We start from the raw sequence: 142,835 nt of genomic DNA, 5'->3' as shown, positions 1-142,835 counted from the left end.
GATTCTCCACCGAACCGTTTCCCTCTTTCACGTCTTCTTCTTTCTGCGTCTCCACACTGTTTCTCCTCTTCTTCTTCTTCTCCTCCTCCGCCGTCGCCGCCTCCTCCTCCTTCAGCCTCTCCAGCTCCTCCTCGGTGGCCTGGAGCTGCAGCTGCTGCATCAGCTCCTCCAGCTTGTGAGCCTTGCGCAGCTCGTTCTGCTGGATGATGGCGCAGAGGTGCTCCGTCAGCTGCTCCTTCACCTCCGTCTTCCTGTGCAGGTCCAGCTTGGCCGCCACGTACTCGGCCTCCGCCTTCTCGTAGCGCTTCCTGTAACAAGACCATCACAACCTTTAGATTTAAATTCCTCCAGGTCATCTGGAATATTTCCTGTAACACATGGGAGCTTCTTTACAGTTCATGAGCACGATGAGCAGACGCACTGACGACACATTAATAAAATGTGTTCATTTCTTCTCAAATGCTTTTTGACAAATTTTAAAACCTTATCAAACACAAATAAAGTCAAAAATGGAAATCCTGATTCTCCAGTGGAGTTGACTGTGTGTCTGCGGGAAATTAATAATTACTAATCATTAGTTTGATGAGTTTAATTTGTTAAAAACATTCCCTAAAAATGAAAGAATCTGATGTTTCATAATAGTGAACTTCTTTTGCTATGAGACCACACTGGTGTCTGCATTAAAGCCGAGCTGTTGGCTCCGTCTGAGGATAATCTGTGAAGGCAGATACGCGTCCTGCCCCCAACGTCTGGATCCAGAAACATTGGTCTAATTGTGAAGAACAGAACACCACGCGCTGTTTGGAAACGCTGCGGTAACAAACCAGGATGATGTCAAACATCGTCAAAAGTCACATTTCACCTCCGGGTTTTACGTTGCATCTCAACAAGTGATTAAATCAGGAAGAATCCAAACAGAGAGAAGTGAAGGTCGGCTTCTCTTACTGCTGCACAAACACGGTGTGATGACGTGGAGCTAATCTCACTGCTCCACGGCCTCAGATACACGCCGCTTCATTACGGGACGGCCTCTGCATCGATGGGAACGTTTTAAAAGAGAAAGACCAGGGGTCGGGAAGTTAAGCACATATTTGATTTTATGCTCAGGATTTTAGAGTCTTCACTGATCTCTGGTTGGTGTTTGAAACACATGTGCATGACTAAGTGTAGAGTACCAGGGAGCAGCTGCAGGGGGCAGTGTTTCCAGGGTTTGAGGCACAACAGGTACAGTGAATCAGCAGCCGCACCTTCAGGAAATAATCACTGAGTTATTATAAAGCTGCTAAGCTCCTGAGGAGATGACTGGATGAATAACAGAGGGAAATTTAACAAAGAAAAACTAATCTCAGTTCAGATCCATGACGTGTCAACAATGAGAAATTAGGAAGATTTAATCTGTCAGCTTCAGAGGTTTAAATCTGCGGCTGCCTTCTCACTTTCTGATGAAACTAAACCTCCTGAACAAGTGAAATAAATAACTTGTCTCCGTGAACTCAAACCTCGTTACGAGCTCACCTAAACGAGGGGCACTCATTTTAATGTTAGCGCCTGAGTTTCTTCTGTTGTGAGTGTTTGTGTCGTGTTCGTGTGTTTTTCTGAACAGAACAGAACCACCGTTACGTTTATTAACACCAGCTGTGACAAGTCAACCTGCAGGACGTCCAGAAGCTGAAACATTCTGACATGTGACAGCAGGGAAAGCACAGGTGGAAGCAATGATGGCTCCATAAAGAGTCTCACTAATTACGTCTTGTTTTACTTCTTCCCTACCTTGCAGTGGAGTAGTCCCAGCTGGCCTGCTCTATCTTTCCTCTCAGGATGCCGATATCGTTCGACACCATGTCGTCGAGGGCCTGCAGCTCCTTCTGGATCCTCTTCAGCTTCACGGCTTCTGCCTGAGTCTGTTTGGATCTGTGGACGACAAGAAAAAAAACTCTAATGTCACAAACACATTTCAGTCTGTAGCGATGTTCACGCAGGACTACAGACTACTGGGACGTACTTCTCAGCGATGGTTTTGGTCAGCAGGGCTTTCTTGCGTTTATTCTTCTCTTCGATTATTTTTTGCTCTTGCTGCAGCTGCTCCAGACGCGTCTTCTCCCGCCTGTAGACAAACACAAAGGAATTTAAATTTAAATGCAGATTCAAAATCTGGTTCCTCCAAGTTAGAGAAGACTTTATTCAAGTTTGTGAGACACGGCTTGTCCAAAAAAAATCAAGGCAACAATTAGTACGGATTGTATTGGTTTCAGGGCCGATGAAGGCATTCAAGCCCAGTTCTTTATTTTAGGTCTGTCATAACAACAACAAACACTGAACGTTTAAAAGAAGAGAAAAGTTTCCTGGAGACAGCGTCAAGGAGAAACATCTTCCAGAGAGGGTTAGGGAGTTTATGGCAGCGTTGGATGACCAGAACATTTCTGGAGTAGAGAACACAAGGTACCAGCTACCCTCTCCACACTACATTAACTTTGACTGAAAGATTTATTGGACTGAATCCAGTCCACTCTAGGAGAAGACAAGGAAGACAAGGACAGACTTTAGGAAGCTACAGGAGACCAACTCTAGGAGAAGACAAGGAAGACAAGGACAGACTTTAGGAAGACACAGGAGACCAACTCTAGGAGAAGACAAGGAAGACAAGGACAGACTTTAGGACGCTACAGGAGACCAACTCTAGGAGAAGACAAGGAAGACAAGGACAGACTTTAGGAAGCTACTCTCTAGTGAGAACACCTCCTGATAGTAGTCAGCAGTTTCTGTCTTTTTTAAGTCCATGTCATCTTTATCGTGTATATGATAATAAAACATACTAACAGTTCCACCTCTTGTTTCTCCAGCTCTTTGACATCAAGGCTCTCCTCCTCCTCCTCCTCCTCCTCCTCTGCAGCCGCCTCATGCTTCACATCCGGCTTCATCTCGCTGGGACCCTGCTGTCTCTCCTGTTTGACAGCTGGAGCTCCTGTCGGGGCTGCGGGCTGAGGCGCTTCCTTTGGCGGTGGTTTGGTGAGCTGTTGCTCCGGTGGGAGGCCAGGGGACCCGGCTACTGCCTCCCTGTGAGCGGCTAGCTGTAGAGCCCTCTCCCGCTGTAGCTGCTGCCGGCTTCGGTTTGCAGGAGCCGGCTTCCGACCACGGGCTGCCGCTGCGGATACAGCTGAGTCTGACAATGCATGCCATTCAGTTACTATCACAGTTTAATATGAAAGTATTCCAACTAAAGTGTCAACCTTTGGGGAAGACGAAGAAGAGACAGGTGCTAACTCGTCCTGCTAACTTTAGCAGTAATAAATGTTACCTTTCTGCTGCATCCTCCGCAGCTCTGCATCAGAGAAACCGGCCCAGCCGCTCATTTTACAGCGTCCCACCTAAAAAGCCGCAAACAAGACATAAATATTTCTGCTTATTTGCTTAAAATACTCATTCAAAAGTTTCTAATTCACACAGAAACTCTATGTAGCTCTAATCGCCGCCGCCATCTTTGTTTATGTGAACGCCACGTCAAGGACCCCGAAAGGACCGGGAACGTTGAAGCTGTAGATTTAGCCTGAATAAAAATAAAATTTAATATGAAATAAAAATTAGATAAATATAAAAAATCAGTCTGTTAAGCCACACGGATGTGTTATAAAGTCTTTAAAATATAGCTTGACTAATTTCTTTGCAATTTAATAAATACATATGACTTTTTTTAGTTGATAAAAGAAAAGGTTATTTTATGGCGTGCTACACAACCAGTAGCCAAACTTTTACTCAACTAAAGTCGCTTTAAATCAAAATTAGGATTTGATGATGATTTCTTACCAGAATTAATTTTGAGTAATTAAAATAATCTCTGTAAAAGAACTTTAATATATTGCTTGGGGCCGACAAATTGTTCAATTTCATTTTCTTTTCTCGTTTCTTTCTTGTCCGGTGCTCGCTGCAGCTCTTTAAAGGGTTGCCTGAGGGTCAGAGGGGTCAGAGGTTAATTAAAGAACCACTTCGTGTGAAAGCTGCATGAAATTTAAGTGGTTGTACTGCAAAGTGGAGGGAAAGACACCCTGCTGTCAGAGCGTGGATGATTTAATTATCTGCCTGATTCAGTCCACAGGGGAGTGCAGATAGTTTTTTATAGTGTGTTTAACATTGAAAGAGTTGTATTTTGCGCCTAAATCTCTGACAACAGGCTTAAAGGAAGGGGTGCACCGATTTTAGTGATATATCTGCTTTCTGTTTTATTAAGATTAAAGCAAAAACTCCTAAATATGCACAGAAGAACGCTATATATGAGAAAGGAGACAGTAGACCCAGGTCATTAGTTACCCTGGTTTAACTTCAGCTATAGCAGAAAAGATGATTAAAATCAAAGAATGATGGTTTGAGGATTAAATCTGTGAAAATGGACAAGCTCAGAAGTTTATAATATTATAAGACAGCTTTGAAATAGCTTTTTATTCACTGCTATCGTCCTTGGAGCAGGATCCACGGTTTATGACCTGATAACGTTTCACTTTGACGTAGTGTTCAATGTTTAATTAGAGTTTTCCAACAAACCAGAGAGATATGAAAGTAACTTATTAACCTGACAACAGGTGTATTATGTCTGGTGACTTCTATTCTGATTCCCAGCCTCTATGGTTCCTCATTACCATCCCTGTATGAGTTGGCACAGACTCCTTATTGCTTCCAGTAATTGCTTATACTACAAGACATAAAGTTTCTTTTGCCCTGGCAGAGCTGAAGAGTTGAAGCAACGCAAAAAAAAACAACAAAAAAAAACACAATGACCTCTGCTTGGCAACTAATAAAAACTGGCCTCCACATCTTTTTTGCATCTGGGGGCCAATTACGCGCGAGTTAAAAGGCGAAACACCTCAGGAGGGCGTAAATCGCCGGCAGAGTGGAGACAGAGCCAGGCATGGAGGCCAGATGGCAGCGAGTGCGAGAGCCACTTCTTGGGCTCGGGGTGTGTTTTGGCGCTGTGGCGTCGGGCCGAGGATGGGACGGCCTTGGATCCCTGATTAGAGCGAGAGCCAGAGGGACCACATGGCTCATTACTGAGGTGACCCGTGCAGGAGATCAGGGTTAAAGGTGGGGGGAGGAGAAGAGAAGAAATCCCCTGTAGGGGTGGGTGGTACTGATAGGAGAGCAGGAGGAGGTTACCGTGACGACTGCGCCCAGTTCACAAGTTCAACCTCTCAGCTCTGTCGTCCACGTGTGTGGAGGCAGGTTTTCCATGAACCACAGAAAAGGTTTTCCACTCTGTGAGGCAGCGACTGGACATTAATCTGAACTTAGTTTAGACACGTCTCAGTAAACTAAATGTATTTTTCTGGCCGAGAACCAGACTCATTCATTTAGTAAAACCTTTAAATAAACCTGAGCGCCTGTCCTCCAGATCAGATTGTTCCTCTAATCAGCCCAAACGTCTTGTCGTCACTTTAAAGGCCTTTAACTTGGTGCTTGTTGCATAACTCTGTTCCGTTCACACAAATCATTCACACTTCATATCTTTTCAAAGCGTTATTTCAGATTTCCACATTTTCTTTTCTTGCAGCTCCTCTGGTTGAATCATCAGCCCAGATTTCAAAGAGGGAAATCTTTGCTGTGAAACACGTGATCACATGAGATCCAGACTCTGCTGCTGGCGCTGGAAGTGAAAGCCTTAAAAACACGGAGGGCTTTCATTTAAGTTTATTTCATTAATTATCTTTAGCTCTTTCCAAAAGCAGAAAAACAAATGTGCAAAGAATGGCTTTAACCATGTGTTCTGTTAACATGTCCAGCTAACTAGCCTTGACTTAGCTTTTAACCTTTTTTTTTTAACTTTATCATTTTAGATAAATTTGGAAAACATCGATTAGGAACCATCATATATCTTTCAGTGTCATATGACGTTTTATTTTAATATTTTTTTAGTCTTTATTGTACTGAATTTCCTGAGGGAATGAAAACAGGATGGGCGGGGGCGGCGGGGTACAGAGCGTGCACGCTGTCAGGCTACAGGTTAGCGACGCAAACTGGCTGCAGATGGCGGGACGAGAGGTCAGGGATGGAAATTAAAGGACAAATTCAGAACAGCAGCCGAAGGGAGGAGGAGGCGGAGGAGCAGGCGGTTTTGCAGCCCGGGACGAGGAAAGAAGGCCGAGGGGTCAGCGTGGACTCTGCACCAATTACAAGTTCTTTCAGTTTCCAGCTCAGAGCCACGGTGACGGCCTGACCCCCCCACGGCCCCCCAATCATCCTCAATTTCTTCCAGGCTCTGACTCTGATACCTGTCCCGTCAAAGGAGTGGTTGTTTGAACTGAGCGTGAAGCGTGCGGTGTGTCATTCAGGGACAGTAGAGAGGGTAAATGTCTCGTGTCCACCTCCGCTAGCAGCCAGTCCTCTGCTCCAGACTAATTAACAGGCCGTACAGGGAGGAACGCCACATGCATTTAGGCTCATTACGTTAAATTACAGACGTTCTGAGAAATCGTCCCAACAAGAATCTCACAGTGACCTGATGCGTGCGTCATGTGATGAAGGGAACTATGTCTAGTATGTGGATATTTGACCATCAGCTATTCTGGACATGTGTGTCAGGACCTGTGGAGGTCTCTAAAACATCCAAAACAAAACTATTAAAGTCTAAATGTTTGTCCAGCGAGGGGAGGGGGGGCGTCCACAGATATCCTGAACATGTTCGGCATCTGAATGTCCGGGAAATCTTTTAATTTGGACGTCCACATCCATCCATCCATCCATCCATCCATCCATCCATCCATCCATCCATCCATCGTCTTCCTTTCCTCTCAGGTTTTTAACTCTCCCCCTGCTGCTGGGACCTTAGCGGCGCTCATTAGTTTCACTATTTATTCATTTATTTTATACCATTAATCTTATTTGGCTGCTTATTTGAATGTGTCAGCCGCTCTGTGTTTAATGAGCGCAGCCAGCCGTTCATGAATAGAACACATGCAGCGCTGGTCTGAGGACGGCTGAGGTTTCAAATAAATGTTTTATTTATGTGTAGGAGATGATGAGGATTGATCTTTACTGCAGCAGAAGACACAGATACAGGTCTGAGTCCTCACTCTGTGTGCTGAGGCTTTTTATTCTAATCTGAAGAAAGTTGAACAAGAATGTGACTTTGACTGAGACGGCTCCAACGTAACTCATTACCTGGATATAAGTGAATATTAACGCTGCATCAGATGGAACTAAAGTGAAGCAGACGTCTCGTGGAACATTTACTGGAAACCACCGGCGTCTAAATCAAACCCATCAGACGAGAGAGTGATGACTCCACCTGAGCTCCTCCGCCGTCATTACCATCTCCTCCAGACTTGGCTCCGGGTCCCAGTGGTGCCAGCCCCGTGCCAAGACCTCTTAATGTTTTTGGAGAGGGTCACTGGTCGGTGTGAACAGAGGTCTGTGCTGCAGACTCTGAGGAGTCCCACCTGGAAGGAGGAGGAGGAATGAGACCAAACAATGCCTCCCTGTCTCACCTTGCCTCCCGGCTCTCTTTCCTCTGGCAGCCCGTTCCGCTGAGCCCGGGCTTCTTAACCGGCCCCTCGGCTGCACGTCAGCTGAGGACGTTTGAAAGTCGTCCTGTCAGTTTCAAGTTGACTCGAAAGAATAAAGCAGTTAGATAAGACGGAGACACGGAGGGGGGAGAGGGGGGAGAGGGGGGAGGAAAAGGACCAGAGGGAAGTTGAATAAGTTAAAGTGAGGAGGTGAATCTGTCTCAGGTCGTCTGGAGAGAGGAATGTGCAAAACATTAAAACCCTTCACATGTTTAGACTCTTATCACGCGATACCTTCAGGAGCAATCATCTCAGACTCATTCTAGAGCAGAACCACGAGGCCGGACGTAAAGAACGGGAACAACACATGGACTGAGCCCCACAGAGTCCTGGCTCATGTCCTGAAGAGAAATACCCCGGAGAACTCTGAGGCAGTTACCGTGACAACCAGGGTTCAGCTGAGACAGATGAAGGATTGATTCATTCAGGTCTGATTGAACCAAACCACTGAAGTAAACACTCACAGTTTAAAGATGGCGTCTGACTGGGGTTCAAGCTTCAGGTTGTTTTTTGTCCTGTGGATGATGTACAGGTGCAGCAGCTGGAGGGGGGGGGGGGGGGGGGGGGGCAGAGCCTTCAGCTATCAGGACCCTCTGCTGTTTGGGTTCAGGAGGCAGACACCTCTCTACTTTTAAGGTCAGGACTAAGACTTTCATTTTAGATCAAGCTGATAATTAGAGCTGGACTGAACCATCTGAACCTCAGTGATGCTGCTATAGACCTAGGCTGCTGGGACCTCTCATGTGTTCATCTAACGTGACAACATCTCCACCAGAGTTTGAATCTTTTAACGAGACACAACTTGCAGTGCAGCTAGATAACAGAGTCCAGGATGTGATGGATTATTAATCACCAGTTGATGCAGCTTGAACAGTGAACATCAGATCAGCAGGTGATAGTTCCTCCAGGCTCCTTCCTTCCTCCACAGATTCCACAGACTGTGTCTGTCAGTGAGCCGTGCAGGTGTTGCTTAAAGCTCATAGTCATGCATCATCTCTCCAGAAATATAACTTCCTGTCACAGCAGACCATTAACAGCTGTGATTGGTCCAGAATATGTTCCTTTATCCACGTGTGTCAGGAAGTTCTCCCTCATTCAGTCTCCTACATCAACTCAGACGTCCTTTCTACGTTCTGAGGTTTCAGTGAAATGAACTGTGTTGATCCACATTTGTTCATTTATTGGGAGGAAGAGGATGAACTGAACCTTCATCAGAGAGGAAGAGGAGGATGAACTGAACCTTCATCAGAGAGGAAGAGGAGGAGGAAGAAGCTTTAACAGCATCAGACTCTTTCACATCAGTTTCCTCCTCAACTCAAAGGGTTAGGGTTAGGACAGTACGTCTGTCTGTTTATCAGGAAACGTACGACTTTATCATTTTATCGTTTCATTCAGTGCAACACTACTACCTTATATTTTATATACACAATATTATACTTCTAGTCTTATATATATTTATCTATATCTGTATTACCACATAGCTTCTCCAAATCAGTTGTTGAGTTCCTTCCTTCTTTCCTTCTTTCTTTCTTTCCTTCCTTCCTTCCTTCCTTCCTTTCTTCCTTCCCTTCTTCTCTCCTTTCTTCCTTCCCTTCCTTCCTTCTCTTCTTCCTTCTTTCTTTCCTTCCTTCCTTCTTTCTTTCGTCGTTCCTTCCTTCTGTTTTTTTATTCCTTCTTTCCTTCCTTCCTCCCTTCCTCCCTTCCTTCCTTTCCTCCTTCCTTTCTTCCTTCCCTTCTTCCCTCCTTCTTCCTTCCTTCCTTCTTTCTTAAACTCCTTCCTTCCCTCATTTTTCCTTCCTTCCTTCCTTCCTTCCTTCTTTCTTAAACTCCTTCCTTCCCTCATCTTTCCTTCCTTCCTTCCTTCCTTACTTCCTTCCTTCCTTCCTTCCATCCTTCCTCCCTCTGTTTTTATTCTTCCCTTCCTTCCTTCCTTCCTTCCCTCATCTTTCCTTCCTTCCTTTCTTCCTTCCCTCCTTCGTCCTTCCTTCCTCCCTCCCTTCTGTTTTTTATTCCTTCCCTCCTTCCCTCCTTCCTTCTTTCCTCTCTTCATTCTTTCCTTCCCTCCTTCCCTCCTTCCTTCAGTTGGTTTCTCACCAAACAGTTTGTTGCTTAAACTTGACTCAGCCTGTAAATATTTTCTCTCTCTCCTTCCTGTTCTTTGTGTTTTCTCTTTTGCATCTTGTCTTTGTTGAATCTCTGTGGATGTGTGGGAGTCTGTGGCATCAATCAACTCATCCACTCATCAAGCTCCACAGTTCATCCAGCCTGGACTATCTCTGGGGGTAAATCCAGCTACGTACTTGTTGTTGTGACTGTGCACGTTTCCACGTTTAGCTTTGGGACGTGTTACCAGAGCTTCTCAGAAAGGTTGAGCCGTGTGATTAATGGAAGTGACGGCGAGCTGGAGACGCTCGCTGACAGCGGCAGGTTATTGGCCGAGCCGGGGGCCGTGTTTTGACTTTGCGTCGACCCCGGCTGAACCCGAGCGAGCAGACTCAGAGAGCTTTGGGTCTTTTTTAAACAGGCAATCACACGTGATGACAACTGATTCATCAGGCCCCGAGCCGTGCCCAGAAATCCCCATAAAAAGACCGCGATCGGAGTTTGGTCGGAGCTCATTAGGAGGAAAAAATGTGGTCTCGCACACCAGCGCTCAAATAAAGACACAGCTGTCTCCGCCGTGGCCTCCAACATATTTGGCCGCCGAATCGGATTCTTAATCAAATTATTTTTAGCTATGGCACATTTAATCCTCTGTTGTTTTATTCATTAGCCGTTCCGCGAATTTATTGTGGCTCTGGCGGCCTCGCTGTCTCTCATCTCAGTCATTTCCCAGAGAGTAACGCACACACATCTGGCCTCAATATAGCCGAGGGAGCGGGAGAGGAGGCCTATTAGCAGGATCTGGCATAGGTACGCTCTGTGAACAGTGGTGCCCCATCTCCCCTGGAGTTTCTGGTAGCGCTGCATCGTATACAAGCTCAGCCACGCCCTTATTACCTGCTCTCATTACCAGGGTGGACTAACAGGAGTCGTGGTTTGGGTTTGGGCCTTTTCTGGCAGCGCTGGAGGTAAAGACTCAGAGCGTATAGATTTACGGCGCAGAGATGTCAAGCCTCAGCTCAGTTAATCACATTAACTCCAAGTATGTGTCGTGTTTGTGGATGTGCAAAGCAATAATGACTCATTGTTCCAAACAAAAAGCTGTGATGATTACGTTAATTTACGAGCCTCCCTTGTTAGGCCGTTTTATGTCCTTCATAAACAATTACATAAAACTGATTTGGTTATTTTGAAAATCTGATTTTATGAGCGCCGTTGGATTGCAGAAGTGAAACAACACAAACGCGGGTTTCAACCCGAGGTCACGCGCTTCAAACTGAACGGGATTCCTGTAAATAGGCTTTTATTAAAAGTAGCAGCCAGCTGGTGACAACCCCTCTGATGCGGTTTGTTCTCTGCGACTTGTTTTTCATTTGAGTGCAGAGTGAAAGGAATCTGAATAAATGATCGGGACGGATCATGAAGAGAAAGCCATCCAGAGAATTAAAGTTGTGATGGTGACGAAGCCTCAGCCATCGTCAGCGTACGGTCAGAAACGTCCCAGAGCGTCCTCATCATCGTCATCATCATCATTCCTAAAACAAAAGCTGCATTTTATAAAAATGTCCTCAAATTCTTAAAAGTCTCCACATTTTTTTAGCCTCATTTTTTAACTTAATGCTTCAAACTTTTAAAAATCCTCACATCACAACAGGTAACAGTCCAGCTTCTGTCAAAAAATATGTTCTTGTTTTTATAAAATGATTAAAAAAATGTTTTAAATGCATCTAGTCACAAATGGCCTGATATCTGGGTGTTAAATGTAGACTGCATTGAACCAAAGAGTCTAAACTAAATATAAATGCATTAATGATCAGAACTCACACACACTAATACAACTTTCATTCTTTAGTTTCTTTCTTCCTCTTAATGCTTCCCAACTTTTTCTTGCTCCTTTCTCCTAAACGTATTTGATTTTATTTAATCACATTACAGCTGATTCAGCTAAGACAAGTCAAAGAGGGAAGTTATTTTTCTATTAATGTGTACTGTCTAATGTGTGATGTGTATTTTGTAAATGTCAGATTATTGAGAGAACTCTAAGTAGAAGTTGTGGTGAAATATTCTGCAGCCTCCACAGTTTGGATTACATCAAGGTACCACATTTTTACGGTGCAACTTTCTAAGCTGTCAGGATTTGTTTTGTTCATAGTTTTACACTCGCACACATACAAATAATAACACTACACAGTCTTTTGTCTTCAGATTACACTTTATTCCATTTACAGTTTGTTGATTTGGTTGCACACAGCTTGGCATTCTCTTCCTGGTCTTTAAGTTGCATTAATACTCATCTGACTGAAGTAGAGAAAACCATTCAGAAGATGGAAGTAGAGGGACTGGACTGAAACATCTTAAAGTTTCCTTTAAAGAGGATTTGTTAATGAGCTGAATGATTATTATTTTCTTTGTTTCTACTTTCTCTTGTTGTTCACTTAGTTTATTTAGTTAGTTTAAGTATTTTAGATGTTTTATGTTAATTGTTAGTCAAGTTCCTCCCTGTGTCTGTTCTGGACTAGTCCTAGGTCTATATAAGCCCTGTGTGTCTCATTGGTCAGTTTGCAGGTTAAGTTGAAGCAGGTTTAGTTTCCTTATTGTTTAGTTGACCTCATTTTGAGTCTTTATGCCCTATTGTTCCACATTTGTTAGATCTTTATATTAGACCTCATTATTTTTGTAATTTTCTCATATTTTTGAAACTTTATTAAAACATTTTTGGCAGTTTTACATCTCTGTCCTCTGCATTTCTGCTCGGTCCCTAACAGTGACACAAAAATCATTATTTTAAGATCATTAGATGGTGTCAGCTCCTCCACTGTCTCCAGGATTACTGATGAATGTGGGGGCACCACAGGGGACTGTCCTGTCTCCATTTCTGTTCACTCTTTACACCTCTGATCTCCAGTCCAGCTCTGGTTCTCTGCTGTGGTTGAGTGTATTAGAGATGGACAGGAGGTGGAGTACAGGACACAGAGACTTTGTAGAGTGGTCCCAGGAAAACCACCTGCTCCTGAATGTGGACAAGACCAAGGAGCTGGTCATTGACTTCAGGAGGAAGAGGACACCAGTGGAATCCATCACCATCCAGGACCTGGAGGTGGAAGTATTGGACCACTATAAGAACCTGGGAGTCCACATGAACATCAGACTGGACTGGAGGGACAACAGTGATGCTGAGGACAAGAAGGGCTAATTCTGTACATTTTTTGCTTATCCTATTTTTATATTTATTATTTAATCTTTTACTTGTGGTCCTTAAGAGTGTTTTTTACGTGCAACTGAGCTACTGTGACCAGTAAGTCTAAGATTATCAGTTAATTAGGGGTAATATGTGCTGAAGTGCGTTGCTGCGTTAGCCGGCTGCAAGCACCAGAGAATAGCACTTAGCCTAGCTTGGTAGCATCTGGTTGGATGGAGCTAACCCCACCAAGGCTAAACACCCGAAGAGGAGCGGAGTCAAACACATCCAAGATGGAGACGGCCACGTCTGAGCTTCCAACCTGCTCCTCAGAATCTAACGTGGGACATCCCAGAGGGCTCCATCATCTTTTCCTCAGAATCTAACGTGGGACGTCCCGTGGGAGGCTTCAACCACCTTTTCTCATGCAGTCTGAGGACGTGGAGATGGCAGAGCGACTGGAACAGAGTCACACATCAGGATTTCCTCCCACAAACACACAGTTAATCAGATCCAGGAAGCCGAGCCGCCGAGCTGCTCCCCTCAGAAACCACCTCCATATTTTGTGGGCCCCCGACTCTAAACATCTCGATGCATTCTGCTCCGGGTGACAGATTCCTGAGCAACATCATCAGACCACAACAGACCAGCTGATACCGGGAGACCGGGAGCGTGGAGGGTTTGATGCCATGGGAACCAGAGATCACATTCTGAGACGATGCGTGAGAAAAGAGAAAATAACAACAGACAGAAACACGTTGGATCAGTTTATTAATGCAGACGAGTGTAAGGTTTATTTTAACGTCATCCACTGTTTTATTTATGAGTATGTATTTGTATATTATTTACATGAACTAATAAATGTTAAACTGGTTTGTACGCTGACAGTAAAGTTAACATTTAGTTCATCTTGACATCACTAAGGATAAAATAATCTCTTATAATAAATATTCTTACAGTTTTGTTTTTAATCCAAAAACTGTTAAAAATCAAAATAAATAATTAATCTCTCTCTGTGTTGGTGATTTGACTGAGGGTTGGTTAGATACTAAAAACAACTGGGTCCAGATTGATCCAAGAATATTATTGAATGTGAGAGACAGCTCTGAGGATGGAAGCTTCCTTTCCTCCTTCCTTCCTTCCTTCCTTCCTTCCTTCTTTCCTTCCTTCCTTCCTTCCATTTCTCCTTCCTTTCCTCCTTCCTTCCTTCCTTCCTTTCCTCCTTCCTTCCTTCCATTTCTCTTTCCTTCCTTCCTTCCTTTCCTCCTTCCTTCCTCCCTTCCTTCTGTCCCTCCTTCCCTGGAAGCTTCCTTTCCTCCTTCCTTCCTTCCTTCCTTCCATTTATCCTTCCTTCCTTCCTTCTGTCCCTTCCTCTCTTCCTTCCTTCCTTTCCTCCTTATTTCCTTCAATCCTTCAGCAGTGACATTACTCTGAGGATGGAAGCTTCCTTCCTTCCTTTCCTCCTCCCTACTTCCTTCTTTCTTACCTTCCCGTCTTCCTTTCTCCATTTTTTCTTTCCTTTCTTCCTTCCCTTATTCCCTCCTTTTCTAAAATAACTACCATCATAAATAAATCAGATCTTAACATGTGAGAGTCTTTCCATCTTGTTCCAACATCTGGATCATGTCTCCAAGTCAACCAGCAGCTGTTGATGGTTCTGATCCAGCGGTAGGTAGAGATCCATTAGAGACAGCAGCTGCTACAATATTCTACTGACCACATGATGGCGCTGCTGATTTACAGACACACAAACTGAGATCAGATCTCAAGTGCTGGCTGGGGACGCATGTGGAGACACATTTATATTAAGACCAGGTGGAGACACAGGGACTTAGAGATGGACAGGTGAGACCAGATGTTGATGTGAGGTTGTCTGGACATAACGGAAGCAAAGATGAGACCATGAAACTCAGTACGTACATGCGTGCACACTGATATTCATGAGTCATGTAAACAGCATATTTAGTTTGGTTATTCCATATTAGACATGTTGATATGATTCTTCTGACTTGACTTCAGCTCATTTAGAAAATATGTGTTTATAGGTTTCTACCGCCAAATGACAAGTTATTTTTTTATAACTTGTTTGTCATTTTCTTCTCTCGCCTGCGTCGGTTTCAGTCGTTCTGTTGCTGTCACGCGTGTTCAGTTATCTTTGTAGGGAAGAACAATAAGAGAACACTGATCCAGCTTTTGGGTCTTGGCCGTCCTCGCAGGCCGCTGCATTCCTGCACAGTAGACGGCAGAGCGATGAGATTTCTGCCGCTTGTTTATCTGATTTGAGTCACGGCCTCATAAATGTATCTGCTGTCGCCACCGCAGCAGTTTTTCTTAACGCCCGTCTAAATTTATTCACCAAATGAGGCGTCTGAATCTGCGGCCGGGCTCTTTCATCAGCGAGTTTGTTGGTGTTGATCGTCTCTCAAAGAGCTTCTCCCTCACCCTGTCTGTCTCTGTCTCTTGGTGACATGATTACCGCCGGCACCACATCAGAGCCCCGGCTCGGTCAAATGTGCCACATTTAATGTAAACAGGAGGGGTTGCCATGGGGAGGCTGGCAGGGATGCCCGTTCGTGCCCTCTTTCTTTTCCCATCATCATCATTATCAGGCTCCTCAAACGTTCCACAACACTTTCCACCCCGGCTCCCGCCAGAGCTACACAACCCTCGCTTATAATTTATGCCACTCACATTTCTCAAATTCAGCAGGACCCCAAAACGTCCCTTAAAACGTCAAGCTGGTTGTGTTGTTATCATGACGGAAGACACGCAAACGTGGCTTGTGTTTACTCGTTAGAGGTTTGTCCGCACTAATAGATTTAAAGATCTCTTTCTCCACATTTTTTGAAAAACCAAAAGCAGCTAAATCTCTCCAGCTTTCGCCAACATCTGGAGCAAACATGGTCCTTTCCCAGTTCAGGATGAGGCGGCTTTGTTCTGCCTCCCCCAGTTCTACTTGTTTTTTTTTGTAGTTTTTCACTGCTGCCAATCACAACGCAGGTATCCTCAATAACCAGATATGTTTATGGCAGAGAGTCATGCATCAGGGATTTTGGGAAAAAAGCCTCATTTATCACCATCCACGCTGGAGCACAATTCAATTTGATCCACAAATAAATGATGAACCATTTTGTGACAAAGCTTTGGCCAACATTTGGTTTATTTGGGTTATAAAACCTTGATCGCCATGGTTACGGTGATAAACAGGATGTTAAAGGGTTTCAGGGCAGGTTCTGTGAAGCGTCTTGAGACAATTTGAAATGTTATTGGCGCTATATAAATAAAATCGAACTGAACTGAATTAAAGAGACAATTTGGTCCAATGATTTGTTGACCCATCCATCCACCCCGACCTCCTCCCACACAAACCGTGCAGACAAGTGATTTGTGTTGTTTTAATTTCTGCTATTGCAACAGCAATGCAAAGATTAATGCTGTTTTTATTGAGGGGAAGTGCAACACAAAACATTTCAGCCCCTTGTTTTGTTATTTGACAAGTAGGACATTAAAACTTCAAACCTGCTAAACATGGCTCTGTGCAAAATACAGTTACACAAGTTTTATGCACATTTATACAGTTAATGTCACACAGTGAGTTAAAAGGTACAAAAAAACACAAATAAAAACACAAATTAATTTAAAACAGACTATAATACCCAATTAATCAGTAGGAAGGGTTGACAAGGAATTGAAATAATTTCTAGAAGAATTACTTTTTAATGAAAGGTTCATCTTTTGTATCTTCAGGTAGATCATAACAACCTTAAGCCATAAAGGGTCAGATGGAAGATTTCCATATAAATAGGACATGATGTCTAGTAACCAGAAGAGAAATAAAGGATAATACGTCAGCTTGTAAATTCATAATGTGAAGGGTTGGTTGAAGTTTCCTACTGTTGCAAATATAAGCTTTCATTTTTAGATGAATGCCTAAAACCCCAGACAAAATTACAGAAAAATCTTTTCCAGAGTTTTGGACAAGATCAGAATGTATGAGTCAGATCGTAAGGAGAGTCTTGGCATGTGTCACACTCGCTGAGAAAGGCCAGGTATGTTGAGCTCTGAGGAATACATATTACATCTTAAATAATAATTCCACTGCTGAACCGAGCAGGAAAAACACTGCAGCGCCTCTAACGTCCACTTGAGGCTCCAAAAAGTGACTCAGTCAAGGCTGAAGAGTTTAACTCGATTTCCTCGTCTTTGATCGTCTTCTGAATTAGCCTGGAGCCAAGATGGCGACTGCCGGAGACGGCACACCGAGATTCAAAACTGATGCTTGATGTCACGGAGGGTTCATCCATCTCCTCCATGAACTGTTTTTTATGAAGATGTGCACACAGTATAAAGACTGACGGCTGAACTGCTCTTTAAAAGTGAAGCCAAAGCAAGTAGAGCTCCCCCTGGTGCCCGGCTGCAGTATATGTCATAAGCTTGTAACAGGTGGAGGTAGAGCAGAGCGTAGTATTAATGAAACTAAAACATGAGTGAGTCTGGAGGAAGTGTGGGCGGGGCATCAATATCACAGCTCCACGTGGCTCCGCCCTCAGACCGTACTGATCAGACTCTGGATCCAAACTCACAAGATGGCGCCGCCCGTATCCCCGGGAACATAGAATCAGTTTGACCAATGAGAGGAAGTGGAGACGTGGTGTCCATATTTATATACAGTCTATGCTGCAGACCTGTGGACAATTGCATCATGTCTCCAAGCTGCTGTTTGCCGTCTGCATTCTCATTACATCTGGGAAAACTATACAGGTGACAGTGATTGTTGATTTATGGAACATGCATGTTGTTCCTGGCTTCGTGTTTTGTCTTTTGCACAGCGGTATAACGACTAAACATCTTGATTAAGCTCATTTCCAAGGACTGAAGTCTCTGCGTCGATGCAAGTCCAAAAACCGGTTTCTACATTTGTCTGCGTGGTCTCATTTGTTTATGCTGTTACACCCTTGAACATTACTCTCTTTCAGCCTCTTTCTCTCTCATCACGCTGGTCCCCTGGAGCCCCATTAATAAGCATCTGTTTGTAATTACATCCCTGCAGCCACCAGTGACATAGAGGTGCCCTGGCACAGAGTCCTTGGCAGCCAGCGCCTTCTACCTTAATGTTTACGCCTCCTCCCAACCCTCAGCATCCCAACACGCCAACCCCTGCGCCCAAAATAGTTTAATGAGGACCTCTTTAATGCCTTTATTATGGCAGAAACTGGCAACAAGCACCGAAGCCTAATGCTATAACCGCCAGAGGTAATGCTGTGTGAGCGCCGTGCCCTCGGGACTGGGGAACATTTAAAGTCTGTGTTGCCATTTTGTTTTTAATATGCTAACCCTTAACCACACACTCTGCATACGTGCACAAACACACTCACAGCTGTGCAATCAGGCATCCTCGGGGGCAGTGATTTACAACCAGGGACTATTTTATTAATTTAATTACACATTTACAATCATTCTTCTCAGAGGAAAACAGGGAGAAAAGTGCTGCCTGTGTGTTTTTTTGCGGAGGCAGCCAATCTTGTTTTATTTTATGGCCGAGAGAGAAAGATGTTGTTTTATTTTACGAGTGGCCTCGAGGTTTCCTTAATGTGTTAGAAACACAAAGGGTGTGTCCTGTAAAACAGAGCTCTTTAATGCGCTCTCTGCTTGTTTGGTTTCTTCTCTCTTAATTTCCACCAACGAGGGAAACCATCACTCACCGTAAAGAAACAAACGGGGAAGTAATTTTCCATGTAAATTTTCTGAATCAATACGTGAGGATGGACACAATCACTCTGCTCAGGTTTTTGTGCCACGAGTTGGACACTTCACGGCAACTTTTCAGCAAATTCAACAAGTTGAATCAGTGTCAGTGAGAGAGATCGCTCTGATTGGATGGTCAGCTGAGAGAAACAGGAAACGAGAAGAGAAACAGGAAGTGACGGAAGCAAACAAAACGGAGAAACCAGCTCTGTATGATGCTTTTGTAGCTGTTCCTAGCCTCTCAGCTAATAGTAGCTCTTCATAGCTGCTTAGCCTCTTAGCAACTTGAAGCTCCTCCTAGCTTCCTGGCCTCCCGGCTAATATTAGCTATTCATAGCTTCTTAGCCTCTTAGCAAATAGCAGCTTCTCGTAGTTTCTTCACCTCCTAGCTAATAGTAACTATTCCTAGCTCCCTAGCCTCCCAGCTGACAGTAGTTCTTCATACTTCCTAGCCTCCCAACTATAAGTAGCTCCTCCTAGCCTCCCAGCTAAGTTGCTCTTCATAGCATCCTAGCATTTCAGCTGACAGTAGCTCTTCATAGTTCCTAACCTCCAGCTCTTCCTCCACTCAGAGTTGTAACATGCTGAGAGAATAAATATGCAAGTCTCATCAATGAAGAGAAATAAAACACCACCACCACCGTCAGGATCCTGTCACTGAGTAGCGGGTCCTCTTTATAAGCTGCTGATTAATCAGGTCTTTAATCGGTGTAAAGTTTAAGAAAACAAGAACCGTTGGGTGCAGAAAACGCTGAAAGACGACAACCTGAACCGCGAGGAAGTCAGAACCTTGACGATAAATTGAAAACATACTGGCGTTAACGTTTAAGAAGCTGTCAGAAGGGAGTCGAGGCCTCCTCCCTTGTCAAGTAATTTGACAAAAACAAGTCCCATTCTCTTGACTCAGAAGTTTTAGAAACACTACTGTACTCCCTCAGAGCTTTTAACTTCTTCATTGTTTCCACCCAATCGCCGTTCCAAACCACTCAAGTCACATTAACGCATACTGATATAATAACTGGGTTTGACATGGGAAATTTGAAATTGCTGAAAATGTTCAGACACAAAGGTCTTATGGGTAAAAGACCGAGTGTTAGTGAACTTGTGGTGTCGGCTGCTTGTCCTGAAGGCGTACTCTCTCCCCCGTGTTGTAATCTCAACCAAAGAACACACTGCTCCGCCGGGTCACGACCCCCCGAGCCCAGATATTAGTGGGCGTATCCTGTCAATCATCTCGTCACCTTTCTCTGCAGGGGCCCGTCTGATATGCAGCCATTTGCATACGTGGATCTGTCGTCAGCATGTGGCCGTCAGCTCCCAGGGAAGTTCGTCTGAAGTGGAAAAAAGATCCGTCAGCCGCCAGCGTCTGACAGAGCTCATTACTCACGTTACCGGCTGATGATGGCAAGGAGCCTCGGACATTAGCATCACCCGCTAATAGTAGATCTTCCTAGCTTCCCAACCTCACAGATAATAGCTGCAATTCCTAGCTTCCCAGCCTCCCAGCTAATAGTAGCGCTTCATAGCTTCATGACCGTCCAGCTAATAAAAGCTCGTCCTAGCATCCCAGCTTCCCAGTTTGTGGTTGCTTTTCCTAGCCTCTTAGCTAATAGTAGCTTGTCCAAACTCCCTAGCCTCTGAGCTAATAGTTTCTCTTCCTAGCCTCCCAGCTAATAAAAGCACTTTCTTGCTTCCTTGCTTACCAGCTAACAGTAGCTCTTCCTAGCCTCCCAGCTAACAGTAGCTCTTCCTAGCCTCCCAGCTAATACTAGCTCTACCTAGCCTCCCAGCTAACAGTAGCTCTTCCTAGCCTCCCAGCTAACAGTAGCTCTTCCTAGCCTCCCAGCTAACACTAGCTCTCCCTCGCCTCCCAGCTAACACTAGCGCTCCCTAGCCTCCAGGCTAACACTAGCTCTCCCTAGCCTCCCAGCTAACAGTAGCTCTTCCTAGCCCCCCAGCTAGCAGCAGCTCTTCCAAGCCTCCCAGCTAACACTAGCTCTTCCTAGCCTCCCAGCTAACACTAGCTCTCCCTAGCCTCCCAGCTAACAGTAGCTCTTCCTAGCCCCCCAGCTAACACTAGCTCTACCTAGCCTCCCAGCTAACAGTAGCTCTTCCTAGCCTCCCAGCTAACACTTGCTCTTCCTAGCCTCCCAGCTAACAGTTGCTCTACCTAGCCTCCCAGCTACCAGTAGCTCTTCCCGTTTCTCCATCTGAATGACGAACACAGACTACTGCCACCTGCTGGTATGAGGAGTCGTTTCAGAACTAAAGTACCAACCGGTTCATGCGGCCGTCAGCTCTCAGGGAGGTTCGTCTGCGGTGGAAAACATCCGTCAGCCGCCAGCGTCTGACAGAGCTCATTACTCACGTTACCGGCTGACGATGGCAAGGAGCCTCGGCCTCAAGTCAAGACATTCAGCATCGCCTGTTATTTGGGCCCTTCAAGTGCCGGGGCAGAACACACACAGCCAGGACTAAACACAGCCAGCGCAGCCACCAGGAATGTGTTTTGGCCTTTCTCTTTTTTTTTTTTTTTTTCTGGAGAAGCATCTGTCTTCGTTTTTCCTGAAACTCTATATATGCAGAACAAGCCTTAATGCTGTCATTACACGTACTGTCTCATCGCTGCAAATCACATCCATGGTCACGGGACTGGAAATAGATACGGCCGACAATCACTGCGTGCATGCAGAGGTGTACACAGTCTCTGTCCAAGGGCCGGGGGCTAAAAGTGGGAAAGGGATGCCTCTTATATACCCAGGACCGAGGGTACACTGAAGACCTGAGCTACACCAGGAGGACGGACACAAGGGGCAAATATTAGGGCATTAAGGTGAAATAAAGAGGCACTAAGGGTCAAACAGTTTGACCTATATGGCACTTGTAGATTAGCAATAAGGGAGCTAAAGGGAAACTACAGTCGTAATCAGTCATGAAGTTCATTTTTTTAATATCATTTTATTTGTTAATGCAGAACTCATGCACAAATTGTACCGTTCCTTTGACTATTTACAGTAAATCTGTTTTTATATTTTCTTCTTTCTTACTTAGACTCTAGTTTATTGCACCAAACACCAAAATAAACTCCTTGTATGTTTGAGCCACGTGCAATGTGATAATAAATATGATTCAGATTCTGGTTTATTCACATGTAAACAGGAGTCGACCATAGTCCTGTAAACAACGTTAAAACAGACGAAGGCATCTAAAATATGTGCAGAGAGCTGTTGGATTGTAAACAGGTTAAAATATGTGAATATTCATTTTCTAAAATAAAATCAAATAGCAGTGGTAAAAGGACATTGAAAGCACCAGTTCTTCTCTCTTTCCTTCAGTCCAAGTTGAGCAGGATATCTTGGATTTTATTGTGCAAACACAGTCTCATTATTTGACGTTTTCTTGTCTATTTTAGCTCATATTTTTGTTTTTAAATTAACAGAGACTGTTGATTTATTCATATTAGTTCAGCTTGTTCAGCTCTTTGGCTGTTTTTAAATGTGCTTTAGAAATAAACTTTGACTTGACTAAAACTCCAACAGTTGTTCTGAGGATCTGAGAGGCCGAAATATTCCCGGCTTAACAAACAAATAAACCAAAAACTGAAGATAAATCACGAAGTTTCACTTTTGTCTCTCGTAGTAAACAAACTGAAAAACGCAGAAACACAAACACACATGTTCCTGAGAGTGAAACATCAAACTACGACACCTGTTAACGTTCACGTCTGTTACTGTGCGTGCGTTTGCCCCGAATTATGGTGAAATGAAACCATTTCCCACCGTCACCGCCTCCGCCTCCACCGCCACCGCCCGCCGCCGCCGAGCCTTGTGCAACGAGCTGACTAACTTCTGGCCTGCAGGAGACGGATTATTACAAGAATTTAGCTTAATGAAAACAGACACACACACACATTAAGCCGTCACAGGAAGAATGACTCGCAGCGGAGATTACAGCATCCTCCATGAGTCAAACGTGTGATGTGCTTTACGAGGACGGGGCAAAACAAAAACACATGGATCCACTGGGAGTTTTAGAAACAGAGGATTTGTTGGCTTAGCTGCGTCCAAGGTCACGCACACACACTCTACACCCACCATCAGATCAAAATCATGTTAGGGCTGTGAAATATTTACAATCGCAGACATGTTGCGTGTGTTGCTGAGGTTAGTGGGGTCATTTCTCTGGACCCAGCGACTTCATCGAGGGTTAAAATCTGTCACGGCTCGATTTCAAAAAAATTAGAACAAGGGTCAGGGTCAGGGACTAGAGAATGCATAATGTCAATGGAAGGTCCTTACAGAGACAGAACGTTTGTGTGTGAGTGTGTGTGTGTTTGGTTGAGCTCTAAATTAAACTGTAATTGAAAACAAATCTGTGCAGTAGTTTTTTTTTTATGTTTTTTTTTTTTTTCAGCTATAATGAGGTTAAGTCACCGTTTGCCTCCTCCACTCCGTCAGTGGGAGTGAGCAATCATGTGAGACATGCAAGTCCTCTGTCATGGGAGAATAAAGCCAACGTCGCACCTCATCCATCCTTTCAACTGCTGCACAACCAACACACACACACACACACACACACACACACACGCCTCTACACATTTAATAGAAGAAGCGTGCACGGAGTCAAAAGGCCAAAGACATTTAGCAAATAACCAAAATAGTCGACCTACTTCAAATTAGAAATAGAACTAGATTTAATATGTCAGTGCAGTTGTGGTGAAAAATAAAGCAAAAACATTCAAACGTCGGCTCTCGTTCCTGCACACGGCTCCGAAAATGTGCCAGAGCTGCACCAAATTATTTCTATCTCCAGTTTTGACACTCGTTTCCAACCAAAATCCCAAACAAACCTCAATCATATTTTATTCCTCTGGTTGCCTGAGGCACAGGATTTGTTCTCCGACGACCCGAACACAGAAACCAGATCCATTTCACACCTTTGGGTGAAATTCTTAAAGTGAACAATGTTTATCTTTTAACCAGCCTCCATCATGGAACAGTTAGTTAGAGTTGGAGCAGATACGTTCTGAAAGGTACCAAGAAATATATGGTCAGTTCAACACATGGCGGTTAACAGGCTATACAGTAGAAGCACAGAATTGGTTTTATAGTAATAGAGAAGAAAGTAGAGGATGGTTCAGTCCAGCTCTAACTATAAGCTTAATCAAAAAGGAAGGTCTTAAGTTTATCTGGATTCTCTCTCCGTTGCAAAGATCTGACGGACCAATCAGATTGTTTGGGGGCGGGGCTTAATGTGGTGATAGACAGAAGAGTAACAGTAGTCATAGACGTCATCAGATGCACAGATGTAGCTCGTGTTGATTTTTAGACATTCTCAACTTTTTGAGATTTTTAAAAATATTTTTTAGAAATAATTTTTGGGGCAAAACATTTTATGTAAATTCCTTTTAACACCTCTATTGTTTCTAATCGCTCTGTTATCACGACCTCAGTCTGTTGTAGTTTGGGAAATCAGGAAGTGATCAAAGCCAGAGCAACTGCACCTCCTGTACATTTGCTGCTGGTGTCAAGTTTATCTGGAGTCTCTCCATTGGGAGCTGATTCTGCTCCTGCAAAGATCTGCTGGACCAATCAGATTGTTTGGGGGCGGGGCTTAATGTGGTGATGGACAGAAGAGTAACAGTAGTCATACACATCATCTGAGTTAGTTTAAATGTCTGTGATTGGTTGGAGGACTGTCCAGGGTTTTTGTGTTTCTCTGCCTCATGATGAAATCCAGATGTAGTGATACCAGACTCTGATTCTGATGAGAACTGAAAGGAGACTATTTCCTTATGTCTCTTATGACAAATGTTCTGAACGACATCAACTCCAAATCTGACGCAGTCACGCGTAGCGTTTAACTTGTGACAGGACGTATTTATGTCTCTGGTGATCCACTGCCTGTACCTGCCTGTAATGAGCTGCTCCTGAACCGAATGCACTGTTGTGTGTGAGGGTTGTGTGTTTGTTGCCCGGGGTAAAGCCACAGCAGAGTGGTAATACATCACACTGGTGGCAGTTTGTTCCTCACCACATCTCCTCAGCGGTGGCGGCGGCGGCGGCGGTGGATCCTCCTCTCTGTCCGTGATATTAAACCTACAATGTCTGGCAACTTCGCAAAAGCACAGCAGTGCCCCCTTATTGGAACAGAACAAAAGCTTGGAGCTGTCAGAAATCACCCATCTGGAGCCAAACAGAGAGGCTTCATTGTTCTCCCCTCCCTCCACCTCCCCTCCACGACCCCATCTTCCTGTTGTGCTGGCTTGGCGGAGAGAAGGGGATTTTTATTTTGGTTTCTCTGCTGGAGGTCAAAGTTCCCCGGGATGTGGAATCAGAGGAGACGTTGCCATGCCCCCCCTCCCCTCCCCAACTCAACTTCATTCTTTTTCCCAGCAGCCCCCTCCGGGATGGCGAGCTGCACATTTCATCTTCCATGAGAAACGGCAGCGAGCGACTGGGCCGAGGCGGCGTTGATCTATCTGCGTGATCACACAGCGTGGAGGAGTCTGCAGAGGCACGCGAGCCCACGTATGATGAGTATACGAGCATGCCAGGCAGCACATGTGCTTCTCCAGATGATTCCAGAGACACAAACTCAGACGTTGTGCAACGTTCACTAGTGATTCTACATCAGCATCAAGCAGACATAGACTAACCTACGGTGAAACATCAGTGCTCCAGAACCAGGCAGATGTAGGACGATAAAAACAAACCGACTGAGGAGAAACTTTGTCCTTTTCCAGCCGAGTTATTTTAAATGTTTGCAATTACTTTTATTTTTTTACATTTTCCACAATGTTGAAACAGAACACAGGTTGGCTTTGCACTAAAGAAAATGAATATACATAAAATTATATGACATAATAATAATAAAATAATAATAAATTTAAAAAAATGCAACTGGACACCTTGGAGACATTTTAGGTGGCCAGTTTTTAAAAGCTGGTTGTTTTTTTAATGTGTCTTATTTTATCTGAGATTCAACAACAGAATATGTTTGTACAACAACAATAAAATCTAATTTAATATAATATAATTTAATTGTATCGTATTGCATCATGTTGCGTTGTATCATATTGTATTGTATTAAATTTAATCGTATCGTTTCGTGCAACTTCAGCATCTGTGCAAATTTTAAAAAGCTGTCGACCGTTCTCCAAATCTTTTCTAACTCTGTATAATTTAACCTACGATGTTTTAACATCAGTGCTCCACTACGACACTGAGCAGATACAGGATGATAAAAAACATAAAATGAGGATTAAGGAACATCTTTATGTTGTTAATGCAGCTATGATTGTCTATCTAATTTAATTCAATTTAACAGCACAGTTATTAATGCTCTTTATCTAATTATTATTTCTGCACCTTATCTGACCTTATTCCTGCTGTTTTGTTTTTTTATCAGAATGGATGTTTTAAGTGTCCATTTGGTTTTAATGTGTTTCATTTAACTGGGGTTCACACGTTGGGATTATTGTTGAATAATGACAATAAAATCTTTCTAATCTAATCTAAGATCACGGTGCAACATCAGCAGCTGTTATGCGAGTTGTCTATAACTCAACCTCTGATGGTTTCATGAGCCAGAGCTGAACAATTACCCTGAAACCGGACCCGTTTTACAGCCGACAGCGTTGGCTAATATCCTGAGAGTCCAGCAAGCGTTTGATCTTTAATCAGCGCCGTGACATAATTGTGTTAAATTGGACTTCTGATCGGCGTGGACGTCGTAAAGCTCCGTCCTCGTGTTCCTCTGTAATTAAGGGTGCCGTGTGAAATGTTATCACAACCAATAAGAATAATGAGCGAAAAGAAAAGAAGAGAAGAGAAAAACTCTGCAAAAACAGGTTTTCTTTAAGTCTGTGGGCGAGTGTGATGGAGCTGTTTAGGGGCCCGGGGGGCAATTACGTCATTATCTGCCCCGAGGAAAGGCCTTGAGACGCTCCAACGCAATCAGAGCAACGATGGTGACGGAGGAACGCCCTTTTCTGTCTCTACCAATGTTTTGATGACATGCTAGGTGTTAGCTTCTGACACAGCAGTGATTGGACGGCACATGTTCCTGACAGACAGACAGACAGACAGACAGACAGACAGAGATGACTCTCCCTTGTTGTTGTGCAGCAGAATGATGAGTCATTAAGTGTTTTTTAGGAGGCCTTTTTTAGATGTCTGCCCCCCTCCCTTCTCCGCCCCCGTCCCCGCCCCACCCGCCTGGTTGAGCCCGGCTGTTCATAGCGAGTTAGGGGGTTTAATATTTTCCATGCACTGTGTCCAGGACATTTACAGTTGGCGTCAGGGTACGCTGTTGGTCTGAAGGGAGGCGCTTTGAAGTGTTTGCGGTTTCGCCACATCTGCAGGCAAGATGTGCGTTCAGGGGGCTGGGGGGGGGGGGGGGGGGGGGGGGGGGCGTATGGGGCTGGATGGGGGGGAGGAGTCTCTATCAGGGCTCCTAATGTCATGTGACAATGAACAACATCCCTTTAACTCTTTCCCAGGATCGCTCGCTGGACCGGGCCGGGCAGCCCGTGGCGGTGCGGTCGTTAAATCCTCATTTCTCTCAGGGAAATGTGAGCGTGTTTTCAATCCAGAACCAAATGTGGCAGGCATCATGTGTTTGTGTACACAGACAGAGAGCCCGTCCACAGGAAGAGGAGGATCGTGAGGCTGAACCCAAAAAACAGAGGGACTTTCCCAACATGTGCTCCTCCATGTTGTCAGGGAGGTGTCGACTGTAATGTTGATAAATGCCCCCACATTACTGCAGCGTTTAAACCGGGCTTGATTAAAAGCTTGTTAGCGCAACTTTGCGGAATCATCATTTTCATTTTTGTTTCACACTTTCTATATTTAGCTGGATAGAGCTGTAAAAACATCGAGTCTGAGGTTTTAAAACTCCAACCTCAGGTCAGGAGGTGGTGCCGCAGTCGTCCCGTTAAATCGCACCACGTTAGCCGTTAAACCTCTCGTCAGACTGCTGCTCTTCTCTGAGGCCGAAGCTTCGCCCCGAAGCCACCGAATGAAAAGTGGAGCGTCTTTTTGCTAAGCCCCCGCCACGGGGACATCGATTTAATCATCAGTTTATGGAGCTGGATTTCGCTGAGCCCCGCGGCCGCCGCGCCCACAAGTATTTTCACATTTCATTAGGCTTTGCCAGGGTGGCGACGGAGGCAGAGGGAGGCGGCGGCGTTGATCCCAGCGTAGGAATTCTTCATTTTCCACACTTTTATTCCTCTCCCTCCCATGCTCCCAGACGCCGGCGCTGCCATTTGCAACCATTATTAAAGTCATATTTCACAGCTTAGTTCATAAAATCTCCCAACTTGCTTCAAATTAGTAGGATTGCTGTGCCGCCGCCCCCACGCCACCCTCACCCTCCGTCCCCTCTCCCTCTCGCCCCCCACCGCCTTGCTAACATCAGAGAGGGCCCAGGGTTAGCGGTGGATTTCACACAGTTTTTCGAGCTGCGAGCTGCCATCTCAGGTCAGCATCACTCAGCTCACATCAGGTTCAGGTTAAAGTCTTGGCTCCTGTACACATGGCAGCAAATTTCCTCACACCGTAAATACTGCGATGATTGAGACTGTAAGTGTGACAGAGTCTCAGCACAGATACAGACCCAGACCAAGCTTTCACCAACCTCCTGGAGAATTCATCTGCAGGAATATTAGCGCTCTCACACAGTAAACATTTAAAAACTTTGCTTTGAGTTTCCATCTTGTTCCAAAATCTGGATCATGTCTCCAAGTCAACAAGCAGCTGTTGATGGTTCTGATCCAGCGGTAGGTAGAGATCCATTAGAGACAGCAGCTGGTACAATATTCTACTGACCACATGATGCTGAGGTTTATTTGCATGAACAGGTCCCAGTTTAGAGCCTTTAAAGATTTTGGCAGGTGAATTAATTCGTTTGATGGAGTAAAGGACTTCAGTGTACCTTGATGTCTTGATGTCTTCTCCTACAGGAGATGGATCAACACAAGAAGAAGGAGTTTCTCGGGTTGCTTTTCAAGCTCGATGCCACACTGGAGCTGGAGATGTTGAGGCGGTCTGATGTGGCAGCAGGACCTGAACTTTAAGGTAATGCTGTTGATTTATTGGTCGATCTACGTTCTAACCCTCAGCTACGGTCATGAACTTTGGGTAGCGACCTAAAGAATGACATTACAAGCTGCTGACATGAGGTTCCTCTGTGGTGTGACTGGACTTAGCCTTCAAGATAAGGATGAGGAGCTCAGAATTCACTGGAGGGATTATTTATATGTATCGACTGACGTGGGAACGCCGAGGGATCCCCCAGGAAGAACTGGAATTTCCTACTTAGCTTGTTGCCACCACGATCTGATCTCGGAGCACTGGACAATGATTAATAAATGGATGGATGGATGCAGATTGAAGGATGTGATAAATCAGAGACTGAATTGTTTAAATTTGGAACTTTCCTTCCTTTGCATCAAAACAAAAAAACCTGAAGAGGACACAAAGTGATGCAAAGTGCACACGATGCACCAACAGGAACATATCCAGCAAAGACTACAACCTCTGGCCTCAAGGAACTTTCCTCTGGGACCAAGAACCTTTGGAGGAACAGTTCCTCAGGGATCCAAGGACAGACGTTTCAGGAACTTTCAGGCAGCTGATTCATCAAGAACGTTCCTCAGCAGTGTGTCAGTGAGACCACAGAAACATCATCGATTGCAGACTCAGAAGGAGCCTTTACAAACCTCTCAACACCAGATGTAGACGACCTTATGAGACGCTGAAGGCCAGAGAGGAAGGAGACAACGAAACAAGCCGACAAACGCACCAGTGAGGAAGATGCAGACAAAGAGAAAGAACCACAGCAGAGCCCGTTCAAGCCAGAGTAACCAAGCAGAGCCAGGTATTACATGTATCTGAGTAACAACTGTAAACGCCTGCAGCTGCAAACAAGTTGTTTCACAGTCGGTGGACAATGAAGTCCAGGTGTTGTTGTCCAGGGCCACTATCACACTTCTAGAACTTCGAGAGATTCTGGTCATAAGTCAAAAAGTTTTCTTTAATCAGCGATTCACAAAGAGACTAATTACAGGTTCTCTCTGGAGAGAAGCTCCTCTGGCTGTCTCCCCTACACACACAGCTTTTATACAGATAATCTTGGTATGTGGTTACCATGGTGATGTGAGTGCTATAGGTCCCTTATCACTTGTTGCTCGCAACATCCTCAGTGCAATGACCGTGTGAAGGCAGAAGAACAGATGAGGAAACACTGTGAATCCAACAATGAAGTTGTTAAATAAAGGATTATGTATAGGTTAAACATTTAGTTGTGTCACACAAGTGTGTCTTTGTGTAACTAGTCTAACGTTGAAGGTAAAGTGGGCATAGAACACAATCAATGAACATTTAGTTGTATTTTTTTATCAATTATCTTCTCAGCTGCTTTAGGAAAACACAAATCACATCCTGGACATGAATTCTTGGGTAAATTAAAGTTCCCAAAAACCCACAGAGAATCAACACCTGACTGCACTTTCCCTCAACTTTATTGTTTTTGTTCAGTCTCAGCGCCAACAGAAGAGTTGTTTTCAGAAGCAGCCGGCAGATGCTCGAGGTATTTACCAGATATTTCCCTCTGGGGAGTTTGGCAGAGACCAAACACGGAGTTAAAACAAAGCAAAGGTTGGATTTAGTCGCCGGGCGGACAAAACACCAAGTGCATGTTACTGCCGGATGTGTCGACTGAATAGACTAACTGTTTATCATCAATAGAAAAGGTGCAGCTGCAGAATAGTGTGCTACCTGCTATCATAAGACTCTCTAGGTGTAGTTCTTCCATGTATTATTTCTTTTACACAACTTCTGCTTGTTTATGTTTTGTTTGCATTTCTGAGGTGTTGAATGAACTTTTCCAGAGAGTTTTAAATGATTCCCTTCACTTTAGCAGACAGCAGTGCATTTCTTTCTCAATTCTCCATCAAACAAAAATGAACAAACCTGTTGTGACTGTTTTAAGAAACATATTTTGAACACAAGCTCCACAACCTGCGTCACTTATTGCAGCTATTATTTCAACCATCCTCCCTCGCTGGAGACGCTCGAGCCCATATGAGGCACAAATTACTATTAGCTTTGACTAAAAACGTCGCCCATGTGAGTCCAATAAAGCCCCCCCTCTCCTCCTCCTCCCTCACGTCTGAACCGCCGGGGTGTTTCAATGTTCCCCTTGTATACAAGCCCAGGAACACGACCGAACAATGTCTCCCTGCATCATAAACTCTGTCGGTGTGGTCTTTAAAGTTCACATCCTGTTTTCCTCAAAATGCAAACGCGCTGCTTGAGGTTGAGGAAAGAAAATAAAAAAATAGAAAACACACACAAGGAGCCCAAAGATGCTGCAGCTCTTTCCTGCGTGGGAGGAAGAGAAGCGGGAGGCATTTCAGACCGAAGAGGCGTTCACTGTCTCTTTTCTCTGTCTCGCTGGTTGTGTAACTGCATTAAGAACATCAGCGCTGTCCTCCACGCAACCTGACTTTGAGTTTATATGAGAAGCGACCTCTTGTGGACGTCAGGACGAAAACGTCTGCGTTGAACAAGGAAATAAGGAGGTAGAGTCATGTCATTACAACTTAATGACAAGCTTAACCAATTAGAGGTCTGTAACCGTGACAAGAAAGCTCCCACGTCCTAGCCACCTTAACCCTGACAGAGGCAGATACATGAATCATGGCTGTCTAAAGAAAAGAGATTAACAGGGACCAAGAAATCATCCAGATGTTTATATTGATATTAATCTGATCACAAGTGGCCAGTTTTAAGTAGAGGTGTGAACACAACCAGGACGCGTTGACTTTTAGTCCAGTTTTTATAAATTATGTCTGAGGGCTCTTTGGATGGACTTATACAGTGGAGGTTGAATGAAATAAGTTCCTAAAATGTCCAGACATACACCGATCAGGCATATCATTATGACCACCTTCCTAATATTGCGTAGGTGTCAAGGTTTGCAGGTAGTGGGGTAGGACCCAAGTGCAGGACAGAGCGGGGCTGGGGCAGGAAGTGGCACAAAATATATTTAATGAAAAGAAGCAAATAACAGAAGGCGATGCAGAGATGGCAGGTGACCCAAACATGAAGAGACAAAAACCACCAGGAGACATGAAAACAGCAGGGTGACAAGTACGACGTGACAGAGAACAAAGGGAAAGGCAGAGCTATATATACACAGAGTGGTGATGAGACACAGGTGAGACTAATCAGGGCGGAGCCACAAGGAGAAACCAATGCACCAATCAAAGAGGAGAAAACTCAGTGAGCAACACTGAACAGGAAACCAAGGAAGAACTTAACAAAATAAAACAGTCTGCATCCTGCTGGGGATGGCTGCTGCCATCAAGGAGTGTCATTGCTATGGGGTGGGGGTGTCTGGTCTGGTCTAGGTGGGTGCTACATGTCTAAGTAACATCCACACCATGTTTGGATCACCTGTACTGACTCATAGTCAGTCACATTAAAGTGAACTTGTTGGGTTTGTGTCTTTGTCTCCTGCTAAAACCTTACACCTGATGAATGGAAATGATTTGATCAGTCTCTTTGAGCTCTGCTTTGGTCTCCACCAACTCCTGAGACAAACATCTCTTCTCCTGCCAACAGCAGAACAAGAAATTTAAGTTGGAGATCTTTATCGTCATAAAAGTGGCTTCTTTTGCACTGCAGCAGACTGCAGCTGCGAGCAAGTGTTTTGATTTACTACAGTTGTGTCATACTCTACTTACACTCCAGGAATTGTGTTAGAATGACTGACTTTAGATAATGAAAGATGCTGGCTGTAGAGTTTCATAAAATCATCCCGTTAGAAGAGCTGGTGACATTCAAACACAAACTCAGCTCCTCAGAACGAAACTCAATAATAAACTGTTGGCATCAAACCGCAACTTATTATGAAGACTGAATGCCTACTGGCAAAAAAAAAAAAAAAAGAGCTTTGCCTCCTGAGATCAAGAGACAGGAAATACCTGCCGGTGAACGGCCGACGTTCTCGGGTCCCAGCAGATTTACTGGGGCAGCTAATGGCTCCAGAGGTGAGGCCTGTTTCTGAGGAATACATTGCATCTCACTCACAACGAATATATTCATTGATATAAACATGTAAAAAAGAAAATGGGACGATCGGATCTGTATCAGGCTTCTCCAGGGCCTGATCTTTGCTATAAACCAAAAATATGCATCAAAACGTCTTCTTTTTTGGTTTTAGCAGCAGTTGGCTAGCGGCAAAGCTGCCAGAAATCAAAGAAGAAGAAGAAGAAAAGGAAGAACAAGAAGAAGAAAATAATAATAAGAAGAGTCAGAAGAAGAAGAAAAAGAAAAAGAACAAGAAGAGTCTGAAGAAGAAGAAGAATCAGAATACACCTAGATCCATCAGGTTTAATGCATCTGTTCTTGAAGGAACTTGGTTTTTGTTCTTCTTCTTCAGCTCCAGTACAGTTCTCCTTCTGTTTGCCATCGCTTCTCTTTTTTATCACTTGTATATTCGTTCACAATAATCAGGAACCTGATAAGGAGAAAGGATCCTTTGGTATTCGGGACAAGCCCCCCTAGTTTATGTTACGACCCCAGCTCGCCAGGGGTAAATGTGAGGAACAGTAAAACGAACCAGATGCCAACAGGTTCTTAAAATGGTTCATGAACTGTCTGACACAGCTTCAAAGTCAGAAGCAGGAATTTAACGTTGAAACTGTTTGGATCAGTCGAGGAATCAGAGGGAAGACGTGAAAGAAACTAAAGAAAGAATGATTGATGGAAATGAAACGGGATGAATATTCAAAAGTTTCAAGAGACAATGTGGAAAGAAGTAGGAGAAATGAAGGAAGAAGTAAAGCGACTTTCCTCTGCGGTGTCGTGGAAAAGACAAAGTTATTCAAAATGAAAATATCAAGTTTCTTTCCACCTCTGATGCTCATCACATCCAAACACACACACTTGACTCCCCGAAGACTCACAACGCTCTCCGAGCCTCGCCTCTGCTCTGACTCACGCTGGAAAAAAAGATTTAATCATGGCGAGTAAATTGGCTCGGTGGAGAAATGATTGGCCGGGGCATGGATGCGTGCATGTGCGAGCCATTTCGACTCATTACGCCGGTGAGCTGGAAGGTTGTGGAATTGAAACCAGCACCCGAAGGACGGAGCTTCCAAGGGCAAGCCCAGAGTGCCGGGCCCCAGAGCGCCGGGCCCCGACAGCGGCTCCATGTACCGAGGGTAAATGTAATTGGGTGGTGCTGCTCTTAAAGCCTCAGTCAGAGCAATGAAATGAGGTGTTTGTTGTTGCAAACGACGCTGAATGAATGTATACACAATCACCACAAACACACATGGTCCTGTTTCCATCACTTTTCATCATTTAACTCGAACCTTAAACAACACGCGAGCACTCTGGACAATACATCTGTCTGTATCTATTCATCATTGGATTACTTCATCCTGTGTTATTCTGTTTCATTTATTTTGTTTCTCAAGTGCAAAACCAGTATCTCTGTTTTCAGACTCGGGTCATTCTTGGTGCAACACTGGAGTTTGTCGTTATTCATGAACCTACTTCAACCTTTTATTTAACTTTGGTCGTTGTTTCACCAACTCTATAATTATTAGTAGAAGTCGTCACTTAAACCTGATCCAGTCTGTAAATATCTTTTGAACATATTTTAGTCTTAAATAGTTTTTTATCTTACCTTATTCTATTTATTATCTAACTTGTATTTTTGGACTGTTTTGCTATGTCACTGTAATACCTGTTGTATCGTATTGGATCTCGCCCGTCTTGTTTAGTCGTAACGTAACGTAACGTAACGTATCGTCATAGCTTATCGCATCGCATCTTGTCTTGTCTAGTATCGCAACGTTTCGTCTCAGCTTAACGTCTCATAACTTAGCTTATCGTATCATCTTATCGTATTGCTTCTTTCTCGTATCATATTGCGTATCATAAATCATCTTAGCTTATCGTATCGTCTTGTTTCGTCTCGTCTAGTATCGTAACGCATCGTCTTAGCTTATCGTCTCATAACTTAGCTCATCGTATCGCGTATCGTATCATCTCATCTCATCTCACATTGTCTTGTCTTGTCTTGTCTTGTCTTGTCTTGTCTTGCCTTGTCGTATCGTATCGTATCGTATCGTATCGTATCGTATCGTCCTGTCTCACCTTTCTTTATCTTAACTCGGTTTGTATTTTAATTTGATTTAATGTGATCCATCTTAAAGAGGCTCCATCTTCAGTGAACGCTCCCGTTTCCCACTTTCCTTTAGTGTCTTTTAAAGCATCCTCCATTTTAACCTTCGGTGCCCAACACCCCACAGCCCAATCAAAGACCAGAGCTGATGTCGTGTCGTGACATAAGTTTAGAAAACATTTGCAGAAACGTTGCTCCAGTGTTGACCCCGGGGTCCGAGCCAAGAACAAACTGGTCACAGTGAATCACACGAGCTCCACACCTTATACAGATTCCTTCTCATTTACTCATTTACAGTTACGAGCAAATCTTTCCGTCAAACGCTGCTCAGCCTGGAAGAGAAATGTTTCTTTTGCAGGTTTAGAACCTCGGGGTGCGTTAGTCAGAAGCTCGGACAGACTCTGGGAGTTTTGAGGCCATCAGGATGTCGTCATTCGTCATCGTTTTGTAAAACCCTTACAGTCAGCAGCACCTGATCCGGGCTCCAAAGCCACATCGCTGGATGAAATACGACAAGTTCAGGCCCAATAAAAAGTCTGTGTAACTAATCCCTACCCTTTCAGCTGAGTAAAGCTGAGCAAGACAATAAAAAAATCAAAAAAATCATCAGACCTTCGACGACATGCTGGGAGAGTTAAGACTCCGAACAGACAGCCAAAGAAAAATCAGCACAAAAAAATCATCAGGTCTATTTTTTTCAGTGACTTGATTTACTATGAGAACTGGCAATGAAGAGAAAGAACATTCCTCCAGTCTGAGTTGTCCCAGAGAAAGGAGGAGAGACGAGGTTCAGCTCAGTCTTCTCTGTCTCGTTGGAACCGACTCAGTTCACGATGCCGACTGACTGACTGACTGACTGACTGACTGACTGACTGACTGACAGACGGACGGATGGACGGAGGTTTGTCTCAGATTCCTCAGATTCTCCGTTTGTTCTGGAGGAAAGCTCCGACGGACGGTCTGAGCCTATACCTCCGCTCTCTGCTGCTTCACCGTCTTCACAGGAAACAGGAAGTTGTAGTTCAGCATCTACACCGCGCAGACTAAAAGGTCAAACATGTCAAGTGTTAGCACCCCCTAGAGGCCACTGTGGTTATTACACACTATAATAAAACAACACAAGCTGTATTTCTGAGTCAGTCGTCGGCTGTAGACTCACGTTCACCTCCCAGGAAAAAGAGTTTAAAGCACGACGACTTGAGAAAACAAAAACATGATCTGCAAATACAACGCCAGAAAATACAGAAACACAAGTAACTGAAAAGATGATAAAAAGAGATGGAACTAAACTAAATACTATTAATGTCATCAGACCAAATGATCTGGTCACATGTGTCCAGGAGGATGAGTGTCATTAATAACGTATCAGCATGTGCTTCCTTCCTTCCTTCATTCTTTCCTTTCTTCCTTCCTTGTTTCCTCCTTCCATCCTCTCTTCTTTCCTTTCTTACCTTCTTCCTTCCTTCCTTTCTTCCATCATTACATCTTTCTTTCCCTCCCTACTTCCCTCAGTCCTTCCTTCCTTGTGTCCTTATTTCCTTCCTTCCTTACATTCCTTACCTCTTTCCTTCCCTTCTTCCTCCTTTCCTTTTTTCCTTCCTACCTTCCTTCCTTCTTTCTTTCCCTCCCTACTTCCCTCTGTTCTTCCTTCTTTCTCTCGTTCCTTCCATTTCCTTTCTTCCTTCTTTTCCTCCATTCATATTCCCTTCTTCCTTCCTTGTTTAATTTCTTGTCTCCTTCCTTCCTTCCCTCCTTCCCTCATCAGAGACCTGGTTCCTCTGAGGATGAAGCTTCCAGGGTTCAGGTCTAATCTGAGTCTTTGTCTCTAGAATAAATCAGATCTTAACATGTGAGAGTCTTTCCATCTGGTTCCAACATCTGGATCATGTCTCCAAGTCAACAAGCAGCTGTTGATGGTTCTGATCCAGCGGTAGGTAGAGATCCATTAGAGACAGCAGCTGGTACAATATTCTACTGACCACATGATGGCGCTGCTGATTTACAGACACACACACTGAGATCAGATCTCAAGTGCTGGCTGGGGACACATAGAAGGTCTGAATGGGGCCATAAAGTTTTGAACTAGAAGTTAGTCCTGGCCTTATCACAGTTTCTGGAAGCATTCCTTTTGTTGTTTGCTCTCATTGTGTTTCTACTCAGAAATGTCACAGCTATTTAGCATGTCGTAGCTCCAAATTCAACTCAACGCCTCACAAAAACAGAGAGCGAAGGTTACATGCATCTAATTTATTTTAAATGTTGGTGCAAAGAACTAAAATGTTTTAATTTGTACCTGCTCCGTATTAGTTTAAAATGTTGTACCATTGACTAAACATGTCACTGCAGAAGTTGTTGTAAACGATCTAAAGGCAAATATGGAAAGAATTAATAAATACATAGATATGTTAATGTCTTCTATGAGTGGATGATGATATGTGGACCGGTCACCTTGGGTCAGTCCCGTCTCTGATGCTCTCGGCCTGGACTCCAAACCTGAATCTCTGCTGCCGTGACTCCACAAGTTAGCGTTAGCCCGGCGGCTAATGTATTCAAGCGGCTGCCGAGCGGCTGCAGAGGACGTTTGAGCAGGATTAGAAACGATAGCTTTGACTGTCAGCGATGCTAACCGCTCCTGAAAAGGTGACAGCACATTTGGCTGCGATTTGCTGGAGCAGAGAAGAAGAAGAAGAAAAAAAAAGAGTTTAACTTTCGGGGGCATTTGGATCTTTAATTCATACAGGATGTGGAAAATGTGTTTGGTCTATTCACGTCTTAATAGAGTCATTCTGACTCTGCAGAGATCATCTCACGCAATCGCGCCTACAACGCTTTGATGCTGCTGGAGCTTCTCACCGCCGGCCCCCTCCCTGACAAACTCTCCTTTCATAAGAAGCTCAGGGAGGATCGACTCCGCTCACGCACGCAAACGCAGAATATTTGAGCCGACTCCTGGACGTGTTTTATGCAGACAGCATCTGACAGGCCTGAAACGAGGCCCGGGCAGATATGAAAACAGGCGCTGTCTGTCAAAACCAGGAAATAATCAGCCCCCACATCCACCTCGGGGCCCCCAGCTGAAAGCCATTAACCCGAAACAATGCGCCGCTTCTACTGTTAGTCTGAAAAAATAATAATAATAATACTTAGGAGAGTTACCATAACCATTTGAGAGGATCTCAATTATCTCGTGAGTTATTTGGGGGGGGGGGGGGGGGGGGGGGCTGCAGGGCCGGGTAGCTGTCGGGGGTGTAGAGGCTGCACTGAAAGAATATTTAAAGAAAATTGCTCGGCATTTATGTTCCTGCTGTGATTGTAATAGCCAGCGTGATTACCCATCTTTAATCCTATCGGCGTTTGTTTTGAATGTTTGAGCGTTTTAAAAATCATAAAACTACGTCCAGATGCTTTCTCTGGGTTTGACTTCTTTTTGTTTTTTTCTTTTTTTAAAAACAACATACAGTCAGGACGTACAACAGCACATAAGAACTGTACGAACCACACGGACAGGGTGTAAAAATGTCTATTAATGTGCAATATTACAAGCAAAAGTATAAAACACAAACTTACATTGAAGCAGAAATATTTACACCTGAACAGACTGAAAGTGCCTGAGGCAGTGACTTCATGTTAACATGCAAACTGTGTCTGGATACTCATGCATAACAAATAAAATAAAAACTGAGACAAACTGAAGGAAACTGGTGTGGATGGAAGTAGCTGAGCTTTAGCTTTGTGTGCAGCCGTTGTGTTGTTAACATTAAGTCCTCTTCAAAAACGCCATAAAAATAGAAGATATTAATATTTCTTTCTACCTTTTTTTACATAAATCTTTTAATCAACTTCAGTTCTATTCATAAATACCAAATGTTAGATTAATTTCTAAATTTTAACCCTCTATATGTCAGTGTTTGTGACGGCAATATTTTCAATAATCTAAATGCAAAGTGGATTTTTCTTGTGGGGGATTATTAGAGCCTTGGATACGCCAGTGATTAGGAGCAATATTGATTTTGATGGATTTTAGTTTTTTTTGTAGTGTCAGATTTAATTCTCATTAAAACTCATTCAAGCTGAACCTTGACCTTTTTCACATTCACTCCGATTCAGGTGTCTTTCAAGTAACAGAATAAAAAGTATAGTTCAAAAACTCTGGTCCTGATTAATGTTAAAAAATATTAACATGTGCTATTTTCATGGTGTTTTTTTGCTGTATTTGTTGCTCTGTTATCCAAAAAAAAATAAACTGGCAAAAGACACTGTTGTCCCTAACAGGCCATGAGGGTTGGACACTTTGGCTGTGTGACGTTTACAGGACGTAAAGATGGATAGAAGTTTCCCGTTTCCGTTTTGTCCATCTTTAACGTCTCTTTAAGCAGCTCTACTCGTTTCTTTGTCAAATCTTGGCTGATGATTAAAGGATGTGATCAGATCCTAAACGGTGCTTTAGATCAGTTTTATAATCCTGTCTGGGTTTCCTTGAGCTTCCTGTTTTATTTTGTAGTATCACTTTTATTTCCTGTGTGATTGTCGTCTCCGTCCCTCTTTAGTTTCACCTGTCCCTCATGTCTCGTAGTTTTCTTTCATCTCTTGCTGCTGTTCATCCCTCAGTGTTCCTACCTTTCTGTTTCTTCCATTTAACTCCCTTTATCTTTTTCTAGATTTCTCTGTTTCTTCTGTTTGATTATCTTTTGTGGTTTGCACCTTTTTGTCGGACTTCTGTTATTTTACTTCCTGCAACGTCACTGCAGCACTTTATTCTCTCATCGTTTGATTCTTTCAAGCTTTTGTTCAGCCTCAAATGTGACAGTGATGGCAGAGAAAACAAGAACAAACCTCCAGTTCTCTTATCTGTGTTTTAAACTCAACTGAAGGTGCTACTCACCTGTTGGTACAGAGTGATATTACAGGACGGGCCGTGCTAGCTGGTTAGCATGCTAGCTTTAGTAAATACATCTAGATAAATGATTTCTTTAGTTATTTTCCTTCTAGTAACTTTTCTCCTTCCTCTGCAGACATTACTGATGTTGAACATTTGCAGAGCTTTTTTAGGTTCAGATCATTTGTTCTAATTTTTGCACAAAACCTTTTTTTTTGCAAACGTTTTGTCCAGTTGCAAAGATCTGATGTCTTCAACCACCAGGTCCTCATCCCATCCAATCGTCCTTTTGTTCCTCAGTCAGTAGTCCAGACCTCCTGCAGGAACACGTTCCACCTTGCCTCCCAGATATACAGCAGGTTCTGGTTCGGCTGCAGGGGATTCTAACGCATGTACTGAGATCAAGTCGCCACATGAACACTTATTAGAAGTTAAATTTAAAGGCCTGTAACGCCATGATCCAGATAACGTATCCAGATACATATTGCATGTTAAGCATGATAAGTTCTTGGTTTTTAAATCCAGTTCTACTTGATGTGTTTTGTGTTTGATTTACTCAGAAACGGATACAAACCCACCGGTAAATCAGAATGCACATGTTATTCCAGCCATCCAGAGATCGTGTAGACGAGGAACCCGGCGGTGGTCGGTTGACTCTGAGCTGCAGTCTGGCTTTGTGGACACACGGAGCGCTTCTGTAGATGTTTAATGTTCCGCTGAAAGCTTTATTTCATTTCTGTGGTTGAGCAGCAGGAAAGAAAAAAGAAAAAGAAAAGAATAACGCTCCTGTCTCCATAAAATCGCCATGGGTGCCATCACGCCGTCCACGCTGCTGCTCCAAGATTTATCCTCCGATGACGTTTTGAGGATTTCTTACTGTGTTGTTGTACTTTGCAGAGACATGATCACAAATCAAAGAAGAAGGAACGGGAATAACATGTGAAATCGGATTTAGGTCGGGGATTTTTCTTCTTCTCAAAGGGAAACAAACAACAACCTGAAACTCATCGTTGTTAAAACGTCACTTCTACTTCATGGCGATCATCCAGACGGGCATGATGACCTCGGGGAGGCCTTCCTGCTTCTCCACCGCCAGCACCTCCAGGCCGGCCTTGGCGACGATGCACTTCATGATGTCCAGGTGGCGGCTGATGCTGCTGTCGATGGGGTCCAGCTTGCAGCCCTGCCGCGCCATATTGTCCTTCATTATGATGACGCCGTTTGGACGAAGACTCTTCTTACAGCTGATCAGGAAGGTCATCAGGTCTTTGTCTGTGAGGTGGCCTGAGGAGAAAGGCAAAAACACATAAATATATATATGTGGAAGATATCAGTTCCTGCAGCACTGCAAAAACTCTAATAAAAACAAGAACAGGAAATATTAGGAGGGATATATTACTTATATATTACTTTTTAAACCAGTAAATCTATCTAGCCTCAAAGAACCCACAGATATCTGGAAAGTTTTGTTTTTAGACTAAAAACCAGTAGATTTATGTTGATAAAAGCAACATATGAACATAACAGTTTAGTCAGTAGCAACAGTTGTGACTTCACGGTCGTACTTACACGCCACCCACTGCATCCAGATGACGTCGTACTTGTTTTTGGGCGGCGTGAACTCCTGCAGGTTGTAGCAGTAGTAGGTCTCGATGCGGTCGGCGTCGTCGCCCAGGTACTCCTCGTGAGCGTGGAGCAGGAAGTGCTCCATCATGTCCACCATCTCCATCTTCTCAAACACGGGAAGGAGGACGCCTTTGGTCACGCGGCCGATGCCACAACCACAGTCCAGAGCCCGGTGTGTGCCGGCCTTATCGGGACCCTGTTAGTAGAAAACAAACGTTAGAGGTTTATCTAGAGTCTATTAGAAAACGTGTGAGAGTTTAAATTTCACATTAGAAAGTCATTTCCCTGCAGTGTGTTATTACCATATCTATCAGTCACACAGGGCTCTATACTTTCTGCTCTGCGTTACCAGATGTCAGCGCTCAAACGTACCGACAGCGAGGCGACCTCAGTTCCTTCAGGGCAGCAAAGCAATGAACTTTACCACGAGGGAACAGAAAGTCACCTCGCTTGAATCACGCCGGTTTTTCTTCCTTTTTCATTTGGTATTCTGACCTCACTCCAACCCCGTCGGCATCATGGGGGCCCCACTCCGCTGTGATTGTATGAAGGAAGGGGCCCCGAGGAGCTCTGTTACCGGAGGCTTCCTGGTTGCAGTGAATTACTGCCACATTGCTCTGTGCGTATGTAGCTCTGTTTAATCTGGATGTGTTCTAAATCTTTTCCTGCTGCACTCGCTTTGTTTTTTTTTTGTTTTTGATGGAGATGTCAGGTTTGAGCTGGAGCCGTTTGGGTGGAGGAGGATATGCAGAGTGTTGATGGAGGTGAGGAGTGAATCTGTGGTTATTAGATGCTCACAAACAAAAGCAAACGCTCAGAAATACTTCCAGAAACATTCATGTCCACGGCGTTAAGGCAACCAGACGGAAATATGAGCTGTTTATTATTAACATGCATCACATTCCTGCAAAGAGTTTTGTCAGTTGTGATGCAGGTGTTCTGCACAGTCTGGATGTGAACGCTCAGTCATTTGACCTGAAACCTGAAACTGTTGACTGTGTGATTATGTTTACTCTCCTGCTTCTCTCAGGGGAATAAAATAAAAATAGAGAGAATTGCTCAACCTACAATTTATCAGATCAGATCAGACTTGGAGCTCAGATTATCGCAGCTTTTATCCAGTTATCTGCTCTAACACGTCTTTTACTCTGGCGTCATGGAAGCTTCCACTCTTATAATAGTAAACTGGCATTTAATGTCTTTGGTGTCCTGTATTGTGTTAGCCGTTAGCTGCATGTGTTAAATCTGGGCTTTGTTGTGTTTACATTAGGAGCAGCGACCACTTAACCGCCTGTAGTTCCTTTAAAGCGTCCAATCTTAGCGGTTTATAATTAGAGCGGCTGTAAAACCGATCCTCTAAATAACCTCAGAGTCTCTGAGCCAAACATGCTCCCCTGAATTAGCACTTGGACTATCCCGACATCTAAAAACACCCTCCAGCTCTCCAGCATGCAGATACATACACATATTTATATGAGCTGTGAATGTGCAGCTGATGGTTAGTTAAACGCCACAGTGAAATATTTTAAATTACAGATATTTCTAAAGATTAACCTCCTGAGACTCAAGTTTTTGTTTGGTATGTATTTTATCCAAGGTATTTGGGATTAGTAGGATCTAAGAAGTATAAATACTAAGCATCATCTTTGAACGGGAAGTAGTTTTTGAAAAAAAAAATGTCCTCATATGTGGACACGGGGATTATTTCACTCAATATTATGATAAAGTCACCGATATGTAAAAAAATAAATACAAATTCAGTCAATTGCAAACAACCACCTTTTTTTCATTGTTCACATATAAAACTTTTCAAAACTGTTAATTCGAATGCCTGAACATGCCTGTTTAAAGACAGAATTGCAAACAATAAAGTCCCAACGTCCTCAAACGAGTACTTGCTAATTAGCAAAGTTATAGCTTGTTACTATTGATGGAATATGTTAGATTTGCGTGTCATATTAAGCTAGAAAAGTTAATAAGCATAAATAAACAAGTTTCAACCGTTAAATTTGATGAGGTTTTGTACCTCGTACACTTTTGTCCTGTGATCGGCCGTAGAATGAATCCGCTGAAATGCCCGCTATACTGTTTTTACCCCGATTAGTGTATTGACATTTTGCTACTGCTAGTTGGCAGACAAAAGTGTCTACTTATGGGGACAACAGGTCTAAATGAAGCAGAATGCAGAATAACCTGCCACAAAGCTAAAACTGAATGTCCCCATACGAGGACGCAGGGTCTCAGGAGGTTTAAACACTAAAAATGAGATGAATGTTAATCTGAGTGTTAATGGAGCTGGTGTAACGTCTGTGCTTCTGTTAGAAGCTCAGCTGAGGTCTGCAGCCACATGGAACAAGAAGGACTTCTTCTTCTACAGTGAGGATGATGAATTCCTCACCAAGAATAGATTCTGACATGTATGTTGGGAGATAGCTAGGCCCGTGTAAATCGATACGCCGGAGCACAGCAGTCAGCAAAGTGAGGAGATGGTGGAGAAGCTCCAGAGCTCCTCACGTTACCGTCTCAGGTTCAGCCTTTGATCCGCTGCGCAGCTGAATGTGACTCACCACAAACCTCTTCAGAAACTGTCGGGAACCTTCCAGATCAACGTTGGATATGTCGATGAAATCTCCCATCATGCCCTCCTCAGAGGCCGGGACGTCCTCGTAGAACTTCTGGGCCCTGTAGTAGAACTGTTTCTCCCCTTTGATGTACTCGCAGGTGACGGGAAACAGCTTCACTGTCGGGACACATGGACAGAAAATGGTTTGTCAGACTTTACAAGCTCAAAGTCAGAGAACTGGAACAGGTTCTGTAGCACCAACCATGGCCAGCTAAAACCATTACAGGTGCTTTCCAAAATAAAGTTTCTGGAACTAATACTGAGTCACTCCAACTCTTTTTATTTGCATTTCCACAGCAGGAAGTTCCTGTTTCGACACCTGGTCTTAATCTAAATGTGTCTCCACATGCGTCCCCAGCCAGCACTTGAGATCTGATCTCAGTTTGTGTGTCTGTAAATCAGCAGCGCCATCATGTGGTCAGTAGAATATTGTACCAGCTGCTGTCTCTAATGGATCGCTACCTACCGCTGGATCAGAACCATCAACAGCTGCTTGTTGACTTGGAGACATGATCCAGATTTTGGAACAAGATGGAAAGACTGACAAGATGTATTTTAAGTAGAAGTAAAAACCAAAAACTTGTGGACGTTCCAGTCTCTGGTTACCACGGCAACCCTCTTGTATAGAGTGAATCTAGCAGTATATAAAAATGTTGATGCTGTACCGAAGGAGTGCTTCATCTGGGTTCAACCCAACGCTCCAAACCCGCTATCAGCATGGTGGATTGGTGGTAGGAACTAAAGTGATGGACGGTGTTTCCTTCAGGTGAACATTTGGGTTTGTCAACCGTATCAGTTGCTCCAGTTGCTCCTCATAGTTGACATTAACACATCTTGGCATTGCCTGCTTTGCCTCGTTTCATCCTGTGTGTACATTTCTTATTTATCCTCTGGGTACCATCACTGTTCTACATCACTACACTTGTCCCACAGGTCAGTGTGAATGAACCAATACAGTGACTGAAGTTGGTTTCCAATGCAAAATATTAACTCTAGGCAACTAATGTGGAATTTATTGCCACCAGACTGCTCTGCACGCGTCATAATCTCATTAGAAATGTTGAATTATGTCAGTACTAGAAGACTGATGAAGACGGAGGAAGTTTTGTGCAGCTCTTGGTTCAAATCCAGTGTTTTCCTTCCACAAATAATTTTTTAACTGGTAGTAAAAGCCAAAGACCTCAGGGGACCTCTCTGTAGCCCAAACCACAACAGTTCTCCATCATAGCCGTTATTGTTCGCATTCTTGTTGACAGTGCACTACATCAGTGTCAGAAACCCCATCAACCGGCTTCCTGAACTATCCCAACCTTCCGCTGCCTCTGTTCTGCTGAGCTGAAATAAATCCTGGGGAATGAACGCAACATTTCCGAAGGCTTAGATGACACGCTCCCGGCGTTCGGGGGGTTAAGGCGGAGGGAATGTCCGTCCACTTGTCAGAGATCTCCAGTGGCAGAATTCATGACACCACGGTGAAACTTTAAGAGGGGGGGATCTATTTCCTGCCGGACTCCCTCCTCCATGCTAGAAACATTAGGACGAGGCACGGAGCCAAGAAAGGGTTCCTGAATCGCTCAGCACCTGGACGTCTGGATAAAACCGAGGTGTAGAAGCAAACAAATCAAGCCTTGAATCTGCAGACAAGTGGTTATGAAACGCTTGTCATTGCTCCAGATTTGATTAGCGCACCTAGAGTGGGTCGCTTCTTGTCATGTGACCTCTTCCAGGAGGCTCTCAGGAGGAAGGGTAAGTATAGAAACACAGAGCTAGATCCAGAAGAGTGTGATGACACGGTCGTCTGCCAAGAAGTGTCAGCCCACGACCACCATGTCTATCCTCCTCACACCTTTTAAATGGACCAGCTCATTAGACGATGACCTTCCGTGTAACAGAAGAAGACATTTGATTTAATGATCTAGGATTAACCTCCATTTGGAATACCTAAATATAAAACCAGCAGATGGATTTCAGAACCCTCCTTTTGTCGTTCACTATATTAAGACATAAAAAAGTAAAAATATATATTTCATTGAATTCCTTTTAAAGGTGTCACGGCTGTTGGTAAATAATCTGACAACGACAGTCACGTATGGTACTGACTGACAGTGCTTTCATGCCCGTCATGCCATACCGTTGATGGAGCAGGTATCAGGTTTGTGGTAAAAAAGTACGGCGCCTTTGAGCCAAACAGGTCAAGAGCTCCTGTTTCTGCAGGTCTCATGATGGACTCTGGAGAGGATCAGGTGGGAATCAAACTGTCAAGAAGCACCAAGGAGCTTCTTACAGGCTTATTAAGTCACAATAACAAAGGAATTGGAGTCTCTCCATTGGGAACTGAACCTGCTCCTGCAAAGATCTGCCGGGCCAATCAGATTGTTTGTGGGTGGGGCTTAATGTTGTCACAGCAGTCATACATGTCTATATGTCTCTTGAAGTTGCCATGAACACACGGAGTCTAAATTATCTAACATTTGTCCCTTCACCTATTAGCATAATCCTTGAAAATGTATGTTTTTTCTTGTGCATGTGTTTTAAAACATAAAAATATAAAAGCTCCAGAATTTTAACAAAGGCTCAAACTCACAATCTGCACAGCAGCATTTTTATTTTCAGTGGAAATGGAGTGATGTATGTCCATCAACACGTTAAGCCCCGCCCACACGATCTGATTGGCCCTGGCAGAGCTTTGCCAGAGCAGAGCAGAATCAGATAAACTTTTCACCAGGAAGTTGGTGTGGCCTCCAGACACTTTGACATTTCATTTTACCCACTAAAAGTCTCTAAATCACTATTTCCTTACAGCCCACGGAGACTCCTCCGTCCTGCAGCCGACAGAAAGTGATCACCTCTGATTGGCTGCTGGTGCCAATTGAAATTCTCCCCAATGGAAATTGCAAATGCCAGTAACACAATATTTTTCCACATATCTTTCCATGTTTCTGCATAAGTTGTAGTATTAGAAAACTTTTTATTAATTGAAATAAGGAATGATCTTTGATTAGTTGCAGGCCTAATAGTCACGTCACTGTCAAAATAAAGCTCTGTTAGTCATTCCAGTGTTGTGTTGTGTTTGTCTTGTAAATCTTGCAAACTTTCCTCTTCAGTACAGCTTTACGGTGCATTCATTTAATGTCGACTCCAATAAATCTCAAATATGTGACTTTAACTAAAGTGAATAAAGGTGTTTGTTGCTGGGGTGCAGCTTTAAAGGGAGTTTCTTTTTAATCTGAGGTTGACAGACAGACAGATCAAACCTAGAGGGAGTCAAGGGTCCAGTAATGATCATAAATCTGCATCTCTTCACTGGGTGGAGTCCTGCTTACCCAGAGGGATCTTCTCCACCAGGTACAGGTAGCTGGCGAAGAACTCGCTCCTCAGCGTGTGGTGCAGGTGGAAGGACATGCTGTGGCGGCACATGGTGTCGTCCGTCGCCTTCCAGCGATCCCTGACCGCCTGATGAGCGGCCTTATATTCAAAGCTGGCTGTTGAGCTGTTGCTCTCGTCTTCCACCGTTATCTCCATTTGGACCGGTTCTGTCATCTTGTCCGGCGGGGACGTGTTGGACGGAGCGGAGACAAACAGGCTGAAAACCGCGGCGCCCGTTTGGGACACTGTTTCTCCAGCTGCTGCTATATCTGTCGAGCTGAGTGTTGGACACGTCTCTGCCAGAGTTCAAGCCATCGGCAGAGATCTTTTTCACGGGGCGGGCGCTCAGGACGTCCCGCCAGATATACAGATCACCTGCTGGGGACGCTGACTTTGAAAGAGAGTGAGGGAGGGGCCCTGGAAGAGAGACCTTCAGTCTAAAGACGCTCATGACCAGCAGGCCTGCAGAAGGCGGCAAATTCCAACAGCTCACAAGGATCCTTACATCTGACCTCAAGCTGCCACGGCTATACCATGCTCCTAAACTTAGCTTTGTCTTCTCCTGTTTGTGTTCATGACTCTTTAGACGCCACAAATCCTCCTATTCCCTGAGTACATACCAGACCAAACTGAGCAAGCTCTGTGGTAGTTAGCATTTGCATCTCTTTTGTTTTGTTGTAAGTACAGCACCAACATCCAAGTTTCTTTCCCCAACTTTACTGACAACCCTGAGTAGAAGAAGATGACCAAGACGTCTCAGAGACTCCAGCGTTGCTGTACACATGTCCATCCCTTCTGGCAAAAGATGGCAAAGAAAAAGAAGAAGAAGACGACAAAGACCAAGAACAAGAAGTAGGTGAAGAAGAAGTTGAACAACAACAACAACAACAAAAAAAGCGGTGCTGATTGCACCGCAGAAGGCAGAAGGCGACTACAAAGAAAAAGAAGAAGAACAACGAGAAGTAGATGAATAAGAAGAACTAGAAGAAGCAGAACAAGAAGAAGAAAGAGAAGAAGTAGATGAAGAAGAAGAAGGTGACAAAGCAGAAGAACAAAAAGCAGAAGAACAAAAAGCAGAAAAATCTAATGACGAAGCACAAGAAAAAGAAGAAGAAGAAGCTGTGGAATCAGATGAAGACGCAGAAAGCGACTTCAAAGAAAATGAAGAACAACAACGAGAAATAAATGAATAAGAATACAAACAAGAACAAGAAAAACAAGAACAAGAACAAGAAAAGAAGAAGAAGAAGGTGACGAAGCAGAAGAACAAAAAGCAGTGGAATTAAATGAAGAAGCACAAGATGATGATGAAGAAGAAGCTGTGGAATCAGATGTAGAAGAAGAAGACGAAGAAGAAGCAGCAGCAGAAGAAGAAGAAGACTTGTTTCAACTACCTCCATGTTTCTGTCCCTCACCTGATGTTTACCCCACATGGAGCAGACATGCTCAGAGAGAATTCGTTGCATATTTCTTGGTGTCCTCAACATGTAGAACTTGTTGACAGTAACAAACTTGAACCTTTAAAATGTTTCATATTTCCTCTGTGAGTTTCTGAGACCTCTGCACCTCCCGTCATCTGCTTTAGCTCTGTCACTGTGTCCATTTTTCTAATTCAAAAGATTAAACTGACATCTTAAAAATATGCATTAATTTCTTCAAATGTAGTGGATTTTTTCATGTTTATCTGTGTTCACCTTGTAATTGTTGTCTTTTCATCCTCGATTTTCACTAACACAACTACATTACTTTTACAAACTATATAATATATATATTTACTAATGCAAAGAAGAAATTCAGAGACTCACACGTTAGTTTTAGTCTTTTTAGCCCTTAGACTTTGAATGAGCAAGAATGGAAACTGTTTGAAATGTTCCAAATGTTTTGTTCAATATCCAACAAGCACTTCAATTTCAAAAAGTACTTTATATTATTTCCTGTTGTAGGAATGAAATGGTTAAAGGGGCTAACGGTCTTCATCATTGTTTTAACTTTCTTACTGTTACCGACCTATTAACATTTTGCCGTTCGACCTCGGGACGAGCTGCAGAAGGTCAGTAACTGGTGTAAATCACAGCGGCTGCAGATGTTTTGTCTGCTGAGAGCGAATGTCACGCGGCCAAACAAATGATTGTTTGTGTGGCACCAGAAATACTTGGAGAATTTTGGACCCCTAATAATATTCAGATGTATGCATCACGAGCCCCGGGTTATATTTAGAGAGGTGACATCAGCTGTCACAGAGGCCGACTGACTGCTGCTGAGACGAGCAAATACCTCCAGAGGAGTAGATTTACTGCCTTACAGTATCTGTTGCAGCGAACTGTCCGGTTGTCCTTGTCTCAGCTTGTTTTTTTTTTTGGGGGGGGGGGGGGGTAAGGGTCCTTGAAGCCTTAATTTGCATCTAAAATATAATCAGTTGTAATGTTTTTTATTCAAGTTCCATCACACAAATTATCAGTGTAGTAAAGTTGTTCTGGAGTCTCTCTGTTGGGAACTGATTCTGCTCCTGCAAACATCTGACGGGCCAATCAGATCGTTTGGGGGGCGGGGCTTAATGTTATAGATTTGGAGGTAACAACTGAATGGCTGTGGTCAGATTAGTGGGATGTTTAGAGTCCACTGTCATGTCTGTTGTTAAAGATATTGACGGCAAATCTTAAACTATCACCAGGTTGTATAACAAAACCCTTTTAGCTTCTTACTTCAGGTCATGTTCATGTTATATAACCCAGACTGACCCTGGTGACCTCCATCCATCCATCATGTCCAAGTGGAAATAATCCTCCGTCTTTTAGACAGCGCTGTCAGTGAGCAACATTTTCACTTATCCAGGGAAATAACTGATAGATTGACACAATGTTCTGTTCATTATTGCTTTGAAGGGACGTACCAACTCTGTTCTTTTAGACGTTCCACATGGTTGTGTTCTGAGTGAATTATTTCAACAACTATTGGATAAATTTCCATGACATTTGACTCAGACATCCATACTGCTGGTAAAAGAAAATACACCAGATTTGGTTACAATAAAGTGGATTCTCATGATTTATCCTCAGAGGATGAAGTACGGTAACTTCTGACTTCTGAGCTGAAATCTAAATGTTTGAATGACACCAGTGCAGATGTCACGCCTGCTGATATGATGTGGACACTCTAATTCAGACACAAACCCAAAGCCAGTGGTCGTGGTGATTTAACCGGTTTATTGTAGAATACAGAGGAAGCAGATTAGCAGGTCTATGGAGATGAACCAGAACCAGGTTGTGGGGTATCCAGGGACAGCAGGGGTAGAAATGCAGGGAAGAAGGCTGGCGGACTGGTGGAGCTGGGAGATGATTCCAAGGAGAAAACAACTGAACAGGTGAGTTGATGGTGAAGAAAATAAGTAATGCAGCAGCAGAATTAACAACTAGAGCAACAGCACTATACTACAAAGGTAAGCAGACGATCTGGCGACGAGTGGAGGACTGAACCAGAATTATATGGACAAGGTGAGTAGGGGGGTATTCCAGAAAGCAGGTTTAACAAACACTGAGATAAAACTTAACCTCTGGCTTGTCTGAACCTGAGGCGACTAAACCCGAGCTGTCGGTTCCAAAACACCGGTTTGCAATCAGTTCAATCAACCCCGGATTGTTTAACCTAGAGTTGTGCGTGATCACGGCGAAGTTATAAAGGCATCATCTATTGAGAGTCGAAACCATGATTAAAAATGGCAAAGCGCAGAGCAGCCTATTTTTCTGAAGCGGAGCAGCAAGTTCTGCTCGAGGCGTACGAGGAGGAAAGAGCGATAATAACGAAAAAAGCAATAAAAGGAACGAGATCTTGCTTGGCAGAGAATTGCCGACCGCGTAAATGCGTAAGTTTAGTAGGATATAGCACACTAATGTGTCAGAAGCACAATAATTCAGTAGATATTAGGCTACATATTAACTTCTTTGTATGAGACTTTCTTATACTATAGAATACCTTGTCATATATTGTATTATTTTTAATTAGATGTAACCCGACCGCCCTCAAGAGAACGTGGCCGCAGGTCAAAACAAAATATAAAAACATTGTCCAAGTTGGTAAGATATATCTGAGTGCATCATCTTAGACATCACTTATCCAGTATTATATTCTTGAATTGCCATATTGCAACAAGTTACATTCATTTCAAAGCCAATAGGAAGAAAGCAGAGGAGAGGAAGACCGGTTCTGGGCCAGCGGTGTCCCCCCTCACCCCTGTGGAGGAGTTGGCGATCAGTATCAATCGAGGGCGTCCGATGATGGAGGGGATTCCTGGGGGCACGTCATCGGAGCCCTCAACCTCCCAGGAGGAGCAAAATGAACAAGTGCAATGTATTTACCCTAATAGGCCCACTTCTGTCTAATTTGTGTAGCCTTGCATGTTCGAAAATGACCAATTTATAGCCAATATTACCGTTCATATAAATAATAGGAGGATGAATAGACATTATCAGCAGTCAAGGAGGAATCGAGGTAAAGAAATGCTGTGCAGAGACTAGAGCATAGTTTCTTCATGTTTTCTGTCAGTGCATGAGAACACTGGATCAGAACATTTGCTCTATAATGAAGTGTTTTCTCTTTTCAGGCCATGAAACACGCAATGGGCAAATAAATGTGTGAAACAGTCTTACGTGCATTTATTTTATTTTTTTTGGTTGAAGTGATTGTGACAGATTTCATCACGCATTCTTTGACCATCTCTGATGTCAAGTTGCTGAATGTGTTCCTATCTGCTCCTCAATAGCAGGAACTAATTCATTGCGCAACGTTGCAATGTTGTGCAATAGGCTATCGCACGCGCAACAATTACGATGAGCGAATCCACGATGCGTAACGTTCGAAATGTGGGGATGGAGAATGCTGTTTAAATATATTAAAGATTCCGAAGAAAAACAGTAGTGCTCTGGCAAAAACTCATCAGGAAAAGAAAGGATATTAAGTCGTGGTCTTATACCCTCTCACGGTGAATAGCCCGAATGATTTGTGCTTCAATGTCAATTGGATCTTCCTCAAAAGGAAACGTCATTGTGTGACAAGTGTGGAAAAAGCGGTCTGGCTGAACGTGCACTTAAATACCCGAACATAACCTGAACAAAACCTACCCCTACCAGGTTAAGTTCAGAGCCTATGTTACTATAGTTACTTACATAGCCTGATCATTTTTGAGCGTTCTGGAACCGAAATCCCAGGTTTACCGCTAACTCTGGGTTTACATACCCAGTTAAGTTCAGAGCCTATGTTACCATGGTTACTTACATAGCCTGATCATATTTGAGCGTTCTGGAACCGAAATCCCAGGTTTACCGCTAACTCTGGGTTTACATACCCAGAGTTAGCGGTAAACCTGCTTTCTGGAATACCCCCTAGATGGCTGATGAGGCTCCATTGTTTGCAGGTGTGCAGGTAAGTGGCTCCAGCTCCAGACCAACCTCCAGTGAGAAAAAACAGAGACATCCACGCCCAACAAGAAACATAGGAGATCCTGACAGCAGAGTAGAAACATTTATAAAGAAATAACTATTACAGAGATTAAAAGAGACTCACTGCATTCTAATTTAAATCTTCCTTCATGGCTGATTCAATGTTGTTGATGTAGAAACAGCGACAGAAAGGTCTCAATTCAACATGTCTGGCTCATAAGAAGCTTCTAAAACTCTGTCTGAGATCAAAATTCACTTTAAAGCTGAGTTAAAATAATTATAAATAGTTTATTTATGGTCTTGTTCCAGCGGGCGCTGCGCCGCCTCGTCCTCCCGGCCTCTAGGGGGCAGCAGCGTCCGCTCGCCTAGCTTCGTGTGCGGCTGAGGGCGGTGTCTCCTCTCCTCCCCTGGCAACAAGCGGTGGAGATAAATAACATCCGGCCGGCTCTGGATCTGCTGCATCAGCTGTGGAGGAAAACAGTAAAGAAGGGAAGAACCCCATCGATGTGGCTTTTTATTATTTAACATCTAAAATGGAGAATTTACAACCAGGAGACGCGCGCTATCTGAAAAGGTAACGGCAGCTAGCATGGAGGCTGTTAGCATGTGTTAGCTGGTGAGGATGCTCAGCCGTCCGTTAATAACGGGACAGGCCCGTTAAATGAATGACACGAGGCTAACGGAGCTAGAACTACCTCCAGAATGATTTGGAAACGATTAAATAATGATCTTTTAATTGAATAAATGTAGGGGGTCAGCTAACAGTTGCTACCGTTAGCCTGTCACAACAACAACACGATCTGTTCAGGGTGTGGAGCTCATCGATACAGGCAGATGGATAGAGGAAAAAAACTGCAAAACATCTTCTAATTAAATATTTACAACCAGAAATATTAAACCGAGAATTATAGTTTACTGTAAAGTGTTTAAACTGCAGCTGCAACTCTTTAAAATACTTGTTTTGTGAATAAAAGAGCTTTATTATGATTGTTTTGACATTAAAAAATACATCCTCAAACATTACAGGTTAATAAGTTAATGAATTAAACTAATACGTAATTTAAGTTAAAATTGCACCTTTTATGGAAGGATCTCAGCCTTATTTATCAGAATTAAACAAATGTGCTGTTTAATATCAGTAAAATACCATAATATCTCTAATATCTGTGCAATAACCTCTAAATATATTACATATCTTTATTCTCTTATGTACAATATACATATTTCTATTATATTTAATTTTCTGGTTTTGTACTATTGTCTTCTGCGTTCTCTGTCCTTAAACTGTCTGCTCCCCTCCACTGTGGGATAAATAAAAGGATGATCTTATGTTATGTCACATTTGTTTAGGTCATTGATCAGTCCACCATTTTTTCCATAAAACCAGATGGAAAAATATTAGCGCAGTTTAAATGTAATTTATAATATATAAATGTTTTAAACTACAGAATATAGGTCTTAAATTATCATCATGGTGTCAGGTGAGGTGGTCTGGCTCAGATTTGTTATTCCAAGTTATTCCAACAGCAAACTGTGAATCTCTTTTGTGCATGTGGCCACTGACATGTGGAAAAGAGAAAGGGACAAAGTCAAACCAAGACAACAAGCAAACTAATGCTGTGGCTTCATGTGGTTTTCGTTTTCACCCGCAGGAGAGTTAAGGGATGCTCTCTGGACGTCCACCCGACTGAGAAAGCCCTTGTGGTCCAGTATGAGGTGGAGGCGACGGTTCTGGGAGAGCTGGGGGAGCCCATGGTCGGAGAGCGAAAAGAGTGTCAGAAAATGTGAGAATAATACTTTAATTTCTTTAAGATCAGGTGGATATCATGTCCTTCGTACGACGTCTTAAATCTTAATGTCTGAATGTTTATGCTTCGTTCAGCATTCGCCTGAAAAGCCTTAACGCCAACACGGACACGTCCTCTCTGGCTCAGAAGGTGGTGGACGAATGTCGTCTGATTCATCCGTCTAAACTCCGCGAGGTGGAGCAGCTGCTCTTCTACCTGCAGAACCGCAAGCATGCCAACGGTACGGAAGAGTTTCTCGACTCCTCGAGAGAAAAGAGGACGCGTGTTTTCATCTTTTGTGACGTTGACTGTTTTTCCTTTGACAGACAACCAGGAGAAGAAACGCATGTCGCCTCGAGACTTTGCACCTTACGCTGGAGTGGAGGTAGGAACGGACTTAAAAACAATACTGTACACTATGTTTTACACAACGCTGAATTGTGTCTGTTGAATTTCCTCCAGCTGAACGAGGAGGCGAGCATCAGCAGGATCGATGAGTACGTGGAGCTGCTCTATGAGGGGATCCAGGAGAAGATCAGAGGAGCGACACTCATCTTCCAGCTGGCTCGCAACCCGGACAACCTGGATGAGCTCATACAGAACGGTACCTCACCACAGCAGCGTCTTTATCCTCTGTAAAAGGTAGCCGCGCTCACCTTTTAGCAGATTTTAATACCAGGTGTGAACACGGGTACTTAAAGCTACTACCTGGGACGGTAAGGCCCAGGCTGGACGTTAATACAAGGTCTGAAGGAAGCCCAAAGTGTCAGTGAGTCAGTTTGCGCCACACTGACTTCCGTTCTGTATTAAAAACAAAACACAGACAAAAACACTTAAATAATTGTCACGTTAATCAGTTATATTGATCGGCTGCAGCCCTGCTCTGTTAATTTAACCCACATTAAACCACAACACAGAAAACGGTTCAGATTAAAACTGTATCACCCATGATCCTCCCTAACTTGGACAGAAAACTGAGCTCAGCTCCAGGTGTTTTCCCACCCGTGACGACCACGCTGTTTCTCCCACAACAGCACGGAGTCGTCATCCCCCGTAACCTTTTGAGAGACGGCGTGGCTTCATTTGTTTCTGTCACAAAGCATCGTCCGCTCACTCCTTCAGTCGCGAAGCATCAGCCTCGTCGGCCTTGATAAGAGCCGAGCCTTCGTGTGAACCGTGAGGCCTGGGGTCGAGGTGGAAAGAGGAGACGAACCCTGGGACGCACGCCTTTACACTGAGAAACAAACCGCTGCTTCAAATCCCCAGTAGCCTCCAACCTGATTGCATTCCCCTACGCTCCTTTAACGTTAACCTCCAGCTGCACTCCTGTCCTCTCAGTCTGTCTTTGTATTTTTAATCCACAGTTTTGTATTGTATTTGTATCTCCTGTTTGTAGGTTCTGATTGTCTATTGATTAGTGTTTGTTTTCAGAGGCGGCCCTCGGAGCTCTGGCCAGAGTCCTGAGAGAGGACTGGAAGCAGAGTGTGGACCTGGCTACGACCATCATCTACGTCTTCTTCTGCTTCTCCAGGTAAACAAGGCCCCGTTCAGACCTGGAGTTAACATCCGTCCTGATCTGGTCTCTAGAGTCCAGGTGTGAACACTGATCTGGTGTCAGTCCACATGTGGAGGTGGTCTGGGACACATGTGACCTCCTTCCTTTGGTAGTGTGAACACACAATGAGTCCTGGGTCACATTAAAGACCACCTACTCAACAGGGCTGGGTCCTTCCTTCCTTTCCTCCCATCATCCTTCCTCCCTCCCTCCCTTCCTTCCTTCCTTTCCTCCCATCATCCTTCCTGCCTTTATTTCTTGTTTTCTTCTTTCCTTCCTTTCCTCCTTCCTTCCATCCTTCCTTCCTTCCTTCCTTCCTTCCTCATTCCTTCCTTCCTTCCATCCTTCCTTCCTTCCTTCCTTCCACCCTTCCTTCCTTCATCCTTCCTTCCTTCCTTCATCCTTCCTTCCTTCCTTCCTTCCACCCTTCCTTCCTTCCATCCTTCCTTCCTTCCTTCCTCCCTCCCTCCCTCCCTCCCTTCCTTCTTTACTTCCTTCCATCCTTCCTTCCTTCCTTCCTCCCTTCCATCCTTCCATCCTTCCTTCCTTCCTCCCTCCCTCCTTCCCTCCCTCCCTCCCTCCCTTCCTCCCATCCTTCCTTCCTTCCTTCCACCCTTCCTCCCTCCCTCCCACCCTTCCTTCCTTTCCTCCTTCCTTTGTTTCCTCCTTCCTTCCTTCCTTCCTTCCTTCCTCCCTCCCTCTCTCCCTCCCTCCCTCCCTTCCTTCCTTTCCTCCTTCCTTTGTTTCCTCCTTCCTTCCTTCCTCCCTCCCTCCCTCCCTCCCTTCCTCCCCCCCTTCCTCCCTTCTTTCCTTCATTTCCTCCTTCCTTTCCTCCTTCCTTCCTTCCTTTCCTCCTTCTTTCCTTCCTCCCTCCCTCCCTTCCTTCCTTCTTTCCCTCCTTTCCTCCTCCCTCCCTCCCTTCCGTCTTTCCTTCCTTTCCTCCTTCCTTCCTTCATTCTTTCCTTCCTTCCTTCCTTCCTTCCTCCCTCCCTCCCTTTCTTCCTTCCTTCCTTCCTTCCTTCCTCCCTCCCTCCCTTTCTTCCTTCCTTCCTTCCTTCCTTCCTCCCTCCCTCCCTTTCTTCCTTCCTTCCTTCTTTCCTTCCTCCCTCCCTTCCTTTCCATTTATTACATTTATATTAAGACCAGGTGGAGACACAGGGACTTAGAGATGGACAGGTGAGACCAGATGTTGATGAATGTCTGAACCGTCCAATTCAATTCAATTCAATTTTATTTATATAGCGTCAATAACAATACAAATCGTCTCAAGACGCTTTACAAAAACCCGGCCTGAAACCCCCAGAGCAGCCTGAAGGCAACGGTGGCAGGAAAAACTCCCTTTTAACAGGAAGAAACCTCGAGCAGAACCCAGCTCATATGGAGGAACCATCTGCCTAAGGCCAGCCGGGTACGGACAGAAGAAAGAAGTCCAGAGCCCAACAAGTGTTTTGTCTCCTCTAACCCTCTTCTTGTTTTGTTGGTAGTAAATGCTGACAACAGGAGAATAAACTTAATTATCTCCTTATGTGGAGTATCTTTTATTTTTCTTTTAATTTATCAGAACCAGCTTTACAGTGACTTTCCTCTCCCACCTCTGGCAGCCTCATCCCTGGTCCTGAAGTTTCCCCTCTTCAGCTCGGAAACGCTAAAATTAGCCCTCGCTAGAATAATACATAAACGTCTGTCAGAGCTGATTTAGGCAGCGAGAGGACGCGTACGTCTGAAAACTGATCGTCATCCTTGGCTCGCGTCCACCTCCGTGTTATGCTGTTTGGGTTGTGAAACGGTTCAAGTTGGGCTGATTATGAGCCGGAGCAGGACGTCCAGTTTGACTGAACGTGTTTTGACTCTGACAGTTTACTTTGTAAACTATGTTCAGGGGTGACTGACGGGGTCGTTTTAATGACAGCTCCCAGCTGGAATCTCAAATATGATTTTCACTTTAAAAAACAAAAAAAACACTCTTAGATAAATTGGAAGTCATTTTCTCTCTCTCTCTCTCTTTCTCCCTCCTCATCTTCCCTTTCAGCTTCTCCCAGTTCCACGGCCTGGTCACGCATTTCAAGATCGGGGCCTTGTGTATGAACATGATTGAACATGAGCTGAAGAGGTACGACCTCTGGCAAGACGAGCTGCAGAAGAAGAAGAAGGCCTATATCCTTTCTCTGACAGCCAGGTGTTTGTGTGGATGCTCTGAAATCTGTTTGTATGTTTGCTTCAGTAGAAGATAAGTTCCTTAACTGATGCCACATGAAGAGTTTTCTGAAAATCTAAATCTGAAGAAGGAACATGAGAAGTCTTTCAGAAAGTATCAGAGTCTTCTGATCAAACAGGAGCAGCTTCTCAGAGGTACATGAAGGCTTTATAATAATAATAATTATAATAATAATAATAATGCTCACTTTTGTTCTCAGTCTGTCTGACTGTGGATTATTTGTGGGTTCCAAACTCTTTAGAGATGGTTCTGGAACCTTTTCCAGCCTGATGAGCAACAACAACTCTTTCTCTGAGCTCCTCAGAAAGCTCCTTTGTCCACAAACATGTGTTGTGAAGATCAGACTGAGACAAATCCCTGATTTATTGAAACTAAACCAGGAACTGAACCACACCTGAGTCTCATTACATTGATGGAAACACTTCTGAACACATGGACTCTGATTTAATCCTGGAGGAGCTCCTCTCTGATATGGAATATTGGTGTATTTTCCTTAAAACTAGCATAATATTTACTAATATCTACTCTCAGGACTGATGTTTTGAGTTATTTTTATGCCGGAATGTAGAAAACTGATTGGTGCAAAGACATACGACCCTGTAGGACAGTCACAATAAGACTATAATCCTACAGGTGCACTCACAGATATGTAATATTGGTGCATTTACCTGAATAGAGAAACACACAAGTATAACATTTCTGTTTTATGTCTTTGACTGGGTTCTCTTTGTCTACTTCCGGGACTGAAACTAATGTACGGACTTAGACTTTTGCAGGCATGGTGATGATTTACGGCTGCCATCTTTGCCCCTGCAGTGGCTCTGTGTCTGCTGCTGAACCTGGCTGAAGACACTCGCACCGAGCTGAAGATGAGGAACAAGAACATCGTCCACATGCTGGTGAAGATCGTGGACCGGGAGGACAAGGAGCTGCTGCTGGTGGTCGTCTCCTTCCTCAAGAAGCTGTCCATCTTCCTGGAGAACAAGAATGACATGGTGAGAGGATGAACTCCATTTATCTGTCACTGAAAGCGTTTTGATCTCCGTGAATTTCTTCTTCTGCTTCCACCGCTTCTTCTCCTTCTTCTTCATCTGCTTCTCCTTCTTTACTTCCTCTCTCTTCTTCTGTTCTGTTTCCCACAGATTTGATGCTGTAATGTCCACATAGCTCTGACTATGTAAAGTCACTTGCTGCTGTTAAGTGTTTCCACATTTTTGCTCTTCTTTTAAGAACAGTTCAGGATTGTCGTGAACTTTAATAAGACTAATAATTACACTGTGGATTTGTTAAGCAGAATGAAAACATAATAATCCTGCGTTTGGGATCTAAGTAAAACGACTCTCAGAGGAGATGAATCTGAACTAATTTAACCTCAATTAGTCATAAAACATTATTTGTTTGTTCTGGCATTTTGACTAATAGCTGTCACGGTGCCAGCTGAAACCACTCTCGTCAAATTTCAGTTTAAAAGGGAAAAAGTTGTGTCCCACGGCGCTCGCACAGAAACCTCATCGCGTCGACTCGACCCGATCCAGCTCCACCTGGTTCCAATCTCTCTCAGTTTGTGGGTCTTTATCAAAGCCAGACCCCGTTAGGAACTGGTTTTATCTGCTTGTTTCCCCTTCAGCAGCGTATCTTTGATTCAGATTAAAGAACCCTTCGGGGGGTTTTGGAGCCACTCGGGCATGTGTCCAGCAGGAAAACGGTGGTTTCAACACCACTGAACGTTGACTAAGTGTAGTATATCAGCTTACACAAGGGACCGGGCTGTTTGATTAAGAGGAGGAAGGAGTGATGGCATCATGATGCAGAGCTGTGTGCCATCAGCGGACGTGTTGTGACTTTCTCCTAATCAGATAAGACTTGAACACAGCCTGGTAGGTTTTTGTGCCGCTGCTGTCACTAATGGAAGGGGGATGTCAGCGGTAATTGACGCAGGCTGCACTTGATTATGCAGCTCGAGGTCTGGTTTGTGATGGTGTGACTGGAGCTGGTTTAGCACACAGTAGCAGTGAGTGCGTTTTTTAACTGGGAGCAGGTTGCGTTGCTCTGGCTGCTGCTGCAACGGAGACGCAAATGGACGAGTTGACAAGCAGCACCGGACCGAGCGACCGAGCAACCCACGGCCTTGTGGATGAAGGCTGAACGTCCCAGTATGATTCTTAAAAAAATAAAAATAATAAATGAGTGGACAGTTCTGTGTTTGTGAGCTCAACACCTCCACCTGTCTGCAGGTCACGTGAACCTCCTCCAGGCTGGACCACAGGCGTCCAGTCATGATGTAATATCAGGCTGTTATAGAGTGAAATGAGCTGTGTAATAACTGTACATTTTATGTATTAATTCAGTTAAAAATAATAAATATTATTTAATAATCTATCTAAAAAAATATGTTAAAAAATCTACCTAAAAATATATGAATTATTAAAAAAATTAATCTCATCCAAAAAATAAAAAATAGATCTTAAGTATTCAGGGTACTATTAATATTTTTTATATTAAAATATACAGATATTAAAAAAAATCTAGAAAAATTATCTAAAAAATATATATATATAAAATATCTATCTAAAAATGTAATGAATTTAAATTAAAAAAATAATATTTATCTAGAAAAAAATATATCTAAAAAAATCTTTTAAAATCTGTCTTAAAATCTATTTATATATACTTTTTTTTTTTAAATATTCTGGGTGCTTACTAAAACAGTTATTAATATTTTTTATATTAAACAATTAAATAAAAATAAATAATATCTAAAAGAAAGATATCTATCTAGAAAAACAAATCTATCTGAAAAAAAAAAGGTAATTAATTTTTTCTAATATATATTCTGGGTCTTATTAATTAACACTTTTCTAAATTCCCTGAATGAACCGTCCTCTGTCTGGTTTCGTTTTGCTCTGATCTCTGTGTCGTCCTCAGGCTGAAGCGTTGGCCGTGGAGAAGTTGTCCCGTCTGGTTCCCTGCGATCACCAGGAGCTCCTCAGCACCACCTTACGCCTCCTGCTCAACCTGTCCTTCGACACCTCCCTGCGCAGCCAGATGGTCCAGGCTGGACTCGTTCCCAAACTCTCCTGTCTGCTCGGTAATCACTTTGTTTCTGTTTGTTTATCACGAGCTTTGTACAGTTTCCTAGCTTCTAATTTGTCGTCCTCCTGCGTTGTCTCATCCGAGCAGTCCGAGGGCTTTTGAAGCCTCTCGCGGGGCGGCTCGGGTAACGGCGCATAATTAATATAATATATTTGTTAGAATAACATGCCAGAGCCTCTGCACAAATGTTGTTTTTGCAGGAGCGGGTCCGGAGAGGTGGAGGGGTCTTTAGGGAGGGCTGTTTTTTATTTTTTTTTGGCTCATTCAGGAAGCGAGGCACGCAGGCGTATATAATCTAACTTAACGCTGACATATCACGCCTGCTCACCGTCCTGACACTGTTGGGTTTGCCTGCGCTGGCGTGTGTGCGCCGTGTTATTAATCATCTGCTCCCTCGGCCGACTGTCCTCTTCTTCAACCGACTCTCCCCACGAGGTGTTATCTCTGGAGAGACCTCCACCCTCTCCGTCCAGACCCCGACCTGCTGGGGCCCCGACCCCTGGTGATAAGATGAAAGTACTTGTCATCATCATCACCTCCTTCCTGATCCACCCCCACCCCTCCTCCGCCCGAAACGCCACAAAAGACTGTGTTCAATCTGAAAAGACAGAACTTTATCAGACAGAAGTTTAAAACGTTCAGTGGAGAAAGAAACTCTTTAGATTTTAGATTTTATTTTACTTAATGAAAAGACATTTCAAGACATCCCCTTGATTTCTGGGAAGTCATGATACACCTTCATGTTGTTTACAAACCAGTGGCCTTTTAAAACATGGTGCCCATGAAATATAGTCTTTTTAATCTGTACTTGCATGATTTTAAGCAGTTCAACCAAGTTGTATCCAAAAATAAAAATAATCAAGAAATAATCAAAATAATTGAAAAATAATTTTTAAAAAATCTGAATAAAATTCTAAAAATAAATCTATCTATCCCAAAAAATATTTTAACTTGCATTTTTAAGCAGTTCAACCAAGTTGTATCAAAAAAACATCCTCTAGAAATAATAAAAATAATTGAAAAATAATTAAAAAAAAAAAATAATAATAAAAAGTCTGAATAAAATTCTAAAAATAAATCTATATATATCCCAAAAAACATTTTAACTTGCATTTTAAGCAACCAAGTTGTATCCAAAAATAAAAATCTAGAAATAATAAAAATTGAAAAATAATATTTAAAAAATCTGAATAAAATTCAAAAAAATCTTATCTATCCCAAAAAACTTGCATTTTTTACGCAGTTCAACCAAATGTTATCCAACAAAAAATAAATCATATGAAAAATAAAAATAAATAATTGAAAAAAAATTTAAAAATCAAAAAAATGTCCATCTAACAATCTATCTGTCCCAAAAAAAAATATTTTTACTTGCATGCTTTAGTCCAAGCAAGTTTTATCCGACAAAAGTAATCTATCTATAAAATCTAAAAAAAGAAAATCTCAAAAATTTATTTATCAGAGAAATAAAACTACCATAAAAAGACGGCGTTCAGTCTGATGGACAGAACTTAACGCTCGACATTCTCAGCTGAGTAAAAATAAATAAATAAAAAAAATAAATAAATAAAAAACCATTCCACCTCCATGTTCTCAATTTACAAACCACTAACCTCAGGATATATTGTCTTCTTTAAAAGTGTCTTTTTTTTTTATTTGAGTGAAAATATGTGATTAACTCGTCGTCCCCCCCAAAAAACAGAAAGGCTCAAATTATTTAAACATTTAAGTTAATCAAAAACACCAAATGTGAGCTTGTCTCGGTTTTTATATCGTTAATTCAGCGTCGTTTGGGTTTTATAGCTCGAGCAGTAACCTCTTAATTAAAGGAATAACGGCATAATTCAATAATTGTGTTGACTTTAATTGCTTTGCAAAGACAAATTAGGAGACCGCCGTGGGAGTGGGGGGATTTCTTTTAAAAGCGTTTTTACTTTGTCGTGCGACGTCTCCGAGGACCAAACCCTTTATTTATCCAAAAAAAAAAAGAAAAGAAAGAGCAGCAGCGTGTCCGCAGGCCGAGCCCAGACTCTTCATAATGTGCGCGGGTGTAATTTTTACGAAGGGTTAGGCGGTTTTTAAATCAGGCTGGGGTGTAATTGGAGTTTAGCTCTCCCACTAACTGCCCCTGAACAGTCCAGTTAATTCCTACCAGTCGCCCCAGCCCTTACCAGTGTTTTGAACATTTTAATGGGACCCCTCTCTCGCTCTCCCTCTCTCTCTCTTGGCCCATAAAGGATCCTCCATGTTCCTAGCAGCAGCAGCAGTGAGCGAGCCGAGGTAGAGGCTAATGAGAAGCACATGTTCTGGTCAGCGGCTGGCTGCGCTGGAAGGACCAGAGCAGCGAGCGGCGTGGCTTTAACTTATTAAACGCAGTAAAATTGATGCTTCCTCCTGTTTTCCCCAATTAAAGCAAGAAGCCGCCTCCTCTCCTCGGCCCTCTCTCTCTCTCTCTCCCTGTGATTCCAGGGGTTCACTGAGCACATCTGGATGTGATAGGGCGCTGATAAGGCTGGGACCAGTTTTAACTGGACCACGCTGGCGTTACAGGGGGTCTGTCGGTGGTTCTGGTCCAGTGGAGAGCCTCTCTCTTAACACTTGCCTTAATGAAAAGTCCCCGGGTCAAACTCTGGTCTGAACTCCAGTAATTCTGCCCTCGCTGGCTCCTCCTCCACCTCCAGGCCTCCAATCCCCTCAGCTGGGGTCAGAGGTCAAACTCATAAAGGTCCTGGGCCCACTGACAGTCTAACACTCAATCCATTCAGTCTTTATCTCCTCCATGCTGCTGCTGCTGCTGCTGGCCTTTGATAAGAACTCAACACCGACGGCAGAGTGAAAATGTTTTTATTGAGTCAATCTTATTTAATTACTTCTCACAGTGTCTGGAGACAGTTTTACGTTTATTTGTCCAAGTTTCAGTTTGTCTTTCACAACATTTAAATCTGCACCAGGCAATATTTTAGTGTCCTACTGTGTAATATGCGTTTATAAGATTAAGATTAAAAGAATAAGATTGAGATTCAAATAATCCTTTAAAAGATTAAAATTCAAAGATAAGAAAAAATAAGATTAAGGTGAAAAACAGTCAGATTAAGATGAAAGAATAAAATTCAGAAAAAGATTATAAAGAGGATAGTTAGATGTTATGGTTACAGGACAAGACTGTGCAAAAATACAAGTTAGATCAAAATAGAATAAGTTAAGAGAAAAAACACTTTGAAAGTAAATATATTAAGTATATTTACCGTCACTGTACTGAGCCCTTCTCATACAGGACACTGGTTTTGTCCGACCAATAGAATCAAACCTTTAAAGGGACCAGAAGTGATGTGTCGACCAGAAACCGTGAATGTTGAGACGACGATAAGAGAAAAAATCTTTAAGACGTTTCCAACAGGAGTGAGTTCATGCTGTCGAATGTCTTGTTTTGTCCAAACATCGGTCCCAGAAATCATAAAATATTCATTCTTCTGTAACGTGAGACGAGTAGAGGCAATAAAACTAGACCATCAACGGTTGGACGTTTCTTACTCTGAGAACCTGCAGAAAATAAAAGAAGTGGCTTTAACAAAACAGTCAAACACAAACCATCTTTAGCTCAGAGTTTACCGTCTGCAGCTTTACAGACTAAATGTTCCCCTTAATGTTTTCCTGAAGGAAACACGCTTCCACCATTTTGGTTCCTACCACCAAATCCACCGCGCTGATAGCGTCTCGGAGCGTCAGGTGAACTCAGATGCAGAGTTGCTGGCGTCGTTGACAGTATTTTCTTTTCAAATAGAAGAAGATCTAGCTCCGTTCATGCACTGGTGATATGTTTATGGTCTGCTTCGGGTTCCCTAGGCAACCAGAGACTGGGACATCTGCTGGAGGCCAACTGGGTTTGGTCAGCTCTGCACTGACGCTGAATTTTTAATCTGCTTTTAGCTCCTAGTTTTGATTATTTCTTTGCTGCCTTTTCTACATTTCTTCACAAAAATGAAAATCAAAACATCAGCGTATTTTCACATAAGTCTCTGAAAGTAGACAAAGAGAACCCAATCAAACACAGGAAGCAGAAATATTAGACTTGTGTGTTTGTTTATTCTAGAAAATGAGCCAATATTACACATCATTCAGATGCAAAAGTAAGTGCACATCTGGGATTACAAGGTAGATTAATAACCAAATTGTTTAGAAGTGTTTTCAATCACAGCTGTTCAGCAGTTACCGGAAACGTTTAGTTGCCGGTAACTGCTGCACAAGAAACGGTCACAGCAGATACTAGAGACAAGGCTTCACTGATATGTGTTGACAGATATGAACAAATGATTGGTTCCTGAATTAACAAGTACAAATGTATAATATTTCTGTTCCGTGTGTTTGATTGGTTCTCTTTGTCTACTGTCAGGACTGGATCATCGTATAATAACTGAAAAACAAACTGGTGGAGACCAAAAACTGAGCTAACAGTAGAGTGAATATGGGAATGTAGGTAATTTATTGTTCTAACTTATTTAGTTTTCATCTAAAATGAGGAAAAACAAATAAATAAATACATGTTTTAAATCAAATCAAATCAAGTCTTACCAGAACTCGGGGGTAATCCACAGAATACACTTTCCACTGTTTTCATTTCTGACACTACTCCTGGAAAAAGACACCTTGATGTGGTTTTAATTTAGCTTCCAGGGCAATGAGGCTCGTGTTATTCTTTAATGAAACCAAGGAACATGTCACCAAGTGCAACAGGGCGGCGCATTGATGTGTTTTTAATAGTTTTTTTGTTTTTTTTTTGACTACAGCGGTGCTCTGTGTAAATCGAGCTTTGGAAACTCGCTTGGCATATTTATGGATTTGTTAAGCACAAAAAAAAAGCCAACTGTTTGAATAACTGTATGTTTTTGTTTTAAATTGGTTGAATTGTCCCTTTAATCGTCAGGAAAAAAAAGCTGATTAAATCTGAGGAACTAAATGCCAGTTGACCTCCGTTTAAAGAGGCCATTCAGCCCATTAATATCTTTAAAAAACACACGCGTCCCTCCTAGATGTGGTCATTGGCATCCCGTGGAGCGCCGCGGCACAACCAGTCATTCATCCATTGACTTCCCTCCTCCTCCTCCTCTGTTTGTGTTGCAGCTGACGAGGCCCAGAGACAGCTCAGCATGTGCATTCTGTACCACATCAGCATGGACGACAGATTCAAGTCCATGTTTGCCGACGCGGGCTGCATACCGCAGGTAAGGCTGGCTAATGTACGCCGCCAGCAGACCAAGACAGACGCATTAGCATCGGCAGCTAACGGCGCGCGGGAATTAATGCATGAGAAACAGAGCGAGAGGGAGGAACGCTGCACATCTGGAACCAAAATCCACCAAAGGACTGTTTCTTCTCCTCTACTTTCCACTGAAAACATCTTTCCAACATTCTCTCAGAAACCTCTAAAGCATCAGCGCAGACACAGGATTGCTTAAAAGTTTTCGTTCACAGCTGAGCCTCAGACCCTCTCAGGCGCTCGGCTTCTCTCAGCTTTCCTGCGCTCATAATATTTTTCTTGTTGAGTTTGGCGAGCTCCCTCCTGATTGAGCTGACCCGGTCACTCGGCCTCTCCTCTCGTCGCCAGCGATAAGCTAAACGTGCGTCGTTGTTTGTTTGCCGAGATTGGGTGTAAATGCCGGCCAGATGTGGCCCGAGAGTCTGCTGTTTGTTCAGTAGGTCGCGTCGGCAACAGATCTGAAAGGGCGCTGGCTAGCAGCATGACCAGGATGTGACCTCTGACCTCGCCCCGGGGCGCCTCTCCTCTCACCAATCCATCCTTCACAAAGTCACTTTTATTTCCCAGCATCTCTGCTTTTATTCTTTTTCTGAGTTGATTCTAATTTCATTTGTGTTCGTTATTGATTTGAAACGAGCAGAATTATAAAAACAATGAAGGAACCCTGTGTTTTCTCCTTTCTGGGTTCTGCTCGTGGAGACGTTTCCGTGCCGTGTTTTCAGAGCGCTGACGTCTTTCTAACGCTGACTAATGCTCAAACCTGGAAATTTCAGCTTCTGAAGAACCTCCGATCTCCACCGAGTTTGTCTGAGACTCTCCAGACTTGTTTTTTTTTTTTAACCCAATCAAAAGAGCAGAGACGAAAAGAAACGAGGCTGTTTTTGTAAAAACGATGACTCCACGTTCCTCCCTCCGCCCCGTTGGTAAAGATGCATCATTAATAAACTGCCCTCGCTGCGTTTCCCACCTCTATCCTCTCACCTATTTCATACTTTTAAGAGCCCTCTCTCTTTTATCACTTTCCCAGGCTACTCTTTGACCTCCACCTTCTACCCCCAACCTTTCTCAGGCTTTTAATGGGGTCACCGTTTTTGGAGCTGGATGTGGGTTTGAGGAAGGAGCGGTTACAGAGATGCTAGGGGGGATGGGGGTGGCGTTGGTCGGACCGTGGCGTGGCACCGCGGCCCTGACGGGGGCCTCCAGCGGCTGTCTGTGGTAAATAAGCAGAGGCAGGTGCCAGAGAGTCTAGACGGAGCTGATTTGGGGTCCGGGGCCCCTGGTATGTGATACCTAACCCAGACCGGGCCCAGCATTTCTCTGCCTCTCTCTGATTCCTGACTCCTCACAGGGAACCAGTGCACCTCTAACCCCCCCACCACACCACACCACACCACCACCACCACCTCTCAAAGCCTTTCCTGTTTAATGTTAAATCAACGCCGGGCAGACGGACTTGGGGGGGGGGGGGGGGTTGTTAGGGAATGATGCATGCCTTTGTTTTATCTCCAACACGCTTTCTTTATTATTTATATCACGCTCTGATTTTATTGTCCCTCTCATCATCTTCACCCTCTCAAGTAATATCTGCAAGTCTTAAAGAAGACGGTTAAATTTAACTTAAAAGTCTCTTGAAGGTGTTTCTATCCTGCTGTAGTAAATGTGGACCTTGGCCTATTTTATGCATCGGTTCGTTTTCATTTTCTCCTGCTGATTAGTCGACACGTGTGTTTCTCAGTTAAAACATTATTTAAAAAAAAAAAGAATGACATTAACAAATTCACAGGATCCGAGCTGAACAGGTCTGGTTGCTTCTGTAGATCTATAAGTCTGAAGAGAAGAAGAAGAAGAGTTTCTATTAACTTTCTAGTCTGTCATCTATTTATTAATTATGTTTGGTTGTATATATATCGTTACGGGTACCAGATTTAAGCTTTTAAATATCTTGTTCTTGTATCTTGTTAAACATCTTAAAATATTGACGACAGTAAATACAGTTCTGGTTAAAAGTTCATGCGTCCTTCAGAATATTCTACATTTCTGCATAAAACAACTCAAAACAGGAGACCAGTCAAACACATGAAGCAGAAATATTATACTTTTTGAATTTATTTAGTCCAGAAAATGAGCCAATATTACATATCTGTAAGTGAACTCTTGTTTTCAGTATTTGACAATAACATTTATAAAGATATAAAAAGGTAAAGATGTACGCATTAAGAGCAATCAATCCTCACAATTGAAAAGCTTGAACATGAACTGCTGGATGTTTTTACTCAGAGAGTCCTGCAGAAACCACAGGAAGCTCAACTGGCTTCAACGTAACTGGTTGAGATCACAGGAATGCTCTTTAAAAAAAATCCGAAATGCAAAGTACAACAAAGCTCAAACCTTCTTTAGCTCAGTTTTACCGTCACAGAGAACAGGAGCTCACTCATTCAGCTGTTCATTACATAAACGCACCGATAAGGTGACGTGTAGACGTGTAATTATGATTTGAATCTCTCAACTGACGTGTTGAGCTTTTGATAAACAGCTGATGACGATGGTGTTTGACTGCGGCGAGGAGAAGATGGACATCGAGCTCGTGTCGCTCTGCATCAACCTGGCTGCCGACAAGAGCAACGCCACGGTCATGTGTGAAGGTACGAGCTCTGAAGGAAAGCAAAAACACGTTAAAGCACGTTAAAAAAAAAAAAAAGAAGAAGCCTGTGTCACAACCTCCTGTCTTTCACCCCGTTGCCTAGGTAACGGCCTGAAGATGCTGATGAAGCGGGCGTTGAAGATGAAGGACGTCCTGGTGATGAAGACGATCAGGAATCTTTCTCAACACAGCGGACCCACAAAGAGCCTGTTCCTGGTCAGTTTGGGATACTTTTTTTAAAAATGAAACTCAAACGAGTTCAAGAACATTAATTAGATATTAAATCATTAGGAGCTGATGTCTGAGGGTAAGATCATGTGGATACACAATAAAACAGGATGTAGCATCATAGACAGGTATCTCATATAGAGAGATGAATGTCATTCACTTAGAACAGTTCATAAAGTCTCCTCTCACTCTCTGCAGCCACCAGCGCCACATACGTCAAATCCAGCAGAAGCATCAATGTCTTTCTTCATAATCGCCACGTTTTGACGTCGGCTCAGACTTTTTGAAAGCTCTGTTCTGTGTCGTCCCCTCTGTCCACTGCTAGGACCACGTCGGAGACCTGGCGGCTCAGATCAACGAGGAGGAGGACGAGGAGTTTGTGATCGAGTGTCTGGGAACGCTGGCCAACCTGACCATCCCCGACCTGGACTGGGCGCTGGTGCTGGAGGAGTACGACCTGGTGCCCTACCTGAAGAACCGACTCAAACCAGGTGAGTGTAGAAGTACAGACATGTTTTAAAGATGAGACATCCCCCGTCGTCCTCACCTATCTCCCTTTCAGCTAAAAGCCTCTCCCATGCCCTGTCTTAACCTCTCATCACTCACCCTGAATGTGGATGATGTGAGGACAGAATGAGGTTTGTTCTTATCTTTATCTTTCATGACCAATGACCTCTTCACCCTGGCCTGTTCCTTTTTGTTTTTATCTCACTCTGAGGTTTCAGATCAGTTTCCTCCTTGATTTTACTGAATCATTTTCTCTGTGACTCAAATTTATTTTATTAAACTGTTCAGCGACACGAGCCGAGCAAATCTCACCACATTAATAACGTTCAACCTGTCGATGTGAGAGCTTTTCCTCTAACGTTTGTCTTCTTCTTGTACTGCTTTTTAAAAGATAAGTAGAAAAAGAATTTAAAAAACAAATGACGGCCAAAGTTGGCAAAGCATGCAAAGACAGACTCAACGCAAACATGAGGCAGATAGAACACAGTAAAGCACAAATCCTGAACAAGAAATATCACGTGCATGAATTAACTTTATTTTTTTCACTTTTGAGGAATTAGCTATAAAATAAAACACGTGGAATTACAGATGTTCCTTAGCAAGATCAGTGTTGCATGAAAGTCTCCATCTTTAAGTTAGGGTCAAGGGTGGCTGGAGCCTATCCCAGCTGTCATTGGTCTAGAGGGGGGGTCCACCCCTGGACAGGTCTCCAGTCTATCCCAGCTGTCATTGGTCTAGAGGTGGGGTCCACCCTGGACAGGTCTCCAGTCTATCCCAGCTGTCATTGGTCTAGAGGGGGGGTCCACCCTGGACAGGTCTCCAGTCTATCACAGCTGTCATTGGTCTAGAGGGGGGGTCCACCCTGGACAGGTCTCCAGTCTATCACAGGGCTAACACAGAGAGACACTCACACCTACGACAAATCTAGAATCACCAATGAACCTAACCAGCATGTCTTTGGACGGTGGGAGGAAGCTGGAGAACCTGGAGAGAACCCACGCAGACACAGGGAGAACATGCAGACTACACACAGAAAGGAACCAGTCGGCCCATGGATTAGAACCCAGAACCTTCTGGCTGGGAGGCATCAGTGCTAACCACCACACCACTGTACCGTCCCTGTGTTGAACAGGGTGTAAAATTATTCATATATTTTATAATCTGATTTATGTGCACCTCTAAATACCTGGATGGAGGCTTTATGGTCTTCTCTGAACTTTTTACTTTTTATTGTTTTGGTTGCAGTTTTTATGTTAAACCACATTTAGATGCAACAAAACGTTGAGTAATAGTAAATAAAATAAACACACAGTCAACACAAAGTCCAGAAATGCCAAATTAAAATGCACTCTAAAAAGAGCAGCTCTCAGACTGAATTAAATCCAAACGATAAAATTAGTTTTAAGGAGGAAACGATTCCAGACTTCATCTAGGGGCAGACCTGAGCAACCTCAATGAAATCAGTCGATCCATTCAGGGACATACACAACAGACAAACACTAACATCTTAAAACTCTGTCCTAAAACCTTCTGGGATCTGGGGTGTGTTCCTACCTGAGACTATACCAGATGAAAGCATGAATAACCCTTTAAAGAAATCAAAATCTGCTCACATTGGTTCTAGCATTAATTAGTTTCATCCGCGAACAAGAACCATCTGACTGTAACGTGCAGCCTTCTCTTGATTTCACGGATCCAGACCCAGTTCCTCAGATTAGAGCTCACCAGTCCCTCATTGATCCAGAATGAGGATCCTTCAGATACAGGTGACATTGAACCAGAGCCTCGTTGGTGTTAAGAAGAACATTTAGAGGATCGTTGAAGTTTCTGTCCCTCTTCCTCCTTTTCGTCAGGTTCTGCCGAGGACGACCTCATCCTGGAGGTGGTGATCATGATCGGCACCGTGTCCATGGACGACTCGTGTGCAGCCATGTTGGCCAAATCTGGGATTATTCCTGCTCTCATTGACCTGCTCAACGGTAAGAACTACAGTCTGGGATATCCTGTAGAGATTTGCTCCGGTGATTCAAGTTTTCCCGTCTAGTTTCACTCTAAATTTAATCCTGTTCGGTTTTAAGGTTTTAAAACAAAGTCCACTCTCTCTGTTTTGTGCAGAAGTAAACGCCACAGGTTATTGTTAATTAAATCAAGTGAGAATCATTCAGTCCCCTCTACTGAATAATCAGTGGATCCTCATTAATGCATCCCATAATAGATTATTTATTTCTGCCGTTTCCTCCTCAGCCCAGCAGGAGGACGATGAGTTTGTGTGCCAGATAGTTTACGTCTTCTACCAGATGGTTTTCCACAAAGCTACAAGAGACGTCATCGTCAATGAAACCCGTATCCTTTCATACACGTGTCACCAACACGTCTGTTAGATTAAAAGTTAATTATCCTCTGGTTCCTTGACTCCTGATCTCAGAGGCGCCGGCGTATCTCATCGACCTGATGCACGACAACAACGCAGAGATACGCAAAGTCTGTGGCAACACCCTGGACATCATCGCTGTGAGTCAACCGTCAGTCAGTTAGTCAGTCAGTCAGTCAGTGAGTCAACAGTCAGTTAGTCAGTCAGTCAGTGAGTCAACAGTCAGTTAGTTAACAGTTAGTCAGTCAACAGTCATTGGAGTTTAGTGGAATCCAGAATGAAAATAACCTCTGTTTTATGTTTAATCTATGTCCCTTCTTCTTCTTCTTTTTCTTCTTCTACTACTACTACTACTATTTCTTCGTCTTCTTCGTCTTCTACTACTTCTTCGTCTTCTTCTTTTACTACTACTACTACTTCTTCTTCTACTACTACTACTACTACTACTACTTCTTCGTCTTCTTCGTCTTCTACTACTTCTTCGTCTTCTACTACTGCTACTTCTTCGTCTTCTTCGTCTTCTACTACTACTACTTCTTCGTCTTCTACTACTTCTTCGTCTTCTTCTTCTTTTACTACTTCTACTACTTCTTCGTCTTCTACTACTACTACTACTACTACTACTACTTCTTCGTCTTAATCATCCTCTCCTCCTCCTCCTCCTTCTTCATCGTTCTACTTCTTTATTGTCTTCTCCTTCTTCTTCTGCCACTACTACTACTTCTTCATGATCATCTTCATCTTCATCACCATCTTCTTTTTTTTTTCATGTTCTTAATCTTCCTCTTCTCCTCCTCTTTCATCTTCATCATTCTTCTTCTTTATCGTCTTCTCCTTCTTTCTCTTCTTCTTCTACTTCTTATTATTATCAAATTACAACAAGAAAAACATTTAAATCAGTTTAAATAAACTCCTCATGCTCACAAGAATCCGTTAGATCATCAGTGAGTTGATAGAATTGATTTATTTATTTAACATTAAATATAAAATCTCCACTATTTGTATTGGAGCTGGTTTTAAATGTTGTGCTGAGTCTTGTTTCTGACATCAGCCGTTAACTAACCGGTGGACTCCTGAATCACGTTGTGACTGACAGGTGTGGTCAGCTCCCAGTCAGTGTGTGATCGCTGCCAGACCTCAGATCAGCGTAATTAGCTGTAGATTATAGCAGGGAGGGCAGTGTAGCAGGAGGGGAGGGGGCGGGGGGCGCCGAGCAAAGGAAGTGTTTCATTGAAATTATCAGTGAGACCTATTAAGCCGCGGACCACATGAAAGGCGGCCGGTGGGCTCTGGAGAGCCTCAAGCGTCTGGACAAGTGGAGGTGAGAGGGAAAGCAGACGCTCGTTACTCGATCTGTGCGGGACCCTTCTGGCAGCGCACGCCGTTAACCGTGCAGTCCTAAAACACGCCGGCCTTTGATCATCCAGGACACACTGGGACTTTGTAGATGCTCCAAGTGGGACAGAGGCCTAATTATTCTGGGATATTCTTGGTAGAGGAGTAACACCATGATCTCTGCTGCTGTGATGAGCTCAGCTAATAACTGATTAGTCATCATGGAACTCAGTGAAGAACTGTTCAGATTCTTGTGAATCAGTAGCACTGCAGCATGGAGGACGTGGGGGACATGCATGGGGGACATGCATGGAGGACATGCATAGAGGGTCTCTATAGACCAGTGTGAGTCCAGTACCTGTCAGACTCTGCTTTGCATCTGAATGATTAATCTTCTGGGACGTCACCGTCTCAAAGAACGTCTTTAATGCTGCAAAGAAAACACGACTCTGGTCTGGTGGAGGGTTGGTTTCATCTTCTAACACTACTTGATGTTCCTTTCTTTTTCATCTTCATCTTCTTCTACTTCTTCATCGTCTTCATCTTCTTCTACTTCTTCATCGTCTTCATCTTCTTCTACTTCTTCATCATCATCTTTTCCTCTTCACCGTGACGTCGCTGTCTCATAGAACGTCCTGCAGCCTCTGCAGTAAAAAGAAAACCCGTCTCTGTGGTCGTTGATCCGGCCCAGTGGTGGTTGATCAGAGCTGCAACGATTAATATAAAAATGAAAATAAATACAGATATATATAATTAAAATATCTTAAAGTTTATTTGGTCCAACCATTCCCAGTGCCATCTGAATAGACTTCTGTCCTCCCCCATCCTCTCCTACTGAACAGTTGTCTTGTTCCAACTTTATTTTATTCTTCTTTTCATTCCATCATTTCTCTACCTGTAGACTCTACCTGTACACTCTACCTGTAGACCGTGCATATGACAAATTAATAAACCCTGAATCCCCCGACCTCTTCCTCAGGAGTACGACGAGGAGTGGGGGAAGAAGATCCAGACGGAGAAGTTCCGCTGGTACAACAGTCAGTGGCTGGAGATGGTGGAGAACCGTCAGATGGATGAAGCAGGAGAACCGTTCCTGTTTGGAGACGACGGAGAATCCTTCATGGGGAGCGGAGACATCCTGGAGAGAGCCGACTTGTTCTACACTTCAGGTACTGGAGACAGGAAACAGTTTACATGTTAAAGGATCACTTTACTTATATGTAGGACACATTTCCACCTACTAAATCTACTAAATCTACTAAATCTGTGTTTATTGTTTTTGTGCAGATGGGATCATCTCAGCCGACGGCGCCATCAGTCCGGTCTTCTACGCCGACTTACAGAACGGAGATCTGGGACCGACCGGATACATGAGCAGGTACTGGGCTGCTGCAGCGCAGACGGCGCTCGGTGAATAACATCGAATCACATCCGTCTTCCACATGCAGTACTGTAAGCAGCTCAAGATACAAATGGCTAGCCATCCATCATCATCATCAATGGCCGAGAGGACGGAAACATGTGTTCACAACCTGCAGAACAAATGAAATATCGATGAAATTTGGAGAAGGCTTTTGCACGACCTTCTTCCTCCAGATTCTGACAGTGATGTCGAGACCCGGTTTGAACAGGTTCAGATGGGTCCTGGTCAGACCTTAGAATCCAGGTGTGGACTCTGATCTGGTCTCAGTCCACATGTGGAGGTGGTCTGGGACACATGTGACCTCCTTCCTTTGGTAGTGTGAACACACAATGAGTCCTGGGTCACATTAAAGACCACCTACTCAACAGGGCTGATCTGAGGAAGAGGAGTTTAAGTCATTCATTCAACCACTAGTAGAAATGATCACATGAATCAGTGATGTCTGTTCATTAGTAATGAGAGCCTTTTAAAAGATTCTGGTCTTGGAGCTGAGAACCAAACTAAACTAGAAACTGATCTGAACTAGAATCAACTCAGGAGATGATTCAGTATGACGAGGAGGAGGAGGAGGAGTGGGATTGTGTTGTTAAAAATATATCGATATGTGGTTCCTTCCTTCCTTCCTTCCTTTCGTGTTTCCTTTCTTGCCTGCTTCCTTCATTCCCTCCCTTCCCTCTTTCTGTCTTTCCTTCCTTCCTTCCCTCTTTCCTTCTCTTCTTCATCCTTTCCTTCCTTATTTCCCTCCTTCCTCCTTTCCTTCCTTCCTTCCTTCCCTCCCTACTTCCCTCAGTCCTTCCTTCATTACTCACTTTCCTTCTTCCTGACTGCTCCCTACTTTTTTCCTTCCTTATTTCCTCCTTCTTTCTTTGTTTCCTTCCCTTCTTCCTTCTATCATTCCATCCTTCCCTCTTTCCATCCTTCCTTCCTTTCATTCCTTCCTTGTTTCCTTTCTTGCTTCCTTCCTTCCTTCCTTTCTTCTGTCATTCCATCCTTCCTTCTCTCCTTCCCTCATCAGTGACCTGTTTCCTCTGAGGATGGAAGCTTCCAGGTTTCAGTTCTAATCTGAGTTTTGTCGTCTCCCAAGTCTCGATCACATCTCAAGTACCCTTGTGATCAGATGTTGATGCGAGGTCTGAACGGGGCCTCAGACACTTTACAACTTGTTCCTAAATGTGGGTCATCTCCCCAAGTCATGACCCACGCTACAAACAGCTGTTTGTGTTTAATATACAGTCTGAACGGGGCCTGGGTGCGTGACATGATTGTGACTGTGTGAAGGAGGCTGTCAGCGGGGCAGGTTGCCTTCGTCCAGAAACACTGGTCGTGTCAGACAGGAAACACTAAACTGTGAGTGTTTACCTTCAGCTCTCGGGGTCTGGGTCGGGTCGTCCCACCAGCCAGCGCTGCCCCTCTCATCTTGTTATTCTGAATCACTATTCGCTGATCTGTGTTATTGAGCCAGCTCCGGTCTGAGTCAACAACCCGTCCGCCAATCCCAGAGGGCATCACTCCACCCCTCCGCCTTTTGAGAACAAACACTCTCTCCGGCCGTCTTCGTGTTCCTCTCATTCCTCTGCAGCTCCAATACATCAACCGCTGTAGTCCCAGTGCGTCTCCGACATTCCTCTGTGAAACATGAAACTGGAGCATGGGAATTGAAAATCAGTCCTGTTATCACTGAGACCGACTTTGAGTTTCCCCCTTGTGTCTGTTTGTATTGAGCAGCAGTTAATTCCAATGCGCTGATGATGAATAGTCGAGGAAATAGAGAGTTTACTCTGAGTAATTTGTCTTATTTATTATCAAACCTCTGCTTGCGTGCGATAAAGGCCTTGTCAGTGTTCTCTTCTTTTTTTTTTCCGCCCTCGCCGGCAGGAATGTTTGGCTTGGCCGGCGTTGAGAAGCTGAGCTGTGAGTGGATGAATCAGACGAGAGGACAGCGACTGACCGACCAATCGGTTGCAACCGTCCCTCTGTCTGTCACTCAGCTTTGTTACTGATACCTTTTAAATACACTGCGAGCGCCGAGGGAGCCGCCGTCCGTGAGACTGTTTTAATTTGGCCGCCGGACTGGGAGCGATCCGGGTTAACATAATAATCAAAACCAGCTCCGCCGCTTATTCTAAAGCATCTGTGAAACATGGTGTGAACGGAGCCTTTGAAAATGGACTCCACTATATTTGCAGGAATATTATAATGAGCTGTTTCATACCGTTTATATTAAATCTGCAGCCTGGAACTTATATAGCTCCACAATATGTGGATTTTTTTATGGCATTATTGGATTTTTATAATTTTATGCATCATCTGAACACACACAAGCACTTTATTAGGAACACCTGAGACATGAAGACAGTTTTTAAAAAGCTATTTTTAAAGGTTTTCATTGTCAGAAAGCTGTTTTTTTTTGTTTCTACTTTGTTTGGAGGTTGGAGGTTTTGATTGACTGCATTATGTTGAAGTGTTTCTAATATTTGGTCCACGACATTTACCTCATCACTGTCAACATTATTTGTGAAATCTGTGCAACGCTGGCAGCTCAGTGAGTCTGTAAACGGGCACAGTGGTGCTTTGAGCTAAAGATGCTAAACGCTAGCTTGTTGAGTTTCAGCTAGTTTACCATCCCAGCTAATATTTGACAGTGTAGAGCAGTGGCTGATGGGAGTAGACGTTTGAGATGTCGGCCTGATGGTGGCGCTAGATTCTTTGATTTCAACGATGCTGTGAAGTGTTGAGCTAAATGCTAATATCAGTATGCCAATGTGCTCACAATGATGAGACTAGCCAATTTTTAGCAGGTTTTCCACCTTAGTTTAGAGAAATAGCATGCTAGCATTTGCTAATTAGCACTAAATACAATGTAAAGCAGTGGCTGATGGGAGGAATGTTGGCCTGATGATGGCGTTAGAGTCTGTGCGTTCAACTGTGACGCCATAATTAAGCTTGGTGGCGCTTTAAGCTAAATGCTAACATCAGTGTGCCAGTATGCTCACACAGACAACGTTAGCATGGCAATGTTTAGCTAGTTCGTTTAGGGAGTTAGCATGCTAACTTTTGGTATTTAGCGCTAAGGACAGTGGAACCATGTCTTATTTTATGGAGCTAGCATGCTAATGTTTGCTAAGCTCAACACAAAGCACTCTATAAATAGTGTTTAATAAATTGTGTACTTAAATAAAAAACAAAAATGTGATCCTCATCATGAATATTAGCTGCTGGACCCTTGACTAACTTTATAACCAATAGATGATGAGTCAGATTTATCAGAAGTGTTGACAATACTGTAGAAAAGAGAGGCGTCCAATAGGAAGAGGCGTTCCAGACAAACAGCGTGTGACTGTGAACACGCCAACCAGGAGAATCAATGAGCGCTTTGAGAGCTCGTCAGGATGTGACGAGGCGCTGGAGAGCGAAGTGAGGCACGAATAACGGAAGGGAGGGAAAAGCAGAGCGGCACTGCAATCAGGTTAAAGATAGGTGGAGGGGCGGGGGGCGAGACCTGGTTCTTTACAGGGGCCGGCGTGTTGGTTGGTTGGTTGTAACCCGAGCAGTGACAGCAGTCGGGGATCAAAGCGAGGCCCTGGAAGAGGCAGACGCAGGGGGGATGGAGGGTCACGCCGAAAGGAGGAAAAAAGGACCCGATTCCTTTTCCTGTCCACCTCCGAGGAATGTTGACGGCGGGACGGGACTCGTACTCGCCGCTCGGCCTCCTGCGGCTGCTCCTCCGGGGGCCAAACTGGCATCTGGGGGAACACTGGGCCCCTTTGTCTTAACAACCCTCACCCACCCTCCCTCTTCATTTTGTCGGCGTGTCACAACACACGTAAAGTGAATGAGGTGGCAGACAGGTTGATTTACATGTTCCATAATGAGAAATATCAGAGCTGACAGGCGCCGTGTCAGCCGCCGTGTCAGCCGCCGTGTCAGGCGTCGTTTCTGGTGTCCAGACCGAGAGAATATTTCAAACATGTCCTGAAAGCGTTACCTGCAGACCTGCTACAGACGAGGGAAACCTGAGCACATCAAGCCTCCACGACATTAAAGAATGCATGAGTAAGAACTTCCTGCAGCTGAACCTGGAAAAAAATAAAGAAATCGCTGCAGAAGTTGATGAAACCATTGAGGAAACATTTCCAAAAGTGGTGCTAGAATAGTTGAACAGTGAGGTCGTAATTAGACACAGTGGTTTGAGCTAAATGCTAACATCAGTGTCGCAGTATCTTTACAGTGAGCATGGCGATGTTTACCAAGGTCACAACCTTAATTTAGGGAGTTAGCAAGCTAATGTTTGCTAATTAGCACTAAAGAGAATGTAGAGAATGGGAGTAGATGTTTGAAATGTTGACCTGATGGTGGCGCTAGATTCTTATACGTTCATTGGAGAGGCGTTCCTGGCTTTAATATTTAATATTTTGTGTTTTTCTCATCTTAGTTTTATGTGCCTGTTTCTAAATGTTTAAACGTTTATTTACAAAGCGCTATATCTCTATATCAAGAGATTGATATTGTGGATAAACTTATGATACCAACACTAAAACTGTACTTCTTCTGCATCGTATTAAGAGAAATCTAAACATGTTTCACTATAAAAAGGTTAAACATAGTCGAACCCCTCTGGTCTTTGACAGCTGATGTTTGAGTCTTGCAGCCCTGGCCTTAGTTTTGATGAAACGAGCTAAAAAGATGTGACACACGTCTTCATCTGAAGGAATGAAAGGAGCGGATTCACATCTCTCACTGAGCTTGGTCGTTAATCTTCTTTCGCCAACAGAGCTCCAGTGTCCTAACCTCGGCAGAACTTCTCTCCTGGACGTCAGGACTCGTACAGGTGCCGTTAACCTGGTCCTGGAGGTCCCACTCAGGCCTCCAGTGTTCCTCCAGCCTCCTTTTAGCCTGGTTCTTAAATCCCTCCTGACAGCCGTAGCGTGCGGAGAGGAAAAAGACATATTTCTGCCCAGAGAGGAGGTGGTGGAGGGGGCAAAAGCAAAACAGAGAGGAGGAGGAGGAGGAGGAGGAGGAGGCGTGGGGTTCGGGTGCGTGGGTGAGGATATGCTGCGAGCTGTGTAACTGATCGCTGGAAGTGATTTGGCTAAAAACAACACGTCATTATAGGCGCTCGCAGGGGCAAAGCAAACAGCTCGTATTTTAGACGGGCCGAGAGAGGAGCACGAAAACTCTCCCACTTCCACAACTGAGAGACCCGGGACGGAGTGTGAGATGTGGCGTCATCCATCACGGCCCAGTTTATCCATCACAGTGACCCCATCCAAACAGGCACAAACACCCAGCAGCTGGTCAGAAGATGGAGGATGAAGTCAGATTCCAACACCCCCCCCCCCCAAACACCCCCCTCCAAAGCCTCCTGCCTCTACGTCCCCATAGTAACTGATTTCTATGCAGGTCTTTTATTTTGGGGCAGCCAGGTCCTCCAGGTCTGGCCGTCAGCCTCCGTCCTCGTCACCCTGTTGTCTTGACGTCTCCCCCCGCTCTTTGTTTACCCCTGCAGCCGTTAGCAGACTGGAGCTCAGCCTCGGTGTGGACGTCCCAACACCTGCATCAGAGCACATGAAAATGACATTAACTTTTTATGAGCTCTCTTATTTTTTATTTTTGTAGTCCAGTGCTATGGCTGAGTGATTGGTTTGACCCTCGGGGGGGGGGGGGGGGGGGGGGGGGGGGTGAGGGGGGTGTAGTTGGTAGGAGATCCCCTACAGATGTCTGGTGTCAGAGCTCCACCTAGTGGTGTGATCCTGAACTTAACCCTGATTTAACTTTGGTTGTTTCTCACTAAACTGTTGGTTAGTTCATATTTTTGCACTGACTTGTCCTGTCCTGTCCTGTCCTGTCCTGTCTTGTCCCGTCCTGTCGTCTTTGTCAACATTTGTTTACTCCATAACTCCTTCATAGTTTTGACGTCTAAAAATGAGGAAATAACCTAAATTAAATAAAAACCATTGAAGGACAGGTTGTGTCTAAACTACTTTGGGTTTTTGGGGACTGTCTTCTCGTCTACAGTTTTGTCTCTTTCCCACATCAGTGCTAGATTTTCCTGATGCTCATAAATCTGTCCACATCTCGACCGTATCATTCTCCGTCAGTATCAGGTCGTATAAATCTTTCCCTTCTGTCTCTATTGTCCCTCAGCGCCTCAGATCCGTTCATGTCTCCGGCAGCAGAGCGACCCGTTAGCGCCTACGGCTTCAGACCCGATGAAAACTTCTTCTACAACTTCGCCACCGCCTCCCGGTAAAACCCGGAGCCTCACACACCGGTTCTGTACAATCACTGTTTCAGTCAGATCTGCTGTCGGCCTCTAAAGATTGTGGACACTTTAATATCAAATCAACTTGTGGTTGTTTAGATTTTGCTCATTGTCTTATTCAGGGAACAAAGAGTTTTACTTTTTCTTGTTAAGGATATAAAAACGCTGAGGTCGGTTACGACTTCAAAAAGAGCATTTCAGTGTTGGCTTTAAATGAGTAGAAAAGCTTAAATATTATTCTAGGCAGCAGATGATTGGACTGCACTCAGAATATTTTAATTTCTCATGTTTGAGGCTACAGGGTTAGAAGTGGATCTAGATCAACAATAGAGAAGAAAAAGAGCAAAGTGAAGAAATATGTTTGTTTTTGAGAGAAAACAACTTACTCTGTCAAAAATTTAAGCCAAAATATTTCAGATATCGGTGCGTCCATCTTGTGCTGGTGAAGTTATTTGAAATTCTTGGACTGCCCAAAGTGATGAGTTGTGAGTAGCTAGAATCAACAACTATTCCTCATTGATCAGTTGCACATAATGTCACCAACACAAGATGGCAGCACCGCTCTCTGAGATGTTTTCACTTCATATCTTCATGTTCAGTCATATTCAGTAACAACACCATCAAACCAAGGTTTGAGGGACCATTATCAGCAGCTGGTTAAACTAATTTTGGACCAACAAGAAGTTTATTTACTGACCATAAACTATAGAGTACCATCAGACCTTTAGTTTTAATCTTTTTGACACATGAACAAGTCAACGTGTTCAGGTCAAAACTAGTAAAAGCACACTCTGTATCCCTTTAATCAAAGACTGATCCCAGGCTGGAAGTCGTGTTTATGACCAGATGCATTAGAAAACAAAATGTTTGTGAAACTTTCTTAAATGTCTGAGTTTTCTCGATAATTTCCTTGAATGGTAACTGAAAACTGATGAAATTTGGTGATAATTACGAGGAAAACGCCCTTTTTACTCAAAACATGAGCAGATTTTCAAACCAGAGAACCTGATCAAACAAATAGAGATATTATACTTTACTGCGTTTAATTATTCAGGAAAGAGCGCCAATATTACATATCAGTGAGGTTCCCCTCTTCTGTTAAAAAGTCATTACAAGTCCAAATTAGAGTCAATCTGTTCAGAAGTGTTTCCAATCAAAATGAGCGGCGCAAAAAAAAAACTTTCCTGTATGTGAGAAGTCAAAAATACCAGTCTCACAAATTAATCTCATGTTTTCCTGTAATTAGAACCAATGTGCAGATATTTCTGTTTCCTGCCTTTCAGTCTTTGTCTCTGACTGTAAGCGCTGCCGTAGTCTGTGATAAATATAGGCGCTCTATAAAGATGTCATTTATCTTTGTTTGAATGTAATTTAAGAAGAAATGTTAACTGCCTTTTCTTGTGTTATCTGGAGAAATGTGTTTTAAATGTGAACAAATGAAGACGTATCTGCTGCTTTTTCTTTTTTTTTTTTATTTATTGTTGTCATCCTTGATGTGCCTGCAGCGCTGCTGAAATATGAAACGCTATAAATCAAATAACTGAAGAAGAAATATTACTGCAGCGTATTAAGTGTCTAATCTGCCTCAGATGTTGAATTATTTGCAGATTTTTTTTCATATTTCTCTGCCGTGTGCCGTGTGTCTGTAATTGGTTCAGTTGTCCTGAATAAATAATTTATTGTTTATTGAATCTGAAATGAGTTCACACAGAAACAGTTTGTTTCTACGTTCTTTCTTTATTATTTTTAATATTATTATTTCAACATTCATCTGGTGGACAGTATGTGGTCAGATGTTCTGACCACGTCTGTGAGAGATGCTCTACAGGTAACAGGCACTTGACAGGTACGCAGGACAGTCGCTACGGTAACCGCATCCCGACGATGGAGGCTGGGCTCCGACGCCATGACGGCTGTAAGGCACGTGGAGGCTACGTGGAGGTACTGTAAAGGCACGCTGCTTTTATTAAAGAAAACTCACATTTAGTAGAAATGATGTGCAGCTCAGCTTCAGAATGATTTGGTCAAAATATATTTAAAAAAAAATCTGACAGATTTCTAAAACGACTAAAACGGATTTAAAAAAAAAAAAGGAAAACTGAAGTTCACCTGCTTCAAAGGTTAACTGGATGTTTTTTTATCTGGGAGCAAAGACTGGGAGTCCTGGACTCAGGACAGGGTTAGCCTAGCTTAGCAAAAAAACAGAAGTCCTGGAGTCAGGGCAGAGTTAACCCATGTTTATGCTAGCTTTAGAGTTTATGCTAGTTTAGCATAAAGATGGGTATTCCTGGATTCAGGACAGAGTTAGTCTGAGTTTATGCTAGATTAGCATAAAGGCTGGAAGTCCTCGAGTCAAGTCAAGGTTAGCCTAGCTTAGCATAAAGACTGGAAGTCCTAGACTCAGGACAGGGTTAGCCTAGCTTAGCAAAAAAACAGAAGTCCTGGAGTCAGGGCAGAGTTAACCCATGTTTATGCTAGCTTTAGAGTTTATGCTAGTTTAGCATAAAGACTGGAAGTGGAAATAAAACTACTGGTCCAGTCTTAATGTTCCTAGAGTCTCCTACCACCAGCTTATGTTTGTTTAATTGGTACACTACATTAAGCTAAGCTAAGCTAAGATAATTCACTCTCTGCACCAACTTGCATCACATGAACTAAAACTAACTAAAACCAAAACTTCACTCCTTTAACAGACGCCTTTCTAGAAACTTCTTCATGATAAAATAATTATTCTAAAACATTTTGGTGGTAAAATAATTGTAGCATTTAAAAGGAAAACAGTTTGTTTTTGTTTGTTTGTTTTACACCAGACAGCGGTGTACGTGTTGGGCTCATAAATAATTTAGTGTCATGCATATGTGTTGTGACTAAGTTCATGGAAGTGTTTCAGGCTGAGAAACGTTGCCTCATTCCTCCTTGGGAACTCCATCAGGGTAATGCTGCACCATCTCCTCCACCTCGATCACCTCCACCACCAGGTCACGTATCTCCTTGATGCAGTCCAGGGGCCGGACCTCGGGACTGGGGGGCGTTTCAGCAGGGGGAGTAGCTGGAGTAGCGTCTCCTGCCTCCTCCTCTGTCGTCTCCACGCTGGCTCCAGCTTCGATTTGTCCTCCCACGCTGACGTCTCCGCTCGGAGTCTCCGTCTGGACCAATGGTGACGTCTCATCACTCGTGGTTTTATCCTCAGGTGTATCGTCTGAGCTCTCAGGTGATTTGGTGACGTTGGCCTCGTTCTCCAAGACGTCGGAGGTCGTCGAGACGTCATCTGTGGACTCCAGATCCGAGTGGGCCGACTCTCTTCCCTCCAACACGTCCAGAGGGTTCAGGTCTGAGACAGTGACTGGTTCTGGCTCCGGGCTGCAGACGTCTGCAGGTAGGTCGCCACTAGAGGGCGCCTCTGACTTCCCCTCTGAGCTCTCACACTGCGCCTGGAGTCCAGTCTCCTCAGCTGGAGGGTTTACAGGTTCATCTCCAGGACCAGGACCAGGAACGTTCGTCTTTATAGTTTCTGAGCTAATTTCTTCTGGAGCTTCAGTGCTTTGTGTTTCAGTTTCAGCCACCACCACCGCCTCAGGTTCTCCTCCTGTCTGGATGGAAAACACTTCTTCTTCCTGGATCACAGTCTCTGGAGCTGCCTCTGGTTCCTGGGTCGCCTCTGGTTCCTGGGTCGCCTCTGGTTCCTGGGTCGCCTCTGGTTCCTGGGTCACCTCTGGTTCCTGGAACACAGGCTCTGGAGCTGCCTCTGGTTCCTGGGTCGCCTCTGGTTCCTGGGTCGCCTCCGCTACAGCCGGGCTCTCGAGGGTTTCTACCTTCACCGTTTGCACGACGTCTTCAGCCTCCTCTTTCTGTTCGACTGACTCCAGAGACGTCTCCATCTCAGTCACATCCGTGGAGGCTTCGCTCTGCAGCAAACCGTTCTCCTCCTTATGAGCGCCGAAGGACAAGCCGTTAACCACCAGAGGAGACGGAGGCTGGGTCTCGGAGGACCTTTTAGAGGGGGAGGCCAGCGTCATGGCGGGACTGCTGGGGGTGGAGACAGACGGGGAGGACAGGCTGGAGCGGCTGGACAGACTGTTCGGGTCTCTGCTCTCTGTGAATAGGTTGTACTTCTTCAGGCTCGCCGCCTCCTTCACCACTGCAGGACGACCAGGAGGACAATGTTAGAGGAGGAGAAGGAGATGAAAGAATGGAAGCTGGAGGCAGAGGAAGAGGAAAAGTGAGGAGATAGGAGAAGGAGGAGAAGATAAAGGAGAAAGGTTGAGGAAGAAGAAGCAGGAAACAACGGGAGATGAAAAAGAGGAGAAGGAATAGGATGGAGGTGGTAGAGGAGGAATATAAACAAGAAGGAGGAAGACATGGAGGAGACAGGAGGAGGAAGAAGAGAAAGGAGGATGAGGGGAAGGAAGCAGGAGGTGGAGGACAATGAAAATCGAGGAGGATGTAGAGGAAACAGAGAGAGACAGTGAGAGAATGAGGAGAAGGAGGAAAAGGGAGGAGGACATGAAAGAGATGGAAGAAGATGATGAAGGAGGAGGAGAAAGGAAACCTAGAAAGAGGATGAGGGGAAGAAGAAAAGGGGTGAGGACATGGAAAAGAGAGAAAGAGGAGGAGGAGAGAAGAAGAGAAGGATGTGGAGGAGAAGCAGGAAACGAAGGGAGATGAAAAAGTATGGGATGAAGGTGGAAAAAGAGGAATGTCGAAGAGAAGGAGAAAGAAGAGGGAGGTGGGAGAGAAGATGGAGGATGAAGAAGAGGAATACAAACGAGAAGGAGGAAGACATGGAGGAGACAGGAGGAGGAAGAGGAGGAGGAGGAAGAAAAACTAGAAGGAGGATGAGGGGAAGAACAAAAGGGAGGAGAGACGGTCTTGTACCTTTGGTGACCTCCTTGTCCAGACTCTGCAGGAGGATGCTCTCGTAGACGTTCTCCACGTGGATGTAGTTGGAGTTATCAGAGTAGATGGACTGGTCCAGACCCTGGAGCTCCTGCAGAGGGACGGAGACAGGGGACAAAGGGACAAAATTAAAGGAGGTTTTAGGAGGTGAAAGGTTAAAGAGAGGAGGGGGAGGTCCTCACAGTCCTGAGGGTCGGAGCCAGGTTCTTCTTGATGAAGGGCAGGGTGATGGAAACCAGCGCCTCCTGGAAGATCCTCTTCCTCACCGTGCTGCTGTCGTAGTCGTATTGCTGTAAGGAGATCAGAGGTCAGAGGTCAGAGGTCGCCACACGTGGACCTGGATTCATTTTACAATTTACAAGTATATTCATGGAGCATCAGATCTGCTGGAAGGAATGAGACTGAAGAGGAGACGGAGGAAGAAAAGGGACGAGGATGAGGAGAAGAAGGAGAGGAAGAAAAGGAAGAAGACCGATGAGGACATGGAGGAGAAAGATGAAGAAAAACTAGGAGGAGGATGAGGGGAAGAAACAGGAGACGGGAAGAACAAAAGGGAGGAGGAGGTGGAGGGCGAAGAAGGAGGAGATGGAAAAGAGAGGGAGAAGGATTTGAAAGATGAGTAGGAAGATGAGGATAAGAAGGAGAAAGACGAGGAAGGCAGCGAAGAGGAGCTGGAGGAAGATGACAAGGAAGGTGGATGTAAAAAAGATGGGGGAGAAGGAGATGAAGGAGCAAGAGGATGAAGAAGGACAAGGGAGGAGGACGTGGAGGAGACAGAAGGATGAGAATAAGGAGAAGGAAGATAAAGGAGGAGAAAAATGAGGAGGATTAGGGGAAGAAGCAGGAGACAGAGGAAGAAGACATGGGACGAGGACATGGAGGAGGAGATGAAGGATGTGGAGGAGCTAGGAGGAGGACCTAGTTGTTATCTCTGGCGTCAGATGAACAGACCTTGAGAACTCTGTGTTTGTTCTTCTGGACGGCGGAGCAGACGAGGTCGGGTTGGTCGGGGTTGTCCTTCACGGCTTTATAGAGGAGCTGCTCAAACGTAAAGGCTGCGTTCTCCATCAGCTGAAAGGAGACGAGCAGGTTCAACGCTACAAACCAGTTACTCGGATCTGGTCTGGTCTGATTCAGATCTGGTTTGACTTGGATCTGGTCTGACTCAGATCTGTCATCGGCACAAAGGAGGACTTGGCTCCAGTAATTACATTAATGAAGTGTAAGTCATCAGATGAGCTCCACCTGTTTCCTCTGATCATTCAGATTTATTCTAGAGCATCAAGGTTCAAATAATAGAAATAAATAAATAAATATTAAATAAATAGTGTCCTGTCCCAGAAAAACCTCAGGAACCACAGACTCAGTTTGTTTCTCAGCTAGCAGGTAGCCCCTACTGAGTCTGACACGTCCCAGGACGGATGTTAACGTGAGGTCTGAAGGTCTTGGTACCTGCTGCAGGTCGATCTGAGCGCTGTGGATCAGTCCCAGGACGTCACTGAAGCCAAATCTCTCCTTCAGGTCCGGCAGCTTGTCCTGCAGGGAGCCGATCTTCTGGTAGCAGCTCAGCAGGTTCGGTTTCGCCATCTTGGCCAGAGCCTGAGGGACGGAAGTTTGACACTTTAGACGTGGACATGGCTGAGGATGAAGGGGTTCGTTTATGTGTCTCAGGTGGGACGGTAGCCCAGGCTCACTCTGGATCACTGTAGTTACATCAGACGTCATCTCATCTGTGCCTCTCCCTCTTCATTTTAAAAACCAACCTGTTTGAGCAGCTCGTTGTCTCCTCCCTGCAGGACGTCCTGACACACCTGGTCCATCATGCTCTCGCTGAGCTGCCGTCCCTCGTCGAAGCCAGAGCTGATGGGTCCCATGAGCTCCTCCAGGACGGAGCCCAGGTACGGCTGCACCGACTCCGAGCACAGCTTCTCCACCGGCTCCGACACTTTAGCTGGAGAGAGAAGAGACGTGAGCAAACGGAGCCGGTTTCCTGAAGGTGCTAAGGGCTCAGATCAGCACCTCTGATGGTTTCCTCCAGCTGCCGTCTGCAGTTGAGGATCTGGTCCATGTCAGAGTGGATCTGCACCTCCTGCTGCCGGACCCACGTCCGACACTCCTCCTTCAGCGCCGACAGTCCGTTCAGCAGGTGCTCCTGGACCAGGATGTAGGCCGCCTCCACCGTCTGAGCAAAGAATTCATTATCTGTCATACACGTGTCTAAAAAACATTTCTATGGATTTCAAATTTCTAAATTTACAGATGAAACATGACTTAGAATAAATCAGTGACTCACAGCGAACCAGACTCTCTTCTTCTCCGTCTTCTTGGCCTTGAGTCCAGGCAGCATGTCTTTCTCCAGAGACGGCAGCAGCTGCTCCATCACCAGGTTGGCCATCACCTGCACACATTCATTCATTCATTCATTCATTCATTCATTCGTTTAAATTAATTAACCTTCCTCCCTTCTTTCCTCCCTTCTTTCCTTATTCATTCCCTTCCTTCCTCCTCTCTTCGTTCCCTTCCTTCACTATTTCCTTCCTTCCATTTAGTTGGAAACTAATTCAACTAATTCACATTAATTCAGATGGCGTCTATGTCTACTGTCACTCTTCTGTCCATCGCCACATTAAGCTCCGCCCCCACACGATTAAATAAAACAGCTGTTATCCATCAACACGTCTCTGGTCGTAAAAGGAAGCAAAGAATCTGAAGCAGATCATCAGAAATCTTCAATGATTATGATTCAACACAAACAGAGTGCTGCTGCTGCTGCTGCTGCAAACATTTCACTCATTCATTCATTCATTCGTTCATTCATTCATTCGTTCATTCATTCATTCATTCTCAAGTGTTCAAGCAGCAGCAGCGACAGGAAGCGTTGGACTCGCCGCCAAAACAAATCAGCTTTAAAGCCAGTCTGTTTGTGGAGGTGAACTGATGAGGGCCGACCTCCGCAAAGGTTTCCTGCAGCAGAGTCGGACTTCCTCTCGCCTCCGACCAGTTCTGAGCAAAAACAATGAGCAGGAAGCCAGAGGTCTGACCAGAGGAGGACCAGAGGAGGACCAGAGGAGGGCCAGAGGTCTGACCAGAGGAGGACCAGAGGAGGACCAGAGGTCTGACCAGAGGAGGACCAGAGGTCTGACCAGAGGAGGACCAGAGGTCTGACCAGAGGAGGACCAGAGATGGACCAGAGGAGGACCAAAGCTGGACCTATGGTTTTTAGCTTCTCTCATGTAAATATTCTATAAACAGGACAGATGAACTCAACGTACTGAAGGAGGAGGTGGTTTCTGTACAGATTCATTAGTGCAACGAGATGAAACCAGATCTGTGAGCGGTGGTGAAGTGAATTTGGTCTAACAAACGCTTTAAATCAACAACAGTGATCACTTAAACAGGATCAGTCTGAAGGACGCAGCGAGTCCCAGCAGGTTTTCTGTGTTGTCTGTTTGGTTTGGATGTAATCTGGTGGGATTATAGTGAATGAAACTGTGTCCATAACAATTTAAACAGAGATTAAGGTGATCCAGATAATCTGCTGATTGATTTAAACCGGTTTTACACCTTGTGATGTGATGCAACTCTTATTTCTTATTATTATTATTACTATTACTACTGGTCTTTTCTAATAATTCTTACTTGAGAACCTGAAACTCTAAAAAAATAAATAAATAAAAGAGATCCCAATGTCTTTGTTGTGTTTAATCTGACAAAAATACTTTTAATAAATATGACTTAATCTTATATCAGCAATATTAACTACACTGATATTGGTAAGCAGTCATTCATAAAATGTTAATTTGTTAAATATTTATTTTAAATATTTTATTCATTTTAACTAATAGTTAATTTAAAATTTTAACTTGAATTTGATGTTTCAAATAATAAAATAATAACTAGTCTGTCTGTCTGTTTAAACTTTATTAATTACTGTTAGCAAAGGATTTATTACCTTTGGTTTTTAACCTACATGTTTGGATGTTTATTAGATTTTAAATCAGTTTTAATCTCATCTTCATTCTGTCCAGGCTCCTGTTGGAGGCTGTTTTTTTTGTTTTGTTTTTCCTGTTGGAGGCTGTTTGTGATTGGGTGTTTGGGTGGAGACGTACTCTGACATCACTTCCTATCAGCATGTCCCAGGCCTCGTATTTGTCCCTGTCCTGCCGGTAGAGCTGGATGGCTTTGAGGAAGGCCTGAACTTCACACGTCCTCTTCTTCAGGAAGTCTGACACAGAGACAAAGAGAAGGAGATCAACTTTCATTCATGGCTGAATTAAAATGCTAAAGATGCTCCTCGTCTCGCTGGCGGGAGTCAGGCTGTTGCCGTGGCAACCATCAAGAGTGGTTGGACTGATGCTGCAGAGTCTGGTTGTCGTTTATCTGACAGATACCGTCATGAATTATAGAAGCTAACGCCGTTAAACAGAGGACGGGAGGACCTTCCCTTCCTTCCTCTTTCCTCATCACTCCCCTTCTTTCCCTCCTTCCCTCCCTTCCTTCCATTAGTTCCCTCTCTCCTTCTTTACTCTTTCCCTTACTTCCTTCTATATTTTCCTCCCTTCCTCTCTCCCTCATTCCCTCCCTCTTCTTCTTCCTTCCCTTCTATTTTCCTTCCTTCCTTCCTTCCATTAGTTGTAAACTAACTCAGCTGACGTGTATGACTACTGTTTGTCACCAGATTAAGCCCCGCCCCCAAACAATCCTATAGGCCGGTGTGGGTGTCCCACCTTGGTTCTGGTGTCTGATGCAGTCTGACAGGATGGAGAGGAAGGCCGCCTGCTTGGCCTCCTGCCTGAAGCAGAAGTACGAGTCCCTCCTGTAGGGCAGACGCAGGTAAACCGGAAACTCTGCCGGCATCCCCGACTTAGGCGGAGCAAAGTCCTCCTTCACACCTGGAACGAGAAAAGTCATGAACCTGGACCGAACAGGTGAAGAACACCTCAGAAACCCTCCTGGAGGTTTGACTCACTGCCGTCATCAGGGAAGCATTTATCCACCATGGCCATGTAACTCTCCTCTGTGGTCAGAACAGTGCCCCCTGTAGGCAGCAGCTTGTAGCATGGAGGAACCCCTTTAAGAAAAGTCTGAAACAGAAGAAGAAGAAGAAGAAGAGAGGATGAGCGCTGGGTTTGTGGCGCTGGCTCTAAATTTGCCGACGGCGGCTTGTGGCTCACCTCCAGGCTTTCGTGACACTCCAGGCAGTAGTTGGCTCTGACCACCACGTACCTGTCCCTCCACTTCCTGGTGTCGTCAAAGTACAGGACGCCCTCCTCGTACAGAACCGCGCCCTCTTCTGGTGCCCCCTGGAATTACACAAAGGAGGAAATTTCATTTAGAAACTAAAGACTGCAGCAAAGTCAAAGTGGAGTCAGGCTGATTTTTGGACATCCGTTGTGCTTCCATGATTCTCTGCAGAAACCAGAGCATCCTATTTTAACCTCTTGACCTGGAGCCAAACCTCCGACTCATTCCTTAATAATAAAAGAAGACGTACCCTCTGTTTGAGCAGCTGTGTCATCTTCTCCTTGTTCTGTTCCAGGTCGTCTTCCACCTGAGCGAAGCGAGCCACCGAGAACTGCCTCCTGTAGTAGGGACTGAACTCCTTCAGCTCGGCCTCGGCCTGGCCTGCACCCACACAGCAGAGAGCAGCAGATATGAATGTCACATTATACTTTAAAACAGGTAACGTGACCGCACGGCATCAGGGACAATGAAGAGAAAGAGGATGAAATCTGAACCAGGAAGTTCAGCTGCACAAACCACAGTCTACCAGACTTTACTCTTGTTTTCCTCCCTCTGTCCTGGGACAGTCCAAATACTAAACAGCTAGCAGATGCTAACCTAGCATAGCATCAACAGTGATCAAGTGACTGAGGTCAGAGACTGTCTAACAAGATGATAAATGTCCAGCATCACTCTGAGTTCTCCTTCGTTCACACGATTAGAGTCAGAGAAAAGAAAGAAAGAAAATCCGCTCACATTTCACTCAGGTCAGAGTCTAGAAGAGATTCAGTTACTAGGGAAGAAGTGGAAGAGGAGGAAGAGGAGGAGGAGGGTCCTGAAGCCCTTATCTGTGTACTACACCATCTATTACTGCTACTGCCCCAAACAGAAGATGTTTTCACTCTCTAAACCTCATCATAAATACATGAAGTATTCCTGCAGCATTAAATACTCGCCATCATCAGACTCGTGGCTGATTCTCAGTGACTCGTCGTCTTAATGGATAAACATGTCTGAGCGTGAGGCCGCTGTTTGTCGTCTTCCTCACGGTGGAGTTAATGTCGGGGTGGACGTCTCTGTCATTATCTCTGTGGGAAACGACCACATCGCTGTGTTTGAGTCGAGAGCTGAGAATGAGTTCAGTTAAACTGCAGCAGAGACCTGAGTGTGTTCATCAGATCAGACTGGAATGATCCTGAATCCTTTTCACTTTAATCATTTATCCACATGAACATGTAGATTCATCTCCACCTTAGTTTGTGTGTATTAGCAGGATTTAAGCCCCTTTAATCCATAAACCAATGAAACATTTTTTCGAAACCTTAATAAAACCTTAAACGTGCGTTGGTTTCAAATGAAGAGACATAATTAATAATGTCTCTCTGGATGTTTTAAGGTCGTTTAAACACTGAAAGTTAAACTGTCTCTGCAGTTTCAGGCCGTTTATGGTTCATCTCAGGGGAACTCCTTGTTTTTTCCTCCGTCTTAAACAATACGGTGTTTAAAGGTCAGTCCAGTCTCCCCCCTTTCCTCTCCTGATCAGCCAATCACAGTAGATATCCTTCAGTTTCAGTAACTCTGTGCTGGAGGCAAAGGTTGATGATGCTGGTATTCATCTGAATCCAAGTTTTATTTGAAATTCTTGACTGAATCCTCACAGAGCCACCAACTGATTCATCTTCACTGGTTTTGTCAGTTTTATTTGATTAAAGCCTCTTATATCTAACCCATGTTGAGTCCTGAATTACCACAAACATTCAACGCCTCTCTACTGCAGGAACCTTTGGAGGAACTCACTTCCAATAACCATCAGCTGGACCAAGGTCTAAATTAAGATCAGGTTGCTTCCATCTTTCCAAGCGTTCTAAACTCTGCAACTGCAAACGAGACAAAGTCCAGGGATCTCAAACTCTGTTGCACTGAAAAGAAGAAAAACTTGTCAGCCTCTGTTTTGTTCAGTGTTTGGGGTGAAAACAAATATAACAAAGACGGCGAAGGGACCTTTTGGTTTGGAAAGTTCCAGGACATCAGTGGCAACAAATTATCGCAGGGAAGTCGAAATGCACGATTAAATTGAATTTAACTTCATTCATCAGTGCTTAAATGTTTTGATTTGAGTTTAGAAGTAGAAGTCTCTACGTCTGCGAGGCACGTTAGAAGTTAGATTGACTTATCTGTAGACAGCTGGGTGTCATCTGCATAGAAACGTAAATATACGTAGCGTTTCCTGATAATATATCGACTAAGGGAAGCATTAATAATGTGAAAAGCATCGGTCCTTGTACAGAACCCTGAGGAACCCCATGACTAACGTTTATATAAGTGGAGGAATGATTGTTGACGTGAACAAACTGTTTGATATTCAAGATTCACACTAATGCAGATAATTAAATCACAACGATACTGTGATGAACAGCTGTGTGTTGCTCGATTGGAAACAGTTTCGACTCTCGAGTTCTGAGGAACTTTGACAGGTGCCGGTTTCCTGCCTCAGATGCTGGTTGGCTGAGTACCCCCAGGATTGAAGGGCTCATCCATTTAAATAGTCCATCCGACAACAGCTGGGGGGATCGTGATCATGCTGGCCAGTTGGTGGTTTTATTAAGTTTCTAAGTTCATGTTGAGAACTAGAACAAAGCAGTAGGGCTGTTTTCTCCTATTTTTTAATAGATTAGTCAGTTAGGTTTGTTAAATGTCTGTTTGTTTCTTTTGTTTTACACTGAGGGTTTAGTTAGTGGTTTAGTTTGTTGTTTTGGCCTGAGTTCACCCTGAGGCAGAGCTTCAGCTTGTATATAGACGTGTATATAATTCACTTGTCACTAGTTGTGTGTTGTGGTGTAAATAAAAGGTTCACTTTGTTTGCTCATCACGTTCCTTACGTTTTTTTAACTCCTGGACTGAGGCGTAACAAATACATTAGAGTCTCTGTAGTAAAATATAGCTCGATCTAGCAGGATGAGGCAATGCTGAACTCTAAAAACCTGACAATCCTCCAAAGTTTACCACGGCATGAGGCCAGATAGTTACTTTAGATGCTGTAGCTGCCTCAGACTGAAGATAAAAACCTGGACTGGGCATAAAAATCTGTTTTAATGTGAATATTATCAAATTAGAGCCGAGAGTCTTTCACTGATCATAAACACATGATGCAAACTGAACGTATACTCAAACTAATCTGGATGTGAAGCGGCCTTCATCCCCAGAGCCCAACACCCAGTCCTCCACAGACTCTGAAACAAAGACGGCTTATGTAACCGACCGTGCAGCGATGTAAACTGCAGCCTGCCGTCCTACTTCTACGCCGCAGCATCCATCAGGTCGGAGGTTAACCTTTCTTTCCCCCCAATAAACCCGTGAGACACTCAGGAGAGGACCATAAAAATCAGCTGCAGGTTTCATCCTACAGACACGGATTCCTTCCTCTACAGCCCAGAGAGGATTCGTTTCATTCGTTCCTTCAGAGGCAGCGTTGTTCTGTCTGCCAGCTCTCCAACACACAGACGGTTTCTGTTAAAATATCCTCGTTCTCTTCTCAAACTCCAGGAGGAGGAGGAGGAGGAGGAGGAGGAGGAGGAGGAGGAGGAGGAGAGTTCATCTCGGTTCAGGCGGCTCAGGATGTGATTTGAATGGCGTCGACGTCAGAGTCCTCACCTGATCCTCATCTGTTTATGTAAAGTACATCCAGCCGCTGCTTGTTTTATGGATTCTCTTCTGAGGTTAAATACTCACGCAAAAAACTCTGTCTGTAAATAAGCAGCGCCATCATGTGGTCAGTAGAATATTGTAGCAGCTGCTGTCTCTAATGGATCTCTACCTACCGCTGGATCAGAACCATCAACAGCTGCTGGTTGACTTGGAGACATTATCCAGATGTTGGAACAAGATGGAAAGACTCTCACATGTTAAGATCTGATTTATTTATGACGTTATAAGTTATTTAGCATCAATTTGACAAAACATACGATGTAAATAACACCAGCAAAAGATTTAGTTTAAAGGTGTGTCAGCTAGCTAGCTAGCCTAGCATGAATTCATGCTGTACATGCTAGCTTTAGACTGCTGATGAATGTTTCCATGGTTTATTCTAATCTTCAGACGAGCGTCGTTTGCATCGTTTGCATCTGCGACGTCATGTGTTTGAGCTCCGTCTTCTACAACCTGAGCTACTTTCTTAAACACCTCCGTCTGCTCATGTATGTGTTTCCTGTCCCAACAGCCAGTGTGAGTTTCTGTCATGGATCAGCTGCAGGACAATGAGTGACTGTGACACACCTGTTACACCTGTTACACGTGAACGAGAACATGAAACCCGCAGAGCCACACCCAGACGTTAACGCAGAGAGGCAGCAGCTATAAACCCACAGGACCAAACCCTGAAGACAGAGCTCAGGGTTTCACATAAAAACACATTCAGTGATGACGACTCGGTTAAAATCTGCTCAGAGGCAGAAAAGCAGCTCAGACATTTCAGAAACTTAAAGTCTTTTGAGGCAGCAGTGATCAGGAGCCAACCTCTAACCGAGGCCTGTGCTGGTATGTGAACTATGAGTTGTGTAGAACTACAAACCCTGAGTTTCACTAGAGAGACCTGCTCCTCCAGCTTTAATGAAGTCAGAATAAAGAAGCAGAATAAAAGGAGGAGGCTGCAACGCCTTAAAATATTAATAGATTCTATTTAGTGGTTCTTGAAACCTGAAAAAAAATACTGGAAAGCTGCAGGAAGTTGAGCTTTTAGTCTTGAAATACATCTTGTTTTCCATGAATCTCAATTCAATTGTATTTACATAGCGTCAACAACAATACAAATTGTCTCAAGACGCTTTACAACATCCGGTCTGAAACACTCAGAGCAAGACTGAAGGCGACGGTAGCAAAGAAACCTTGAGCAGAACCTTAAGCTCATATGGAGGAACCATCTGCCTGAGGCCGACCGGGTAGAGACAGAGAAGAGACGAGAACAGCAGGAACCTCAACAAGAAAGACAGAATATTTACGTGTTCATTTAAAACACAGCAGAAGAAGAGACATGAACAGATCTGCTGGAAGGTTTTCAGCCACTGCTGAATTATTTCATCGAGACGCCACAAACTCAACAACTTCCCCGCGTACAAATATTTTAATGGAGTCGGGAACTGATTCTGCTCCTGCAAAGATCTGCTGGGCCAATCAGATTGTTTGGGGGCGGGGCTTAATGTGGTGATAGACAGAACCACATCCAGCATCTGAGAAAACTTTATTCAACAGAAGCAGCGTTGCTCGTTGCTCCCGACAGCAGCCAGTCAGAGATCACAGTGTCCCTCCATCTCACCACAGCCCTGTCATTAGTGTTAATCCACTTCCACCCATTATTCCTCCACGCTTGCATTCTCCCAGATCAATCTACACCACAGTTTACACTGTGAGTCACTCCCACTGTGTTCAGACCATTCTTAAGAACAACTTCCAGGTAAAATACAGATTAAAACGTTTTTGCCTCCTTTAGAATTTCTGACATTTCTGCATAAAAACAGATTCAAAACATCTGCAGCCCTGTGGAGATCAGACTGAGACAAATCCCTGATTTATTTAAACTGAACCAGGAACTGAACCACACCTGAGTCTCATTACGTTGATGGAAACACTTCTGAACACATGGACTCTGATTTAATCCTAGAGGAGCACCTCTCTGATATGTAATATTGACTCACTTTCCTTAAAACTGGCATAATATTTCAGTTTTATGTGTTTGTTTGGGTTCTCTATGTCTACGTTCAGGACTTGTGAGACAATCTGCTGATGTTTTGAGTCATTTTATGCAGAAATGTAGAAAACTGATTGATGCAAAGATGCACGACGCTGTAGGACAATCACAAGAGACTTAAGACAAAGACACATAAATTGATCACAAGGTGATCACAATAAGACTATAATCCTAGAGGTGCACTTTTATTTGCACCTCACAGATATTGGTGCATTTTCCAAAATACACAAATACACTAATATTTAATATATTTAATATTAATCTTTCTGTTTAATGTCTTTGATTGGTTCTCTTTGTCTACTTTCAGGACCTGTGTGAAAACCCACTGATGTTTCAAGTCATTTTTATGCAGAAATGTAGAAAATGTTGAGGTTTGCAAAAACCTTTAAGCATAAATCACCAGGGAGGAATTTGAAGGTGACAACAAAGCGTCTTTGTGTGTAGCATTAGCATGTCAGCGCATGTCGTCCACGTTTTTTTTTAATGCAAACATGCGGGCACACGTGAGCAGACCCAGAAGGACTCTGAGAGCCGGTTTACGTTTAAACAGAATCATTCACTAAGTCGCTAAAAAGTTCAAATATTTAGAAACTGTAAAGAAATTCCACTAATGTATGAAGCTCTGTGTCGTCAGTCAGGAAATACTCGACATGCAAAGCAAGTCGCTGCAAGGCAGAAAAATGTTGGACGGGGGAGGAGGTGTATGACACTCACATGTACAAAGGTACAAACCACAGTGTGAAGAAGTAAATACCTGCAGAGACTCGACTCTTTGATGAAGCTTCATTTAATCCTCATCATCACAAATATAGAAAACAAGAACAACAGAGCTTAAAAGCTTCTGACTCCTAGGCGTCAGCATCCACGCGCCAGAGGAAAAACATCCACGTGAAATGGATGCACTGCAAACCAGGAAGTGATTCGTCTAAAATAACAGTCAGCAGAATAAAGGCTCCACTGTCTTCACTAACCTTCCAGGGGTCAGGTGAACGCAATGTCCTGCTGGTAAAACAAGGATCCTGGGGCCACAAAAAATAAAACACAACAAAGAACCAAAAGAGTCGATTTGACCTTCAAACCTCCCAGATACCAAGACATCCCAGTGATGCTCCATCAGAACAATCAGGATCCACAGAGGCTGAACCACACGACCTCCAGGACCCAGAGGATCCACCGACAACGTCCTGAACATGGGACAGAGCTGTCTGGGGTGGGTGAGATGGACCTAAACAATACTATGCAGGTGGTATGTTTTGGCAAGCTAGCTGATGTTAGCATTTAGCTCTAAACAAAGTCATACAGAGCTAGCAAAAATAAAAGACATAAAAAGACAACTTCAGTGACGTCTGTAGGCGTTAAAGCCAAAACTAACCACAGCTAACAGATGTAGCAGGCTAACAGTCCAACAGAGCCAGGCTAGCATTTTCCCCATGCTTTCAGGTTTAATGCTAAGCTAAGCTAATAACAAAGCTCTGACTCTGAAGGACTGACATTTATTGTGAATAATGTGGTAGAATTGACTCAATCAATAGTAGGACAGACTGATAGCACCGCCAGACTGTTGGTGTGTAGATGTTAGCATTTAGCAAACTAGTTAATTATTCCGCAGGAGTATTTATGAATATTTTTCTTTCTAACCTGTTATTATTTAGACAGAAGTGCTGATTAAATAAATCACTCCTTCATTTAAGCAAACAACACAGGAAAACAAATCATGTGGTGGATGTAAATGAAGTCTTTGAAAAACAACACACGTTTGTTTGCATGCATGGAAATTTTAAATTGTGGAAATAATATTTCTGGTTATTGTATCTGAAGCAGCCGGTGTTTCAGGCCTGCCGTGGTTCCACCGTCATTGTTCTCTGGATCACACCCTGGTTCAGGGGGCGTCGCTGGTAGCGAGCTTTCTTTAAACAATCGTAAAGTCATCTGTCTGTCAGTGACTTTAACGAGCTGCAGAGCCTGTTTGACGCTCGGATAGCATCACAGATGGATGACGTAAAGACAGAATGTACACTGACAACAGCCTGCGTGCATGGATTCAGCTGGAGAACAGCATGTGTTATATAAATATACTTTATTAGCATTATTAGCACATAACTCATCTGCACTGAGCTGGCAGACAGTTGATTATAAAGCAGTTGGATTCGCTGCTACCTGTCAAACTGAAGTTTCAGTAATTAATAACTAATTAAACATCAGGAGGTGGTCGGGGTGGATGGTGCTCCACTCTTACACCACGACTCAAAAGCTTTGAGTCAGGAAAGATTGTGTTTTGTGACAAAAAGATGTAGAACAAGCTGATGTTATCATTTAGCTCAAAGGAACAGTGTTTAACTAAAGCCGCATAAGATGAGATAAGGTAAGATAGGATGCTAACATAGCTCTATGCTAGATTATTTAAGTTAAAGTCAAAACTAACGAAAGTTAACTGCTTTAGCTTAACTAAGGTGAATTAGCATTGCTTAGCATTTAGCTAAAAGCTCCACAGCGTCAATAAAAAGCCTTTGCCTAAGCTAAGCTAACCAGGTCTTAGTTTCAGCTTTGCAGGGTCGATATGTGCCTTTGTAACAATCTGGGAGAACTATAAAATTAATAGTGGGATAAGCAAGTAAGCATGCTAATGGCTAAAAGCTCTGTAGTGTCAATAAAAACCTTTGTCCAGTCTCTAAGCTAAGCTAAGCTAAGCTAAGCTAACCAGGCCTTGGTTCCAGCTTTGAATGACTGATTAGTATCTTGGTAATAATTTGGGTGAACTGACTTTGACATTATCAGAAAATGAATAGTGAGATAAGTATGTAGACATGACAATGTTAGCATTTAGCTCAAAGCTCCCAGTCATCATGCTAAGCTAAGCTAAGCTAACAGCATCCGGACTGAGCCGCTGATTGTTATAATCTGCATTCGGTGACACAAACACCGGTTTCTTGCAGGTTGGACTCGGCCTCAGTAAACAACAGGTGGTTCTTCCTGAGCTGCAGCGGCTTCCTCTCTTTGTGAACACTCGGATGAGAAGGGTGGAAAAGTCTCAGAGTTCGTCTGAATGTCTGAGGGGTTGTGTAATGGCAGCTGGAGGCCGAGTGACACAGCATGAAGAATGGCACGCTGACAGCAAAAACAAAGGCTGGGAACGCCACAATCTGCACAGCTGCTGCTGCTGCCGCCGCGTTAGTCACATTCAAGACACCAGGAAACTTCTGCAACCACCGAAACTGACCTTATATGGCTGGATGCAACAGTCTGGGTTATATTAAAAGGAATTAAGAGCAACCCATCCCTCAACATGACACGCTGACACCAATGATGAGATAAGTGATTGTCTGAATGAAGGTTTAAAGTGATGAGTAATGCACAGAGAACATGTTCCACCCTTCTGAGATCCTCTTTGTCATTATTGATAAAATATGAGGAAACAAAGTATACCCGTGGATTGCAATATTTCCTTTCTGGATTTTCCCTGTTTTCTAAAACCTCAAATTGCCAAACTATGTCTCACAAGTTGTTTGCAGCCAGATTTTAGTTTACAGAGGACCCGTAAAACTAAGCAGACACATGTTGGAGCAATTAGAGGAACACAGCCTCCAAGAACCCGTGATAAAGTATTTAAAGTACGACACTCGGATGAAGTTTTAATCATAATCCGGGAGCACGGCTAGAAACGGTGAAATAAATCAGAAACAAAGCTCAGTTTGCTCAAAAATAAATCTCAGTGTGTTGTGTTTCTGCAGCAGTCGTAGCTTTGGGACCGTAACATCATAAACAGACACATTTCAGTCTGAATCTCTGATTATTAGGAAAGAAAACATGTCACAGTGTCAATAAACAGCATCCAGCCTCTAAGATAAGATAAGCTAAGCTAAGCTAACCAGGCCTTGGTTCCTGCTTTGAAGGATTAATATATAGGCCTGTCTTGGTAATATTTTGACTCTGTGTTGACACAGTATCAGTGAAAATTCTGGATCCAGGCTCTAAATTAAGCTAAGCTAGCCTGGTCTTGGTTCCAGCTTTGTAGGTAATAACTGACTACATTAATAGTGGGATAAACAGGTAAGGATGCTGATGCTAGCATTTAGCTTAAAGCTCCACAGTGTAAATAAAAAGCCTGCGTCCAGTTGCTAAGCTACGCTGAGCTAATCAAGGCCTTGTTTCCAGCTTTGAAGGATTAGCCTTGGTAATAATTTGGGTTAGCTGACCAACGAGACAATGAATAGTGGGATAAGCAAGTAAGCATTTAGCTAAAACTCCACAGTGTCAATAAAAAGCCTGCGTCCAGTTGCTAAGCTAAGCTAAGCTAAGCTAACCGGGTCTTGGTTCCAGCTTTGAAGGTAATCGTTTGGGTAAACTGACTCTAGAAAATGAATAGTGGGATAAGCAAGTAAGCACGCTGATGCTAGCTTCCTGTCTCTAAGCTAAGCTAAGCTAAGCTAAGCTAAGCTGAAAAGGCCTTGGTTCCAACTTTGAACAATTGATGTGTTGCCCTATCTTGGTAATAATTTTTGGTGATGTGACTTTAATTAGATTATTATTAGAACATTAATGGTGGGATAAGCGCGTAGGTGTGCTAACGTTAGCATTTAGCTCGATAGGAATGTATATATTAGCTCCTACAGCTCAAACACTGACACAGACACACAAAGGACAGATTACATCAGTCAGAAAAACACACTGAACTCCATTAAAACTGTGGTTAACTCATGAATCAGGCGGTTTGTACTGGAGCAGCAGCATCGCTCCGTCCAACCCAACCCAAGAAACTGCCACCAAATCCTCAGCCTCCACCCTCCACAAACATTTAACTGCAGCACACTGACAGACAGGAATGTTTCCTCCCTTAGAGATGCTCAGTGTCGCTGCTGTGTTTGGCCTCGGAGTCTTTGCCCTGCGCTAAATGGCAGCCAGGAAAAACTGACAACACGAAGCGCAGACGTGTCTCGAAGGGCCTTGAAAGGCTTTTACAGAGCTGCAACGTGATCCGCCCGTGGAAGATAAAAAGCTGCACCCAGAGGAACGCCATTAAACCGCCGACAGAGAGCCTGCTTCCTGAAGCCTCGACGGCAACAACGGCAACGGAAATCAGCACATTTCAGACACGCTTCATCAAACACATGCTCCACACTCTGGAGCTCAGCATCAGCCGTTTCATTTTTTCCCATTCCTGTCCCGTAACCACGGCAACAGCTGAGGCAAACAGTGTCAACATCAACAACAGCAGACATTGTCCATTTTTCTGCCCCGTTCTTTGACCTTTCACCTTTATTTAGTTTGTTTGTGACACCTGCGTTCGTTAAATATCCCTCCTAGATGATCCCATCTCATCTGTCCATCTCTAAGTCCCTGTGTCTCCACCTGGTCTTAATATAAATGTGTCTCCACATGCGTCCCCAGCCAGCACTTGAGATCTGATCTCAGTTTGTGTGTCTGTAAATCAGCAGCGCCATCATGTGGTCAGTAGAATATTGTACCAGCTGCTGTCTCTAATGGATCTCTACCTACCACTGGATCAGAACCATCAACAGCTGCTTGTTGACTTGGAGACATGATCCAGATGTTGGAACAAGATGGAAAGACTCTCACGCTGAAAGCTGGGAGGAATGAGGTCAAATGTGTCTCAGATAACATCCAAACGAGGTCTGAGATCAGATCAGTCAGTCGCGTCCTGAGCCTGTTCACACCTGTACTTAAAGCTTGTGATCAGATCACCCAGGATGGATCAGGTGTGAACGGGGCTTGGATCCAGACGTTAGACTGTGAACTTCTGAACAACAGAAAATGGAAAGTGAATCTGCAGCGACTCTGATATATCTGTGAAGGTTCTCAGCCATCTAGGACAATCTGTGGGCGGTGCACACCAGACTCCAGCCAGGTGAGCTTCAGGTGAACACCACCCACAGATGTTCCTCATAAAGAAAAATCTATAACTGTGACGAAACATCTTCAAGAAACTCAACAAACCCAGTTCCTCTCGTGTCAGCTTTGGTTTTTATGCAGCTACTCTGACGTTCAAACTAAACTTTAGTCATTTTTAATCAGAACAATCCAAACATTGGTCATTTCAAACTAAATGTGACATATTTCTTTTGTGGTAATCAGAATACTTTGTGGTTGTGGACTGATTAATCATCTGAGCTGATTTAATTTAGTCACGATAAAAGCCATTAATCATGTAACGCTACTGAAGTGTAGTACTGATTGAGTATTGATTCTGGACTGATTGATTCACGCCAGGTCATTTAAAGACATTAGGATGTAATCAGTTAAAGAGCATGTTCTGCTGTATTTCATAAAAAAGAAGATTAGTCGATGGTGAAAAATAAGATGCTGCTGCATTTGTCTTCTCTCGGCTGCACAGTAATGAAAGTACAACCACAGTGCACTATGATTCCATCATCTCAGATTTATGAAGAGCTCTGACTGTGCAGCGATCAGATCACACGGCCGATAAAGAAGAACACAATAAAAACACGAAGCCGTCCAAAAGTAAAATGACACCAAGAGGCGAGGATTTGATTTTAGAGGAAACTGTCCGTGCACCCTGGTCTGAGGAAACAACACATGAAGACACACAGGTGGCTAAAATGCTCCAACAATACATTAAATCCAGCAAACATAGCTGCCAACTGACATGCCAGAACTGGTCCAAGCCGGGGGGGGGGGGGGGGGGGGGGGGGGGGGTCGATGGCTTCCCAGTCCCAGACCAGATTTACAACAAGAATGAGCCAAAATCTGTCAACAACACAGCTTCTTCCAAAGAAACTCAGGCTCAGATGTAAGAAAGATATGACTGCAGATAACAACACCCCCCCCCCCCCCCCCCCACCTCCACCGTCTGTAAATGTCAACACATTACGATGCACAGAGACTACGCCCTGATCAATATATGACTGCACACGCTCACTGCTGTCTGATTAACATGTGGCTCTATAGAGTTTAAATATTTATATCGTCAGGTTAAAACTAAAAATGAGTCTCATTCAAATGCATCTAATACCCAAGATCAAAAATTATTCCTAAATGTTTTACTGTGTTTCCCATTAATGTGTCTGCTGTGTCTCTGTGGACCCGTTGGATCAGAACCATGAACAGCTGGTTGTTGACTCGGAGACATGATCCAGATTTTGGAACAAGATGGAAAGAGAGTTTCTAGTTTAGTTTGGTTCTCAGCTCCAAGACCAGAATCTTTTAAAAGGCTCTCATTACTAATGAACAGACATCACTGATTCATGTGATGATTTCTACTAGTGGTTGAATGAATGAGTTAAACTCCTCTTCCTCAGATCAGCCCTGTTGAGTAGGTGGTCTTTAATGTGACCCAGGACTCATTGTGTGTTCACACTACCAAAGGAAGGAGGTCACATGTGTCCCAGACCACCTCCACATGTGGACTGACACCAGATCAGTCTGTGATCAGATGACCCAGGACAGACGTTAATGGAAAACCAGAGACAAGACTTTGCAGCTTCTTCCAAAACATATATCATCTCCCCACGTCATGACTCAACAAACAGCTGTTCACGGTTCTGATTTAAGGTCTGAACGAGCCCAGAGAATAAAAACATGAATCAGTTGACACTTGTGGTTCCAGGCTGACTAACATCCGTGTCACCTGCACAGATTGCTTTCAGATGTTGCAGGAAGTTTTTTTGCAGGAAGTTTTTTTATGCAACCTCCTGGTTTTCCTACGTCTCTGCAGCAGAGTTAGTCTGACTGATAGAGACACACTGAGGCTCAATCTGGACTGAGATCACTTATCTGTCCTAAATCACAGACTTGAGTTTGTGGGAAAGCTGAAGCAGAGAAGCTGCTGCCACAGACTGCAGCGTCTCTCTTTAAGTTCCTCTGGGTCAGCACCTGTTCACCTGGTCACCTGCACCTGCAACACAAATATCATTTGTCCACTCACTAACACGCCCCGTGGACACACCCGGCAACAGGAGAGACAAAAGACCGACTTCCCGTCTCACTTTCCGTCCCTGCAGGACTGGAAGGACAGGAGCGACCTGAAGACTCCTGCACATTCTCTGCAGCCACCGAAAACCAGATCTGAATTTAGTCTGGAGGCAGCGTCTAAGTCAGATCCTGATCCGCGTCCTCTGCGGGACTAACGGCCTTGAGGAGGAGATTTCCGTGGAAAGATAACGACAAAACCGGACAGACAGGTTTCTGAGCAGCCTCGCAGAGATTCACATGTCCGAAGGGAAATTAATCAGATTTTATTTTTCTACTGAGAAACGACACAGAGCGTTTGATTAAAAGTCACTGATCCACCTGAGGCTGCTGTTAACCAATAAGACGCCGTGACAACACACCGGAGACGGTGAAGAGAAAGTTTGACCTGAACCATCGACACACTGCGTCTGGAGCCGCTTCCTCTTCAGCGAGACGCGGTGAGAGCGCGGTGCGTCCTCGCCGCGTCGCTCCAAACGCGCACAGATGGTTTTCTCATCGCTCTTATTATTAATACATTTGTCATTTAATCTCTTTTTCTTTTCATTTTTACCTTTGATGTAGCTGGACTTGGTCTCATCCAGCAGACTGGACGCGGAGATCCCCATGGCTGCGGGCAGGGAGCGAGGATCCACAGGTAGGCTTCAGTCCTCAGGTACTGACGCCGTCACATCGATATGCAGCAGCTCTGGAGAGAGGAGGGAGGAGGAGGAGGAGGAGGAGGGAGGGAGGGAGGAGGAGACGGGTGTGCTCCTCCCTCCCTCCTCCTCCTCCTCCTCCTCCTCCTCTCTGTCTCATTCACTGACGCTCCGCCAGAAAAGCGAGCTCACTTCTTTTTTATCCCCAAAGGCGCCACTAAGAGCAGCTGTAGTTACGTCACGCAGCAATAATTAACATAAATAAATAAATCATCTGGTTCAGTGAATGTTCAAACTCTTATTTAAATGACACACCTGTTTATTTAAAGAGACAGTGCACCGACTTCAGTTCACCCATTTCCGGTAACTGCTGATCTGGAGGAGTTTTATTCCGTTAATCAGAATAGAACCACTTCAGGTCTGGTGGGTTTCCTCTCATGACCTCTGACCTCTCACCACTTTTAATCCTACTGCACCAGTTTCTTCTTCTCCTCTTTGTTTTCTAATGCTTCTTCTTTTTCCTATCTTTCTTCTTCTTCTCATTTTATTATTCTTTTCCTGTTTCTCTTTCTTTTCTTCAACATCTTTCTTCTTCTCTCATTTCTTCTTGTCCTCCTTTCTCTTCTTCATTCTTTTCTCTTCTCCTATTTCTTCTTCTCTTTATTCTCTTTCCTATCTTTCTTCTTCTTCAGCTCTTTTTGTTTTTCTCCCCTTTGTTCTTTCTTCTTCCTTTCTTCTCGGTATAGTTGTTCTTTTCCTGTTAAGCTGTTCTTGTCGTTTTGATTCTTCCTCTCTCTTCTTCTTCTTCTGAACCGTTCACTCTATTACTGTTTGACAGATTTGCATTATGGGAAATGTAGTCTCCTCTGGCCTAACACTTGAACTTGTTGTCCTCTTCTTCCTCTGCATCTCTTTTCCTCTTTCTCCTTCCCGTTTCTCCTACGTCTCCTTTCTTCTTCTCCTCCTATTTCTTCTTCTTTGATCTACTTCTACATCTTCTCATCCCATTTCTTGGTGTCCTATTCTTCTTCCACGTCTATTTTCTTGTCTTTATTCTATCTTCCTTCTTCTTCTCATTTTGTTATTCTTTTTCTGTTTCTTTCTTTTCTTCGACATTTTCTTTCTTCTTCTCTCGTTTCTTCTTGTCCTTCTTCTTTCTTCTTCATTCTTTTCTACTTCTTCTCTTTATTCTTTCCTATCTTTCTTCAACTCTTTTAGTTTTTCTCCCCTTTGTTCTCTTTATTCTTCTCATTTTATTATTCTTTGTTTTTCTTTTCTTCTTGTCCTCCTTTCTTCTTCATTCTTTTCTCCTGTTCTGCTCTTTATTCTCTTTCCTGTCTTTCTTCTTCTTCAACTCTTTGTTTTTCTCCCCTTTGTTCTTTCTTCTTCTTTCTTTCTTCTCTGTATCGTTGTTCTTTTCCTGTTAAGCTGTTCTTGTTGTTTTTATTTGTTCCTCTGGTTGTCTCTGTCTCTATTTGAGTCGACTGTTCACTCACATTCCTTCCTGTTTTTATTTCTAACAGTAAAAAACTAAAACGACTCAACTCAAACTAAAGATAAATCAGTAAATAAAAAGAAACTCAGGAATCAGGTTAAGCAGAAAAACTTTATTATCATAAGACAAGAAAAAAAAAAACCAGGACAAAGTAATAAAGAGAGAGAGCAGATGTAGACGATGGAGGAATAAATAAAGTGGGCTCGTGGCTGAGTTTGATTAAAGCTAATCTCACTGCGTTTTGCTGACGCTCGTCTGCGTGGACGTGGCCGTGGCCGTGGTGTACGTGGGGACGCTGTACTTGGTCAGGACCGATTTGAACTGCACCAGCGTGGCGTCGGTTCGAACCCCCGTCGGGTCGAAGTGAGTCCGACTCACCCTGAAACCGTCCTCGGTCAAATACTGGAGGAACTTGTTCAGCCTGAAACACACGGATGATTAAAGCGTTAAAAATGAAAGAGGAGAAGAAGAAGAACAGAGGTGTGGCTGTAATGTGGCTGCTTCATAAAAGGTCAGAGGTCACTCACTTGGGCATGTTCATGCCTCGGATGCTGTGGCGGTGGATGCTGTAGTAGAAAGGCGGGTGTTCCAGCGACGCGTCAGACTTCAGCTTCTTCACCACGCTAGCAGACTCCTCGCCGCTCTTCCTCTTCCCTGCAGAAAACAACCACAGATTAGATCAGCAGAAGGTCCTGACCTCTGACCTCTGACCTGCAGCGTCAGACATTAAGAAATGATCCTGACTGCTGAGTCTCTGGGAGCAGACGTGGTCTACGCTGCCCTCTAGAGGACACATCCCTCCAGGTCTGCAGGTTTTATTCACACTAGTTTTATCTGATGATGTGTAATAATGTCAGAGGTCGTCTGTGATAAAACTAACATGTTCCAAATCTTTTGTTTTCTGCCTCTTGTCACTTAAAGCATTATTCACCCTGGATAAGTTTTACCTGGGGACGTCCAGTGATTCAGAAATGCCCCCCCCCCCCGACACACACACACACACACACACACACACACACACACATCTGTGTCATGTGATGCATTCACACAGGATAAATAAACTCTGTGTTTTACTCTAATCTACTATCTGTACTTATGTCTCTGCTGAATGTCAGAGGACGTTTTACACTTTTTAACAGCTTTAGTTTCTCTGCAGATTGTAATGGATAATAAAAAATCTATTTTTGATATTATTGATCCTGGGGAAGAAATTATGAACGACCTGTCAGAATTTAAATCAGCTCCACCTTTACAGATGAACACATTAATGCTTGATTTAATGATTGCATCCGTCTGAACGGGTGAATGTCCTCTTTGCTCCCTAACATCTGGCCAGACTTTAATTTACAGGACATCCTTCATGATTCTTAAGAGACAAGAGGCAGAAAAAAGTTCAAAGTCTTGAAAAGGTAAAATCACAGAGATGCTGATTCACACTGGATTAGATTTATCTCAGGACCTCTGTGTTAGGAGAAACAGAGGAGGTCATTTTTACTTTTACAAATTACAGACATGGCTGATAAACACGGGATTAAGATCAGACGACCTCTGAAAATATTACCAGGTCCCAGATAAAACTAGTTTCTGAATCAATCTCAGGTGAAGCTAATCCCGTGTGAATGAGGCTACAGAGGACACAGATGTTTTATGAGACTGATGTGACGTCCTGTAGAGAAGAGAAGCAGATGTTCGTACCAGACTGATCGGCCGGTCCCGACTCCTCTCCGCTCTGCAGCGTCTTGATGACGACTCCACACTCCACTGCAAACAGACGACACGGTTCATACCACAAACATCAGACTGCTGTCGGTCGCAGGTGAGAGGCGGCGAGCTTACCCTGGTTGGTGAGAGCCGACGGCCCGTGGACCAGAGACTTGAGGGTGGTGCACTCGGACTCGCAGATCAGAGTCTTGACGAGCGGCTGGATGTCGTCCATGCTGTGCTTCACCGCCGCAGACAACATCCTCCTCAGGAAGCCGGTGTTGAACAGAGCGCCGGACCTGGAAACACCAACGCCTCAGAACTGATTCAGAGATCTGATTCTACAGCTGTTCATGGTTCTGATCCAACAGGAGCTAGATCCATTAGAGACACAAGATGTACAATACTCTTCCATCCTTCTTTCCTTTCCTCTTCCTTCCCTAATTTTTTGTTCCTTCCTTCTTTGGCTCTTTTGTTCTTTTCTTACTTCCCTTCCTCTTTCCCTCCTTGTTTCATTCCTTCCTTCCTTCTTTTCCTCTTTTGTTCTTTCTTTCCTACAAATCATTCTTTCCTCCCTCCCTTCATTCTTTCCATCTTCCCTTCGTTCATTCTTCCTTCTCTCATCTTTCCTTCCTTCCGTCTTTCTGTCCTTCATTCTTTCCATCTTTTGTGCTTTTCTTCCTTCCATCCTTCATTCGATCCCTCTTTCCTTCCTTCCTTACCCCATCCTTCCCTCTTTCCTTACTTTAATCACTCTTTCCTTCCTTCCTTCCACTGACAGGAGCTGTGAGAACCAGATCACCAGTGTCAGTGGTCATAATGTTATGGCCTACAGTTCCCACAGACTCTTTTTACCAGAGAGGTCCCAGCTGAACCGCCGTCTTTCCAGGAAGACTTCCGTGACAGTTACAGGGCAGCGTGTCTGGAAGAAAAACACAACCAGACAACGTTTTAATCTCCACGGTAACCGTCGGCTTCTAATGACTTCCTGCGGCTCTTTCACAATAAAAGCACATCGGACTTTCTGCTATAAAATCTGGTTTTGTCCAAACCTCCAAAATCTGACGCCTTCATGGGAGGAAATATTTTCTGTGTGAGTCATGACCTGGAGACTCTGATCTGATTTATTTTAGAGACTCAGATTAGACCTGAACCCTGGAAGCTTTCATCCTCAGAGGAACCAGGTCTCTGCTGAGCTGTTCCTGTTTTTTTCTTGGTCTAACAGTGAGTTTAATAATAAATACCCGCTCACCGTCCACCATGTTCCCCAGTTTGAGGAAGACCCTCTCCTCACACCACTGACAGTGCACCAGTTTCCGTAGCTTCTTGGTCGACTCGTCGGCTTGCGTCGGACCCCTGAGGACTCTCACCACCACCAGCACGAAATGCTCCAGCGCCACCGCCAGCAGGACCTCGATGCCTTTGTTGCAGCGCACCGCCGCTCTGCAACGAACACTCAGGATTAAAACCTCACATCTGGACTTTAAAACCAGAGCTGATGTTGAAAACCAGACGAAAAGCCTTTTTACTCTCAGTCACATTTAGATTTTTTGTCAACTTTTAATTAATACATTTAGTTAAACTGCAACTAGCAACATTGCTAAATGCTAAATGCTAATCCACTCTACTGTCCACTGTTTGAATACGTGTCAGTAAAAGGTCAGAGGTCAATAACTTCATGTAACTAGTAAAGTTCTTAGATGAGACTTCTTTAACTTCATAGTTATCTTAGTGACCGTGACGGAGGCTGATTAATGTCACAGACACATAAAGTGGTCGTTATTAAGATGAACCCTGGCGTACCTGGCCACCGTGGCCACCACCATGCGGGCGGCCAGCTCCTTGTAGTACTCAGTGCGTACAATGTGGCAGCCGTAGTGACGCAGGGTGACGTTGGGCGACTTGGAATAAAGCGAGCTCGTGTCCGTGGACGTCACCGAGATGATGCCCAGATTGCGGACGTTCCTGAAGGCAGCGTCCAGGTAGTTGACGGCCGTACCGAACGGATCCAGGTGACTGAAACGTTCGAGGGATTAATTAGTTAGTTTTATGTCGTAGGGATTAAAACGTGGAGCTGAACATCTGTTACAGCTGAGAGACAGTCAGGACCTGCAGGATTAAAAATTAATCAAATTTAAACACTCTTTGTGGTGATTCTCTCATTCTCTGATTAGAGAGTCACCACAAGGGAGACCTACACAATATTAGGAAGGTGGTCATAATGTTATGCCTGATCGGTGTATATGTGCATGTCTGGTTGTTTCCATTCATAATGTCCTCGTCTCTTAATGACCCTGCTTGCTGCTGTAAGTCATCCACTTACATGTAGTCAAAAGGTCGCAGGTGCATGATGACGTTGGCGTCCATCTTGGCGACCTCCACCGTGGCGATGGGCGTTCCGTCGGCCTCCCCCGCGCCGTCGTTGGGCCCCCGGGGGCCTCGCGGGCCTCCGTCCACCCGGATGTGGTTGAGCTCACAGTTCTCCTTGATCATTTTGACGCAGGTGTCGCTGATGTCCGTTATGGTGACTCTGACGGCGTGGCGCAGGTGCTTCGCCCACTGGAGGCCCATGATGCCTGAGAGACGGCGAGGCGGACGTTTAGAAGGACTCACTTTACATTAAACTACTCTGGAGGCTCTTATTGGACCGTCATCCAGCTATGGAAGGTAAGATTATTTTGGGCAGACGATATGTAGGAAAGAGATTTAATCCCAGCAGACATGTTCTACACACAAACCTCCTGAATAACAGTGTCTTTAATCTGCTGCTATTTTTATTCATCTGTTATTTTGCAGCTCAAGAAAACTCCTGCAAAGTAATAAAAGGTCCTCATCAATTTAACAACTCCTGCAAATACAGCAAGGAGCTGCAAGAAGGACACCAACGGAAACGTCTCTTCTTCTTGTTCTTCCAGGTTTCATGACTTGTTGACGCGTCCTACTCGTCTGCGTTTTCTTGAGCTGCAGTGCGTTCAGCTCTCGGGGTAGAATATTCTTAATATTCTCCTTACATAATCTCATCTTCTGTCAAATCTAAAGATATTAACTTTCATTGCAAAATAAATATTTCCGTCGAGGTGACTCAAATCTGATCTGAGTCAGCTGCTTCAGTAGCTCTGATTCACCACTTCACAGTAACCACAACCACAGATCAGAGCTGTGGTTTTAAACTTCTCTGCTTTTTGTTGTCGTGGTTCGTTTCTCACCTGTGGCTCCGAAAGCGTCCAGACACTCGACGGGGTTCCTCTCCTCGGCCAGAACGGCCAGCGAGCAAAACACCAGCTGCCTGAAAAACACATGAAGACTGTTATAAATTCGGCCCGAGGGGATTCTTCGTGGTCACGTCTCCGTTCTGCTCGTCTCCACCTGTTGGTCTTCATCTTGCGGTTGAAGTAGGTGTCGCTCTTCTGCGGCGTGGTGTGGTTCGGGAGGAGCTGCACGTTCGTTCCCAGTTCTTTCATGATTTCAAAGGCCTGACCCGACGGAGCTGCAGAGACACAAACCAAAAGACGTCCTGTGAAGCTGCTTCTTGGTGTATTTGTGCAGAAAAGACAGAATTTTACAGAAAAGCTGAAACAAGACGGAAAGAAGTTCACAGATCTGCACAGACCACATCGTTCACTTATTCAGCTGCGTCTAAACTTGAGCATCTCTTAACACCAGAACGACTCCAGTGTTTCTTACTCGGCTCTTCGAACGGTACGTCTGAGCTCCCGGAGTAGCTGGCCTCAGTCTCTCCTTTGTTGACGTGGCGTTTCAGGTGGCTGATCATGTCGGTCTTTCGTGCGATGGTGACTGAACAAACCACACAGTGGTAGTGAGCCACGTGTCTCCCCGACGCCTGGAAGGAGGTTAAAAAACAGAACAGATCAAACTTAACTTCTTAAACCCTGACCCTGGTCTCTATGGACCCTGGTCTCTATGGTCCCTGGTCTCTATGGACCCTGGTCTCTATGGACCCTGGTCTCTATGGACCCTGGTCTATATGGACCCTGGTCTCTATGGATCCTGGTCTCTAATCTATATGGTCCCTGGTCTCTATGGACCCTGGTCTCTATGGACCCTGGTCTCTATGGACCTTGGTCTCTATGGACCTTGGTCTCTAATCTCTATGACCCTGGTCTCTAATCTATATGGTCCCTGGTCTCTATGGACCTTGGTCTCTATGACCCTGGTCTCTAATCTCTATAACCCTGGTCTCTATGGTCCCTGGTCTCTAGGACCCTGGTCTCTAGGACCCTGGTCTCTAATCTCTATGGTCCCGGGTCTCTAGGACCCTGGTCTCTCGGACCCTGGTCCCTAATCTCTAGGACCCTGGTCTCTAATCTCTATGGTCCCTGGTCTCTATGGTCTCTAGTCTCTATGGACCCTGGTCTCTATTTACTTGTGATCTGTAGTACCACCATTAGCCCACTAGGGGGAGACAAAGGAACATGTATGATATTTAGGAAGAGGGCTCAGATTCTATCAGTCCAGTCACCATGTGGTTCATAGCTGATGTAGAATCATGTGGATAGACTCTAAAGGACAGAAGATAATAAAACTAATAAAAACTATATCGTTGGAATTTTATGTCAGTTGTTGTTGAATTTGATGAAATATTGAAAACAGATTCAAAGTGTGTTAAACATCTCACCTGATCTCCACTGAGGCTGGGCTTCAGGTTTCTGCAGGGCAGGTGGCAGATGCACATCCTCTGGCCTGTCAAAAGTCAGCTTCATCGTCATCATCATCATCATCATCATCATCATACAATTAGAAGTTGCTGATCAGAGTCAGTTACACTTCACCTCAATGAGCTTGTGAACTTTCTATATCAGTTGAAGTTGAGTCTAGAGTTTCTATCTATCCTACATTTTTAATGCAGAGACGGTGCACTGTGTATCTTCCTCGTCTCATGAAGGGAAAGCTAAATGCTTAACACTTCTTTCCTGTTCAGCTCCACAAACTGTGGAAACTGTCTAAATGTGAGGATGCCTCGCTCCAGAGCGTCCACCTTCCTACCTTCAAACTCCACGTAGACTTTCCAGTGCAGGTTCTGCAGGTGTCGGCGGAGTTTGTGGCTGTAACAGGCTTTAAACTTCTCCTCGGGACACAAGGGACACGACTTCCTGCCGGCTGGTGAACAAATAAACACAACATCACTTTTTACTTTCTGGATGAATCCACCTGTTGTCTGGTGTGGGGAATGTCAAAATACACGAAGAAAGAGTACAATAAAAATACCAGAAAGGACCATAAAGTCTCCATTTAGGTATTTAGAGGTGCACATACATCACATAGTAAAATAGGCCATAAACTACAAGATGCACGATGGAGACTGGTCCTAACAGCTGTGAATTCTCTGTAAACTTAAAAATGGACCTGATCTTGTTAAGATATAGAATGTATTTTTATTTTTATTACCTTTATGTGTGCATCTCTGGTTTATATTTTTAATTATGTTCCCACATTGTAAGATTAACCTGCTATGAACGGGTTCGTAGCAGTAAAAAATAGTTTCTACCTCAAAGCACTAACATCTCTTAACGCTAAGTCTGTTTCTTGTTCAGGAATTGTGCATTAATGTCTTTTCTACATTAAAATGTGCATTAAATAAAAAAAAAACAAAAAAAACAAGACAAATATAAAAAGAATGTCAAAGATTTGCTGAACTCACCCCCGTTGAGGTCGACCAGCGTCTCGAGGCCTTCCAGTTTCGTCTGGATGGAGACGTGTCTCTCTGTTTTGGAGACAAGGACATTTCTTCTTATCTTATCTGCATTCTCTGAGTGAGTATCACATGAAAACAGATGTAAACAGCTTCTAGTAAATCACCAGTGGTCGTGGTCGAGGGTTTGGTGTCGCTGTCTGCAGCGGCTTCATTCTTCTCCACCTGCTCTGGAGCTTCACCCGCAGACGAAGGTGCATCTCCACCTCCTCCACCTTCAGAGAGCGACAGGAAAAAAAAGATCTTTATCTTATTTTAAACAAGTTCACTCGCAGCGACATTAGATTAAGGAGCTTTGCAAAACGAAAAAGTTTAATAGCTACACACTCTGCCCTCTGCAAATTAAACTCTAAATCTTGAAACTTTCCCATATATTACATTTATATTTCCCACATATATATTACACATTTGATTATCATTAATCAATTATTTTATTTTATTAATATTAAATATTATTATTTATAATATGAACACTAGTAGCCTACAACTAATATACAATAATAACAACAAAAATTTGAATTTAAATGATATTAATTGCATTATTGTTTGTGTGTTAATGCTACAACGACTAATAAACAATAATAAATTATATTATTTCTTATTGCATATATAATATTAATATATAATAATAATAAGAATAATATATTATTATTTAAATTCATTCAGTTCTTTTAACTTCATCGCTTTTTTTAGTTTCAGGTGAAAACGTCTCGTGTGAAGGTGGATTCGAACCCGTGACCTCAGTATTTCTAAGACCAAAAAAGGAAACATCACCGTTTCATGTCTCATTTTAAACATCCGGTCCATCTTCGGGTGTTTAGCCAACACTGTCACATTCTTTATTTCTGATTGTAAAACAACAACACATTTTATTTTCGGTATTTTTCGGTCTAACGTTCAAACCGCCGCTAACGGACACTTTGAAGCGTCCAAACTGAGCGGCTCTGCGGTGCAGCTCCGCGATGAGACCGTGTCAACTGAGACCGCAGCACAAAGCACAAGGAAGAGTCCGATGAAACCTCCACGAAGAGAACCACGCTAACGAGCCTAGCTGCTAGCTAGGCTAACGGTAGCTAATTGTAGCTCGATCCCTTTTGTCGCTATTGTTGTTGACTATTTAGGTCCCATGGCGGAGCTCCGTGGTGAGGCCCTCGTTCAGTTCCGCAGTTTCAAACTCAAGATCTCCGTGGATTCACTGCGCAGCGCTCATAAATACCGGAAGTGTAATTTATGTCGCACTTTTTGGTGTTAAAAGTAGCGACCAAACGCAAAACGGCTGCGGTGTACTTACGTTTGATATCGACGTCCTCCTGGTGTAGCTGAGCAGCGTCCGCCATTACGAACCTACGTACGCAGGAAACGCTTCGGCGTACGTCCTTTACGTAAAGTGCGCAGTTTTTAGACGTAATTTTACGGAAGTGGAAAAGTAATGGGACAGCTTCTTCAGAACTTCCCCGAGAATTACCCGAGTTTTAAGGGTTCTTTAATATTAAAGTCACTTACTGGTAGTTGTGAGCACAACAAACTGGTATAAAGCAAAAACAAACACTTTATAAACAATTCGGGGAAGTTTATTTTACCAAATATTAACAAATATACTAATTACAAGATCTGTAAATAGAACTCCAACTCTTGGAGACAGACAGACTGTATTTTTTTTGAGTGAGGAATTTTACAGAATTAAATAGGTCAATTAAATACAAGTATACGAAAAATGTCATATCGAACTATTATTATAACTATTATATTAAACTAAAAAACACATTTAAACACAATATGTAAATAATCCTAATTTGTCCAGTACAGAAATTAAAATATCATATTTGTTTTGCATCATGTAATAATTTCTACAGAAAAGAAACTGAATCTTTAAATCAGGTCTTTCTGGTTCAGTGATGAGTTTTCATAGATTTAGATTCCCTTTCGTCCAAATCGAAACTCAGGCTGCAACGACACGAGAGGATCCTGGAACATCCTGCACGGCTTCTTTCTTTCTTCCAGGTTTACTCGGATCTTGTTTTGTCTCTGTGGAGGATCGTGAAACTTTCATTCGGCTTCTAAAAAAGTTTCAAGTCTCGATCTGTTCGTGTGCGTCTCAAAGTGCGTCAAAAGAAAAGCGTCTGGATCCACATGAGTTCTCCGCACAACATCAACAACAACAACATCAACAACAACAGACAGAGACGTTAATATTCACAGGAACAGCTGGATGATGAGGTGAGGAGCTCCTTCTTTAATTCTTTACTGTTTGGTCCAAAGGTTTAGAGAAAGAAAATCCTCCGTGTGTTAGAAATGTGTTCACTGGTTTATTTAAGTCAGTCTTAACCTGGGGGGTATTCCAGAAAGCAGGTTTACCGCTAACTCTGGGTATGTAAACCCAGAGTTAGCGGTAAACCTGGGATTTCGGTTCCAGAACGCTCAAATATGATCAGGCTATGTAAGTAACTATGGTAACATAGGCTCTGAACTTAACTGGGTATGTAAACCCAGAGTTAGCGGTAAACCTGGGATTTCGGTTCCAGAACGCTCAAATATGATCAGGCTATGTAAGTAACTATGGTAACATAGGCTCTGAACTTAACCTGGTAGGGGTAGGTTTTGTATAGGTTATGTTCGGGTATTTAAGTGCACGTTCAGCCAGACCGCTGTTTCCACACTTGTCACACAATGACGTTTCCTTTTGAGGAAGATCCAATTGACATTGAAGCACAAATCATTCGGGCTATTCACCGTGAGAGGGTATAAGACCACGACTTGATATCCTTTCTTTTCCTGATGAGTTTTTGCCAGAGCGCTACTGTTTTTCTGCGGAATCTTTAATATATTTAAACAACATTCTCCATCCCCACATTTCGAACGTTACGCATCGTGGATTCGCTCATCGTAATTGTTGCGCGTGCGATAACCTATTGCACAACATTGCAACGTTGCGCAATGAATTAGTTCCTGCTATTGAGGAGCAGACAGGAACACATTCAGCAACTTGACATCAGAGATGGTCAAAGAATGCGTGATGAAATCTGTCACAATCACTTCAACCAAAAAATAAATAAATAAATAAATGCACGTAAGACTGTTTCACACATTTATTTGCCCATTGCGTGTTTCATGGCCTGTAAAGAGAAAACACTTCATTATAGAGCAAATGTTCTGATCCAGTGTTCTCATGCACTGACAGAAAACATGAAGAAACTATGCTCTAGTCTCTGCACAGCATTTCTTTACCTCGATTCCTCCGTGACTGCTGATAATGTCTATTCATCCTCCTATTATTTATATGAACGGTAATATTGGCTATAAATTGGTCATTTTCGAACATGCAAGGCTACACAAATTAGACATAAGTGATTTAGACGTAGGCCTATTAGGGTAAATACATTGCACTTGTTCATTTTGCTCCTCCTGGGAGGTTGAGGGCTCCGATGACGTGCCCCCAGGAATCCCCTCCATCATCGGACGCCCTCGATTGATACTGATCGCCAACTCCTCCACAGGGGCGGGGGGGGGGGCACCGCTGGCCCAGAACCAGTCTTCCTCTCCTCTGCTTTCTTCCTATTGGCTTTGAAATGAATGTAACTTGTTGCAATACGGCAATTCAAGAATATAATACTGGATAAGTGATGTCTAAGATGATGCACCCAGATATATCTTACCAACTTGGACAATGTTTTTATATTTTGTTTTGACCTGCGGCCACGTTCTCTTAATGGCGGTCGGGTTACATCTAATTAAAAATAATACAATATATGACAAGGTAGTCTATAGTATAAGAAAGTCTCATACAAAGCAGTTAATATGTAGCCTAATATCTACTGAATTATTGTGCTTCTGACACATTAGTGTGCTATAGCCTACTAAACTTACGCATTTACGCGGTCGGCAATTCTCTGCCAAGCAAGATCTCGTTCCTTGGCAGACGCGCAAGTAGCCTATTGCTTTTTTTTCGTGATTATCGCTCTTTCCTCCTCGTACGCCTCGAGCAGAACTTGCTGCTCCGCTTCAGAAAAATAGGCTGCTCTGCGCTTTGCCATTTTTACTCATGGTTTCGACTCTCAATAGATGATGCCTTTATAACTTCGCCGTGATCGCGCACAACTCTGGGTTAAACAATCCGGGGTTGATTGAACTGATTGCTAACCGGTGTTTTGGAACCGACAGCTCGGGTTTAGTCGCCTCAGGTTCAGACAACCCAGAGGTTAAGTTTTATCTCAGTGTTTGTTAAACCTGCTTTCTGGAATACCCCCCTGGAACATCCTGCACGGCTTCTTTCTTTCTTCCAGGTTGACTCGGATCTTGTTTTGTCTCTGTGGAGGATCGTGAAACTTTCATTCGGCTTCTAAAAAGGTTCGTGTGCATCTCAATGTGCGTCAAAAGAAAAGCGTCTGGATCCAGATGAGTTCTCCTCACAACAACAACAACAACAACAACAACAACAGACAGAGACGTTAATATTCACAGGAACAGCTGGATGATGAGGTGAGGAGCTCCTTCTTTATTTCTTTGCTGTTTGGTCCAGACTAGCACCCTAGTCTCGTTTCATTCTGGAGTCAATTCAAAGTGTCGATAACAGTGAATTCATACAACACACAGATAACGTTAGGAAACCAAACTGTGGACTATTAATCTCACAATGTTTTATGAAGAATAGCTTCATATTGGCGCCAGTTGGTGAAACATTCTGAGAGGGAAACGTTTTTGGAACAAAGGTTTTTCCTTGTGAGCCTTTACAGCCGAGCACAGAGCAGCTACATGCCAGGACCGCTTCATTGTTGATGTGTATCGATGCTTGATGAAACCAAATGTGGCTTCGCTTCGCTCGCGTCGTCGCTACCTGTGAACACGGAAGGAGGAGACGGTCTGAAGCTGTGCAGTGACCAATGACTGACAGGGCAGAGCTAGTTACGTCACAAATTAGTCAAATTTGAAACGGCTTGCTGAAGGACACATTACACTCTCAGACCATTCATGACAAACTGACTGCATGGCTTTTATCAGCTTTTCTGAGCAGGCAGACATGTCACACGCCCTACTAAATGTAGAAAAAGATCAACAGGTGAGATTTTCATCCATTTATCCTCCTTCATATACCCTTAAAATCTGTTGAATGGGTGAGTAAGGACATTTTCATTTGAAATAAGTCAGTGGAAATCTCCCAGTACAGAGTAAAACACAAAAGGCCACAGATGTGTTTATTTGAAAATTGTTCTCATTACTTGTTTAGAGAACTTGCTTTTATTGGAAAGAGTTAAATTCATATTTCTGTATTAATGATTTCTGATAATATATCTGAAAAGACAAACTGTGTCTCATATTAAATAACTATTCATTATGATTGGCCCATGATTTGGAGTCAGTTCTTAATTTCGGCCCCTTCTCTGATTTGAGTTTGACACCACTGTTCTCCTCACAAAGGTTTGTGAGGTTTCTTTCTCTCAAAGGTTTAGAGAAAGAAAATCATTTGTGTGTCATTCAAACACATGATATACAGTTTATTCTTTCACCTAATTCTATTTTTCATCTAACTTGTACTTTAGCACTTAGCTTATTTGTTTCCTTATTTCAGTGTTGTCCATTTATCTCCTCATCCGTTGCTGCCTCTTTATGCTCTTCACTACATTTTAGAGCAGATTATTTTAACATTATTCTTGTTTTTAATATTTTTTCATCAGTGCTGCTGAGACTAAGTCGACCCTGGAGTCCAGACTAGACGCCCTGCAGAGCCACTTCACCTGGGACCTGGTCTTCGGCAGGTCCATGTTTGTCCTTCTCAGGGACAGACTGAAGGACATCGGCACCGATGAAAGAAACAGCTGGCTGGGTCATGTTTACAACCTGCAGGGGTTCGTCCACTATCAGATGGGATTAGTTGAAGAGGCCCGGAGTTTCCTCAGCGAGGCCACCAAGGCTTTCCGTCAGATTAGGAAGGGGGACTCAGATGAGGGTCCCTGGTTGTTGGTGAACTACGGGAACCTGGCTTGGCTGCACCACTACCTGGGTGAGGAGGAAGAGACTGAGGCTTACCTGTCAAAGGTGGACGCCCTCGTGAAGGAGCACCCATCTCCATCTGAGGACGAGCTTCACCCAGAGATCTACGCTGAAAAGGCCTGGACCCTGCTGAATTTTGGCAAAGACCAGAAGAAAAAAGCTGCAGATTATTTCCAGAGAGCCATCAGGATGCAGCCGGACATGGTGGAGTGGCAGACCAGCTACGCCCTGGGGTTGGTGAACGCCTCCAAGCATGAGACGGGCCTGAGCGCTGACGTCTTAGAGAAACTGCAAGCAGCGAAGGAGAAGGATCCAGAGAACTTGTACCTCGCCATTCACTGTCTCGAGCAAAAGGCAAAGGAAGGAGAAGACATAAGGGATGAGGTTCGTGAGCTGGCTGAAAAGATTTTAATGAATCCTGTCAGCAGCTACAGTGGCATTAAAGCAATACTGAGGCTCTATAAGCAATACATGTCCTACGATGATGCCATCAATCTGGCAGAGGAGGCTCTGAGGAAGCATCCAGACGATCGCTACCTGAAGAGGTGTGCAGCCCTCTGCTACAAATGGAGGATCCTTTTTGAGAAGGACACCCTCCCAACGCAAAGCACGATGGACAGAGCCATCAGTCTCCACAAGGACCTGATCTCACTTTACCCCGACTCTGCTCTGGTGAAGAAGATTGACCTTGCCAGCGTTTACGGCAAGTCAAGTCAGGGCATGCACAAAGCAGAGCAGATCTACCAGGAGCTGCTGGAGCAGGACATGGAGCCTATGGATAAACAGATGCTCTTCAACCGTTACGCCAAATACTTGACCTTTGACCGCAACGAGCACAATAAGTCAGTAGATTATCTCATGAAGTCAGCGGAGATACCTTACGAGAGCTTCTTCCGCAAGAACAGCATCAAAGATTTGGAGAACATCCTGAGAAGAAGAAAGAATCATCGGTGGAGGGACATCCAGGAGTTTCTGGAAAACCTGCAGAACTATGATCCTGTTCCATCTTTTAATGGAACCAGCCCAAACTCCAGAACAAAATGAAGGGTTTGCACCACTTAGAAAAAAAACTGTATACTTGAATCAATGTCTCGTAACAGTAGAATAAAAGGGATGTTTGTAGTAATTTGAATTTTAGATGAAAATATTGAACTTTGGTTTTTGATTTACCTCCAAACCGCCCGTTAATGTTTTAAATAGATATCTAAAAGTCTGTTGGTTTTTTCTGGTGACACTTTAACTACTCTTTAACTCTAACTAGTGAATAAATAGTGCCGCTGTCATACTGTTAAATGATGCACAAACTGCACCTTGATGCACTTTGTTTGCTGCTGATAAAAAATCCCTGTTATGTGTCTCAATCTGCACAACGTTAACGTTCTGATAGCTATTTGTTGAAGCCACCATGGAGGAAGGAGGAAACTTTCAGGTCAGCAACTATGAGCGCTACCCTTGGTTGACAGGCTCTGAGGAGAACTCTAAATAGTTTCTAAAGTTCTGGTGAGTTAAATGAATTATATTTACATCTGTTATGTATATCTTTGACATTTTATTGGGTCGACATTGATGTTTCTGCTGGATTTGACGTATGTGGCACTGGTGGCTGCAGAGAGTGAGAGGAGACTATGAATTGTTCTAAGTGAGTTTCTTTCTTTAGTAATGACATTCATCTCTCTATATGAGATACCTGTCTATGATGCTACGTCCTGTTTTATTGTGTATCTGGATGATGTTGATGGTTTCTATAGCAGTGGAAGACGTGTTTTAAATGAGGTTGGAGGTTAATGAAGGACTAGGTGAAAAATACACGCCCCAACACTGATTGGATCCAACCAATCAGAGACATGTAGTTGGAAACTAATTAAATTCCAAATTACTTATATGACTGAAATGATCTGATTGGTCCAGGAGTTCTTTGCAGGAGCAGAATCAGTTCTAAACAGAGAGACTCCAGATAAACTGTGCTGCACAAAAAGTTTGTGGATAGATTGTTCGGGGCAAATCCACCCACAAACGTTTATAAACTAGCTTCCATGCTAACACAGGTTAGCATATTTTCACTTTGTTATTATCTACAACACAAAGTAAAACGGTGTGAAGTAGCTGTATGATTTCCTGTGACCTGCACCACAGTGATATTTATTATTTCACCTGATAAATTTCTGTAGAATAATAAACGAGATCGTTCTCTGATGAATCTGGGTCTTTATTTATAACACAAACATCACAATCTGTTCACATTAAACTCACTTTCTCACATCCTAAAGTAATCCTCAGGAAAAATGGAGAGTATAATTTCATTTGTTTTTTTGTCTCTCAGAGGATTTGAACCAGAGCTTGAGGCTGAAGATGAATCAGGACCACGACCCGCTGAACGACCAACACATCACTGGTCCCATGTCGTAAAAAAGAAAATTCAAACGGCATGTTGAGGTTTATAAAAAAAAAAGTAAAAAAAAAAGATGTTTTTAAAAAAGCAGCGATCACTCGTTTCCTCGTCGACTCTTCTTGTGACTCTTTTTTGAACTCCTGCAACGAGAAAGAAAAGAAAACCTGCTCATGAAGGACATTTAAACGAACATTCAACAATGTCAACATTAAATAACTGTGGCTGCTTTTATTAGAAGGATAAAGAACGACGGTTTGAATAAGTCACCTCTCTGGGGTCTTGGAGTGGCTGCGATGTCTGTGGCTTCTGTGGTGACCTGCTCCACAAAAACAAAATCTGTCATTAACACAATTATCTTTACGAACATCTGGAACAACAACCAGGCAAGTTAAAAAAAAAAAAAAAAAAAAAAAAAAAAGGGGTTTTATTGAATGCTATAGTGGCTAGTCCTATACTTAGCCACTACCGGCTGATAGTGGGCTTGAAGCTGTTAAGACGTGTTCTCAGTTTACTTAAATTGTCCTTTTATTTCTCATGACGGTGCCTTTGGTTATAATGAAAACAAGTAGTTCAAAAAAGTAAACTCGAACACAGTCGAAAACTGTTGGTCTCCTTCCACTTCATCAAACAAAACAGCTGTAGCCACCACTGCATGACATTTTGCTGCCCCCTGGTGGCTCGGAGGAAAACAACCCTCAAACAAAGAGAGAAAAGAATATGGATCTTAAAAATGCAATTAAACATCTGAGAGATATTTTGTAATAACTAGAATATAAATGGGACAAAAACTAGACCTTTGAGAGCTCAAACCAGCTCCACACCAGTTCATTTCGAGGGCTGGGTGTCACTACTGATCTCCTGATTTGATTTGATTCAATATCAATTCACGTTTCAACTTTTAAACAATTGTACTTCAATCTAATACGTCTTTCCTTTTGTGTTTGTTATACTTTTAAAAACCCAAATACTGTCCTGGTTTGAATCTGTCTGACGCAATGATAGAGACAACGCCCTCGATCATATTTAAGTTATTGTGATGCTCAAGTTGTTTTAGTGTATTTATATCTGTGCAGCAGTCGTCCACCTACCGGGGGATTTGGAGCGGTGCCGCCTCTCTCTGGACCGGCTGCGGTGTCGGCGGGGGCTCTTGCTGCGGTGGCGTTCTCTGCGAGGCGACGGGCTGTTCACACAAAATAACAAAAAAAATTAAAAACCTTAAAAACATATACCAACGGTCCACGGCTCACGCGGACGATGATTAAAACTGAAACGTGAACGCAGCCGTACCTTCGCCTCTTTGGAGATCTGCTCCTCCTGCGAAAGGAAAGTTTTGATTTATCGTTATTAGAAACAAGAAGACGGAGGAAAAAGAAATGACTTGATCTTTATTTCAACACGGACCGTCTGGGCGAGCGGCTGCGTCTGTAACGTGGCGACGGCGAGCGCCGAGGTCGGTCGTTGTCACGGTAACCACGTCTGTGAGGTTCAGGGGTCTGCAGTCTCTCCGGCTACAGACAAAAAAAATGGAAAAATGTAAATTTATAATAATAACAACAATAATTAGCTTCTTTCTGCAGCACAAAAATAAAATAAAAAAATAAAACTCTGAGCGTCCATTTCCTTAATGAGATGTTGTTAGCTTAGCAGCTAAAGCTAACAGAAAGCAAGAATATTAACGTATTGAATAAAAACAGATGCCTGTATGTCAGTGCTGTGGGGTCTTTAATGAATCCAACAGTATCTATATTTACCTTCTCTTCCTCCTCATCTTCTTCTTCGCTGCTCTCCACTTCATCCAGATCCTCCTCCAGAGCGCTGATCCTTGTGTCCAACAGCTCGGCCTCCTCCAGGACTTGTCTCTTCTGTAAAAACACAAAACATCAGCGCTTGTGGTTTGTGAAAGGAGGAAACCAAACCAAACCAGACCAGACCAGACTGGACCAGACGGTAATGAACGCACCTGAAGCCGAGGCAGGATGATGTCGCACATCCTCTCGGCATGAAGGAGGTCGTCGATGAACTCGTCCACGTGCATCAACTCAAACTCTGCAACGGAAACAAGAATGAACTCTGATTCAAACTGATCCTGATAACGATGCAGAAAATCCTTCACGCTCTCCAGGGATGTTGTGACACCAATCTTTAAATATTGAGTCCTGATCTGATCCTAAATGTCCTAGAGTTGGTCTCCTGTGTCTTCCTAAAGTCTGTCCTTGTCTTCCTCGTCTTCTCCTAGAGTTGGTCTCCTGTGTCTTCCTAAAGTCTGTCCTTGTCTTCCTTGTCTTCTCCTAGAGTTGGTCTCCTGTAGCTTCCTAAAGTCTGTCCTTGTCTTCCTTGTCTTCTCCTAGAGTTGGTCTCCTGTAGCTTCCTAAAGTCTGTCCTTGTCTTCCTTGTCTTCTCCTAGAGTTGGTCTCCTGTAGCTTCCTAAAGTCTGTCCTTGTCTTCCTTGTCTTCTCCTAGAGTTGGTCTCATGTGTCTTCCTAAAGTCTGTCCTTGTCTTCCTTGTCTTCTCCTAGAGTTGGTCTCCTGTAGCTTCCTAAAGTCTGTCCTTGTCTTCCTTGTCTTCTCCTAGAGTTGGTCTCCTGTAGCTTCCTAAAGTCTGTCCTTGTCTTCCTTGTCTTCTCCTAGAGTTGGTCTCCTGTGTCTTCCTAAAGTCTGTCCTTGTCTTCCTTGTCTTCTCCTAGAGTTGGTCTCCTGTGTCTTCCTAAAGTCTGTCCTTGTCTTCCTTGTCTTCTCCTAGAGTCGACTGGATTCAGTCCAATAAATCTTTCTGTCTGTGTTAATGTAGCGTGGAGAGTAATTTCTTAACCTCACCTCCGTTTCTGTTCTGACTCTTGACCTTCCTGTAGTCGTTGTACAGAGGCTCCAGGTATTTGTAGCAGTCCACTGCAGTGCCAGTTAACCTCATGTACATCGCTCCAAGTAACCGAACGTATCTGAAGGAGCAGGGACACATCGTCTCAGTGAGAGTTCATCAGAGGAGACATCGACTGACAGAAAAATATTTAGATGAACTAAACTGGCCACAGTGACTAAATGAGATATAAATAAACATAAAATAATTATTAAAAGGTTAAGTTATTATTTAAAAAGAATATAAAACTATTTTAACTATAAAACTATTATTTTAATAGACGATAACAGAGTCTTAACAGACAGAGCATCGTAACACAGATATCGTTTTTATATATAATATGGTTGACACATGAAAAGTTAAATCTTCTTCTGATTCCTCTGAACGAGACTAAACTTGATCTTTCCTCCTACATTAAACTTTCCTCCTCTTGCTTTGCAGTGACTCACTTGAAATCCTCGTTTTTGATGAACTCGACGATGATGTCTTTCTCCGGCTGGATCTGCAGCATCTTCAGCGTGAGGCAGAGGAAGGGAGTGGGCTTGATGTTCCCGCCGTAAACGCCTCCGACAAACTTCAGCTCCATGGCTTTGTCGACAACCAGCTCGGCTGTGGACGACACACACAACACGAAAACAAAGCGTTGACAGGAAGCAGGAAGACGCCTTTTCTTTTTTCTCTTATAATTATTAACTCATTTACTTGTTGTGGTCAATTTGGTTTTAATGTTTTACACATTTTCTGGTTAAACAGAGGACAAAAACTACAAACCATCTACTTTAACACAAGAAAGACAAGTTAGAGAATCACTGGCTGGATCCTGATTCTCAAATGTTTTGGTTTTAATGTCACAGATCAGAGTCAAATGAAATGTTTTCTGGTCTGTTAGGAGGAAGAAAACTAAATATTTTATGACATAAATAAGTCCCTCAGAACATCAGATCCCATATTTATCATTTTAACATTGATTTTCTTTTCTTTTCAGGTAAAATAACTGTTACACAGAGCTAACTTTAAGCCTGAAGGCTAATTCAACCTATTAGAAAACAGACACGTTCCAGTTTTCCAGTTTGGTTTAACGACACTAAATTACACATATAACTCCATTAGCGTTAGTAAAAGTAAAATTCCCTCCATATACTTGTCTAACTTCAATGAAGAGGATGGTTTTGAAGGTAAACACGTTTAAAATCCGCCGGGTCTGGATTAGCCCGCTAGCCCAAAGGGAAGCTAACGTTAGCTCGCAGGCTAACATGCTACTGACCGGTCAGACCGAAGCACTCCTCCTTCCAGTATTTAGACTCGTAGATTCGGGTCCGGATGATCTTCTCCACCAGGTACTGTGGGTTGGTTCCGTGTATGCTGTTTGCATCTTTAACGGTTCTGTTTGCCATCGGAGCGGAGACTCAGCGACGTCGCTAGCATGAACAGTACAACGTCCGCCTGCGAGACCACAGCGGAAACGGTATAATAACACTTCCGGGTCGGCATTTTCAGAATAAAAGTTGAATACCTTTTTACAGATGGATGGATGGATGGATGGATGGATGGATGGATGGATGGATGATGGATGGATGGATGGATGGATAGATGGATGATAGATGGATGATAGATGGATGGATGGATGGATAGATGGATGGATAGATGGATGGATGGATGATAGATGGATGGATAGGTGGATGGATGATGGATGGATGATGGATAGATGGATGGATGGATGGATGGATAGGTGGATGGATGATGGATGGATGATGGATAGATGGATGGATGGATGGATGGATGGATGATAGATGGATGGATGGCCCGGACAGACCCCCGAACCAGAGGCAAAGGTCAGGTAGATAATAGTGATAATAGTGAAGGAAAACAATTTGTTTTACATTTTTTATAATATTTGTCGTGAAGTGATAATTTTGTTTATTTAAGAAAAAAACAGAGAGAAGTTCATCAAAGGGAGAGATTTAGTTTTATAATTGTATTGTGGTGTCTGAACACTCTGCCTGAAAAACTATTTGTTTTCATTTGTTCTCAAGTGATCATTTGTGTTGTTTCTGATCAAAAACTTTTATTGTGATAATAAATTATTTTCTATTTATTTATAAACTTTGCCCAAACTCTGTACTGGATTGTAACTGATTAATAATCCGAAAATCACAAAAACACTTAAAGGTCATGAAAATTAATTGAGATTTAGACTGATTCAGATTGATGACGTATCCACCTCAAGTATTAAGAAGTATTAATATCGGTATCAGTATCAGTGATACTTCATTTGGTATAGGATCAATATCAAATCTAGCAGTTATCACACACCACTACCCAAAAGAGAATGAAACAGGGAACTTATAAATAGCATGACCAAACCGCGTAACTACAGGGAGAGACGTGGGACGAGGGCTCACTCATGTCATCATTTTTCCATATAGTAGTTCATGTATGAGTGTAACACATTTAGTCTAGTTGATCTGACATTTAACTAAAAAAAACACCACAAAATCAGGAAAGTCCCAGAGCAGCATGAAGGCGACGATGACAGGAACCCTTGACAGGACCAGGACCAGAACCCGGACCAGAACCAGGACCAGGACCCTTTCTCTGATTAAACTGATCAGTTTCTTCAGAAATCTTTACAGTTGTGGGAAGAAGGAGAGAAAGAAGGTAAGAAGTACTATTAATACTCTATGAAAATAGTAAATCAAAGTAGATATGTACTTTTAAAAACACAGCAAAAAGGTGAACAGGTTGTTTTATAATGAATGACGCTGCGTCTTCACACTTTTAGAAACATGAAATATAAAATGATCTCCCAAAGTCTGTGTTAAGCCCAAGTTATGCTTCCGCGTTGACACAGCGCGAGGGGGCGTACGGACCTATTACGTCCTTGCGGACCCCCGTACGTCCAACGCAAGGGCCAGACGTGCACCTCCCAAAAATCCTCGACGCGCGTCGAGGCGACGCAACAGCAACGCAGCAGCAACGCAGCGGCATTGGCTGTGATTGGTCCGCTAACTACATCCGCTGGAGACCGCTTTTCCGGTTTCCACTCATAAACACTGCCATTTTTAAAAAGTCTTCAGTTTGGTTGGTCTTTGAGAATGGACAACATGGAAGAGCATATGGCGGAGGAGGTTCGCAAGCACCCGAACCTGTACGAGGTGTCTTCTTGAAATTACGAGGACCACCAGATTTGGAGCTCCAACGCCAGTCTCTCTGTCTCGGTGTCCATCGTTCACTGTGACTACGACAAAAGCCGGAAGGTAAATAACTATACGAGGCGAGATACGTCACAAGAGTCTCGGTCGGTCGATCACAAAAAATCATAGTGCCCTCTACCGGTGTGGCATTGAATTGCATTTCGACACGTAAACCCCACGCAGAACCATCACGGTCTCACGACTGCGTCCAAGCAACTGCGTGGCCATTGCGTGATCACTACGCGGAAGCATAATCCAGGCATTACTGTCATTGGTTTAGTTCCTTTAAACCACAAACTGTACTATTCTTTAAGTCATATTTGGTCAATAGATGCTTTAAATGTGACATATTGATATATGCCACAGGCAGTGGTGTAGGCGTCCCTGGAGAAGTGGGTATACTCTCAATTTTGCCTTTTGTCATGACCTGGCTCGTAAGCCATGGCAACAAAAGGAGAGACACAGATTAAGTGTAAAGTTTAACCACTTCATTTAAATAAAGTCAACAACCAACCCATAAGAATGAAATGTGGTTTGAGTGGGAGTATCAGTGTGTCTGTAAAACACAGTAACTAGGCCGAAGCCAACAGAACAAAAACGTGATGCTGGAGGGATCGAGGTCGAGAGGCAGAGAGGAAGAGCGAGTGAGGGCTGTGACTGCCAGATCTTAACGGATCAGGGAGACTGGCCAGGTGATCCTCATACCCAAACTGAGACTGGCCCACTAAGGTACCTGCAGAAACAGACAAGCAACAACATGAGAAGGAAAAACACACAACAGGTCCTACAGCAACAGGTGGCCATCACACCCTTTTTTAAGAAGTCCAGAAAAATGCACTGTTGCAGAAACATGTAAGACTACTCTATTTAGTTTACCCAGAAATCTGTCAGTAGTATTTACTCACTATTACGAAATGATCATGACTTGATCAGGAGCAGTTTGTAGTACTACTGGTCAGTGTATTCAACATGAGGCAAACGTGGTGCTTCAGGGATTTTTCAACATTTATGTAAATAAAATACTTCAAATCTGAAGTTGACAATGCATCCTTGTTCATATTTCACCTTAAATCAAATACAAAAATAATTCCCTTCCACACATCAAAACCAATCAGATAAACTCAAAAGTTTACTGTCGTAACATTGAAGCAAACTATTTGGTTTTCAGTAGCTGAACATTATTCTAGCATACTTTGTTAGATATACAGTCTATGAATATCATTATAAATACTGGATATCATTTCTGGATTAATGCTTTGTTTTGAAAACATTTTAAATCATTCAACAAAACAATATGTTAACAATTCACAAAAATATATGCATTTACAACACATCAACAGTGACACTGTCTCAACCCAGTACTGTGTGAGGGGTCTTAATTTTAACTGCTAGGGTCAGAGTCTGTTGGTCGTGAATGTGTGATAGAGTTCTTACGGGCAGGCCAATGATCTTAGAGTTTAGCTCTGTGAAACAGATTAGCTCTGTTGTCAAAAATAGTTTTTATCAGCTCAGAACAATCTCCCGCCTCAAATCTTTCCTATCTCACAATGACCTTGAGAAAGTGATCCATGCCTTTATTACATCACGGCTGGATTATTGCAACTCCCTCTACCTTGGTCTCCCCCAATCCTCAATTAGACGTTTGCAGCTGGTCCAAAATGCAGCTGCGCGTCTTCTAACTGGCACCAGGAGGCGTGAACACATCACCCCCATTTTGGCCTCCTTGCACTGGCTCCCAGTTGTTTTTAGGATTCAGTTTAACGTTTTATTATTTGTTTTTAAGGCACTAAATGGGCAGGCCCCAACCTACATCACCAACCTTGTACAGCCCTACTCAGTGCAAAGGTCCCTGAGATCCTCAGGTAAAGGGATTCTCCATGCGCCGCGTTCTCGGCTCAAACTAAGGGGTGATAGAGCTTTTGAAGTTGCTGCTCCGCGTCTGTGGAACCAGCTTCCCCTGGATATTAGATCTGCCCCCTCCATTTCTGCCTTCAAATGCTACTGCTTCAAATGCTACTGCTAAAAACTCATTTTTACTCTCTGGCCTTCCTTGATCCCTAATCCTGTACTCCTGCTTATCCTATGTGGTTCCTTTTAATTATGTTTTTATGACTAATGGTCCAATGTGTTTTTCTGTATTATTTGTTTTAATACTTGTTATCCACTGTACAGCACTTTGGTCAGTCTATGCTGTGTTTAAATGTGCTTTATAAATTAAATTTACTTACTTACTTACTTAGAGTGAAACGGTGCTCTGGAATCAGTTTCTGTTGTGGAGGCTGATGGAGTGGAACCAGCAGGTTATTGAGAAGGTGATGATGTTCTCAATAAACCTGAAGTAAAAAGTCTGTAGAATGTCTTTGCTGACTCCAAAGGAGTAACACTCAAACTGGAAGCAGCCATCTTTATTCTGATGCTGTGTCTCTTTGTAGTCACTTTGGATCTTTTTGTAGTTTTCAGCACAGTTCCTCCAGTCCATCGTCAGGGGAACTGGAACGTATGAAACTAATTTCACATCAATCCACAGAGTAGTTGGCTGGAACAAAGGAAAGGAATTATGGGGTGCAGTTTGTAAAGCGGCTCATGCTGAAAATAACAGCAACATTTTGTCACATTTAGCTTCAAACAATGTTTAAAAAACAAGTGTGAATTTTTGAGAGTCACTTTTTTGCACATTTACAACAATATTTGTCAACTTAGAGATATTTTAAATATTTAAATGTAATTTCTAAATCTAAATCTAAATGTTAAATGTTAAATGTTAAATCTAAATGCTAAATCTAAATGTTAAATCTAAATCTAAAACCAAATCTAAATGTTAAATTTAAATCTAAATCTAAATGTTAAATCTAAATCTAAATCTAAATGTTAAATCTAAATGTTAAATATAAATCTAAATGTTAAATATAAATCTAAATGTTAAATATAAATCTAAATGTTAAAACTAAATCTAAATGTTAAATCTAAATCTAAATGTTAAATCTAAATCTAAATGTTAAATCTTAATCTAAATCTAAATCTTAAATCTTAAATCTAAATGTTGAATCTAAATCTTAAATCTTAAATCTAAATGTTAAATATAAATCTAAATGTTAAATCTAAATCTAAATGTTAAATCTAAAGCTAAATGTTAAATCTAAATCTAAATGTTAAATCTAAATCTAAACGTTAAATCTAAATATTTCGGGTGAAACTAAATATTTAACTAATATGCAAATTCAAATGTCAAATACTCTTCAAATAAAGTTTCTCCAAACGTGTTTGTTATTTTAGGTAGTTATTATCACGATAATCCACGTCCAAGAGTCCATTTCCCCGGATAAGATGGGTTTTATTCGTTATTTGCCACTATAAACACACTCTGACCTCCTCGAGCTTTTATTTTGCTACTTCCGGTATAGATTTAGATTTAACATTTAGATTTAGATTTAACATTTAGAGTTAAGACTTAGATTTAGATTTAGATTTAACATTTAGATTTAGATTTAGATTTAGATTTAACATTTAAATTTAACATTTAGATTTAGATTTAGCATTTAGATTTAACATTTAGATTTAGATTTAAATATTTAAAATATCTCTAAGTTGACAAATATTGTTGTAAATGTGCAAAAAAGTGACTAAAAAATTCACACCAGTTTTTTAAACATTGTTTGAAGCTAAATGTGACAAAATGTTGCTGTTATTTTCAGCATGAGCCGCTTTACAAACGGCACCCCATAAGGAATCTCTCTAGAGGTTTGACTTAGAGACATGTGAGTCAACAAACATGAGAACTTTAAAGTAAAGTTAACTAATGGTTAGATCTGCCTCTATGACTCACATGGAACAAAGCCCTGAGTGTTTGTGTGTTAATTATAACGCAATCACAAACTGTCTCTCTGTCTCTGGTTGTGGACAGGCTGGATTGTATTGTGTTTTCTTCTTAATTTTCAGTAAATCCACGAGAAGGTAATAACTGATATGATCTGTGGTTGGTTTTAATGAGTGACGTTTGGTTCTTGGCCGATGCAAATGATCCAAATGATTCAGATTCAGACTCAGGAAACTTTAAGGCACATGTGAGCATCGTGCAAGAACAAGACAAAAAAATAGAACAACACACAGTAAATATAAAAAGTTAGAAAGACAGATTCCACCTTCGTCTCTGAGGAAATGGCTGGAAAGAAAGTTTAGAAATCAGGCTGAAAGAGTTTCTCTGCAGTTATTTCAGCCACAGGACTCATCTGTCAGCGACACTTTAACCGCCTTGAGATACGTCTGTGAAGGTTCTCAGTCATCCAGGTCATGATATATCCAAAAAGGTTTAAAAAAGGAAACTGGACTCGTAGAGTTCTTTGAGAAGACGTTTCACCACTCATCTGAGAATTGTCCCTCTTTTTTTAAACACAGTGTGGTTATGACTCATTTTACATCTGAAGAGCAAACACAAGAGGTATGTGGTAATGCTAGAAAGTGCAAGAGAGAAATATTATAATGAGGTGACATGTTAAGATTCATTAATCATCTCAGTAGATATTATCATCAAACCGGTTTGATCACAATCCGTTTTGTGGGCAGGGGTACACCTGCCTGGAGGCCCTGCGTCCTCCATCGACTCTTCACGTTCCTCAGAGAAAGAAGGCATGGGAGAAAAAGGAAAATGGAGGGATGGGGGGGGGGGGGGGAGGCCTGAGGCTCACCTTTATAGGAGAGCATGAGAAAAGGCTTCAGAGTCTCTGCTGATTTGACTAAACTCTGATATTGTGGGGTTCTGGAGGGTGTGGACACATAGACTTTCTGGTTCTGGGGCAACCCGCTGTGGTATTTAGTAATATTTATAAAAATGACTAGCCGGAGAGGCGCCTTCTATGTTCACATCTGCATAGCACAAAGCAACACAGCACCTGTGTGTCTGGGAACAAGACACTGAACCCAGAGTTGTGTGTTTGTGTGAACAGACATGTCGTTGTGTCACTTTGAGCAGCAGTGAAGTAGATCTGAATGAATACAGGATTACTCTGCATTCAGGTCTGTTGGACACCTGGTGTTATGGTTTGAGTCATAATGAGGTTATAATTATACTACGGGTTGTTCCCTGCACGCATTATGTAAATGGAATGAACTTTCAAGCAGGAGACAGAGACGGGAGTGTGAGTGTAATGAGTGGCTCATGATTCAGCTCATCTGTTAAGACTGTGACGGCTCCCAGGCCTCAAGCTTCCTGAGTAGTTGGTTGGTGTTTGTCAAGTGGTTTATTATCATGAGTAATGGCTGACACATATAACTGATATCTAGACATAAGACAAGTTTTATTTGTCACATGCACAGTTGTACGTAGTACAATGCACAGTGAAATGTATTTTTGTACCTGCAGCCAGTAGTTAAAAAAGTACTACAGTAAAACAGTAGTAATTGCACATAACACACAAGGTAAACAATATAAGTGTAAATTTAAACCTGAGAAAAATAAAATAAAATCTAGACGGTAAACTCAAGTGTAAACTTGAGTGGCTCGTATATATACACACATTTACAGTATTGAGCAGCTACATGAATAAAGTGCAGTGGAATTTAAGTCCGGTTAAGGCAGAGTTGAGCAGACAGATGACATGTGGATAAAACTCTTCTTCAGCCTCTCAGTCTTTGTCCTCAGGCAGAGGAATAGGTATAAACAGCCTCTCTCTTTCTCTTCTCTGGTCTGGTTCTCATGTAGAATAGAATAGAATAGAATAGAATAGGTCTTTATTGTCATTGTCACAAGCAGGGATGCAGATGGGATTTTTGAAGTGGGGGGGACCAAGCTGTCAGCAAATGATTTCAACTCAGTAAGTTATTTTTGTGTAATTTGGGTTCAACTAGCGCTCAAGTAGTTTCCTTCATAATAGGCTATGGGCCAATGGTTTGCACTAAAAAGCCATTGGAGAATTCTTATTTGAAATCCTGGATAAACAACAATGAACACTGTTAAACAAAGGAACAAAGGCCTGCCTGATCAACACTAGTCATACATGATGAAACTGCTGTTTGTCTGGAATGCCAATCACTTACCAAAACTTCATGCCTTGTGCAAAATATATTTTATTTTAACAATTGTGTATGAACTCAGAAGTTTAAACAACAACATATTTACATAAATGAAAATAAGTATGTTTACAGTGAATTAAATTTACATTTTAAATGACAGAAGTAGTACTATCAGGAATTCCCTATAGTCAGACAAACACATTTACCGTCTAAGACTCAGAGACTGGGCAATTTCTTGTCTGTCGGTCCAGCCTCTCTTGGTGAATATGGCACACGGCAAGTCTTAACCCAAAAATACACTGCTGAACAATGGCAATCCCTCCTCCTTGTCAATTCCCTGCCTTCTTCATCAGTTATTTTATACATTACACGCCACATACATAACCGAATTTAGCTAGCTGCTGAACAATATCCCAATTAGTAATTAGCATTAGTCTAAAAAGCGAAATATAATACCCAAAATACTCAACATGTCAACAAATATAAACATATACCAAGCTTATTTAAAAAACTCGAAAGCATAAACACTCATTCACAGTACCTGGAAAGTGGAGATTTCACCGTTTCACTAACCATGGGGCAGCTGCACGAGCGCAGACACAGAACGGCCAGAGAAACTGAGCGACTGTAGTGAGGCGTTTGAGTGTAACTGCTCAAAAACTGCAGAAAAAGTGCTGTGTTTGAACCCTCTCACCAGAAAAGTGTGGGTGTTAAAAAGGAAAAGTGGGGGTTTTTAACCGTCTCACCGGGAAATTGTGGGTGTTGTGGTGGGTTTGTAAATGTCACCCCCCGCTCCCGTCCCTACTGCCATCTGCGCGCATGGTCACAAGTACAACAACAAGTTGTTCTGCTCAGCTGAAGTAAAAACCTACATCCACTTTCACAGATTACATTCACTAACATATTTTTTTAGACAGAGAACTACACAAAGCTCTGAGACAACATGAGAACAACATGAGAAGGAAAAACACACAACAGGTCCTACAGCAACAGGTAGGGCTGCTCGATTTTGGAAAAAACAATTTTTTTTGGTCAAGATTGAAATCACGATTCTGCAAACGATTCTTTTTGAGTTTGAAAATTAAAATGCATTTATTCGGCATTTCGGCAAAAAAAAAGTCTGGGTCTGATCTGGGTCTGTCTGGGTCTGATCTGGGCCTGTCTGGGTCTGATCTGGGTCTGATCTGGGTCAGTCTGGGTCTGATCTTGGTCTGTCTTGTGCTTCTTTACAAACAAGTCTGCAATATTTCTCTTTCCTTTTCATTGTTTTCTGTCCCTACACAAAATCAGACAGCCTGGTTAGACCTCAGTATTGTGTTAGGTCGAATCTTAAACTATTTGTCTCCATCCTTGTACTTTAACTTACTTTAAAATCACATCTTTACAATAACAAACAAGCTTCATGGACATTGATATAATCTCTTGGCATATATTACAGTTTAATTTAAAGTTACAGTGTAGTATGAAATCCTTATGAACTGGGTTGATACTGGCACCTATATAGGCCTATATTAGTTAGGCCTATGCATAATAATTTTGTCGTAGAGGCTACTGGGGGCTGTGTGTGGGCCCTGATGGGCTGTGGGCCCTTAGCGCCGTCGTATAGGGGGGAAAGGTGATGACAATTCTAAGGGTCCACAGCCCATCAGGGCCCACACACAGCCCCCAGTAGCCTCTACGACTAATATATATTCATAGTAATGAATCCGAACTAAAATAAAGCCACAAAGTCACGCAATATTTTAATTTTAATAATTTCAATAACCCTCTTGGCCCCTTCTTAAAAAATGGTTTGGTCCACACCGCGGGTTCGAATTGAGCGCGAGCGAACTCCAGCAGGGAGTGAGGGAGATGAAGATGATGGAACAAAAAACACAAATCTGGAGACTAGAAAAGACTAGAGAGGGAAGCCAGGGCTAGGAGCAACAGAGCAGGGGCCCAGGACATCAACATTCTTCTAAGAAGAACCAAAACTCCCTTGGTGTAACTACAGCTCTCGACATGACCCGATTTATAATGATTTTCACCTCGTTTATATGCTTCTGCCTTCGTCCTGGAAGAAGACGGTAAAGCTCAACAAGGAGACAGCCATAGTTCTCTAGTGACGTACATTGTTCGAGACGAGAGATGTAGTTCACTAAGCGATCTCATACAAAACCTAATGTTGTTCAGCTTATTTACATCAAATCATTTATTTCTTGACGTGAAAATTTATCTTTTAAATTCACACACATCATATGTGAAATTCATGCCACAATTCGAACGGGACCAAAAAATAATTATGATCTCTCCATAGACTGCCGTTCAGATTTTTTCAAAAGATAGGTCCCATGACCCGGAAGTAGAGGGGCGGGACTTCGGCTCTCTATTGTAGAGCAGCGATTCCTAGTGTAGGTAACTGACCGTTGTGTCTGTATGTGTGTTTGTGAGAAAATGAGAGAGACAGACAGGGAGAGGGAATGTGATTCTAAAATGGGTGAGTGTGTTACGGCCAATCTATTGTGTTGGTAACTTCACTCATAAACCTATCTACAGTCAAATACGATAAAATACCAATATAATATGTGCAACCTTTTATGTGCCCAACGCACACGACAACATCCATAATGAATATTCAGGTTAGCTCAGAATTCGAGTAGTAGCCGTATATCGTGGAACTCAGGGCCGAGTACCCGGTTAACAAGCCTAGCTAACGTTACTAACGTTGAGGTTACAACCTCCGCTTGTCTTGCTGGCTAACATTAGCCATTTAGCTCGAAGCATAGGCTAACTTTATGCAAGGTCTACGTTCGTACAGTACTTGGCGTTGACTCTGTCCTAAAAATACAGGAGCAAGTGCTAAGATTCCGATTGGCCCAGAAAAATGTCAATTATAAGAATGATCCAATAATGTTTTCGCAATTCTAGCCCACATGGCATGCAGATGAAGGGCAACCCCAAAAAAAAGTTAAATGTTCCAACAAGGTTTGTTGTTGTTTTCACAGCGATATAAAATAAAATACACCATAATGGCTGACAATAACAAATAGACAGTTTAGAATTTTGGACAGTTAACACTGACTTTTGGATGGTTTACAAATATTTTTTGCCTGACAAGGGTGACATTATTCAAAAGAGCTTGCCCTCCACATACAATGGCAAAGTGAAGCTGTCTGCCTAGAGCTATGGTAGCCTACTGAGTAAGCCCATTTAGATTTTGTGTATTCTTCATCAGTTAATAAATACAATAAAATACCCACTACCTATTTGTTGAGTGGTTCATTGAAGATATATGCAATCAGAGGTGTAATAACGTGTTGCAAATCAGAGAAATTGGAATAATTTACATAATAATACTCTAACTTATGTTGAGTGATTATACACCAGGCATCAACAGAAAAACAAAGAAAAACATCATAATACACAGTTGTAAAAATAAAAGTGGCAATGAATGGGGTAGAGGGGCCCACGCCGATATTCTTTCAGGGGGCCCGTAGGCTACTATACGGTCGCGGATATTTTCCTCCCTAGTGGCGCCGAATTCACAGTGCTCAGACAGTTCATGTAAGGCTCCGATGAAGCTCTCGGCTTTTTCGCCTGGCCTCTGCTGACGTTGATGAAAACATGCTCGCTCGTGTATAACATTCCTCCTCGGAAAAAAATATTCATCAAACTTCGTCACCACGATATCAAAGTCCTCTTTATGTCTGTCCTCTGCAAACGTAAACGACTTAAAGATGTTTTCCGCCTCGTTCCCCATTGCGTAGATAAGGCAGCTCACCTGTACGCCGTCATCTTTATTTAGCTTTGTGTCTACTCTGAACCGCTGAAAGCGTTGTTTCCAATCCGGTCATTCAGTCGGTTTATCAAAAGGAAAGTCTGTGGGTGGATTGAATTTTGCCATCCCGTCTCTTCCCCTGTCTGTGTCGCCTATACTCTGTAGGACTTCTGACACCATGTAAGAAATGTCGAGGGTCAAGGTCTTTATCCACAACTCCTTTATTTTATGCCACCTCGCACAGTGTAATTCCTCATAAACAAAACCCTTCCGTAAATGTGAAAAACGTAAAGTGTTACGTGCCGTCGTAATACACGTTACACACACACACACACACACGTATATATATATATATATATATATATATATATATATATATATATATATATATATATATATATATATATATATAGCACGTATATGACAGAGGGGAGGGAGGGAGAGGAGAGGAGGGAGAGTCCCTACTGCCATCTGCGCACATGGTCACAAGTACAATAAAATAAAAGTGCTCTCCTATCAGTGCATCAAACGTAACAAAGCTCATGAAGAACCACTTAATAAAAGTAGAATCAAGTTGTTCTGCTCTGCTGAAGTAAAAACCTACATCCACTTTCACAGATTACATTCACTAACATATTTTTTTAGACAGAGAACTCTACACAAAGCTCTGCATCATCTACAGTTTCACTTTGGTTATGACCTGTTTTTTACAAAACATTATTGATGCTGTTTCACCCAGCAGATTACTCAAGGTCAAATATGTATGTCTGTGAAGGGATTTTTTGATACAAACTTTCCATCTGAGTAACTTCTTCAGTTCTAGGGGTCTGGTGGGAAGTCTGAGGTCCTTCTGAAACTTGTTATACTAATGACCAGAAACTGGTGCAGCTAATTTCCATTAACGACTGGGTACTTACCTGTTGTTGAGGGGGGACTGTTTTTGTCCCTGTCCAGAGGCGTCTAGGTTTTCAGGACCTAGTGACGGAGGAGATGCACAGGATGTGAGCAAACGAGCGCGCGAGCACAAAATTAACAGCTAGCAAAGACTGAGAAATTATTTATTAGTTAACAGTAGTTATTTATCTATTTATTATCAGTCTGTTTGTTTACAGTACGAAAATTTCTGAAAATTCTCCTGAGTTTCTCAGACACTCCAGCCATGTAGGGGATTGCTCCCCTCTGTCCTTTTTGGGGTACCTTTTTGAGCCTTTTACAAAGGCCCAGTTGGGATATCCACATGTCTTGAGTGCCCGTTTAATGTGTTTTTGCAACTTGATGTTAGACTTAGACTTAGACTTAGATAAACTTTATTGATCCACAAGGGAAATTGCTTGGTTACAGTAGCTTAGTTGTCATAAAAAACACACTCTTAAGAACCTCAGATAAAAAGAAAAGATTAAATAAAATAAAATAGAAATAAAAAATAGTTAGAATAAGATCTAGTAACATAAAATAGAAATAGTATAAGCCAAAATGTACAAATTATCATATTAGAATATAAACAAATGTACAAGAAATGGAAGAATATAAATATAAATTATATATACAGGGTAAGGTGTAAGGTGCAGTAGTGTCCATTAACATTAATAACATTGAGTTATCTGTCACAGAAAGGTGAGTTGTTGTACAGCTGGACAGAGAATGGTATGAAAGTAGTCCTGTAGCGTTCAGTGTGGGAGCGGAGCTGGATCAATCTGTTGGAGAATGAGCTCCGCTGCCCCTCAGTTGTCTGGTGTAGTGGATGTGACGGATTGTCCATGATGGAGAGCAGTTTGTCCAGTGTCCTCCTGTCCCTCACTGAGACAAACGTCTCCAACTTACTGCCAATCACATGACCAGCCTTTCGGATCAATTTGTCGATCCTACTTATGTCCTTTTTGCTAGTGCTAGTCCCCCAACAAACCACAGCAAAGTACAGGGCACTCGCAACAACAGACTGGTAGAACATCTCCAGCAACTTGCTGCATACGTTAAAAGACCTGAGCTTCCTCAGGAAGTAGAGTCTACTCAGTCCCTTCTTGTACACAGCATCACTGTTGTCCCTCCAGTCCAGTCTGCTGTTCATGTGGACTCCCAGGTACTTATAATGGTCCTGTCCATTATAATGTTGCTGTCCACTGCATTGATGTGCTCTGTGAAAGATTCCACTTCCTGCGTCTTGATTTTAACCCAGGTGTCGTCCACGTCCCAGTTCTCTGCGTTGCAGCCAATAAACTGCAGAACGTTCGTCCACTTGATCAGTTTCTTCAGAAATCTTAACTGTGGGAAGAAGGAGAGAAGGAAGGTAAGAGGCTGCAGTTTATGTTTCTGTCTTTGTGTCTTTAACCAGTGAACAGTATCTACCAGGCTTTAGTCTTTATCTCTGATATGGAATGAATGAATGAATGAATGAATGAAAATCTGCAGGATCGTCTACAGGGTGATGGTACTCATGTAGAAGTACTATTAATATTCTATGAAAATAGTAAATCAAAGTAGATATGTACTTTTAAAAACACAGCAAAGAGGTGAACAGGTTGTTTTATTCTGAATGACGCTGCGTCTTCACACTTTAATCCAGGTTTAAACTTTTAGAAACATCAAATATAAAATGATCTCCCAAAGTCTGTGTTACTGTCACTGGTTTAGTTCCTTTAAACCACAAACTGTACTATTCTTTTAGTCATATTTGATCAATAGATGCTTTAAATGTGACATATTGATATATGACACAGGCAGTGGTGTAGTCGTCCCTGGAGAAGTGGGTATACTCTCAATTTTGCCTTTTGTCATGACCTGGCTCGTAAGTCATGGCAAAAAAAGGAGAGGCACAGATTAAGCGTAAAGTTTAACCACTTCATTCAAATAACGTCAACAACCAACCCATAAGAAAGAAATGTGGTTTGAGTGGGAGTATCAGTGTGTCTAAGACTAAGGTACCTGCAGAAACAGACAAGCAACAACATGAGAAGGAAAAACACACAACAGGTCCTACAGCAACAGGTGGCCATCACACCCTTTTTTAAGAAGTCCAGAAAAATGCACTGTTGTAGAAACATGTAAGACTACTCTATTTAGTTTACCCAGAAATCTGTCAGTAGTATTTACTCACTATTACAAAATGATCAGGACTTGATCAGGAGCAGTTTGTAGTACTACTGGTCAGTGTATTCAACATGAGGCAAACGTGGTCTAAATAAAATACTTCAAATCTGAAGTTGACAATGCATCCTTGTTCATATTTCACCTTAAATCAAATACAAAAATAATTCCCTTCCACACATCAAAACCAATCAGATAAACTCAAAAGTGTACTGTCGTAACATTGAAGCAAACTATTAGGTTTTCAGTAGCTGAACATTATTCTAGCATACTTTGTTAGATATACAGTCTATAAATATCATTATAAATACTGGATATCATTTTTGGATTAATGCTTTGTTTTGAAAACATTTTAAATCATTCAACAAAACACTGTGTTAACATTTTACAAAAATATATGCATTTACAACACATCAACAGTGACACTGTCTCCATCCAGGACTGGGTTTCTCCTGGTTGGGAGCTGCCAGGGCTGCTGGGTTCATGGCTGGGGTCTGATCTGGATCTGATCTGGGTCTGATCTGGGTCAGTCTGGGTCTGATCTGGATCTGATCTGGGTCTGATCTGGGTCTGTCTGGGTCTGATCTGGGTCAGTCTGGGCAGAGGCGGTCCTGGCTAGATTTACGCCCTGGGCGAACCATCCCTTGGCGCCCTAAATAGCCTATAGCCTACTGTCACTCACGTCACTCATAGAAATCTGCATACCTTTATCTTTTTCCCGTTTCTCCTTTTCTTCTTTTTTTGAACTGGGCACCTGATGCTTCTTTGGTCTTTCACTTTGATCCATGCTAAAATGAAGACTCGACATAATTAACTTTTGCATTACTTTTTGCCAACACCGTC

General features: G+C 43.2%; 7 protein-coding genes across 8 annotated transcripts in view; 2 read left to right on the top strand and 5 right to left on the bottom strand.

Annotated features, from left to right (window-relative positions):
• Positions 1–3,463, bottom strand: part of gorab (golgin, rab6-interacting) — a 5,496-nt gene extending 2,033 nt beyond the window's left edge. The window contains exons 1-5 of the mRNA XM_084548045.1: positions 3,296–3,463; positions 2,818–3,160; positions 2,003–2,104; positions 1,771–1,911; positions 1–308 (exon numbers count right to left, since the gene is read on the bottom strand). The exon at positions 1–308 is cut by the window's left edge and continues 2,033 nt beyond it. Of these exons, the coding sequence (XP_084404171.1) occupies positions 1–308; positions 1,771–1,911; positions 2,003–2,104; positions 2,818–3,160; positions 3,296–3,350 (949 nt within the window). The 5' untranslated portion in view covers positions 3,351–3,463. The remainder of the gene's footprint in view (positions 309–1,770; positions 1,912–2,002; positions 2,105–2,817; positions 3,161–3,295) is intronic.
• Positions 3,464–40,676: 37,213 nt separating this feature from the next.
• ntmt2 (N-terminal Xaa-Pro-Lys N-methyltransferase) lies at positions 40,677–47,516 on the bottom strand. Its single transcript, XM_084549160.1, has 4 exons — positions 47,234–47,516; positions 43,855–44,027; positions 41,231–41,483; positions 40,677–40,945 (listed from the first exon to the last, which is right to left on the bottom strand). The coding sequence occupies exons 1-4, from the start codon at positions 47,448–47,450 to the stop codon at positions 40,689–40,691; spliced, it is 900 nt and encodes a 299-aa protein (XP_084405286.1). The 5' UTR covers positions 47,451–47,516; the 3' UTR covers positions 40,677–40,688.
• A 5,635-nt stretch (positions 47,517–53,151) lies between these two features.
• On the top strand, positions 53,152–82,919 carry LOC311490624 (kinesin-associated protein 3-like). Its single transcript, XM_084548217.1, is given in 21 exon segments — positions 53,152–53,282; positions 54,361–54,492; positions 54,591–54,736; positions 54,822–54,880; positions 54,958–55,099; positions 55,927–56,026; positions 58,080–58,233; positions 58,277–58,289; positions 58,292–58,399; positions 59,082–59,260; positions 61,191–61,353; positions 66,477–66,577; positions 69,146–69,254; positions 69,357–69,469; positions 69,807–69,972; positions 71,842–71,967; positions 72,233–72,331; positions 72,414–72,499; positions 74,674–74,863; positions 74,982–75,072; positions 81,262–82,919. Coding segments are annotated over 21 exon segments (2,424 nt in total). The 5' UTR covers positions 53,152–53,241; the 3' UTR covers positions 81,368–82,919.
• Positions 82,920–83,113: 194 nt separating this feature from the next.
• niban1a (niban apoptosis regulator 1a) lies at positions 83,114–105,857 on the bottom strand. The gene is made up of 14 exons (XM_084548216.1): positions 105,736–105,857; positions 91,770–91,900; positions 91,450–91,578; positions 91,245–91,359; positions 91,003–91,167; positions 90,385–90,500; positions 88,569–88,673; positions 88,295–88,457; positions 88,039–88,226; positions 87,728–87,874; positions 87,227–87,346; positions 86,458–86,565; positions 86,255–86,366; positions 83,114–85,517 (listed from the first exon to the last, which is right to left on the bottom strand). Exons 1-14 carry the CDS (start codon positions 105,788–105,790, stop codon positions 84,286–84,288), a joined length of 2,886 nt encoding a protein of 961 aa, XP_084404342.1. The 5' UTR covers positions 105,791–105,857; the 3' UTR covers positions 83,114–84,285.
• Positions 105,858–107,128: 1,271 nt separating this feature from the next.
• Positions 107,129–116,207, bottom strand: trmt1l (tRNA methyltransferase 1-like). Its single transcript, XM_084548146.1, has 16 exons — positions 116,018–116,207; positions 114,834–114,941; positions 114,676–114,738; positions 114,021–114,134; positions 113,653–113,717; positions 112,701–112,857; positions 112,383–112,503; positions 112,223–112,302; positions 111,340–111,592; positions 110,820–111,032; positions 110,269–110,459; positions 109,872–109,938; positions 109,152–109,315; positions 109,011–109,076; positions 107,843–107,969; positions 107,129–107,736 (listed from the first exon to the last, which is right to left on the bottom strand). Exons 1-16 carry the CDS (start codon positions 116,061–116,063, stop codon positions 107,547–107,549), a joined length of 2,025 nt encoding a protein of 674 aa, XP_084404272.1. The 5' UTR covers positions 116,064–116,207; the 3' UTR covers positions 107,129–107,546.
• Positions 116,208–116,599: 392 nt separating this feature from the next.
• Positions 116,600–122,735, top strand: LOC311490479 (interferon-induced protein with tetratricopeptide repeats 5-like). 2 transcript variants are annotated; one of them, XM_084547972.1, is made up of 3 exons: positions 116,600–116,943; positions 119,007–119,202; positions 120,396–122,735. In XM_084547972.1, the coding sequence occupies exons 2-3, from the start codon at positions 119,195–119,197 to the stop codon at positions 121,753–121,755; spliced, it is 1,368 nt and encodes a 455-aa protein (XP_084404098.1). In that variant the 5' UTR covers positions 116,600–116,943; positions 119,007–119,194; the 3' UTR covers positions 121,756–122,735. The 2 variants fall into 2 exon arrangements, with proteins under 2 accessions (XP_084404098.1, XP_084404097.1); XM_084547971.1 differs by lacking the exon at positions 116,600–116,943 and having other exon boundaries at positions 118,976–119,202.
• A 168-nt stretch (positions 122,736–122,903) lies between these two features.
• On the bottom strand, positions 122,904–127,406 carry prpf38a (pre-mRNA processing factor 38A). Its single transcript, XM_084547973.1, has 10 exons — positions 127,219–127,406; positions 126,404–126,563; positions 125,915–126,036; positions 125,061–125,146; positions 124,852–124,962; positions 124,502–124,608; positions 124,388–124,414; positions 124,189–124,280; positions 123,368–123,416; positions 122,904–123,240 (listed from the first exon to the last, which is right to left on the bottom strand). Exons 1-10 carry the CDS (start codon positions 127,346–127,348, stop codon positions 123,195–123,197), a joined length of 930 nt encoding a protein of 309 aa, XP_084404099.1. The 5' UTR covers positions 127,349–127,406; the 3' UTR covers positions 122,904–123,194.
• Between the last annotated feature and the right edge of the window lie 15,429 nt (positions 127,407–142,835).

This window comes from Chelon labrosus (assembly GCF_963514085.1).
Source record: "Chelon labrosus genome assembly, chromosome: 7".
Taxonomy (NCBI): Eukaryota; Metazoa; Chordata; class Actinopteri; order Mugiliformes; family Mugilidae; genus Chelon; species Chelon labrosus.
This window is presented reverse-complemented; position numbering and strand designations above follow the sequence as displayed.

Bases quoted from the DNA above. Each gene is read 5' to 3' on its own strand.
- ntmt2 (XM_084549160.1), bottom strand. From the start codon at position 47,450: ATGACAGAACCGGTCCAAATGGAGATAACGGTGGAAGACGAGAGCAAC. The intron at 41,484-43,854 runs GTGAGTCACATT...TTCTACTAACAG, and splicing joins AGTTTCTGAAGAGGTTTGTG to GGTCCCGATAAGGCCGGCAC. The intron at 40,946-41,230 runs GTAAGTACGACC...CTTTCTCCTCAG, and splicing joins CTGGATGCAGTGGGTGGCGT to GCCACCTCACAGACAAAGAC.
- niban1a (XM_084548216.1), bottom strand. From the start codon at position 105,790: ATGGGGATCTCCGCGTCCAGTCTGCTGGATGAGACCAAGTCCAGCTAC. The intron at 91,901-105,735 runs GTAAAAATGAAA...GTGTGGGTGCAG, and splicing joins CAAGTCCAGCTACATCAAAG to GCCAGGCCGAGGCCGAGCTG. The intron at 90,501-91,002 runs GTGGGACACCCA...TCTCTGTGTCAG, and splicing joins CATCAGACACCAGAACCAAG to ACTTCCTGAAGAAGAGGACG.
- trmt1l (XM_084548146.1), bottom strand. From the start codon at position 116,063: ATGGCGGACGCTGCTCAGCTACACCAGGAGGACGTCGATATCAAAC. The intron at 114,942-116,017 runs GTAAGTACACCG...CGCTCTCTGAAG, and splicing joins GGAGGACGTCGATATCAAAC to GTGGAGGAGGTGGAGATGCA. The intron at 109,939-110,268 runs GTGAGCGGGTAT...TTTTTCTTCCAG, and splicing joins ACTGGGGAACATGGTGGACG to ACACGCTGCCCTGTAACTGT.
- prpf38a (XM_084547973.1), bottom strand. From the start codon at position 127,348: ATGGCAAACAGAACCGTTAAAGATGCAAACAGCATACACGGAACCAAC. The intron at 126,037-126,403 runs GTGAGTCACTGC...CTGCTCCTTCAG, and splicing joins ATCAAAAACGAGGATTTCAA to ATACGTTCGGTTACTTGGAG. The intron at 125,147-125,914 runs GTGAGGTTAAGA...TTTCCGTTGCAG, and splicing joins GAGTCAGAACAGAAACGGAG to AGTTTGAGTTGATGCACGTG.